At 38.2% G+C, this 144179-nt stretch overlaps 3 protein-coding genes across 5 annotated transcripts; 2 read left to right on the top strand and 1 right to left on the bottom strand.

The window, feature by feature from the left end:
• Positions 1 to 67548: 67548 nt before the first annotated feature.
• Positions 67549 to 85137, top strand: IVNS1ABP (influenza virus NS1A binding protein). The gene is made up of 15 exons (XM_062581953.1): positions 67549 to 67870; positions 73670 to 73914; positions 75168 to 75294; positions 75782 to 75951; positions 76030 to 76105; positions 76862 to 77035; positions 77495 to 77620; positions 79024 to 79131; positions 81176 to 81302; positions 81843 to 82067; positions 82227 to 82348; positions 82544 to 82670; positions 82768 to 82899; positions 83066 to 83239; positions 83675 to 85137. Exons 3-15 carry the CDS (start codon positions 75184 to 75186, stop codon positions 83926 to 83928), a joined length of 1926 nt encoding a protein of 641 aa, XP_062437937.1. The 5' UTR covers positions 67549 to 67870; positions 73670 to 73914; positions 75168 to 75183; the 3' UTR covers positions 83929 to 85137.
• A 1212-nt stretch (positions 85138 to 86349) lies between these two features.
• SWT1 (SWT1 RNA endoribonuclease homolog) lies at positions 86350 to 121668 on the bottom strand. 3 transcript variants are annotated; one of them, XM_062581949.1, is made up of 19 exons: positions 121545 to 121668; positions 120628 to 120701; positions 117552 to 117610; positions 115299 to 116055; positions 114455 to 114520; positions 114276 to 114332; positions 113506 to 113635; positions 113274 to 113375; positions 111759 to 111947; positions 111052 to 111145; positions 109704 to 109840; positions 108652 to 108800; positions 107546 to 107684; positions 106247 to 106392; positions 103440 to 103648; positions 101831 to 101959; positions 92787 to 92853; positions 91864 to 91928; positions 86350 to 86610 (listed from the first exon to the last, which is right to left on the bottom strand). In XM_062581949.1, the coding sequence occupies exons 2-19, from the start codon at positions 120691 to 120693 to the stop codon at positions 86505 to 86507; spliced, it is 2667 nt and encodes an 888-aa protein (XP_062437933.1). In that variant the 5' UTR covers positions 120694 to 120701; positions 121545 to 121668; the 3' UTR covers positions 86350 to 86504. The 3 variants fall into 3 exon arrangements, with proteins under 3 accessions (XP_062437933.1, XP_062437935.1, XP_062437936.1); XM_062581951.1 differs by having other exon boundaries at positions 121569 to 121668; XM_062581952.1 differs by lacking the exons at positions 117552 to 117610; positions 121545 to 121668 and having other exon boundaries at positions 120628 to 120684.
• A 152-nt stretch (positions 121669 to 121820) lies between these two features.
• On the top strand, positions 121821 to 143381 carry TRMT1L (tRNA methyltransferase 1 like). Its single transcript, XM_062581869.1, has 16 exons — positions 121821 to 122079; positions 125680 to 125826; positions 127051 to 127113; positions 129344 to 129457; positions 130493 to 130557; positions 131100 to 131229; positions 133084 to 133207; positions 134464 to 134543; positions 135685 to 135931; positions 136895 to 137107; positions 138478 to 138668; positions 140326 to 140404; positions 140776 to 140942; positions 141573 to 141632; positions 142000 to 142126; positions 142234 to 143381. Exons 1-16 carry the CDS (start codon positions 121956 to 121958, stop codon positions 142544 to 142546), a joined length of 2244 nt encoding a protein of 747 aa, XP_062437853.1. The 5' UTR covers positions 121821 to 121955; the 3' UTR covers positions 142547 to 143381.
• Positions 143382 to 144179: the final 798 nt, after the last annotated feature.

The following is a 144179-nucleotide window of genomic DNA, read 5'->3' as shown; positions in this document are numbered from 1 at the left end:
ACGCTGTGCTAATGCTTCCTGCTTTACACTCCTATTTATTTGCTTTTGCTTACTCTTATACTGTGCTTCCTCCATTGGCCAGTTTGACTTTCCCTAACAGCCACCTTCCTCTTGAGGACACTACATATGAAGGAGGGACACTAATGATCATGGATCAAGTGGCTCAAAGACAGGAAGTCCCCCATAGTGAACATGTACGGAGAGGGAACTGAGGCAGAGCTGACAAAGGCCTTCCCAGAGGCATGGTCAAAATTAGTTTTTGGTGTCCAAAGGCTGGGGAATCAGTCTATTTACTTCACAAGATGGGAGAAGGAGGTGGTATGGAAAGCCAGAAAGAAAGATTTAGAGTTGTACTGTTGCTGTTTCTGCCAGGTATTAAAAAAAAAAAAAAAGTGGAGACAGCACCTGCCCTAAACACCCCTCCACCTTCCGCAGTGGGGCAGCAGCCCTCCTGTAAAGCACCCAGCAAGAGGCAAGAGCACGGCTTGCAGCCAACTGCTGCCCTAAATGACAGAATACTTTGTCCATGGCTGAAGCGTGCCATACCTTCAGTCAGCAGGAATCGTAGATGACATTTTCCTCTAGCACATTAAAGCTAGAGAAGTCCTAATCCTGAACTGAATTAAAAGATCTCTGTTATTATGATTTCAGGGGAAAAGATAGTTTTGTCTGTGCATGCACATATATAGTTACTAAATATCAGGGACCTCTTTCCACAGGTATTTTATCTTTGTATTTTTATCTTGCACCATTTTAATGCAACAGAAGTGACACAGCTTCCTATAGGGGAGACAAAAACCACATCTTTCCCATAGATGTGGTGGTGTTGCTATTATCATTTCAGTTTGACTTTAAACACCTTAGGTACTATGCCCAGATCAGAGGCTTCTGCAATTCAGATCATCACGACGTCTTTAGTCTTACAGGAGTCTTAGCTTGATTTACAGGATCTGAGAATGAAGTGTTGCAGGTGGGAGGGAAGACAACCCTATCCAAAAATAACTGAAAAGTGACAGATTTCAAGGCTTTGCCGATTCAGCAAGAAGGCATGAAATTTTTCTCTCTTACTATTTAAACACTTACTCAAAATATACTTGTGGAGAATAATATTAAGAGCTAAAAGTAAGACTATTAGGGCAACTATGATATGCTGACAGCCTTCATTGATCTAATATTCTCATTTAGTCATAAAAAAAATGTTGGAACAGGAATGTGCAAACTATAAATTGCAAAGCCAGCATCTGCAAACTTTCATTCAAGGTTCATAATTTCTCTTTGCTTCAACTAAACATGTGGCTCTTTTTATTATTTGTGAATATTCAGGCAAACTGGCTGGTATTAGCACATGCTTGGGGAACGGCTGTTTTTCAGTGAGGTGTTGGCATATTTCCGTTTTGTTTTTAGGAGGTCAGTGGTTTGGGACTGGACTGAAACATTTCAAAGCCAATATAAACATTTCTTTTCTTTCAAATTATCCTCAGGGAAAAATAACAGTTTGGCCATTGCACAATTTTAAGAGTTACTGCTTTAATACTGCCAGCATTTTCATCCATGACTTACACTAATGACAGCAGAGTTCCACAATCCTCAAGGCACAGTTCACCACCTCAGACTGATGAGAGATTGTTTTGTAGTCCAAGACTGAAGACAAGCACTGTTTAAGGGACTACACAGGTAATACAAGGGGGACGATGATTAGTGCTATAGAAATAGTCTTCAGAGTCTGAAGATTCATTTTAAGAAGTACGATGCTCCATAATATTTTCTAATTGACTTTATATATAAAGACTGCATATATATTGCACAGTTCACAGCAAGTTTCTACCAATACTCCCCAGGAACACAGTACAAACACAAAGATAAAAGGGAATGAATTGTGTTTTAAGCACTCTCCTAAAATAAAGGGAAATGCATTATTAGAAAACGTAACACATAGCCTAGATCCATCAAAAATACATGTTCAAGGCAAGATCTTACTTCACCCCAAGAAAATGATACCCATGAAAGCTGGGACTGCAAAAACCACATAACTCCATTAACACTGTACAGAGCGACCTCAAGAGAAAATGAGCTAGGCAGTCCTGGTGCTCTAACTCGGGCTAGCTTCTTCCATTTCTGTCAAAATGCTTTACTGTTAGCACCACACTAACTAAGCCCATTTGAGTTATCTGAACAAATCTCCTAATTTGTTATTAGGTCACTGAAAGGAGTGAATTAGACCACCAGGGCATTACTTACTTTAACTGATATCCAAGCAAATAACTCAGAGACATGTTACTTCACAGGTGGGTGGAGAATGGCTTTACGTCATCCGAAAGCTAAACACACTGCAAGGAGCGATGGCTCTTCAGAGACCTTTGCAAACCTACACCCTGCACTCCTCCCACTGACATCATGCCAGCGGGCGACGGCTCAAAGCCATGTCTCAAGCCATCGTTACTCAGCGTTTGACTCACAAAACCTCAGAAGAGAGTGGCAGAACTTACTGAATTTCTCAAGAAAAGTATTAAGGGAAAAGTAAAAGAAACCAACATCTCTTAAGGTTTATGTATATTACGCGCACAGCAGCTTTACCATTAAATTATCATTTTGTAAAGCAATCAGATTTTTCACATAAGGGCAAGGCTGTTTATCAAACCCTTTTCTACCACCAACTATAGTGGAATACAAGTAATTTTAATTAAGAGATTGAAAGAGGCAGCTTTTTACCACTATGATGAGGCTGCTCTGAAGCAAGAAGTGATGGCTACAATGTTTACCATGCTTGCCTCTCTTGCTTTTCACCAAATTAAGTTTGTTTCTTCCACCTCTGTGTCAAAACATCCTCCTCCTCGTACACTCATGTGGCATCGGAAACTCTTTGGCTCTATAACTCGCAAGCCGCATTGTGATATCCTGGTGTTACTGTACCTCCCAGCTACTGCAATCTTTCTTGCTTTTCTCCTGTTCTCAGCTTTTGGAACAACACAAATCTCAATTTTCATTGAAGAAAAAATAATATAGCCTCAGTGTTGAAGAAAGGAGTTTGAAAAAAACAACATGAAAAAACAAGACATATTTTACTGGAGACCAGCATTAATGTTTGAGGCCTTGTACTTGTATTTAGCGATATGGAGCCATGGAGTGTCTAGAAAATGAGAGACTAAAGATGACACGCACTTGACAGCAAAGCGGAAGCAGAGGCCTTTGACCATCAGCACAAAAAGGCTATCAAGGCAGTACCCCAGCAGAGGAAAACCATCTGAAACTGGACCCAGCAAAGAAAGAGCATGCTTGATAGAAAAGTACTATCCACATAAGGCTGCACTCCACTCCTGCCACACAGATTGATTGATTTTTTCACTGTTTTGGAGCATCCAATTTGGTCTAAAACCTGCCTGTATCTGTCATGGGCTGAAAATATCCTCTCAAGCCACCAAAACTTACATTAGCAGCTGATTTAGGACCTCTTTTAGGAGCCAAATTTTCAGAAAAAGGTATGCACAGCCCTGTATCCCTAGAAAATAAGAGTTAACAATCTTCTCTAGCATATTTAGTAAATATTATTCCCAGCACTGTGAAGTCTGCTCTCTCCAACTTGAAAGATCCGGCATAATGCAAAATAGGAAGAAACAAAGGAAACCATAACCACATGTAAACAACCTGAACTTCCTCCTCCTTCCTTAGCACAGGGCTCTGTTTTTCCCCTCACAGCTGTCTGGATGTTATGGATGGCCAGAAGGTCGGCTATTAATCATCTGAGTGTGCAGGCAGCTGAATGCACAGTAACTCACCACTAATTTATGCCTGATGAAGCAGTAAGCACTGTATTTTCATGCTAAGTTTCACCACTTGCAAGAAGTCAGCTACTGAGAGCCTGAAAAAGTCTAGATTTGGTCCTACTGGTGTCAGTAGCTAAATTCCGAGTGATTTCAGTGGAGAAAGACTATTCATAAGGTTTTATATTCTTCCCAGTCTTTAATCATATGAGGGATGTTTAGTTTCAGCCAAAGCCTCCTGTTTCTCAGCAGAAAATGGGGCATGAATGTGTCCATGTACCCAGGCCCATGGCCAGAGCAGGGTGAAGAAAGCAGAAACCCTGTGAGGGTAAGGCTAACCAGCAGAATTTTAGGTAAATAAACAGGCAGAGCCAAATTCAGTTGGACAGGGAGAGAAGAGTCCACTATGTGATCTGTGCAGACCACACCGCATGTGATCTCTAGTATACACACTACATCCAACCAACAGGACCTATACTTATTCTCCTTTGCTTTTATTACTCCCATACACAATGAATCCTCCTGGGGAGAAAAATGAGGGGGGGCAGGGTATTTCAAAACTCTTTCATAAGGGGAAACAATATAAGCAAGAGATTATAGTAAATCTGGAACAAACCAGCTCTCTGTTGTAAAGCATTTCAAGCTTTATTACTACTATGTGTTACTTCTGTCCTTCGTTTACACAGGTGCGAGACATTATTAAATGTTTTTACAATACTAGCTAGTTGAAATAAATGACACAAAACCCTACAGGCCCATATGAGTCCCTCTGGGAATGTGAAGCTTGCAGAAGAGCAGCGTTGCTAGGGATATGGATACAAGTGTGTGTATACAGTACAGCACGTCACCTATGCACACTTGTGCGTAAGACTGGCAACCAGTTGACAGTGCATGTGTGAGAGAGGCAGAGTGTTGAGAGAGAAGAAAAGGTTGAGAAGAGTAAGCAGCTGAAGCCTTACACAACCACAGGGATGCCAGTAGTATGACCTTGAGAAAGTGCCTCAACAGCATGTTCTGGATCAGTGGGACTAGTTGAAAGAATAAACAAGGAAATCGTCCCCCAGCACTCTGGGAAACAGGACTTACATAAACTTGGATGAACCTGTTTAGTCCATACAGATGTTTATGACTTGATCACAACCTGCTTTTTTCACCTCCATCTGTAAGAGGCCAAATCTATCTATACCTGTAAAAGGGTTAACAAGTCCTCAGCTGTATCAGTTAAGTTGATAGAACACGAAGTATTTAAACTACCAGTATAGTTTAACTGAAATGGGTAAAAAGAAGTGACAGACTTTTCAGAGCCTTGTGTTTGAGTTGCTTTCAGAAGGCCCCAGCATACTAAAAATACCGAGCAGTTTACCTAATTGTAAATAAATACATCGCAGGTAAATACACATAGCAGGCAGCTAAGTAAAGGTTTGGTTTCATTAACCTAAAACACTCTCAAACTCTACCTAACTCTAGCTACTTAAATTAGGAAATTTAATGGATTTAGCTGGGCCTGATATGCAACTGCAGGGACTGGATATATGCCTCAATAAAAAGCAAGTCCACGTATTAGATGACTCAGTAATTTCTTTCAGGACACCTAGGAACACTTCAGCATAGTATGGATCAATATTTTTTAATTTTGCATCAGAATGATGGAAGACTGGGTTGGCCTGTAGCAGCTGATGATCCAAACAGATTCCTCTCTATGTAGTGCATGTTCTCGCATTGCCTAAACACGAGCTAATGTCATTTCAGCCCCCTGCCCGTTTCATGACTAACCTACAGTTGTTTATGTATCGAAACGAAGAACTCACTAAGCGCACTCAACCAAATAGAGCTGAACTGCCTGCAGCCAAAATACAAAAGATTGGATATGTAATTTTTTTTTCTAGTATAATCATTCTGTCATGTATAATGGATGCACAAGCATAGTTTGGGCTTTTGAAAACCTAAAGCAAAGCTTTACTTTATTCCTGTAAATCTCATGGGCTTCAAACTGAAGCATTCTCTCATGTCAGCAGCACAATGCTTAGCAATGAAATTCCATGGCCCAAATAGACTTTAAGGCCTTGAGTATCCTTTAAAAATAGATTGCTGATAATAATTTTATTATTTTGGTGGTATGTGAGATACAAGAGCCTTTCTAGCTCTGTAAACCCATAAGGCTGTGGGAATGAAGGGGCCAAACATCAGACAACCCCAAAATTGTTTGCTTCAGATGCATTTAAGATTAACAAGTTTTGGAGGTCTGACAGTGGCAGAAGCTAAGGGCCAGCTGGGAGAGTACAAGACAATATCTGGATGGGGAGGAATTTAGTTTATATAGTCTCCAGTCCTAAGGGATTAAAGAGGCAATGCTTACCGATGTGCTGTAGGCACAGAAGCAGTGAAAGCAATTGGCAGCTGGGATGCTTTCCTTAGGCGTGCAACTTGGAGGAAGGCAAGCGGGGCAGCACAAAACATACAGCAAGAGATACTGTGAACTCATTCATTAAGCAAACTAATTGGCTGGGCTCACAAGAGGTGAAGGAAGTAGATAAAAGTATTTCGTAGAAAATTTTGTTTCCTTTGCCTGACAATCTACCCAAGAACATATATGGCCCCATGTATGAAATTACTGCAAGTGTGTGGTTCATTTTTCTTCAGAAGATATCCAGAAGTACTGCCGTCTTTGTTTTACAGAAGGGGAATTATGGCAACGAGGCCAGATGACAAGCCCAAATCTGACACAGGCAGGAAATGTTTCAGACTCCTCCTAACCTTTTCAGATGCCACATCTGCAGAATCACAGTTCCTTTCCTAAAAATTAAAATCCTATTTTTGTAGTAATGAGTGAGCCACAGTATGCAAATTCTGATGACAATTTTGGATGTCTGGCCTCCAAGGCATTCAATGCATTACTTCAGCGGGATTCATTACAAAGGAAGAGTCCAGCCACAGCATTCAGACCCAAATTTTTGACTTCTGAAGTAACAAGTACTAAAGCTGGTTCTGACAGCACTTGTCCAAATTTGGCGTGGTGCCCTCTGTGCCACCACTGCCTTCAAAAGATAAAAGCCCTCCAAGCAAACTCTAATAACCGATATACTCTTGACGCGTCTGTAAAACCTCCTCCACCTATTTTGAATAGGCACTGTCACCAGTAACAGATTATATATGCAGCAGTAACCTCAGCCTTCATGAGTTTTTAGGCTCTGCACAGTAGGGAGGAAATTGCACTAGCACAGCCACTACAAGACTATCCAGAAGAGGGAGTGCATAGCATACACACACGTAAATCAGTATTTTGCTACACTATGTCCTCAAACTCAATGTAGGCTCTGCAGACATCCAGCCCAACGTCAGACTTGGCCATATACTTCACTCTATGTACAGCTCTGTGAAATACCTGCCACACAGCTCATCCAAAACACGTCACCGCTGCACTGTGTGTCTACAGCTTCAGATTTTTTTGTGTTCTTTTTTAATTCAAAAATACTCTTTTTTTTTTCTTTTTGGTAAGCTTCTTTTATATGTTGGGATTGTTAGTCAAAATTGTTTATTCAAGCTGCAATTTCAATGAGCTCATTTCCAAGTCCCTTTCTATCATTGTTGGTCCCTGATTTGATAAGTAACTCATAAGAAATGCCACAGAATGCAAATTCAGAGTTAACTGCTCAGAAGTATTCAAGAGTAAAGCTTATAAATTCACTTTCTCTGAGCAGTGGCATTTCCCGAGTAGAACTTCCACTTATGTTTATCAGGTTTTATAACAACAGACCAAAACTGTACCTACACAGCATTGTAGATGCCCTTGATGGTTAAAAACATAACCAAACACAGGAACAAAGCCACAGGCAGACTCCAGCATGTGCAGTTATTAACTGGCTAGACCTAGATTATGAAAAGGCAGCAAGGAACGGGCAGGACACTAAAAGAAGTTCACTTAAACACTAATTTTATGATTCTACTTGCACATGTCTTCTCCTTCCCCCTCAACACACTCTGTTAAATATCCTACTGAACAGTATCTTTTCCATATTGGACTTAAACTCTGACCTTGGTTTGACTTTTTTGCTTATTTTCTATCTTTCATTCTTAGGGAAAAAATCAGTGACATTCCCATTGAAAGAAAGATTGAAAGTCTGTATTAGCTTTGTTTAGCTCTCAATAATAGTATTAATAGTAATAACAGGAGTTTTAAGATTGAATTATTACCTGTTTTATGTGCCTTTCTTAACTAATCTTTCTCACTTTTTTTTGTTTTTTACAGATCATCAAGAGCTTAGTATTTTGTTGACATTCCAGATTCATTAAAAGTAAATTTCAAGGTCATTGTAGCTACAACTAATAAATACAGTTTTTTGGTTCCAAAAACAAGTAACTTCTACAGCAGCGCAATGAATAAGATTTTGAAATGGAAAAAATGGAAGGAAGTTCCTTGTCTGTGCTAGTCTATTGAGCAATTCCAAAAAAAAAAAAAAAAAAAAAAGTAAAGTCACTGCTGTAATACTGCTGTAATATAAATTATCAGTACAATGTACTGCTCAGCTGCACCCTCTCTCTTTCTTCAGAAGAACCAAAATAACAGCTACAGGTAACATTCCTGTTTATCTTAATAAGTTATATAAGCCAGGAAGTCACCTCTAATAACTTGCAGTTTACTGGGTTCACCCAGTCTTTGACTACACTGAGAAGCCAAAGGTGCCCAAGGACCGAGCACGCTGGCGTGTGTGGCAAGAGCTACAGTGCTGGCATCACGCCAGGTCTCGGCAGCAAGCATGTAGGCTGGAGAGGAGGTAAATCCCACTCTGAGAATGTTTCTTTACCATTTTAAAAGGCCTCGGTCAGTAGCTTTGTAAGAAGAGTGCTTCCAAAGAACTTTTCAGTAGAGACATGGGAAGATTTGGTTTGCCAAATGCAAAGTCACTCTGAAAGACTGGGCACACACAATAATTTGCACCACAATGCTTGGCAAAGATAGTAGCTTATGTTTAATAGCTCTTAAAGACTAATTAATTCATTAATTAAGAGTAATTAAGGTGATTAATTATTTACACTCTAATATACAATACAATCATCTGCAATAGCATTCCACTGATCAATTTGGTCAACTGAATCAACTCCTTGCTGTATTTGCTAAGAATGCGATGGAAGTTTAAAACCTTGCTGCTAATAGAGGCTGGAAAAAAAAAAATCTCAAACCACTATTCTCTGTTTACATGTATCACTTATTCAAGCCAAGGCAGGGAATGCCAGCTAGTGACGCTGTAGTTTGAAAAACTAGTATCAGCAAAAGCAGTCATGGAAAGAGGAAGATAATGACAAAACTAGAACCCAGTGCCAGGCTGCTGAAAGCCTAGTATGGAGCACTGAATTATCTTCACCCAACTTTGATTTCTTCAAGTTTTTTCCAATTTCCCATAAGGGGGGAAAAAAAAAAAAACTTCTGTTCTTGTTTACCAAATTTCTGGACCTCCTAAGTGCAGAAAGAACAAGAAGCTACACAGTATCTCCTTGTTGCAAAGCAGCTATTCATTGGGCTTAGCTTCGGAGTTGAAGCTCCCTTGCACAGTCATTACAATCTCCTGAGTTATTCAAAGCATCTAACTTAGGAGACTTCTCTCCCTCCATTAAGCCCAATGCATGTCTTGGTTCCTAGGTTACAGCAATACTTTCCAGAAATATTTATAAAATAGTTCTCTGAAATACCTTTTAATTTTGACCTCCTTTAATTTTCCTCCTCCCTGAGTTTTTGCTGGGATTTGCATACTCAAGTTGGAAACAAGGACATATACATTTACTTGCTTGATTTGATAAAACAGTTCCTATCCTGCTAAAGTAGGATTTTTTAAAATAGATATGTACAATGTTGTCACAGTAACTATCAAAATAAGATAATGAAGTATTCAAAAGCCCTGGGCCACTCATTTCAAATCAACAAAAAGATACCAAAACTGAGAATCTTTATTTTGTCTTTCTTTTTCAGGAACTGTCAAGTAAACTTCATGTTTCTAAAGAGCTTCTTAGCACATCGGAGGTCCTACACCTATGTTTTAAGAAGGAACTATCAAGACTGTCACACCTTCCTTTCCCTTTAGCAGCACACAGAAAAGCTGTCTCATTAAAAGGTAAAGAGGAAAGAAAACCCAACAGAAACAGCCTGGCACAATTGTTCGTGCAACACCTGCCTCACATGTTTGGAAAGATCACAAATATCAGACATGCCGTGCCTGTGTTTTGGGAGAGTTTTTTTGTTTGTTTGTTTGTTTGTTTGTTTTCCAGGAGGGACTCCAAAAATCCAGACTTTCTATAGGGCTTGTCTGGAGGGTTTTTTTTTTTCGTAGATCATTTGCTAATGTGCTGTTTTCACAATTGCATGGTTTTATGACCAAATCCTTCAGAGAAATGTAGTTACCCATTCCACAGCTATCAACATCCCTGTTCAGCACATTCAGCCAAGCGGATCTCGGCCTTATCCACAAAGCTCGAGCTCCAGAGCAACAAGCTAGAGCAACTAGCATTTCAGTACTCCAAGCGATTTTGCTAGTTCAATTTTACAGTAGATCTTTGACTTTAGCAGAAAGTGTCTTCTTTTGGTGGAAATCCACACAGTTCTTGCAAACTACCAGCTCAGCAATACGAACATACTGTAGAGAACAGAGAAGCAGCAGAATAAGGAGCTCACCAAAAGGAGACACAATCTTTTCTTCTCACCACTCTTCCAAGAGCAAAAGCCAAAGTATTCACCACATCTTTAAGAAGGGGGATTTCGTAAAAATGGGTATGCTTACTAAAAATAGTGAAAAGGGCAGCTAAGAGAAATCTCTGCAGGTGTTGTGACAACTTAAGAACACCACACTTGAAGTACAAAGCAAATGTTTATCAGAAGACTTGAGAAAAGGGGAAAAGAAGGAGACATGGCCAAGCAGCAGAATAAGGGAAAGTATTAAGCAAGCATTGTTCAAAAACCTGAAGTCAAGTACAAATGAAGAAAATAGGAAGAAGTACAAACTTTGGCAGGTTAAATATAAAAAAGACCAAAATTTTTGAGAAACAATTTGTAAAAGTCAAAAATTAACTCTAAATTATCTTTCAAATGGACTAAACAAAAGGTCTGTTAGACGGCAGGGCCAAAAGATGACTGGGTATAAAATGAACACTCCAAGACATGTATGTATACAGGGAGAACAAGTGAGGTGTTCCTGTATTTGTTGTACAAGAAGGTATCTTACGCTGGTATCTTCCTTCTTGAGGAAGTCACCTGAGGGGCTGCTCCAGATAAGGTGCTGGTAGAGGAGGTTACCGAACAAAGGCAAAAATGGGGAGTGACAAGACTGGGCAGCAGATGGGATTTGCCCAAGAGTTTCTAAAAGAAGGGAGATAGCAATCCATTGATTCCATCACTGAAATCCTTTAGAATCTGACTAGTAACTTCCTTCTTGAAACTGGGAGATCAGGAAGTGGCAAATAATACACTAATTTTTAACATAGGTTTTAAGAGAGGTCTGGAAAACTACAGTCTAGCAAGTCTGACATCTGGATTGAGCAAATGAAGCTGATCTACAGTAAAGAACAGAATGAACACTTGGATAAATACGATACATTGGAGAAGAATCAAAAGCTTTCAATTTTAGGACTAAGATCTTTCAGGGTATCTGATAGAAGTCAGTGTAAGGCACAGAGCTCTTGTGGTCACATTGCTCTTTCGTGCTTCTCCTCAGCTGTGGCTGGCTAGATTGCTAACAGACAGATTTTGTGTATTTTCCAAAGAATATTACAGTAATACACTGTTGAAGTGACAAAGGCATATATCACCAAGAGTACACTGAAATAAAACACGCTTTCTTCTTCTCCCTTGGCTTAGCCTGGCAGCGTTGCAGGCATTGGTTTTAATGTTTGATTTTGGTAGCTTCATGGTGACCACACACCAGCGCCATTCAGTGAATCATGCTTCTTCAGTTACTTTCAAATATATATGTGTGTGTGCGGGTTTGGGGGGGGATTTTTTTTTTTTTTTAAGAATAAGATCCTTCAGTATTGGCACATCCATTCTGTCTTGTAACACTGACTACAGCAAGTTCCTGGGTTTTTTTGTTGTGTGCAGGGCAATTAAATGCACTTAAATATGAAATATGAAATATGTTGGTCCTTGAATTTATTCAAGGTTTAAGGGATTAGATCTGTTTCCCGTAAGTTATAGCAAAACATCAAGTCTTTTTTTTGCACTTTGCCCTAGCTGGGCTTATGATCTAGGGGATACATTCAAGATTATCTCTTACTGTTGCTCTTTAAAGTATCCATGAAGATGATTACAGCACTAGAGAGCTGCTCTCGGGGTAAGAGATTGCTAGAAATGGGCCTGTTCAACAGTTATATTACAAATAGTCTGGTAGTTTGGTAAAACCCCAAGCTCGTGTAATATCACTTTCCTCAGTCAGGCTCTAGGACAAGGTAATTACACTTAGCCAACTCCTTATCTGTCGCCGGATTTAAAATTCATAGCAAACTTGGTCCATGATAATAAGTCAATTTATAACTCTCTTCCGTATTAACAGGTCTTAGATATCAGTATGAAATCACTCTCAATTATTCTGCCCAGTCACATTTCAGTTCTCTTCATTTTATATGGATGAAGTTAGTTAATGGGGGGGAAGGTATAAACTCACTCAACAGAAGACCAATATTGTTACATCCAGGATGCTGAGAGCACCTGGCTCCTTTTATAGTCCCCCCTGTAGCTGTGTGCAAACAGTTTTATTAGCTGTTGTAGTTACACAGAATTAAAACACCCTATAAATTTTTGTGTGGCTCTATATCTCATCTGCTTTTTGGAACAAAAAGGGTGTAGGAAGCAAAACAGTGGGGAAGTTACTCTGACATTAAAAGAAAAAAAAAAAGAGACTAATTAAGAGTATAAGCCTACAAAACCTTAGTCATGTGAGTAATCCTTTCCCCTGGAAATTACTTTATTGACGTCAGGAACACTCCTCCTGTGAGGAGGGATGACTTATATGACCAAGGGGTTGCAGGATAGGGTCCAAACATTATTCCACAAAGTCTCTGCATGCCTCCAAGATTATCTTAATTATTTTGCCCTTTGAAAAGCACTCATTCATTTGAAATTTACTTGAATAAATTCAGCTTCTCCTCTGAGTTTTCTGTTATCTTTCTAACGGGTTTTAATTATTTTCTTGCAGTCAGTGATGTGCACAGTGACCTGAGGTTTAATTCTGTAACATAAGGTAAAGCTGTTGCTAGAATGGCTTACACCAAACTCCTGACAAAAAGACTGTTTTTATTTTACCATTACAAAGTATCAGAGTTTATATACTGTCTCTCACGGAATTCAAGCAAAGCCACGATATCTCCATTTCCATTAAATTACTTCATCTGAGATTCCACTGTCAAATTCTGCATCATAAATGCAGAAATCTGGCCTCCAGAAGCCTTTAAAGCTATTAGTGTATAAATAACAAAAGGTCTCCTTTTCCCTTACCATTTCAATCCTCCTATGCCCTTATAGAACAGAAATAAACATTTCTATTGTAACTGCACTTAACACATTTCAGTAATGTATCATCATAATAAAGTTGCATTAATATTTTCTGAATTTTTAGCCTTGATCCAACCTTACACTATTTTATTACGAATTATATAGCAGTATATTTAGCGGCTCACTATCAGAATATTAGCTCAATAGTGTATCATATGACTTTTATTAGGCACAGTGGAAAAGAGAAATGACTCTTCAATTTAGAAAGTCTCTTCTCTGACACTTGTTGAAATAGTGTTGGACCTTAAAAGTGAGTGTATTGAATTATTCATCTATCAAAATACCATCATAAAGGGAATGATATCGAAGTGTTTATGCTGCAGCACCTTGAACCCTCTCTCTTAAGCAATAAAAGGGAGGCTGCTGGACACCTTTTGCTCTGTCCTGCTATCTGGACCTGGGCATTACATCTATAGATGGGTGCATGTGCAGTGCCTCTGTATGGTGCAGTCAAGTGCACACCTTTACCAGGAAACAGGAGGATTTTTAGGTCTCCTCCCCTCTCCTGTTGTATCAGCATTCACTCAGTTCCCCGCTTCCGAGTTTAGGCTGCTGGAGAGAAACTGAGAGCTCATGTTAATGCAAAAGAGTGAATGTGCTCCCAGAGCCTGTTTTAAAGCACGGAACTGGGAGCTCCTCTGACGGATCCTCCAGACTATGTCTTATATGGCCTCACAACAGAGAACGCAGCAGAAGATGGGATTTTGTGGTCTGTTTTGTTTCAAACTTGATAAAAAGAGAAAAGCAGCCACTAGCATCTCTTACCAAGTCATCTGCTGATCTCCATGGTTCTGCACGGCTACACAAAAAATGCGTTGACCAAGCTGAAGCAACACACTCCACAACTCTCTGCTTTCCAGCACAGCATTGACTATAGCTCTTATACAGCTAAGGCTTGTGACAGAGAGAAACTCAGATCAAATCATCAAATAAAGCTTTGGACTCCAGACTTGCAATGGACAATTATCTCAGTCATTACTCCAAACATAACACTATTTCTAGACATAACATAACGTACACTGAGCTTCAAAAGAATTCCACAGTTTATGGAGCATTAAGCTGAATGCATTCAGACTCCGGATTTTTATATTGTTCATTTTGAAGGGATAGAATTTGTATTGGGATTTTGGGTATGACCCCATCTATCATTCCTACAATGAAGGGAAAAGCAGAAAAAAATAGGACATGAAAAAGAAAAACAGGAAAAGAATCAGTAGACCCTTAAGATAGAGCTTTTAGAACTATAAGCTTTTAGAACTATACAGAATTTAAAACAAACATTTAGACCATTTAGACCAGGACAGAGTGGCAGGCCATCAGAACAATTCCTTCATATGGGGAAAAAGGAAAAAAAAAAAAAAAAAAAAAAAAAAAGTTCCTTTTCTCAGTAGGTAGGGAGAAAAAAAAGAAGATTCCTGCAGGAAAAATTTAAACATTTCCTTGGAAAAAAAATGTCATCTCTGCGGATGTTCACCTAAAGGTCTTATTGGTATTATCCTGTTCCTCATACCTTCCTTCATTTTTGTCCTACCTGGAGGAATAATCCCTTGCTCCAGCCAGCTGCTGTAGTGTCACCTGTTCATCTGATCTTAGAATTTAGCACTGACATTTTTCAGTGTTCACATGCTAATAACTCCTCTGAGAGTAGTTGAATGCAGTAGCCAGAGCAAGCACCAAAAACATCTGCACTGCTAGCAGGGCCAGTCTTTCAAGCGTACTCACAAATCTTACATCTCCAAAGAGCAACACTTCAAAGATTATAGTTATGCTGTTCCTGCATTCATCAGGGCTTGAGGGTTTTGGTGGGGAGGGGGAGATGGGAGGCAGAATGAGGGGTAAAGAAACTTTCCTTTCAACAACCAACAATTTTGCAGTCTGAATTGCAAAGAGGTTGGAAGACAGCAGCTCAAGGGAGCACAACCACCATCCCTATGACAGCGAGGCAGCTTGGACGACAGTGCCATACCCCTCCCATCCCAGGGGAAGTCATTCTTGCTCCTTAGCAATACTTCACAGAAGCTTGGTATTCCTTCACTTTCAGCATATATTAATTAAAAAGCAGAAATGAATATCCAGGAAACTTCATAGGAAGCTATTTCTACAGAAGCAATGAACCCCTCCGCACTTACGGTTTTCTGCTTAACACTGTACTTCATTTCAGATTCAGATCCTCTTTACTAAGTAGAAAGATAGTCACACAAACCTGCCCGAGAGCAAGAAGGAATGAGTAACAAGGCATTTAACATCTTTCTTTGAGGAATCTCCATTTAGAAGGAATGGAACTGGCACAGAATTACTGCTAAAATGAGTTTCTCAATTATAACAGGCTCCACAAATACAGCACTGGATCTCAGCACTTGCAGGAATAAAGCCACTCCCAATGAAGAGCTTTCTCATGTCAGCTGAAGTGTCTTCCCTGTGCAGTTTCAGGTTTTCTTGTTGTTCTTAAACCAAATGCATAGAGGACAATTTTTTGATCTTCAGGAGTGGCTTCTAGTATACTGTTGGTACACATTAGCAAGCAACATAAATATTGGCTAATACCATAGGAGGAAAATGCAGCAAGGCTTAATCCTTGCATATGCAACTAAACACACGCTGATTTCTCTACTAAAAATGTACATACGTAGAATGGAGTATTTTGTCAATCTGTGTCAGGTAATACTTAGCATGTAGCAAATAATGCCTCCTTAAGACTAACACTAATCAGACAGGATAGTTCTGCATTGCAACAGCTTAACAAAGACAACAGAAATGGAGTCCAGCTGCGATTCATGGCTAGATGCAAGACACCATGGCATTCAGGAATACCTGGACCTGGACTTCCATAAAAACGAGTCACTTCCTAAACACAGACTAGAATCTAGATCAGTTTTGTGTATCTATGACCTACTCATTTGAGACTGATGTGCAGTCAGATACAGGATTTGACATTAAAGCTAAAATAAAGGTGCATACATTACAGAGTGGGGAAGACATAGCTTAAAATGGAAGACTTTTTAATGGGCTTAGGAAAAAATATCCCTTCTAGAAAGCCTTAGGAAGAATCATAAGACACTGTGGGCAGATGATGCCTAATAGCTGCAGAACTGTGAAGGAAGCGTCTCTCATGAGGCTCGAATTCACTGCATGCATTTGCCATTTCTGCCGAGAAGCAGACAGCACTTGTATCACCATCCTCCCCTGAAGCTTTTCATTATAGAAAACAGGCTGAAAGCAAGAGCTGGAGTCCTTCCAGTGAGGCTACTAAAAGGATGAGAGCTGCTGCAAAGCATCCCAGTTGTGCCTGCTGCCCAGGAAATGCTGCTCTCTTGGATTTTGCTCATTCTCCTACTTCTTGGGGGAGGGGGGAAGGGGGGAAAGAATGAGAATAAGCAATTCCCATCATTCCCATCTTGTTCAAGAGGTTATTAGTCACTGATGGTTATTAGTGACAAGACCAAAAGTCATGGCTTTACTTGCACAATCCACTGCGAACTCTAAAATGAACAGTCTTCTCTGCAATTTGTCTGGTGTCAGAAAGAGCTTGTGAAAGAGTTAAGGAAAATATTATTATTCTATTATTCATTTGATTTCACTTTCTGTTCATTATTTTCAGTTTTAAGAGCTGCAGTTTGCTCCAAGTGGCAATGATCCATATGTAAAGGAGGAAAAAAATAAAACAGAGGACATATATGGGAAAATATTTCCTAGCACAAGTAGATACATACCTCTCTTTCCTCAATACATAGGTTAATGAGTAGAACTGAGCTTTTATAGTTTAAAACAATATTTTGGTGGCATCTTTGGGACTCAAGAAGCAGTCTAGCAGGTTCACCATACATTTACTCATATACACAGAGTAGTACAGCTTGAGCACATGGCCAGATGTTTTAAGTGAGCTTTTGTTTTTTTGCATGAGTCACTTGTTTGTCACCTTTAACATATGAACCAATGACCGCATATATCAAAGTCTCTAACGTTTATTTTGGTTTTAGTAGTTGGTTAAGTCAAGAGATCTATTCCAGTCACCAGGCAATCTTGCAAATTATTAACACCGCAATCCATAATAAAATAAATCATCAACCACAAAATAACAAGATCTTACCAGGACAAAAACAATCATTCAGTAAATACTCTAGCAATAAACATGAAAATATTTTTTAAATGCAAGCTGTTTGCATTTCCCAGTAGAAGAATGATTCAAAATCAAAAGGTTTTTCAGAAAGATCATCAGTAGTCCATTCTCTAGCCCACATCTTTCCAAGTTTGAATTTCTCTCAAAACTGCAAACAGCCACTTTGCAGAGGTGGCAGGGGTAGGAGAAGAAAGGAACAGGACAAATCTCCCAAAATCTGTGATGCTTACAGCACTTCAAGTCTATATAATTTATGGAAAATTGATCAGTGTTCTTTTCCTTCCTACCTCAATAATATTGTTTGAATGCAGTTAAAAGTGGTTCAGAGAAACTGGTCATAGACTATTTTCCTGGACTTGTGCTTCAGCTGAACTATTTACTGACACAGCATGGTTTATCAGTGGAGTAACCCCATGAGAGACTTCATAATTTCCTTATTATAAAAGAAAGCATCAGATGGAAAATATTTTCCTTCTGGGAACACCACTCATTTATATCAATATAACAAAGAAAACACTGCTCTGAGAAAAAGCCTTCACTGTATTTTGAATATAATAAATTAGGGCTGGGTGTTTAGAATAATAGCTTTTTTTTTTTTCTTTTTGTCTCCAAAATAAATCTGCAAACATTGCTTTTTGTGTGAACTCAGACTATTTGTTCCTTCTCTGAGTACATTAATGCAATAAAACCTAAAACTCCCCACGTGCTTATGTTCTTTTGTATTTCCCTTTCATAGATAGAAATGGATCTGAGTTACCAGCTGGAGAACAAGATCTGAACTCCCTCAAAGAGCAAGAATGCCCACTGCAGGGCTTTCGATGTCGGCCCTCCTCACATTATCAAGCTCATCGTTGCCAGGCGAATCCCAAGGAGTTAAGATAAGGATCCAATTAAAGTCAGTAGTAGTTTTGATATTTAGTCCAGATCTCCCTGAGTTAAGTCTCTCCTCCTTTTAACATAAATTCAGGCTTTTACAATGAGTTTTTTCAGATGCCTCTGCTCACAGTAGGTGCACAAATACCACAACAGGAGTATCACTGCAAGAGCACAACTTCCAGGCTCAGGCTGAGTTTTCAGTTTCAAGGACTGTGAGTCCCTGTGGGCTCCACAACTCCTTTTGTCCAAAAAAAATACACTTCTGGCACAGCCACTTCTACACTGAGTATTCAACCTGTGGACAAGACAGTTTGGGATCATCAGTCCCTGGATACAAACTGAACTTCTGTTAGTTGTCTGTGCCTCATCTTCACTCTTGGCACCAGGCTGGTGTTCATTATTAGCATTGATTTAAGCACAGCACCAGCAAATATGAAATAGTAGGTAAAGCGAATGAACTGGAGTTTAGGGCAGCTGAACGCAAGCCTGTCATGATACCTTATAAACATGGAAGAAATGGACACCAAATCTGAGTTTGTGTTTTCTTTTGTTGAGCCACTAGCTATCAGGAAGTATCCACTGCCATGTTTCTTAACTCTTGTATCAGGCTTTGTCTAAGAGGAGCAAATAGTAAATAATACTTTTTAAAAGGTAGTGTTAACATTGGCCTACTGCAATAGTAGGTCTAGTTTATTTTCATATTAGATAAAAGAAGCATGCTAGAAACCTCATTTGCAAATTAGAAGGCAACCATTATAAACCTCAGTTTTCTTTAGATTTGTACACATTCAGTAAAAACACAAATTGTTTTTATTTTTGCAACAGTTCCTTTCTCCTGCAAAAAAGTTCTCTGGGTTATTTTTCTTCATAGATCAATATATTTCCTAAGACTGAATGTCCTGTCTTTCTGCCTTGTACATGTAGCCTATATAATGTATCGTGCTTTTGACAAAAGTGCTTTTTTTTTCCCAACTGCAGTCTTAGTGACCTCCTTTGGAGCGTTCAAAGTACAATCAAGGCTTGGTTTACATATTGCTAGGTCGCTCCAGAACAAAATCAGTGAGCCATGGCAGTGTTTCACATGAAAGTGAGCCAATATTGTATGCTGCCAACAGCTGATCATATTCCAAAACATCCTAAGCATGCAGGGTAACTACCTTTTCTAGCTGAGCCTGGCCCAGTCCCCCTCTGGGTGGGCAGTGACTGCTGTAAGTAGATCTAGCTGTGCCTCATGATTTTGTCCGGATCCAGGCTGAATCTAACCAGCGTTAGATTCGTCCATCAACTGATGGACATGTGACATTGTCGGCTGAGAGTGATCCTGACTTCCTACCATCCTGATATTTAGGAAATACTAAGGAAAGACAGTTTGTTGCATGGAATAAAAGGAAACAAGGCAGAGGACATGCCAGGCAGCAGTGATACGCCACATTGTGTCCCAGGCAGGGAGCAAGGGGAATTTCCCCAGCACTTGGAATTTGCTCCCTTTGGCAGCCTCAGAGCCAGAACTGACTGGCCTCGAGGGCACAGTGCGTACACTGGATCATCCTTAGGGGGTTGCGCTCTGTGGCTAGGCCTACCAAAACCGTACAGTAAGAACTGAACAAAACACCTACATATTACAGAAAGAAGTGTTAAGACAAATGATACAAGTATACGCAGGCAGATTACATGAAGACAAGGGAAAACATGAACAGACTCCTCAAAGCAAATCAGAAGTTTGCTCTTTCTGGAGCTGTAAGATAATCCCATAGCTATTCTTGGACACTTACAACATTTGTCTTGAATAAAGACTGAGCAGAAATGTTTTATTCTGTTTATTAGAAGAATTTCCTCAACACACTAGCAGGTTTGTTTTATAAAAGTTTATACAAGTGTACTCTCTACAGCTAACTAGCAAGATCTATGAACACCTTGCACTTCACGTCTTTAGCCAGCTTGCTGTTAGCTACTTGCAAAGCATACCGGGCGATCGGATGAATGGCAAAAATCCAGAGTACTAAATAAAAAACGGATCTATTTCAACACTAATGGAACTGTTACCTACAACCACTTGTTTTGTATTCAATAGATAAGTAGCACAAATAGTTGTGTAGAGTTTCTATGTGAGTGGGCTATTTCTGGTACCGTTCTCAAGGCTGCACAGAGTGTTCCAGCAACTTCACACTTAACCTACCTCCTCGTGCTAACATTATATTGGTGTTTTAGTCACCTGAAATATTTGTTCTAATGACCCATATCCTGAGGTCAACCTTGCCACAATATAAGGAAGTTCATTAAGCTACTGGGAAATAGAACGTGCAAGTTCAAGGACAGCAATTTCTGTTTTACCTAGTTGAAGGTGGTGCTGGCTGTCTTCCAGAGAGCAATGGTTGCATCTTGTTTACAGGAAGCTGAGCAGATAACCTGCTCCTCCCACAAACATTTTAAAGTTTGCTAGCATGAGGGCTACCTGCCTGGGAGAAACTGGAGCCATGCAAGAAGAAATCTGTCATTGGGAAAGGCCATATCACTGCAGTCAGGACAACAGCAAAGAGATCTGCCTTCTCTACTTCCACCTGGTTTTCAGTTTGAAAAGGGAAGGATAGTATTCTTGGGAGTGGGCCTGGCACTTTCAAAATTCCAAAACTCACATATTTTTTTTTCAAATATTTGCAGCAGAACAGGAAACAGCGCAGATTTTGGTCACTTTGCCCCAGCAGTGTGTAGAAGCACTGTGCTGTTACAACATCTGTGCAATCTTTGACTCACTCCCATGCAGATTATGGGATAGTTTTAAATTTCCTAGCTTTGTGCAGCACATTCTACAAAGAGCTGGGCTAAACCATTCCCTTGTTTTATACAGAACACCAGATGGGGCTTCTCCAATACATACTGTTCCTTGCAGAGATATGGGCTATTCACCTAAGCTTGCTAAAACAGGATTTGATCTGCAGCATGATGAGCAAATACATCACTGTCTGTGAGTGGAGCATCCAAAGCTAGACCCAGCTCTCTAGTCAAGGTCTTATTAAGGCCAAGTAGAGCAGATGGAGTATTACACATTTTTTTCAGATAATCCTTTCCATTTCACACTAATACAATATTTACTTTTTTCGTAACAGTATGGAATTGCTGATTAACATTCAGTTTGCATTCCTTGTTCTGTCCGCAATTTCTTTGCAGCAGAACAGCTTCCTCAGCACATGCAGTTGAACTAAATGATGTATTGTCAACCAGCTAAAAGTTGAGAGCTCTAAGTCATAAATCTGTCTCTCCATTTTTCCAGGGGAAGGCCAAGTGACACAGGTAGCTGTAACCTTAGTCAGAGGTAAAGCTGTAACATCTTGCAGACCTGACAAAAATTGTTGCCTTCTGGATAACTGCGGGCAGGAGTTTGCTGTTTTGCAGAAGCGGATTCGTCATTGCTGCATGGAGCTGATTTGCCAGAAATGAAGATGTTGCTCAGAAAGACAAAGGCAAAAAACATCAAGATGCATGCTTCCCCTATGTCTGAAGTTTCCTACAAACAGCTACACAAAACTGACTAATCCTGGCCTTTTTTGAATCAAAGCAACACCGTCTTGCTGAGGGACTTGATTCAATCAGTGTGACATGTCCCTGCAGCTGACCACCCTGCCCTCCTTCCATTCAGGAAGACCTTTGAACAGCTTGTCTCTCCTTTGATCCTTAAGCTCTAAGTCTTGGCAAAACAGCTGCATCACCAGGGTCAAGCAAGGTAATCTGAATCTTTAGATCTATTACCTTGCTGTTGTTTCAAAGAGCATTGTTTAGGAAGCTCCTTATGAGGCGCTGCCCTGCCTTCGCTGACCGAGTTCCTTCCTTTCTCAAGTCCTCAAGCATGAAAGGAAATGCTCCTGGTTATTTACTTTATTTTTCTTTCATTTCTATTTTTCATCTTCTGTGTTTTTATCTTCCTTCCTTATACACACATTCCTCCAGTCTCAACACTTGTCTTACCAATTAGAGCTAATAAGCCCAGTATGTTAAGCATTTGATTATTCAGCCTTACGTAGCATGTGCCACAGAAAGCAAGCATCCCATTTTCAATGATGTCGAAAAAATCAATGCATTAAAAGCCCACTAGCATTTCTGGCAAATACTATAATCCCATTAAAGATGCTGTTCAGCTAGAACAAGGCAAATATGCAAAAATAGCACAGCCCACACCCCTTCTGAACACTAGACTGTCACTCAGCACCCTTTCTGCTTAGAACCTATACACATTATTAAGGACACTTGTGAAATGTGACTGCAGAGGGGACTGATCTACAGAAAGTTGAAATGCACAGTGTAAGCGTTTCCACATTGCCCTGTCACGATGCTCCATCGTTTTTCAGCTAAAAGAGCAATTCAGCTGCTGTCAGCTCCAGGAGACTAATAATTTCTCAGTGAGAAGACTAAATAGAGCGCTAATAGTGTGGGAGAAGGAAGGCTGGAATAAGGCAGCTTTCTGGTAATCCACTGTTGAGCTCCACTGGACTAACATCTAAGTCATGCTAAGTCACTAGTGACTCAGGAGATGTACAAATCAAACTAAAGGATTCATATGGATTTGAACTCTGTCCAGTTTCTGAAGCAGAGGAAAAAATATGCACAGAAAACTTCTCAGGATTCTCCAGCTAAATTTTTTCTAATAGAAAAGCAGGCTTCCAGACATTTTGAAATATGCTAAGTTTTGTGTCAAATAAGATTTTAGCAAAAACTGAACGTCATGCAGATTTTAGCTTAAGTCTTTTTGCCCCAGGTATAAAAGTGTCAGTTTGAAACTTCTGCACCTCCATTTCCAAAATCCCCTTTCCAACTGTTGTTTTAAAATCTGGAAAGGTAATGACGTTGAAAGGAAAACATAAGAGACTTCAACATCACCTTGCAATCCACAGCAAAAATAGACAGTGGGAGGGCAGGGAAGACTGCAAGAAAGTGAATAAAAAAATTCAGAGGGGAATTTGGAAAATGAACACATCTAATTCACTTTCAAATAGTTATTTTATCACAAAAATTCCAACAGGAGAGTCCAAGTTTCCACCAAGAATTCTCTGTTCTTACCTCTTCAGAAGAAATTTGATTTTTTAGTGACCTGTAACCATAAACTGTAAAAAAAAGGAGAAAACCCAAAAGACTATTACTGTCCTCTCAGCTTACTTTATTAGACACATTAGTCTCCTAGTTTACTCTGAATTAACTCTCAATGTATGTCCACAAATATTTCGGGTAAAAATTCAAATTTATTTTCTTGTAGAAGTCCAAATTCTGAGTCACTGCTGTTACTAGCTTTCAATTACACAATCTTAAATCAACAGAAAATAAACAGCAGCACCATTAGCTTTTTTCACCTTTTTCTGTTACAAGAAACCATGCCATATAGCATATAGAAATTGATCCAGGAGAGGGATCAAATTCCATCATTCCAACTGAAGAAAGTTAATAGCATTGGCTCAGATAGCACCTGTTGAAAAAACTAAAGCAGAGATGGGAGAGCAGTTTAGAAGCACAGATCAGCTACATTTTGTAATAAATCCTTCTCCAAATCTTTCCCTAGTTAAGTCTTTACATGCTGGATCCTATTTTTATGCTGTTATTTTGGAACAGACTTTAAAAAAACTAATTTAGAACAGAAGCTGCTCTAGGTCTTAGAAATAAGAATAAGGCATCAGTAAAACTAAAGCAAGTCTAGGAAGGAGCTTGCCTTCAACCAGGTCAGCGAGACCTTGTCAATAGGATTTAAAGTGGTGAACTGCTGCCAGCAGCTCCACTGCATCAGTGCTAACCTTTACATCAGCTTGTGACATTTTCACTAATTTACTATTCAATGAACAGCCGATCTGATGTTAGCAACGATTAAAGTCATTTTCCAAAGATGTGCTTTTGAGTGTGAAAGCCAATCTGCTGACCAGGACATACACGTGTTTGTATGTCTGTCTACACACATACTCCAGCTTTGTGTGTATGTGCATATGGTATATATGCAGGATTTAGACATACAGTCTATATATATATACATATATATATATATATACACACACACAAGTTCTCTATATGAAAAAAATCTTTATATATAAAGGATTTATTATATAAAAAAATTATATATATATATATATATATATATATATATATATATATATATATATGTTTTTATACAAAGAAAACAGTAGTCTTACCAGGCTCCTGCTTAGGTGAGGATTCAATTACAACAGAAAATAGATTTGAATTTTTACCCGAAATATTTGTTGACATACATTGAGAGTTAATTCAGAGTAAACTAGGAGACTAATGTGTCTAATAAAGTAAGCTGAGAGGATAGTAATAGTCTTTTGGGTTTTTTCCTTTTTTTACAGCAAATATGCAAAATACATGCAATATACTCAAACAGAATTGATGTTCAGGTAAATACATCGATTTCCACGGGGACACAGTCCTTATGCATGGCCTACAGAAGCATCTTCCTCTGCACTCACACGTGATTAATACAGTATCCACATGGTAAGCTAGCTGACTCAGTTCAGAGCAACTTTCCCATCAGGGTAAGTCCTAAGTTTCAATGTGCTTGCTCTTCCTTACATGGGTAGTTTTACCGGGTTTTAAGAAGATAACCAGCATCTCTTAATTTTGCTAGAGCAATTTTCCCTTTTAATTTGATGAACCCACTTTCTAAGCATGACAGTTTCTATTTCCTTATCTTTGTTGCTGTGGAAACACAGGCAAAGATTAACTTTCTTAGCCAGGCCATTGATTTCCTCTCCCTTATATATTTAGGCCTTATTCTAAGCACAGCTGCAAGAGTTACACTCCAATGAAACTGAGAGCTTGCTTTAACATCATCAGGATAGTTGATACCAAGAGGTGCTAGTATTTTGAGTTTGCAAGACTTTCCTCCCCTCCTTTAATCTTGGTGTAAAGTAACTCTAGATTCATACTGATTTGTCTCCAAATTGAACACTGAATCTGACCTAGCACAAGAAACAATTTGTGGATTACATTGACTATATTTCTGTTTGCAACGAAGAGTGAAAGACCTGGAAAAAGTCAAAAATCTAATTTCTTAAATAGCTGCAAGCATAAGCTTTTACAATGTCACTCGTTCAGTGAGCATGACCGAGCAACAACCTCAGACTCCTTCCCCAAGGCTGAGGCTCCAGCAACCACAATCTGTGTTGCCTGACTTCTGTCAATTTGCCTAAAATGGATTTGCCAGTTGACTGTTCAGTACGGAAGGCTACAGAGACATAAACTTACCAAATGAGGTGAGCATCTACCTCAGGTCCCAATAAGCCAGTACAAACAAGATCAGAGTTTGTACCTCTGCCCTAGAATGCTCAATGCCCTTTAAGTCAATAGAGTTATCACAAATTTGCACTGAAGCCAAGTGTGTCCCAAAACTGTGTCTTTAGTTTAATAGGCAATATTTAGACTTATAATGATGAGTCACAAAATCGATTTATTAGAGGTCCACTTTAAAAAGCTAAAGACTAGATCTGAAAATAAAAAAGGTATTAGGGAAATAGCTGAGATTCAGATGCCTGTAGGGCTCCAACATGCACCAGGAACACAGAGGCAAAATGCAAATGCATTGCTATTGATTTTGGGAGAGCAGCAGACAAAAAGCATTTACATCAAGAACTGGATGTAACCTGTGTCTGATAAGGGACACATGAGAAAACTGGGAGAAACAGGCAAACACTTCTGCAAAGCTAGCCCTAGAGTCCTGCAAAACAGATTTTAAGCACAGCAATGTAGCTCAAAAAAGCTCAAAGATTTTTTAACCTTTCAAGATAAAACAATGAGAAGCATTATTCCAAGCAAAGGCTTATCTACGCTGCCGGTTTTTAATGTAACTAGTGATAATTCTGTGGGAAATAAGTGATGCATATACCTGTGTTCTTGCTTATTGCACTTCAGATCGTCACTTTAAGAACATTTAGGTAGAGACACTAAGATAACCAAGCCAAATGAGAAGCTGCTTAACTTGTTGCTAGGAAATACTGCACTCTAGATCTTCTCTTTTTTTAAGATGGAATCTTAAAAAACAACGCAAGACCATTAAATGGAAGGGAACAATTATCTATCTCATTTAAATATATATATATATATAATGCCTCTATTTTTGTGGCACCTGCTTAATTTGTGACCAGTGTTTAACTGTAATGGCACACAAGGCAAAAAGGCTGCACTTCTGGCAAATATGACTTTAATTGACCACACAAGTTTTCTCTTAATGGAATCTGATACTTTAATCTGTGGAATAATCTTACTACAGGATGATGTTCACACACTGAACAGACCACACTAGGTGCAAGGAGTGTGGCATGTATGCATTTCCCAGTATAGTCACTGACAAGGCAACATCCTGTGAGCTCTGCAATGGCCAAGGAGATACAAGCAAAATACTACTGCATTTCTATTGATTTACAGACAGTAGTGGCAAACTGGCATTGACAACTAGAGCCAAATTTGCCCCATATCTGGCAAGGGACACATGGGAAAAATAAGAGAAGTAGAGCAAAAACAAGTCAATCTTAATTAGCTTTTATTGACCCTGTTGTATAAACAGAATGGATCAAAGTTAGGGTAAAGCTCTAGCCACGTGTTTTTCTCTTTCAAATTTCAAAAGTCAGTTTTGAACTCTGTCAATTTTCAGAAGTGTCTGAGGATGCACAGGTACGAGAACATTATGTCCCCCTTACATGTGCACCATAGAACAGAGCCAACTTTAGCATACTTAGAACATAGAGCAAACCCAGGAAACAGCTGAATAATAGTCCAGGCATAGGGACGAGCATCTTTTGGGAGGGAAAAATTAAAAATATGTACTCAAATCTCAGGTGAAGAGTTTTCATCAATTTCCACAACACTTTCAAATGTAAAGCCTGATTTTTACCATTTGCTCCCTTATTACACAAAAAGCTAGAGCCCAATATTGCTGTCAATAAAAGGCATTTCTTTGTGCTGCTGTATGGTATAAAAGTTATTTCCTTCAATAGGGACTAGCAAAAAGTTTTAAAGTAGTACTGTGTTTAAAATGGGTATGTGAATAGGAAGAGGGTAACGATTCCAATTAAAAATGGCACAAAAGGAGATGAAAACACAGATTAACAAGTCAAGTTTTAACTAAATTCATATTAACAGACTCAAAATCACCTTTCTGAGAAACAAGCTATGACCTGTACAGAGACACCAATTTGGTTTGTGTACCATGAGAAAGTTCATTGATCAAAAAAAGCACGGCAAATTCAAAGACCCTTATCTGGCCAGGTATTAGTGAAAAGACAGGAGCAGAAGTGGTGATATTTACAACATTAAAGAGTGGTTTTAGAAGGCATTCAAAATAAAATCTTAATGTGTAAAGGCAGCAAGTGGAGCCTGGAAGTGTCACTGCCAGTACCTTTACAGACCAAAAGGAACAATTCATGATCAGCTGCAGCCAGCACGTTGATGAAACTAGGCGAGACTTCCGAAGAGTACTCTGAAAGAGTTAAAACTGTACTGCTCACTATCCCCTGCCGGTAAGGAAATCCGCAGGAACACATCAGTTGTCATACAGTTCATTTGCTCAACCTAGTTTGAAGTTTGAACTAGTTTAAAGGCAAACTAATTTGAATCACCTAATGTAAATATGGAAGAGAGTTCATTAGGGAGTTCCAGCAGGGACGGAGAAACACAGAGCCTGGGTTTTGCCCTTGCAGAGACAAATTCTTTCATCTGTGCAGAAATTAGAAACACAACAAACTTGCTGAACCTGATATATAGATTAACCTCGAACTGTGTACATAGCGTCTTCATTCGTGGAGACACACGGTCAGATGAGAGTAGCTGTGTTCTCCTTCTCTGGAGAAAGCTGCACTTTTCACCTTGCCCAGGAGTTCTTTCAGGAAGCCGAATATCCCTTTTTTTATAATAGAAAAATAATAATTGTTCTCAAGCACAGCTATGCTCACGACTTCCTCTTCATATTTCCCAAAGTTTTGTTGCATTTCTACGACAGCCATTCTGCTTCTGCCCTCTGGGCAAAAACATATCTCTAAGTCCACTCCACTAGTCCATACAGCCATGAAGAGTACCGTGGACCGAGCAGAACTGATTTACACAACCGATATCACACAAGATGTGCAGCACAGGCTCCTTCTCAAAAGTGGGACACATACAATTCGCTAGCTGCTTTCAGAATAAATAGTCAGTGAGTGTTACAGCACCGGCTACATTTCACCTCAAGCATAGAGCTGAAGGTATGATTTGTCAAGTGAACAACAGCCACTTGTCATGAAAAAAGAGCAAGTGAGAAAGCCTTTCTGTTGCATATAGCAAAGGGCATCAGTGCTCTTTTTTCAAATTTACAAGGGATACTACTGATGATTTAAAGTAGGGTTTTAAAGCAAACATTCAGGGACAGGCTTTAGCAATACGACTATGGAAAATAACGCATTAGACTTCTCTAGCCACATTGCACTAATCTTAGAAAGAAAAAAAAGCTATAAAAACATTCTCTGCTCCTTGGCCATTGGCAAAGGGAAAATATTATTTTAGTGCTGAGAAATGAAGTTTCCAGTGTGCTTCAATTCATCTTTTTATTCCTTTTTTTTTCTTATGACAGGAAGAACTGTTTATCTCTTCTCATGTTCTAAGGTGTGTTAAATGTGCCAACTTGCCTTTCTTTGCAATTAGTGCATCTGCAGCCACTGACAGAATTTTGCCTTAAACAAAAGCTAGCAAATTCTGTTTCCTTAGCTGTCTTACTGAGATGGTTTATGCTTGAAGTCAGCCATTGAAGGCGCTAATATTGTCAAGAACTCAAGAAATTACATTTGATTTCCAAATAACCATCACTATTGAATCACATATACATAGTAAAGAGTTCTAGAGCCTGATTCTGATACCACACTTCATCCTTTCAATAGCTCTTCAATTCTATTGACTGCAGGAGAACTATAAATGACTTGTATAAAACACAAGATCAGAAACAGGAATTTAAGTCAACTTCATAGTCAGTTGTCAGAATGTTGCTCATGTATGTAATAAGTAGGCAATGTTTTGGCTCTTCAGATGTTTTTCATACACATTAGGTAACACTTGCAATACTCCTGTAACGACTAAGGAGCATTTCAGATGCAGAAAAGAAACATAGCAGTCTGAATGAAAATTTATCTACACCAAAGTGCACTAGATAAACCTTAGTTCAGCCTCAAACTCTACTGAAACTATCTTAACTATGGCCTCAACTGACAATTTCATACAGCAAGTTTAGTCTACCAGCAGTAGACTCACAAGTTTCTCGTTTTTTGTCCTATGCTCAGGTCACTAAATCACTACATTGTGCCACTGGAAAACTGGTGTTGATTCTTGTGCAGAAAGAAAGACAACTCCACAAAGGAAAAATGGGACAGAAAGTAACATTTATTGCCATAGGTTTCTATTCTATCTGTATGTCTGCTATAGAACTAGGCATGCTTACTAAAGAGTTCATTTAAAAGCATATCATTTTCCATTAAATTCTTTAACTGCTTTGCTTATCACAAAAGTTTCAATTGTTTCATCCATATTAAATTTTTTCACGATCATATTTTAATAGAGGTTGACAGACTGAAGATTTCAAAGATTTTCTAAGCATTAGATTATTTACATCCTTAACAACACTGTGCTCCAGACAGTGAAATTAATTTGTGCTGGCTTGCCCTATTTTTTTTTACAGCTTCAAGAGATTTTGCTACTGGGTTTAACAGAAAAAATGCCAAAGAACAAAGTATCGCAAGATTTGTAGAACAATCCTTAAATCTCATATACAATAAAATTTCAGGGGATTAGATTGTTTGAAATAAAAGAATTTACACAAAGAATAAAGTAAAAAAAAAACGGCCGAACAGTAGTGATGTTCTTACCAGACCGAAAATCTAGATAGATAACTTTTTTCTCTATAAAAATGTCTTCGCAAACTGTTATTTGACCACTTTTGTCAGTTACAGATAGGGCTGGGAGGAATCTAAGAAGGGATGCTTACACTCAAAACAGGACCAACTTCACTTAGCATTTGATATGGAAAATATATAGCAGTATGCTGTAATGTCAAGTAAATTTTATAGTTATCCCTGTCTCACTCGGGATCCTAGTTATCCCTGTCTCACTCTCCCACAACAGCTCTTTTAAGGCAAGGTCTTTGTTTCAAGACCTTTAGTGAAGGGAAGATAGCAATTTATTGCAGACTCATTTTTTTCTTGACATTGTGTTAATCCTTTTAGGATTAACATGGACACAAAGAACAGATTAGTCTTTTTGCCTTTACAGCAGCTTTTCAGTTCCTGAATTCTTTTTTGGTGTCTTCTTCCTTAAGTTAGACAATCCTCATCCTTCCAGATTGCCTCATACATCTTATTTTCTAGACCCCAATAACCCTCATCACTCTCTTCTGGACCGTTTGCAATTGAAAGAAAAGGAAGTTATGATCACTCCTGTAGTGGCACAATGACAGAAAAGGAACACTAACATTGTGTTTCAGTATCTGATTTTTATAATCAATCATAACCGTATGAGCACATTTCCAATAACTGGAAGGTATTCCATTAGTTTTCCATTATGAAGCAGATGTAATTGCAGATGCATATCTGTTTCACATATTCTGTGCTATACAAGTATGATTATGATGACTGCAAACTGTCACAAGAAACTTAACACATTTCAGGCCAAGTGTAAACGAAAAATATTACGGTGCCTAAAGGCACACATTTTTTAGCCTATTAATAGTAACAAAATTCAGTATGAATATACCAGTATGATCTTGTAAATAGCTGTTAAGAAAAATTATTCATTAGTTTTCAGTTCTGGATTACAAAAAGAACCCTAAGTCATGCTTTGTCCATTTTCCCATAGTTGTTCAAAATGTCAGGATGAAGATTTCCATAAAATCATCAACTCAATGCTTGGCAGCAGTCAAAAAGGATAGCCATATCCCAGGAGTTAAGAAAGCAATAGGGCATGAAACAAAATATAATTACATCATTACATGCATCCATGGTTCTTCCACACTATGTACTCAGTGAAGCTTTAGTCAATAATAAAACATTAAAAATGGAAAAGATTCAGAAAAGGGGGAAAAGGATGACCAAAAGTATGAAATAACTTCCATCTGAGGAATACTTGAGTAGAAACTCTACAGCACAGAAAAGACAACTTAAAGGAGGTATGTTAGAGTCTACAGACTCTTAAATATCCCCAGAAGAGGTGGATAGGAACCAACTATTCATCTCATGCATTAGTTTTTGCATTGGAAAAGAAAGTGAAGTTAGCAGGAGTGAGCTTCAGAGCAAACCACAGTTGTTGGTTCTTTGGCAAGCTTTGTCCAGTTGCTTTTCAAGCTCATGTAAGCTTTCTGTATCTACAGTGTCCTATGGGGAAGAGCTGCACAGCTCTGTCATACACTGTGTAAACATCTCCTTCTGTGTTCACATAAAGCTCCACAACCAAGAATCTCAAATGGAGGTCATTCTATACATTTTTTGCCCTTTCATGAACCTTTTCCATTTTTAATAAGCAGAAAGCCTTCATGATATCACAAAGCAACTGGACAAGTGCACTGGGGGTTACAAAACCGACCAACTCCACCAGCCTCAGGAATTCCCTAGTATGAAAACAGCTGGAGGTTGGGAAAGTACATGGGGGTGGAAAGGAAGAAGGGAGGGAGGGGAAAGGTGTTATACACACCTACCCTATTCTTACTTCTTTCTGGGCATCCACTTCTGGCCAATGTTGGAGACAAAGTACGAGTCTAAGTGAATCCTTGGTCTGAACGAGTATGTCCATTCTTACGATGGCTAAAAACATAACAAAATTTTAAAAGTTTTAATGAACTTTTCCTCGGCTACAGAATAATTATATGCTATTTAGTTTTGTCTTGTGTTGATGTATTTGGAGCACTACACTACTAGTAATTATTGGCTGATGAAAAATTATTGATAGCAATGTTAATATTACTGTTCAGTTTATGATTTTTTCAAGATGCTTTTTTAAGGTGCCTTTTCATGACTCAGTTTTCCAGGATATTTTTTTCCTCTGGGACTCCTGCAAGTTTGCCCTGGTGAATCATTCCTATTATTTATTCTACATGCTAAAGGCACAACCGTTTTGTGAGAATAACTTACCAGACTGATGGATTTTCATCAAGATCGAAACAAAAAAGGATCAACAGCTTCAGCCTTTCATACAATTTTAATAATATTGGACAAGCTATTCATAAACTGATCTAAAATACCCAAACCAAGTTACTCCATATTTTGAGATATGTCCAGTATTCTAACATATAGAAGTTGTTAAGAGATTTCTTATTACCTATCTTGGATTAGACAGAGGTTATTCTCAGAAACATACAACTGTGCTGTAAAAAAGCTGGTAAACACACACAGTTCCTTCCTGTTTGATATTGCCAAGGATGTGAAAGAGCACTTCACGTTCAGTATCAGCAATCAGACCTGACACTGGCAAACAGACTTTCATCCTTCCTGGTATTTTGATTCCTTTGATCCTCTTATTTCTCATTGAGATCCAAAATACATGACTTACCTTTATCTTGGGCTACTCCACTGAGCAAAGACAATCTTTTAAATAATCCAAGCAAATTTGGAGCAGGAATGAAACTTTTAGTTTAGACATATTCTAAATATATTTCTTCAAACCTAGCAGTATTCAGAGGCCAAGGTCTGGCTCAAGAACAACTCTACTATCTGTCTACTGTTTTTAAGTAAAGTCTCTTCCATCCACTATAGTCCTATATGGTAGTAACACAGGCTATAAGCATGTTTACTTTTATTGCCTCTAGCCTTGCACAAAACAGGTTCATTGCAACTACAAGACAAGTCTTATAGACCATAGGACTCTCCCGTTCCCAGTGTGGAAATTCTCAGGGTGAAAATGCCCAGAGTACAAATCTGAAGAGAGATGTGGACGAAAGCTTCAGTGTTTTTCTATCTGAAAATAAAACACTTTTTTTCCATGTTTGCAAAGCCATTTGCTACATTTGCTTATATGCCAATTCACTACATTCACAAATTCCTTCACACAGCAGTATTTGGGGAGCAGCAGGATGAAAAATTCCTCATAGACAAACAAGATCTCTATAATCAGGAAGTGGAACAACAACATGAGCTGCATAAATATTTTTTATCTCTCAAGACAATGATAAACAAGAGAATTTCCAGGTTTAAAAGGGGAACCAACAGATCAGAATGGAAGAAAAATATATTTACTGAATGCACTTTGGAAACTTCCTGAGAGACCGCATGCAGAGCTACTACCAATAATTTGCAGTAAGCCAGTTACTGGTATATACAGCTCAAGGGTAGCAGCATGCATGCAGTAGAACAGCATCTGTAAATTAAATTCTTACAAGGTTTCATCAGATTGCTCCATTGACAAGGAGACTAAACCAAGTGAAACAAGCTTACACCCATTGCAGGCAAGACTCTTCATATAAACATCAGTGAAGTGACATCACAGATGGGAGAGTCATTATAAAATCCAGTTTACGCTGTCTGATCTTCCTCAGAGACAAACACACTTAATTCCAGGACAGGTAACCTTAAAGCGGTTTATGAGGCTAATCACCTTGTCTTTGCAGGACAGCCGGCCTCTACTAGCTCCAAGATTTGTGATCCTACGTCTATCTTTATATTTGGGTCACTTGTGTTTTGTCTTTGTGATTACATGCACTTCATTTATGCTCTTTCATGAAACAGTAAAGTGTGCACGGAGACCAGCAGCACCTCTCTCAAATGAATAAATAAATTAGGAAAGAGCTGGCAAGAACAGCAGTGGAGAAAGAGATTTACCTGTAAAGATCATTTGAAAATGCCTCTAATAATGAAGCAATAGAATAACATAGTTTGGCAGTAAAAAATACATTAGCAAAAAAATAAATTGTATGGTATAATGACCATTTTTCATTGAATGTATGGTTTTAGCCTTTTTTATACAAAAGTTGTGCATTAAAAAAAAATAATAAATTTAAAAGCATAATATTCAATTTTTCCTGAGCTGGAAATACAACATTTAGCCACAATAATTAGTTGAATTATTGTGATTGAGACTGTCCCTTGCTGCGGTTAGATGCCTAGGAGACACACCAGTTCCCAAAAAGTCTGTGGAGAGGTTTATTTTTCCCTTGACTACTCAGATAGTATTTCCTTTTAGTCCTGTCACACTGCTCTTTCCACCAGATGGCTTGCCAGTCCCTATTCTGGCTAAGAAGGATTTAACCAGCTTGAATTAATCCTTACAGTTGTCATCGGCTAAGTGTTAATGCTCTGACACTCATCTAGTCCCTTGTATTCTTTTTTTTTTTTTTTTTTTTCTTCTTCTCCCTCCCTGCTCTGGTTTTTGGAGGAGGAGGGAGGAGAAAGTTTGCAAGGGTGAGCTGGTAGAGAACAACGTAATACTGTGCTTCATCTCAGCAGCAAGGGTATGGGCACCTATTAGCCACTGACTGAATAATCTAGCCAAGAACATTTATGTGGTAAATCTAAATGACTGGGAAAGATCTTTTCTTATCATCCAGTTTAAGTACCATATGTGCAGCAGAAGCCAATACACGTGTAAAATTTTGCACATTTACTATGTCACTGTGCCCACAGGCTGTTTTCTTTCTTTCAGTGTCCCAGACTTCATTTTCCTTTAATGTGTTTCCTTTGCAACATTCTAAATTAGAGTCTCCTCTGGGACAGCTTTACCTCTCTCCTTTGAATTTATCACTCTCATTGTATTACTGAGATTATAAACCCAATACACCTGCACGCCCTCTGTGTGCATGAACAGCAGCTCTTGGAAAGTGGGTCATTAGCACATCACTAATCTCTGGGAACTAATTATAAAGCACATGCCCAACTTACACTGACCTTTTTACACTTGCGATTTCAAATTCAAGTAAACATCTGACAGACTCTCACTTTACACTTCCCGCTGTCCCTCAGAGGGACACTGCCTGGCAGGATGGCAGGATTTCTAGGTGTTTCCAGTAAATATGTGCATCATCTAGCAGGTATTTAACATCATATAGGAGATGAGGGCCTTTCTCAGTTATGCATTAATAGAACCTAATATTCAAGAAAAAGAAAAAAAAAAGTAAATCAGAAGAAGTCGCACTGCTCCTGATGGAGCTCCCCTACGGAAAACCTTGCCTCCAGGAAACGTTTTCGCTCCTTTTGCAGAGCGCAATGTTTCTGTTACAGAGAGCAACCTGGGAAGCATCTACAGAGAGGCAAGATGATTTTACAGGGGCAATATCCCTGCTGTCTTTGCAAGAGGGCTACACAACTGCGAAATGATTTGGACTATTATGTTTATATTGGAAGCCATTTTCTGCAGTAGTGATATTAAACGGAGCAGTGTCAGAGCTGTTTGTTAGTGACAATACTTTTCCAGCAAAAATGGGCAGTCTACTGCCAATGCTCTGAACCATTAAAGCATTTTTGTTTGTTTGTTTTGTTTTTTGGGGGTATTTTTTTAAACAAGCTTTTGACTGATAGGCTTATAAATCTTCTCTACAAAAACTGTCCCAACAGCAACCAGACAACCACAGACCTGCCAGCTTTAGCTAAGTAAATATGAAGTAACTCAGCAGAATTTAGATGGAGATCTCACACCCATTACATCTAACGACCACTCACAAGTATGAAATTAACTACAAGAGTTTGCAGGATGAAGTTCAAACAAGCATTTCTAGATCCTCAGTAGGCAAGTTCAGAAATGATCTTCACTGCATTTTCTCTTTCCTAGAGAAAAAGCATAAGCCCTCTTCCATTATGGCTAAAATCCTAAAAGATTCATTCAGATTTCCAATTTTATCTTTGCTACCATTTTTTGATGCATGTACTTTTTACGTTAGCATTTCAGGGAACATAATCAAAGTGTTTTTACAACAGGAGAAATGTACTTATTCTCCTTTCCTCCAATGCTTTCAAGAATAAGCTAAGGAATTTTTGCTCAAGCTTTGCAGAAACATTCATCTTCTAGCAGAGATAGGTCTGCAGGACAGCTGCCCAAAAAATGAAGTGCATGAAAATATGTTGTTATAATGGAAACTCTAGCAAGTATGCAGCAGGTATGACCAGCCTGCAGTATTAGAGTTTGGCTTATGTTTATATACTTATATGTTTATATATGCACAGATCTATATATACAAAAATACACATATATATAGTTTCTAAAGGCCTCTCCTATCATTCCCACATGCTACACATGGTGTATACTTCCTATTCTTTTTTATGAGAGCTAGATCATTTTTATTCCTCACTAAAGAGTCTGACATTCGGCCTCTCTTTTCTTTCACAAAGGGGAAAACCAGACAAAATCTTTCAATCAAGATGCGCAAAGTATAACCCTTGAATTTATATAGCACATTGTCAGGCATACTCTTGAAAACAGTGACACTAGAAGATAAAAAGAAATAAAAATATAAAGAGAAAAAGATTTAGTATGCTACAACAGTTTCTAAGATCCATTTTTGCAGCACCCAAAAGCATGTTGTGCACTTTCAGTTCAGACAACTTTTTTCTCCTGCTGCTCTACTCCAAATAATTGTTTAGGATATGAAGATCCCCACTGAACTGGTTTGAATTGAGACCAATTTTGGCAGGCTTTGGAGCCGGCAGAAGCTGTTAAGACCGAAAGCCACCATTTCTGAAATCTTTTTTTCTCAATCACATAGGAGAAGGTTTCATCAAAGTCAGGAATCGCCTCTCCCCTCGCAGCTCTTGCGAGCAGAAACACACCCAGTATTTTCTAAGGGCCTGATTCAGCAAAGCGCTCTCATATGACTAATTTCCAATGCCTAAGTAGTCATGGCTAAAGCAACAGGATTATTCACACAGTTACAGGTATAGTGTCAGAGTGAGTATTAAAGGCAGATTTGCATTCGGCTTCCCCGCACACAAGTTCATGACTCACAGACACCGCCCTTCCTCTCCTTTTGCCTCTCCCTCCTCCGTAAAAACTGAGAGTTACATTGAAAAATTAAAAAGCTGAACCAGGGTTTTTCTTGGCCCTCCAGGCCTCTAAGGCAAATGCTGCTCTCGGTTCTCTCCTGCCACCGATGCTGTTGCAGTGACGTTTCTGCATCCCGGCCGCTTTGGCTACGTTATATAAGCAACAAGGCAGCTACTCAAGGGATTCTCACATCAGATAAGTTTAAAAACACAGCCGTTTAGCACCGGCTAAGGTGCAGATTCGTGGTGGGAGGTGGGTGGAGGATGCAGTAGGATGCTTGAGCTTCCCTGCTAATCTCCCTGTCTGGAACTGGATGGATTCCCAGCGTTACCAGTGTCTGCAACAGCCCACCCCCGGCTAACTTGCTCAGCATTAACACTAGGGACAGTGCTATCTAACCTTTGATTAAAAACATTTTCAAATCCTCATATTTGATCAATAGATATGATTAGTTACCTACGACCTCGAGTTTAAGGTGGTAATACAGAAAAATCATCCATACTGTGAATCACTATCATTATTCTATTCGTGTGAATATGTTTATACAGATATTCTCTGTACCTCTGTGCCACTGATTCCCCCAGTGGCTGCTAAGTACTCTCAGCCTATATATAAAAATTGGACAGGAGACCAGGGCATTGCAACAGCTACAAGAATTCATGCTCTATCAAAATTATGCCATTCAATTCTGCAGAAAGCCTGGGCCGAACAGCTTGACCCTTGGTGGCAATATTTGTATCTGAAAAAATAGTCTTTATGTAGTGACTGATGTATGGTAATCTAACATTTATGATTTACCAGAAGCAATGATGGAAATAGTATTCCACTGCAGCTAGCATTTAGGAAGGAGGATTACTCTTTTATGGTAATGCCCTCTCTCCTCAGACTGAATTTCTAGCACTTTTTTTTTCTCTGCTGTGCTCCAGAGGTTGAACAGATTTACTTTGATTATGTACAGTACATTTACTTGCAAATGTTTTCAGAGTTGTTATACACGATTCTCATCCCCTAAAGACTGTTAATTAAAAAAAATCTACTCATTAACTTTGCGGAGTTTGTTTGCATGATGTCACGATTACCACCGCTATTACTCAGGATAACATCTTGTGTAAATCTGTGTCCCACGGCTAATAAGATAGTGACTTCTTGTCAAGAAAGAGGGCCAAGTTAAATATTTTAGTCACATTCTTCACTCAGTTTAAGCCCTGACATGTACACCTGCTCATATTAAATACCAGTATGGTTATGCTCTTTTATTTAAACTAAATGCAGATGTACTATATTTTAAACATGCAGATCTGGTTGGAACATGCAATAACTGAGACTTTTGACCTGTAAAAATCACTACACTTTCCAACACTATGGTTTAATGTTTGCATTTATGAATATTTTCCCTTCAGTTCCCTAGTTAAAATGGTTCAAAATAGGGAAGGATTTCACCCGTGCTAGTTGGTGCACATTGCCCTACGTACTACATTGTCTCCTGTAGCAAGAGGCAAGAAAGGGGACCAAAGAGCATACGCAGTACTGCGTAGAAAGGAAAAGAGCTCACATGAGGAAGAGGATATCCCCTTGCGCTGCAGTCTCTGACAGAAAGCAGAGAGAGACGTCGCAGAGCGGTCTGGTTCCCCGCAGGAGGACAAAGACAAGGCGCAAGGAAGCACTGAATGTCTTTCTGCACTGAGAAGCAAGAGAGTCACAGACAACAGCCTGTTCCACTCAACTGTCCTTGTTAGGAGCAAGATCTGGAGAACATGAGAACCAGCAGACGTCTCCTCTGCTAAAACTACCAACTGGGTCGTTATATACTGATTTAAGAGAAACCAGCACAGAGCAAAACGGAAACTCTGCACTGCGTTGGGGTGTAACTTACCCTCTACGTGAAAAATCCTTATGCCTGCACTAGCAGAAAGAGCTCCTGGGCACAACTCCACAGCACACCACACTCTTCTGTTCCAAAAAAAACCCAGTGGATTCAACATCTTCTGAAATTTAGACATAGCTTTCCTAGACATCTGTCCTTTCTCTCCCCTCAAGTGGCCTGAATTAGTCACACAGCTATGGTATCTGTTCAGGTGAGGCTTTTTTCACCTGGAAAGGTAAGGCCAACCATGTGCCCAAAGACTAGAGTTACCCAGAGCCCATTACAGAGATCCTTGGCCAAAAAAATCATAAGTAAATTAAAATGTATAGTTATTATAGATCTAGCTACAGGTATTAACAGGAAATTGCAAATTTCTTCTGGTGAAATGTATTGCAACTTAACCTTGCCAGGGACCCTGTCAACTTACCAGTCTTTTATACATATGGTTTTCTTACAGGAATTTAGAGCTCTGCTTTCAAAGGAAATAGCTCTAGGCTGCATCACATGTTATAGCTCCATATGGTGATAGTTATAAAACCCTTTTCTTAGACATAGCCAGGAAAACTCAAGAGTTGCTGTCAAGGCTGACATAACAGTCTGCTTTATCTCCTTAGTGGATGAACAGACTGAAATAGCCTCTTTCTCACAGAATGCTAATATAGTTCTGTTTCTGTATATAAGCCACGATTTATTGAAAATCTACTGATAAAACCAGTACCACCAGCTTCTGTAGACTACTTAGTGATTCTTTTTCCCTCTTAGAAAATCAGAATATACTTAGGGATACTTCTCATTTTAAATCTTTTTAAAAGTTGCTTTAGGAAAATAATTTTTTTTCAATGCACTCCAACATTTTCTAACAGGCATCTTAGAAAACAGACATGAATGTAACAATGCTAATTTCATATTTTTGAGCTGAATCTGTTTAGCTCGAGAAGTGAAGCTAATGAAGCTAATATACAAGCATTAATTTAGCAAATATCTATTTCCTATTATCTCACCCAAATCAATTGCCAGCTTTGTTGACAGTGACAATTTCTAATTCTGCCTGGCTAGAATTTAAACCGGTGACCAACTTTCCAAAGACTGTATACGCTGACAGTCACATGAGCTATGCAGTCTCCCACGGACTTTCCTCTCCTCTGTAGCTTTGCCTGAAGCATTACAAAATCTTGCTTTTAGACACATATTCTGCATGCTGTTCATAGCTGACAGTATGCTAGTGCCCCCCTCCTTGCCTAGTCTTAGTTCTCCAGACAAATCTTTATGTAGCTGAGTAAGTGTTTAGCAAGCTGAAGAAAAAAGAAAATAGTTATTGTAAGACTGCAGTTGTATTTCTTCCAATTTAAGATCCTGGCAGGTTCCAACTGCTTCCTCACTGTGTACACGCAGTTTCAAGATCTGATGTGATTCTAGCAACGATAGACCACACCTGCCCGTGGAAAGTTTCTAAGGTGTGGTAACAATTACCCTGTCCTCTGCCTCCAGGGATGGGCAAACAGGTAGAGTGCAGCTGCATCTCTATGCACTATTACATAATGTAGCCAGTGCGAGCTCCAATTATCTACTAATGCAATATTTTTTGTTTTCTTAAGGTTCTTCTGAGTAAGGTCTTTTCTTTTTTTTTTTTTTTTTTTTTTTTTTGAGCATGTTACATCAATGTAGGCTTTAAATGTGAAAAATCTTTCACACTATTCAGCAACCACTTTCTAGCTGTCAGTAATTCTGCAACTGGTAAATCTTGGCCTACGTACGACAGAGCTAGATCAGAAAAAAGGCACAAGCAGCACTGGATAAAGCCAATGGGGGGTTCTAGCGTCTTGTTTTTTACCTTGACAACTTGTTTATGGTGTTCCTTTCTTTCTGAATTTGCAACGTGTATTTTGGTTTTAGAGGTTTTTTTTAATGACTTAGTTTTCTCTAAAAGCTGATGATGATATAATAGTATCATATTGGTAGGCGGTCTTGCTGACACTCACCTCTACGTCACCTCTACGCAGTCTGCACAGCAAAGCCTTTGCTAGCCAGAGATTTGAGGCAGGCCCTGAAATGAAGGAGGAGGTGAAGTGAACATTCACGGTCAAACCTGGTATAGCTGCCCTTGGGTTCTCCTTTACTTATGCACTGACTACCTAGAAAGCACTAATTTTATTGCTGTTCAGCCCTGATATTTTGCTTGTAACGTTATTGTCTCTTGCTCACCTCCTTTTATAAAGTCAAAGCCACCTATAAAATGCTTTATTAAAGAATGTGCTGCAAAAGTACAAAATAGTTCTTCACAAAATTGGTAGATATGTTCAGAAAGTGATTTTTCCAACTTTAATGACAGGCATTTATTTGGTCTGTTCAACAACTGCTATCATAGTGACATTGTCACTACGGAAGGGCAGTTTAAAAAAAAGGTCAGAGAAACTGAAGCTGAGCCAACCAGAAAAGTGCAAGATGTTCCCTTCCCGGAAAACACTGAGTACACTAAAGATGAAGAACCAGGTCTTGCAGCACACTGTGTATTTTTCGCTATTATTTGGGACTGCATTGTCTGCAGGTTGGAGATGGCAAGAGAAAGCCAGTCAGTTCCAAAATCTCTTTTCATTGCTCCTGAATAGTCTTGCTTATCCATATGTCCAAGTCCTTCATTATTCAGGCAGATACTCCTACTACCTTCACCTCTTTGCTTTATCTATGAAGGCATGTTTGACTACATTTCTCCCTTACTATGCAAGCAGGTGTTATGATTCTGCTTTGTTTTCTTAGATAACCTCCTACAACAGCCCCATTCTTCTTCAGCACACAGTCTTCACTGCAACCTTGATGTAAAAAGCTGGTTAAAGGGCCATGGAGAAAGAAAGAATAGTCTTCAAATTTCTTCAGTCCTTGGCCTTTTTACTGAAACTTGGTAACAGAAACACTTGTCCCTATGTAACTGAACAGAAATCAAATTTCAGCTTGGCCAAATCAAATGGTGGAAATTTGTAATGACAAAATGACAACCTTGATGTGAACTGGCAACTTCATAGATAAAAGCAGTAATATCTACCAACGACTTGTTAGCACTGGGCATTACATTAACTATTGAACAGCACTATATCACTGACTCTTGCACATTTCTGCCTATAGTAATCTCAGCTAGTAAGTACTTGTACTGATTGATGACTTCAGTAACCAAATACTGTTTTGCAAGTCAATGTGACAAAAATCTTCCATGATATGATATGAGAACTTCCAAAACAGCTATAAAAATACACCTTTTTAGATGAAAAGTGCTACCTTACCTCATGAAAAAAAAGAATTACTTAATTGGTAGCTAGTAGTGAAACAGAAGAGAGCAAATACAGAAAAAACAGTACACTATACTTATTATTGGATACACATTTCCTAATCAGACCTGTTATTTCCCAGATAAAAGGACAGCATTTTTATTAGGGAAATATTTTTCTATTAAACGTCTTTCTGAATTGCTTTAGCTCTGCTTCACTCTTCTTAAATGGTTTCTAAAAGGAGGTCCCAGCATAGGGATTTATCATGCCTTTCCAAATAAAAATGCCTCTCTTTTATATTAGGCTATCGTAAGAATCATGAGGTTTCCCAGACTTGGTAGTATATATGTTGTAATGAACAAACGAAATATTACACTCATAAACTTATAACTACAAAGATACAATGCTAATCATAGCTTCTATCTTAATTCAAACATTCCATATAGCTTGCTTAAGAAAGATGAGCTCTGCAACAGGTCAGAGCAGACATCTATGTGGGAAGCAAATACTGAAATAAATTACTTTTATTTGCCTGCTCTTTATCTTGGGGTGAAGCCACTCATCCAGTCCTTTGTGTAAAATACAGGACCTCAAGCACGCTCTGAGTTTGCCACATACAGAGGCTATTTTGAAACATAACCTCATCAAAACCCAGCACACTCCAGGAATGAAAAGAAAAGGTAGTAGTAATAAGGTAGAAAAGACTTTCTGGTAGACACACCCAGCAAGTTTATATGAGTTTGTCAGTATGAGACAGCTCTGCTTGACTAAAGCTTTGACTAATGCTTCTGTATCCCAAGCTATGTTCTAGTTCTGTGCTTGTCCTGGCAGCCGGCCCCTTCAGCTTTGCACATCTGCTTTTTCAACGTGTATAACTATTAGTAGTGATACCTGAATTGACCATGAGCACTAAACTTTATGTGCCACATTCTACTTGCTTCAAAAATCTAAATGTTCTTCATTTCTGTGTTAGTTAGTTTACTTTACATCACTGCCATTATAAAAATGGATATATAGTTGAAAATAGGTCGTGTCAGAAAAAAAAAACTTCCTGTGAGGTCTTGTTCCAAAAATTATGCCCATAGATATAATAACAACCCTTAAATATCTATGTTTCATTCGGTTCAGTGGAGCTATAATGACTTAAGTCATTCTTTTTACAGTAATCAGTACTTAAAAGTTTGGTCTCAGGAGGCTAGAGCTATTTTCATACATGCATATAAGCTCCTAGATTCTTAACTTCAGTGTCATGCATAATTGTCATCACCCAAGAGGCATGTGGAATCTACAAAGTTCTTCTTTAGAAAATTGAATAAATCTGATCTCACACCAGGGATTTCTTGGTTTTAAGTGTCTCTAATTAATTACTGTTGCCCAGCAGATTCATAAGTTATCCAATATTTCCTGGAGAGATACATAGGCAATGTTAGAGGCTGAATTCTTTCACACAAGCTCATCCATAAAATAGCACTTGCTCACGACAGATAATGCTTCCTGCTGATTATGTTAACAGCTAATGTTTCTTACATCTTGCACAATTTCAGTCTTGAAAATATTTACAACTTGTCTTTATCTTCCCTTTTTCTCCCATTTCCCATGGCATCATATGTGATCTGACTGTGTATCACTAACTTCATGAAATGTGCTGGATATTACCTGGAGCCAGGCTGTTTTCATGTGAAATTACTTTAATGGATTTTAAGTAAGACGCTATTACTCCGTCTACTAAATAGGTTTTATGTTAGCTTCAGCTTTCAGACTGCCTGAACGCATGAAGTTGTCTGAAAATTTGCAATGTACATACTATGAGGTGATATTTATTTTAGTTTATGAAATGATTCAGTTCCCACAGAAGTAAAGGAAAATCATTGTGCTGACTTAACGAAAATTGGACCTTAAAAGGGTAGTGCACTGCCTATATGAACGGAAGGGAGAAGATGGTATTTCTGAGTGTTTCAAATGTGAATGAAAATTCAGGAATCTCTTATGTGTGTGAGAGAGAGAGAGATAAAGACATAATCTCACTGAAGTCAGCAGAGAGAAACTGATATAAATTATTTCAGATGAACTGTTCCATTTTGAGAAATGATGCAAAACCATAGTAGCTGTTATAGCCTCAGGTAAAAATCAAGACACAAAATAAAAATGCTTTGCGTGATAGAGATTCTACTGCATTTGCAAACATAAGAACATATATGCAGTTCACCATTTTCTTCTTTTCCATTTTATACGTGCATTTATAATTTCATCTGGGTTTCCTATTCTTGTTTTCTGAACAGCTATAAACCTGCAATACCCTTTGCTTAGGGACTTTGTGAGCTATTATAGATTTTCTCTGGAGAGTATATGTTCCAATCTCTGCAGAGCACTGCATCAACTTTACAAGATGCCTTTTTGTTTAGCTGATATATTACAGCATTCATATTTTGCAAACAGTATTTCAAGTAGGGATAAAGACTTCCCTGAAAAAAACTTGACCACCTCAGTTTAGGTCTTCCTGTGCTCCGTGTAAAATATGTTGAACCAAACAGTCTTCCTGAAGCTTCTGATACCCTCTCCTTGCTCCCTTAATCTTCCAGAGGGAAGGATAGTAGCTGAAAAAGTTGATTCACTCTGTGCTATTAAGACTGTGCATGACTGGACATTTCTGGATACCTGTAATTATCTATGAAACTCTTTTTTTCCAGTTTGATAGCTTCTGTATAGCATGAACTGCAACAAAGCTATTACTCCATGATGACCGTGAAATGAGGTAGCACTCATTTGTTTGTTCCTTATCTAAAACTCTCTGCAGTATTAATTTTTAACAGGACAATTACTCTGTATTTAGATCCATCCTGTAATGAAGGCTGGTCCTTAAAATGTGAATAATCATAATCAACGAAATGCTCAAGCAGAAACAGTTAAAGCATCAAGTTCTTACACTTACATGAGAGAGAACAGTAGACTTATCCAAAATCTGGAGTTTTGGAAAATCTTGCTTAAAAATAGCAACATCTGACTAGTAGCCACTAGTAGAGAAAAAAAAGTTGCCAGGTCTACAGTCAGATTGTAAGTTTTTTTTCCTTACTGAACTTCATCTGCTTCTGCAAGTGAAACAGCGTATCAGATATTAGGCCCAACCATTCCTCTGCAGGACAGTTCCCATAACTGAGAAGAGAGAAAAATAATATCACATGTTCATTATAACTTTGAGGTTATTCATTAAAAAGACTATACATTAAGCATGGAATATAAATAGTAACTTCAGAAGAAAGGGGAATAAGAGACTATTAGCAAAGACAGTGATTAAGGAAACATAGCTAGGATGGATTTGATTAATACATTAATACGTTAGAAATAACAAAATAATGCCAGTAATGTTAATTATTTTCACACAACTTAATTAGATGCTACTTCTCCAGTGTAAATGTATATGCTTACCATGGGGCAGCTATCTCTGAAGTTAAATAAATCTATTCATTTGTTTATTTCTTTATTTAAATATTTCTCAGTACCAGCATTCTATTTGAAAAAGTAAAAATAAGGTTTTGTATTTATGGTCTGTTCTACAGCCCAGAGAAGTCAAATGCAGCCCTTCACTGTAAACCTTAACAATGTGAGATGTTTCATAATCTGGAATATAATAGTTCTCAGGCCTGTCTACCATCCTTTGAAATAGTGTACGTGAGAAAGTTGGAACCATGACTCCAGCTCTCTACCGGATTTTACAGCTGTTTATTGCCAAGAGGCTATGGAGAGGAGCAGTGATCAGCAAAGACTTGCTGTTCCCTGATCCTCAATAGCCCAATCTCAGTAAAACCAAAATTTCAGCAAAGGGATTTGCTCTGAATTTCTCTCACTTGCATAAGGCTGGTACCAAACTTTATGCCAACGGATGTTGTGCGTGGTGGAGCCATGGCCAACATTGCTCCTTCCCAAATATACTGTGTCTTTTCCCCTTTTGAGGGGTGAAGGGTGGCCAGACAGACATCCAGTTGCTCTCTCTGCAACTGGAAGAATCTGCCACTTCTCTTTAGCAACTTAGTGCTGCCTGTGACTGAAGACCCAAGCCCCAAATGAACTACTGAAGGATAAAGCAGGACTAGGTAAGAGTCACATGAAACATCTGAGAGCATACTCTCTTATTGCAAATCCTCCTATCCATTTTGTTCAGTGAAAACGGAATGTGTTAATAGCTGTTTATAAAAGTGAGAATATGCATTATTACTGTGAAATAAGAGCAAGTTATAAAAAAAGAATTATCTAAATTATGACAGAGGCAGTTGAACCCACAGTGCTGACATTTACAGTGGTGAATATTGGAACGAATTAAATAAATGAATAACGCCTTTCCACAAAACATTGCTTATAATAATTGACATTTTCAGTCCCTGCTTTAACACCTTATTGTATGCTTAATTCCTATTGCCATGTTAAAATATAACTTTTGACTTTCAAATGTTACAGAAAAATGTATCACTACCTTGAGGAGAGATGTTAATGTCAAACAAAATTAACTCACCAGAAAACAATGACGTATCTTCTCTTATGGCTAGACTGCAAAGAAATAGTAAAACTATTTGCATAGGGGTAAACAGAATGGGAGTAGAGGGTTTTACTACCATTTTGGAGGAATTTGCATGTATTCGCTATTATACAAACAACCAAATTCCTTTTTACCTGTAGCTATCTTTATCTTAAAGTAATCCGCAGCTCATGTTTTTGATAAGATCACTGGCGCCTAAGGTACTGGGGAAGACTGTGCAAAAGGGGAGGGAGAGGGAAGAGGAAGGTGACCCTCGGCCCCCTCCCTACCCCCACCATTCCTTCAGTTCTGTGCTCCAGCCTTTATATACAGAAGCACACAACAACATATGCATGCAGGGGAGCTTTTCCTAGAGAAAATCTGCAATTTTAAAGATTTCTTTTCTCTGTAGAGTGTGAATGCTTAGCTCCACATTGAAAGCAGGGAGGAAAAGCAAAACCCAGAAATTCCTAGATTGCATTCCTATATAATTTGGTGTACATAGACAGTATCCCAGGCACAACCAAGACACTGTGTACTACTGAGCCCACCAGCTGCTGTGAGTCCAGTTTTGGTCAGTAGGTATCTGAGATTTATTAGTAAGAAATACTTTTAATATTTACTCTCCTGGTTTATGTGTTAAAACTAAAACCAGGGGCTGCTTTGCACTTCAAAGAGAGTAATTGTCCTCCTTCTCTTAAGAACCTATTTTTCAGCTGCAGACAGGTTTTGTATTTGGAAGCATTAATATTTAAAACTAGCATCATATGCTAAGGACGTTACCAAATGATTAAAACAGAGATCCAGCTCAACTGGTCAAGCTACTTTGTCCTAGATGTTAGCATTCGTATAACAAGAATAACAGTACTTGCCTTCTTCATACAAAAATGGGGCAGGGCTTATTAGCTATTCGCAATGTTTATTAAATGGAGGACACTGATCCTGCAACGTAAGGAGGATTTTGGTCCTCATTTAGACCCACACATTATCCTCCTGACCAGAGTGAGATGAGTGTCTCACCTTCGGAACTGTGACTGGTGTGTCTAGGGTGACTTTTTTGAGCCTTTACAGAGTTTTTTATTTTTATATTCTATCATCTCAGGAATCATTTGCACAAGACTTTACAAGCATGGGGTTTTTTGTCAGTGAAGGAGGCGTGTTTGTTTACTCTCAGATTGCTTTTGGACTCAGACCTTTCCCACCTTAACAATTACATCCAAATTACATTTCTGATTTCAAGCTTATGCAGAAGAAGCTAATTGCTAGGAGACTTCATGTACACAGAGCTATTGATTGCAATTAAAGTATAATACACTAGAAGGCTAGCAGAGATTAAATTTTGTTATCTGGCTTCAATGGAAGAAGGGCTGTAAACTTTATTTCCCATCATACGACTTCTCCCTGTTTTCTTTGGTAGACAGCCCTGAAAGACAACAGTTGTAATCTACAAGTCCCATTACATTTTCATAAATGTTAAACTCCAACGGTGCTTTCCTAAGCGCCCTGTTCTTTATGTCCTCTTTACCCTGAGCTGATTTCCCTTGATAAACATTCATGAAAACACAACCAAAGTTAATTGACACAATTGCCCTTTTTCATTTTGAGTGTAGTTGCTCTTGGTTTTACTTTCTTTGAAAGCACACATCAAGGATCAGTCCTTCTCAAAAGGGACATCCCCCCTGTTGACTTGCTCTGCCTGAGAGATGAAGCTATCTGTTCATCACAACATTCTTCTCCAGGCATTTCTGTGACAATCTCCTCTAGATGTCTACGTGTCTTTTGCCAGTCACTTTTCATACTGAAAGAGAGCATTATCTTTTGGTGGAAAATCCTGATAAAAATGAAAGCTGTTGTCACTCTTAATAAACAGGAAACACTCCTTCCCTTTCAGAGAGCCATGTAACCTCTCACTGAAAAGACGCAACCAAGAAAATATGTTTTCTAACTCTTCTTTAACCAGAAAAAGTTAGTTAGTTTGTACACCATTCTTTAAAGATTTACTTTCTTCTCTAAGAGCCGTGGTATCAAAAGCATCATTGGTCTTGGTAGTGCTCCATGCCTGCTCAACAGAATTCATAGCAGAGATCTGTCTTTAATCAAACTCCATGGAATATTTTATCTTGCTACCAACTTCACTTTCTTAAACATAACAGCACCAACTGTTACATTCCTGAAGATTTTTACACTGTTTTATACTGAGACTACATAATAGGAACATAGTCAGATATAAATGCATTTTTGTAATGTTTGCCTTATTGAAAAAAGGCAGAATGTTTTCTTCAGATGTGCCTCCAGCTTACATGATATTATTTCTTTGCCCAAAGTCCTCCAAGAATTAGTGTGTCAACATCAGTTTATACAAAGGCAGCCTCCAGTGCTGTTAAGGTTTGAAATTCTAGACCAAAAACATATTAAGCATATGAATGTTTCACTTTCTTAGTATAAGTTAAAAAGCATCACTATTATATTAAGAATTCCAAATCTTTTTGACTCCATTCAGTTTCAAGGGAAACTTATCAGCATGTGCCTAAAGATTCCCATGTTTTAGACATTTCCAAAAGCTTATATACAAAAATCTCCAATTTTGTTCCCTTCCATTTGACAAATGGTACACTCATTTTCCTTTCTGCCATAGTCACAAGAGCCGACCTGGTTGCCTTTGGTTTTCAAGACCATGCAGAAGTAATCAGATAAATTAAACTACTGGAGATTGGACAGAGGAGTCAAATAGCGTCACAAAAATTTGCCTGTTCAATTCTCCACAATCTCAGCTGGATTCACACAGAGGTGAGACTACACGGCCAGTGTTACTGAGCACCTCCTAGCAGGGGAACTGAGATGGCTGGGCCATGTTCAGATGTACTGTAGTTAGATGTCTAAACATATATATGCAAAGTTGCACCTGGATATCAGTCCCTATAGACATACTCTACAGCTGCAACTGGAAGTGAGATGCAAGGGTAGCATTTGTGTAGTAAAGCTGTTTCTGCAGACCGGAAAACTTCCACATTACAAAGCAGACACATGGAAGGAAGGACAAACCCTGGCCTTATCTCTGGAGATTATATATTTGCAGGTGAGCAGATGGGAACCAGGGATTCTCTAAACCCCGTAATGACACAAGAGTGAAATGGAAGTGGTGAACTAGCCATTTGTGGGGGACTCCATCTGCGCCAGACTGCGGTGTGCGGGCATGCCTCTAAGAAGAGGTGACTGACAGAGATCCGCTCCCTTCAGGGTCTCCATCCCGTCGTCTCCGGAGGAGAAGCCAAGAGGCTCAGCCACTCTCCTGGAGCCAGCTATGTTTGAGGACTCACAATATTTCTCTATCACCTAAACAAATGACACCTGCTTAGGTGTCCTCTAGCTCTCCCCAGTTAAAACTGATATCTGAGGGCAAGAATTCTTTTTCAATTCAGTGGCAGGAGTATTACTATTTACTGTTAAGAGATAGGAAATGCGTAGAATACAACACTCTAATTCAAAACCTCTTGAAGTTAGTGGAATGATTCCCATAGATTTCAAGGGAATTTTGCTCGATCTCAGAGGACCAGATTTTCCATGAATATTTGGCTGACTAATGGGATTTTCAGAAGTACCTTAATAGATTAGGCATCCGTTGCCCTAAGTTTTAGGCACATAATTTGCTTTTCACTAGATTTTCTTTTGAAAATGTGATGCCTAGGTGACAATTGCATTATATACAAAGATCTTCACAAATTTGACTCTTAGCATGAGAACATGCTATGTCAGCAACCAGATTCAAGACTACTGTCTCTGTGGGCTGGTTGAAATGCCTGTTTTTTAAGCTTAACCAGTCAGCCTTGAGAATTAAAGAAATTTCACCACATGAGTATGTTTGACTGATGCAAATAAAAATAACTGTAAATAAAGATGTCAAAAGTAATTCCTTGCCCATGTAATTGAATTTTATGGAAAAAATAACACATTTTTATAACTATTACTCTTGGAAAAAAACCCAAATTTTAAATCTACTTTAAAATTTGGCTTTAAAAAGGCTAAATAATTTAATTTTATTTCCTCAGAAGGTTTTTCTTTTTTTTTCCATGGTGGTTAAAAACTTCCTGTGAGTCATATTTATTTCCTTTCGCTTAAAAAAAAATATTCTCCCTTGGAAGTTCTGTGTCCTATACTACTCCTTTTTCTTCATGGAAATTTTTACTGTGAAAAAAGAGGAATACACTTGGTTAGGGCAAGGGATATCACTTTATTTAACTTGGCCTCCCAATGGACCTACATATTTGTTTATGATTTGCAAGGCTTCTAGTTTCTGCAGGCAGAAAATGGTTGCTAAGCAGCTACATTGCTCTTTAGAAAGCAGCCATGGGGCCTGATCCTGCAGTGACTCGTACATGGGGTCGTATGCAGGATTGTGCCCAAGGATGGGAAAGAGGATTGCTTATGTATACCACCCACGTGTGCACTAATATGTATCTCTGTATATACAGAGTTTTATATCTATGTGCAAGTATGTGTGTTTATATACTTAGTGAGAAAGAAAACCAGGAGTTGTGTCTGCATTCTTATATGTATTTCTGGATGTACAGGTACAATGTGACTTAAAATATAGTATCTGTCATATTAAATGAATTAATAATTGCCTAACATGTGATGACAGTGTGAACCAGATTCACTGAATTTTGCCTTTGAGCAATCTAACATAAAAACCTTTTTTCCAGCAGTCTTGTGAGCTTCTTGCCAGGCTTCAAATAGGAAAGGAAAAGACTTTGAAGCAAACTTAATAGAGAGGTTTATAATACATACAGGATCAATCAAGTAATGCTTCAGCCTTTCTTGTGTTGTCATGTCTCTGGCATTATTTTTACTAAAAATTACTCATTTGTTGAAATTTATGCAAGTGTGAGAAATGCATAAATATGTAATAACATTTGGAGTTTCACTCATTAATCCTTTACTGATTTTTTAGCATTGAGCTTGAACACAGCAGTCGGGAAGATGCATTCTGTATTCCTAGCTCACAAAACAGACCAAAAGCTTTAGAGGAAACAAGAACAAATACATGGATTAATTTTAGACGTCTGAGTGATGTGACTTCAGCAAAACCAATCTAAACTGATGTAAAGCCATCACTGCTGTTTGGCACCTAGAACTGGTGTGGATTTCATCTTCACAGTTCTTCATTGAACACTTCAGCACTTTCTCACTAGCGTGCTTGAGAGGTGAGTGGAGTGTCTCAGTGTTTGTATGGCACATGAAGCTATTCAAGGCAGTATAGTGACTTTTTAAAAACCTAACAGGGAGTTTAGATTGAGGAGAGGTGTCAGAAATTCCTCGCTTCACAAAGCTGGTGGCAAACAGACTGGTCAACAACTCCTAAAACTAACTCGTAAAATTTCCCAGCTCTGGCACAGATTGCCACGTGGCTTGGGGCAAATCACGTAATTTATCCAAGTCTCTTTTTCCTGGTGTGTCTAATGCAGTGCTCTAGCTCAACTGTCTTGTGGGAGTGAACTTGTGTCTGTACATGGAAGATACCATGATAATGAACAGGACTACACATGCGTGCGCACACTTTTCTAACTCTGGATCACAGCAGTGGGACTGTGCACACTCACGCACGCGCGCGCACACACACACACACAAACTTAGATAGGTCCATCTTTGGATCACTAACTACCCTCTTACTACACCAGTGTTTGCATTTTTGTGGTAAATCATAAAATCACTAGTATTAAACAACAAGGATCCAAACATTTTGAAGTGCAGACACAGTGTCTGACAAGGAACAAGGCAATTTTTAAAACAAGAATCTGCCTTGCTGTCTTTCCCTGTGATGGGATAACATTCCTTCAGAAAACATAATGAATTCCCTTTGGAAATATGTATCAGTGGTAGTTAGGTCAGGTTAGATCACTGGCAGAAAACTGAAGCAAAACAAAGAAAAGTTGCACTTTTTTGGGACATTTGTTCATTTGTTTGAACAACAAATATCTCTCAAATTGCCACGGCAGTAAGAGGTTGTTACGCCTCTGTCTGAAATATTATAGAAAGAGGCCAGGGAAAAGCTAGTCTTAATCATCAGTGCTTGCCCAGTTAATCCAGATGGGGTTATGCAATATTACTCGTTAGAATTTCATAGTCTCCCCCTGTATCTGTTTATTATTCTTCCAGTCTAAACCCATCTTCCTAAGCTTATGTTAATTTAGGCTATATATGAATACACTGCCATAAAAGTGAGAGTGTAACCTTCATTTCTCCGGTTTATCCACTATTGCTAACATTAATTTACAAGGGTATTGGTGTATTTTGGCCACCAACCTTTTAAGCACTCCAATGCCTAATCAGAGTGGTCAGAGTGGTCAGATAAGGTCTAGATTGCCTGGTTATTTAAAACAACTTCAGCAACCATTCAGCAATTGTGTCTCACCATTGTTTAAACAAGACACTTCTAGTACATCCAATTTGACTTTGAGGTGTATGTAATCATATATAATCCTATTCCCATATTCTATAACCCTGTGTAAATGTTGGCATTCAAGTAGCACATGAAAACTTAAGGTTTTGGCTAAATCTCCTGTTCTTGGGAAAACTTACTTCTGTTTCTCTTTGGTGTTGAAAAGCAAAACTGATTTAAACCGTATTTTTAAAAAGACAGTGGGAAGTTAAAAGGAGAAGTCATACACATGACTCATGGTGCTGGAAACAGCTGTACTGATTCTGGTGACAAAGGGCTGTTTTTATGCCTTATGTAATTTCAGGAAAATCAATATGCAGCAAATTTACTGCAACAGAAGAGAATTTGACCCCAATTAAAAAAAAAAAAAAACTATACAAGCTGTGCTATCTTATATCTTTATAAGGAGAGGCTCTATCCCTCCAAATATCTCACTTTCTGTCATTTCCAGAAAAAAAGAATGAGCAATGTGTTGTAATAGATTGGGTCAATTAGGAACAGCATAAATCAGGGTGGGTTCAAGGTTAATCACCACCCTATTGTGAGTGTTTAATAACATAAAGAATATGTTGATCAATAAAAAAATGCCAGAATTTGCATGCATAGTCTAACTGTAGGCACCTTCATGAGAGTGAAAAAGGGCTACATGGCAACCATCAGGCAAACACATCTGATACCAAAGGCAGTATATATTTCAAATGGTTATTTTTGTGCATGGCAGTATTTTGTTTCCCAATAGCCCTAACAACATAGTGTCTTGTTTTCACTGTTACAGTACTCTGTTAGATACTGTGAGTGTTACAAGTACTGACACTAGCATCCTGTGGATAAATATGCATGTAATTAAACCTCCTGAAATACTGCAAATATCAGAATTTTGGTATACCTAAAATTAGCCAGCAACCATACCACTGGTGCAGGCAGAAGCAATTCCACTGAATTCAGTGGATACTTCACAGCCATGAAGATATGATTTGGCAATGAGTGCAAGTAAGCAAAAGATGATAGACTAGGTTCAGTTCTCATGCAGGACCTGGGAATTTTTCATTTAAAAAATTCCTCTGGACTCCTGTTCTAAAGCATGTAAAGACATAAACTTTCACCACTGTAAGTGAGAAGAAAACTAGCCCACCTTCACAGTAAAGAGAAGTCCTCTCTTTAGATACTGTCTAAGAAGAATACTGCTCAAGACTAAAGTAAATCCCAGTATCTGAGACAAATATGTATCAGCCCACAGCTTATTTATATAGTGAGTATAAGAAACACCTTAATGGGTTAGATCAATGGTCCATTTAGCCTGGCTTCTGCCTCCAGCAATGACAATTACAAAAGCTCTGTAAGGAGAGCCCAGAAGCTGTGCCACTTTCTGTGGTCCATTCCTCTCATGCTCCTCAACATCCACAATTGCTGGGATGGGGTTGGTAGAGGATACCCCTCTGCTTATTCCATGTAGTAGTTATTTACGGACTGTCATCTATGAATTTGTCTAATCTCATCTTAAATTTGCGAATACCATTTGTCTCCATTGTATCCTCTGGATACAAATTCCAAAAGTTCATTACATGCCTTGTAAAGATTGCATTCCCATGCAAACAATCTAGGAAATAATTCAGGTTAAAAAAAGAAAAAAGAAAGCTCACCAGAAAAAGACGTGTTGTAGGTCAAACAATTTCCTTGCTGTGGGTTACAGCATGTCCTAACAAACAACTGCATCATCGCAATGGGGGGATAAAAAACAGCGGTGAGGCCACAGGCGTTCCTCCTCCCTGCAGCTTGCTTCTTCAGCTGCATTTGCAGCTACATATCCTAGAACTGCAGCAACAATGGCAACATTTAATGAAGGAAAATATATTTACCATATTCCTATTTTCTATTAGAAACAGACCCACATTGTCATGCAAATAACCTCTCCTTTCTTCATTATGAATGTAATCACACAGGAGTGCAGAGTATGTTCCCTACGCTCCATTTTTTAAATTTGAATTTGCAGAAGCCCATAACTATCTCCAGCAGAGGTATGAGCTGAAGACCATGATCTGCTAAACCTCTCAAGGTTATTGTTTTACTGCAGTTTTTGGATTTGCTTCTGAAAAATAAAAAGTCATTCCAAGGCTCTACAACAAATGATTGTAGATTATCTCACCTGTTTTGCAGGAGAATCTACAACAGTGTACAGCAACAAGAAAGGGATCCCTTCTTAGTAGTGTGATAGTTGAAATCCACATCATTTTCCGTTCTTCTGAACAGAAAGTTACTTGCAGGTACTTGCAGATTGTATTTCTTTCTTTGTGGCTCTTTTTCTGTCTTTCCTCCATTAGAATCATATATTCACCATCAAAATTATAATTCTCTCCCAATGGACCATACCACCCATACAAAGGCACATGGCAATGCTATACTGAACATCACAAAAGGTGGAGGCAAGCTGCTCCAGGAGCAGTGGATCCTGTAGATTTACTTCCTGTATCCATCTTGTGTGTGACCTTGTGGAGGAAAACCACTTCACTTTGGAGCTACTGTTCTGACCTAAATTCTGAGTAAGGGAGAGAGGCAGCAAAGAGTTTGGGAGCACGCAGAGAGACAGTTCAGAAGTGAGAGGTGTTGAGAGGTGAGATAATCAGTGGAAGGTTTTGGGTAGGGGACCTAAAGTATGCTTTTATGGAAAGCGAATGGAGCCTGAAGAAAATGACTGTGGACAGGAATGAGCCAAACACATCCTAAGGTAAGGCAGGATCAGGACTGGCAAAGTTGAATTCATGGGGGAAAGAGCGAATTTGTAAATGAAGATGTCAGGTGAACCAAGTGTGTAGGTGCAAAAGAGTAAAGGAACACGATATAGTTGGAAAATAGATATGTATTTTTTTAATTCTGAAATTCTGGAAGGCTTGGGAGCTTTTCCTTCTTTTATTCCCTCCCCCCAACTTTTCTCTATGATCCTCTCTCACCAAATATAGAGTTTCCCAGTCCAAACTTTTCATTTTTTGAAGAGGTGGCTAGGAAGTATAAAAAGATATCATGCTAATGCCTGCAGCTAGCCATGTATTTTGGCCATCAGCTTTCACTGATGACTTCAGATATTTCAACTTTTTCATCTTGTTCAAATTATAATACATCTTTCTGCCTTTTTCTTCTTAAGATCATGCTAGGGTATCGGTATATTTAAGGTGATGTCATTTATCTCTTTGCATCAAAACTGACCATTAGCTTTATCATGGAAGCACTGATATGAGAATCTGAATTTTAGTCACAGTCTTTCCATATACTTCCTTTGTGACTTGAACAAATAGCTTAAGCTTTTTTGAACCTCAGTTTCTTAAACTGTAAAATAAGGTCTGTAAATCTCCCTGAGTTGTTGTGAAGCTACATTCACTAATCTTTGTGATGGGATCAGATACTATGGTGGGGAAAACTTCAAGAAAAGCAGCTATAGTAGAATTCCAAATAATGGCAAGGCATAATCCAGATAAGCTCATAAAAATGGAATGACTATAGAACTCGAATGGATCGAGCTTTCGTGTACAGATTTGAAATGTGTTTTCCTTCTACACATTGTGGTTGTGCCACTTCCTCTTTCCCATCAAACACAGATCTTCTTCCTGCTGTCTTTCATAAACAAAGGAGAAAGATAAGGAACCTCCTAGCAGTGGCACAACAGCAAAGCACTGGGGTGACTGTCCTCTATAACAAAGAGTCTGTAATTTATAAGCTTTGTTTTTGCCACGTGACATAAAAGCAGTCAATGAAAATCACTGACGAAATGACATGCAGAAGACAGACCATAAATGAACAAGAGGAAACACAACATGCAAAACTGAATAGATGAAGACAGATTATCAGTTAGCTTATTTGGGGGAAAAGCAAGAAGATATTCTCAGTTTCTTTTTACAAATTTGTGCCTCTCTGATATGAAATGTTTCTGTGGACTGATATAAAATGGACATCTGTCTTGTGTGCTCTGGTAACTGCTAGCATTCACAAAAGCTGAACGCATACCATATATTTTGGTGTGGCTATATATTTTGTTTGGTCTGTATGTACTATCGGAACACTGCTAATAGAAAATGCTAATAATTTTATCTCTTTTTCTAAATACTTATCTTTTGTTTTCTAATGTTAGACACTTGCATGCCAATTAAAAATGTAAAATCATAAATAATTTGTGCTGTATTTACTTGAGAAATTTTGTTCAAATCAATGCACAGAACTGATCAGATGAGTAAAGTAAATGTTACTATAGTCTGTTATTTCACAGAATTACCAACAGACAGTACTGTTCCCACAGAATTCAAAGGTAAACATGCTTTTAACTATAATAGGAGTAGGAACTTGATGTTGACTAGTAGGGATGGCTAAAGATCTTTGAAGCTGGAACAAAGTACATGCAGCTATCACACATCAGTAATCATCTTGGCACCATAAACATTTACATACCAATATGTTACAAATTCTTGGTTTTAGATATGATAATAACATAACTGAGTCCCTAGCATGAGAGCCAAAATATGGTATTTCATCTTAATGAAAACTGAATTTATTCTTTACCTTCCTCTGCTAAGCATCCTGGTATGTTAATACACAAGACATAAGAATGGCAATATGTAATGCTCATCTTATTTGTATGTTATGTATGTATGTGTATGTATATATATACATATATACACACACACACACATATATATGTTATCTCTCTCTCTCTCTCTATATATATATATATACACAACATATATACATATAAAAGAAAGAAGCTGGTCATTTGCTTGCACTGTGTTCGCCCAAATCACAACACATACAAATACTCTACTGAAACAGGAGGCACCCTGTAGCAGTCATCATTTTCTGTGCTGAAAAGATGCAGCCAAAAAGCCAGGTGTGTGACCTTGTAATGGAATTTGTGGTCCTCAGAAGAGTAGGTAGATGTGACACTGAGTGCACATTACTTACTCGTGTTGCATTTTGTTCCTTCCCATCAGCAGGCATCATACTGGAATTTTAAATCTCTGCAGCTTTTTTGTCTCCTCTCAAGGCTGTGCTGTAATTCAAATTCTTGAAGGGACACTGGTGCTACAGAAAAAGTGTTTTTTTCACTCCAGGTATGCACCTTTACAGTTTCTCCCTGTGCTGCTCTATCTTCTGCAAATCTTTTGGTGCTGGTACTATTTATACTTGTATGCCTATCTTCAAAATGCATGGTATTTTGATTATGTAAATTTTCAGTGACTGTATTACAAGGTGATGGGAACCTAAGGTTGCTTCTGTGCATGAACTGATTCTTGATTAAATCAATGCATGTGCAAACCAACTCTAAGAGTGCTTTGTTCCTGTTTACTTGCATTTAAATTTACTATTTTCACTAAAGAGAAGCTTTCAGTTACTGGTGTCCTTGTATTCTAATGGTGATAATTTCCTTAAGTATAAACCGGTCATACTACAGACACTAAACATGAACATCTCCCATTTAAACTGTGAGAGTTTTACTCATGTCGGCCTTGCAGTCAGAAGCGACCAGATGAATACAAGAATTAAAAGTTAGGAACACTGACTTGCTCAGTTTTCAAAGGAAGTATTCAGAGGGACTTCAGCTGCCTCAGTTATCCTTTCAGCCTGCCCTTTAAGGAGAATCCCACTGCAATAAGGAATATAATAAAGTCCTTATAGCTCAAGCTATCGTAGCATTCCTTACATAGGCCCTATGTCCCCTGTGGTGAGCCCCAGGCTCTTCAAGGCTCCAGGAAAGTGAGCAAGTTGCTAAAGATACAGATAGTTACCACCTCTGCAGAGCAGAGAAGATCCAGGCAGCAAAGATCCAGCTCCCACACAGATCTCAGGAGGCAGCAATTTGGCTGATACGCTGGGACTAACAATGCCACATTCAGGACTGCACTCAAAGCAGTTTAAGGCGGCTCAGCAGAACCAGCTGTTAAGATCTCAGGCTGCTCTCCAACCGCCTCTTAAAAATCACTTCCACCATTTGCTTTCTGCTGCAGCCAGCTCCTTCTCCCTACCACCTCGCAGGCATTTCATGTCACCCCTCAAATGGCAGACTACTCATCGGATATACAACATACGCTGCGCTGGCAGAAGTCCCACAAAGATTCTGATAACTGTAGACTGCCCCGGCTTTCATTTTATTGTCTCCTCTGTAAATTCAAGAATCAAGAACCTTGCTTTTCTATCCGTGTTGCCAGTTCTTCCACAGACTCCTTTTGTGATTGCATGCAGATCAGCATATTCTCTTCATGCAGTCCATTCATTCGTGAAAAAAAAAACAAAAAAAAATGGGGTATAAACATAAAATAACTTATCTCCTCCTATCCACTCCTATGCTTTTGAATTCATTTACATATAGTTTTGAGGTTTTCAAAGAGAAAGCATTACAGAATTGCAAAGTATCATGATTCATATGAAAGAAAACATTTCAACATGTACTCTGCTGGTTAAACTCTACCTTAATTCAAAAAGAACTCATCTCCTTGTCAGCCCTATCAAAGTCCATAATCTAGTGTAGTCTCGCTGAAGCACTCACTGATGCTTTTGGAAAAAAATCATATCAATAAAAGAGACATTTCCCAAACATTAAATAAAAAATGTGCTGAATGAAGTCCTGACATTGTTGAAATCAAAGACTTAAGTCTGTTTACTAAAGCCAGAGTTATTTTTCAGATACTGGCAAGTTACGGAATAATGCACAGTGGGGACATATTTATAATAAATTTATGTTCTGTGTCCTACAGAAAGAATAAACTATGGATTTTTAAGATTAATTCATTGTTATTGATCAAGAACTAATATAGTTCATCTTTGGCTTGTTCCTGTACATATCTGCAAAACATTCCTAAAGGAACCATTCTCACTAACCTGCTACCTTCCTGTTACATCTCTCCTCTGTTTTTTCAGGTTGAAGTGCAGTTAAACATAGAGTTATTGTGGATAAAATATATAAGCACAGTTAAAATGACTTTAGAAATAATGCTACTCTTCTGCATTTGGAGAGATTGTATATGCATAGCCTAACTTCTACATCAATTTTATTCTCCTTAGCTCTAGAAGCCAGCGTAAACTAAAAGAAGAAGAAGAAGAGGGATTCTGGGTTCTTCTGGGATTTTGTTTCTTGGAAAAAAAAACATCAAAACAGGAACTTTGGACTTACTAATACAAATCTCTGGTCATTGCTAGGAACATTTTGCTGAGATCACAACAGGACAGGATGCTTAATTCTCTTCTACTTCCCTTGAAAGGCATGAAAACCACTACTTGGTCATTCCCATGCTCAAAGCCTCCATGTTATTTTAAAAACAAACCTGAATCCAAGATGGCAATGACAGTGTATTTCTCACAGACATGGGAATGAATATGGTCTGTCTTGGAGCCTAGTCCTCAGTGAAGACATGATCTCCCAATCTGCTAGGATGGCATTGTGCCTGTTACCAAAGTTGTATTCCAGTGTTTCTAATTACAGACAAGCAGATTAGGGATGTAAAAGCCTGCAGAACTGCAGGTGACACACCATTGGCAAGAAGCAGTTATTTTCTAGCTGTGGTATGGTAACAGGATTCACTGACCCTTTGGCACAAAAGGCAGCCTCTGGGATTTTTACATTTTACTGTCTTTTGCCAGTGTGATCCCACAATGAGGTAACTTTTCCTTTCATTAGAGACAATTAGGTGGGGTGTTGTTTTGTTTTCATTTGACTCGTTTTGTTTTTTCAGAGATTTCTAAATGCTACCATTCTTAATATTGGAGGAAACATTCTCATAACTTAAGATTTTTAAAGACAGTTGGGATCATAAGTGAAAGCTATGGTATAGATTTAGGGGGAAAAAAAGGCTTGATGGGAGCTACCAGACTACAATACAGGCAACAAATACATTCTGTGAATGCAACACTAAGGACACACAGCACAAAGCTTCTGCTTGCGTTCACAGTGAGAAGCTGGCAGAAAGCTTAAGGGTCATAAAGGCAAGCAATTTCAGAGTAAACTGTTTGACAGCCTTTTATTGTAACGTTCTGAACATGGTGTCTGAGCCAAAGAAACTATTGTCCTTAGGGAAGTGAGAAAAGCATACAGGTGTATGGAACAAGTCAGCTTTTTTTATAATGAACAACTAGGATATAGTTGCAGACATCACCACCCAGAAACCAGAAATGAATGTAGCTTGAAAGCATGGTAGAGTTCATTCAATTATAAGAAGGCTTCCAATCCGAATTCGACAATGGTAAAATTCCAAATTCCACAGAAAAAACATAAACTAGTGATTTTTTAAAGGCTGATTTTTGATCCGACTGCTGAGAAATTCTTGAACATGCATAGTCCAAAGCAGTAATAAATTCAGAAAATAAAAAATGCATTAAAGACATAGAAGACAGAACTGTAAGGAAATCTCCTTAACATATCCCAACACATTTCCTGGGGAACCAGATTTGTATATCAGCTTTTGATTTGTTTGTTCAGAGGTTGATGACAGGACAGATGCTGCTTTGTGAATACAATTACACAGTTTACATATGCACGTCTATTCTTTCAATTTGATGTTACACCTGGGTCAAATACTGCTACAACTGGCAAAGATCAGATAAAAATAACTTGTGATATATAGAGAGGTGGTATCCTCATTCACAAAATTGATCTGCCAATAATCATCTGGTGAAAATTGTCTTGGAAGAGCTATAGTTTTGTAAGATATATTTGCAGATGGGAGTTCCCATGACACTTTACCCTAAAAGCTGTGTTTCTGAGATCACACCACTGATTGATCCATTAAGGACTAGTAGGTAAATGAGGCATTTTTTAATGACATCAGCTATTGGCCATGTATCAGAATCCTTTGCATGTTGCCTATGGACTTAATCCAATGTAATTAATTCAAAAGACTTCTGTTTATTTAATGGAAGTTAGCCAAGGCATAATTTATAACCTTGGTATTGAAGAGAGTCTCTGATTTTCCATCCAACACAAAACTATCTGTTATTAAGAAAAGTCATTGTGGTGGAAGAACAGTGTCTTCCGAAATTGAGTTGTTTACACAGTTTAAGAAAGACAGTAGAAACTTTATAGAGAACGAGCCTTTAGAAGTTGAATAGCATTCTCTTAACTTGTCTATTAAAAGTGGGCCTTTTGGTGTTCTTGCATACTGTGTCTAAATTTCCTGTAATCTTTGCTCCTAATTAAAGAATTCATCCAAGATTATCATTGCTTTGCCTAAGAACTGAGAAAGGCAAGGCAAACTGCCCTCCTTGGATTACTTATTATCAGACAGCCTGACTGAAAATGATGTGCCAGAATTTATAGGAACAAGGCCAACACAGATCATTAATTTCAAGACAGCTTCTACACCCCAGACACCATTAAAAATGTCATTGCTAAGGACTCAGAGAGCCAAGACACCACCAAAACATGTTCCATACAAGGATTTCTGCAACTCCAGTGAACAATCAAAATTCTTCCAAAAGATAACAAGGAAAAGTTATGGAATAAGTAGATTGGTATATATGATAATTATGAAGGACAAAGGTGATCTTCAGCTGCAATATATATACATTCTTTTAAATGAGCTTTTGCTAAACATTATTTAGTTTCATAAATCATTTTGTTCATTCATACAATTTTCTGCTTAAAAGAGAACTTAACCTATACGCTATGGATCAGCTCCTTAACTGCTGCTGTCACTAGCTGAGTTATGCTAAAATGCACCAAATGAGAAAAGGTGTATGTGTCTAATTAAAGATATACTGTAAAATGCCTTACCTGAAAACAGACCTTACTCTTACTTCTAGGACTAATCTTCTTTTCTCTATTTTTAATGTTGCAATCCAAGCCACGTATTTTGCTCTCATCAAATGGGATGTAAACAAATCTTTAAGACCATTCTAAAATAAAAAAAATACACTCATCATGACGAAGCTTCAAAAAGAAGCAGTATTTATGTATTGTCATAACATTAAGCCACCGCGATACCAAACTTTACAATTTCAGCCTTTCCTTTAGACGTTGGATGTTTACATTAGACTTCTGGAGTCCTTTATATTGAAACCAGGACCATCAGAATAGTCATACAGGGTAGGAAATAGCAATCTGACTTTTGTGTATTACCACCACTGGGCACCTACAAACTGCCTGATCTAGGCGTAACAACATTTGCAAGAAAAGTGGAGAAGCTTTACACCTTTTCTGATTTAACAGGTCTCTGCCAAAATACCGAGCTCTGTGTTCTCCCTCCAACAGAGCTTAACAGCACTGATATCTGTCTAAAGTGGTAAAAAAATCACAGATAATAGGTCTCAGAGTTTTCTACTGCCTCCAGAAGTATAGAGGAAGAGATAATAGAGGTGACAGCCAAAGTTTGCAAGTAAATGGGAGTCCACCTCCACCTAAGCATAACTATTGTCCTCCACCAACTCAGCCCTTGGCTGAGGAAGGCCAAGGAAGGCACAGTTCCTTTTACTGTAACTTTCTGCCCAAGTAAATGAAACAAGGAACACATTAACAGCTCTTCTTGAATTAAAAACAGAGGTGACACATCTAAGCTGTAGAGATCTCATCTATTATTCCTCCTGATATTGGTCCACATTTGGAGGCAAAATTTGTAATTATGTAAATCTCAAATAACCTCATTGTATTAAACCATTTATTCTGTACCAGCAAACTGGTACTGTCACTAGTTTTCAAGATTTACAAACATTTCAAGTATGTATTTCACAACATAAATATGTCCAGAATTACTGGACAAAATGCCAATTCCTTTCCTCCTCCTATGAATTAATTAAAATATTACATCAGAATTTCCCTTCATTAATTAGAAAGAACGTATCTTCCACAATTACTTAATTGTTAAAGTAACACATAGATGAGAGATGATAGGTATGCAGAACACCTAGACCCTCCACAAGCATAACTTCAAGTTACTCAAAGTTATGAAAAAGGGTGGATTTTAGAGTGGTTGCTATTATTACATTAGCCGGCGGGTGTGGCTGAAGAACTCAAAAATCGTTCTTCATGCTGGAAGAAGAGAAGAGACTCAAATGGTAAACGCTAGCAGAAGTCATAAAAATATGATGCAATTATTAAATAAACTTTTACTGTGATTTAAGAATACCAGCTTAAAAATGCACTGTTGTAAAAGAAGTATTCTTGACATCTCAAGAATGTTATGACAGTATAGTTGCTAACCTAAGAGTTCTCAGATCCTTGTGAACATCACTGCAGATCTGGCTCAGCTCCCATTAACATAATTGCTGAGTGTCAGCTCAGTCCCACTGGTCCCTTCTAATAAAGTCTGGTCTTTAAATATGCATGCGCCTAGGTGGAAATGCAGTTTTTTCTTTCTTTTTTTTTTTTTTCCACTTCACAGCTCCATTGGCAGTTCCTGTCCTTCAGAATCTAGCTGGGAATGATGCTTTGTACAACCTTCATGCACTAGAGAGGAGGACTGTAATAAAATAGTACTTTCCGTACTGCTGTTTCTCCAGGTTACAGCAGTAACTGAGATGGCTCTACTGACTGATTCTCGAACGTTTTTCTGTAAAGTAGTATAATCACTGTAAATTAAAATCTATTTATTCTTGTGGGGCACTGTTTTTCAATCTTCTTTATGAACCAAGCAACATTATGAAAAATTTTGCCACTGCAATTTTCTGCCATCTACCTGTTGACATGCTTCAGCAATCTCACAATAGTAGCTACTTGCTTTTCCTGTTAGACCAAGCACCTTTTTCTTTCAGGCACCTCGTTTAGATACACCAATCTCCTTCAGTTCATTACTTGCCAGTGGCTGAGTTTTAAGTATCATTTTTTAGTGTTTATCATCCGCAGTTCATTAACTCACAGAATGGTACAGTTTCAGTCTTGACCCGGTCATTTCAGCGGTTACAGTATTTGTGCAAAGTTGCTGACAATTTCAAGATGTGCTTTTGGCGGTCATCAGTGAACCTAGCTGAAGTTCAAACAGAAGTTGTACTCATGTAATGTTAATTCTACTGTTTTATGTGTAAGAAAAAATGATCTGGCAAAGAAAGAAAACAATCTTCCTGTCTTTCTGAGAGTTATTTTTTGAGCAAAGGAATCAGCTGGAAAGAGCATGCTTGTTTTTCACTTTCAGTGGTCTACTTTGTAAGAATTGTTTTTACCATTTAGGATCAATTTAGGATCACAAAGTATCCAACAAATTGAAATAAACTTATTTACACATTACAGAAGTCTTTTCAATCATCTTGGGAAACACAGTTACTTGCATCTCAAATGGAGCAATTACATTTTAATGATGTAAAACAATTCCATGTAATCACAAAGCTAGAAGTAGAGACAAAAGTCTTTTTCTAGTGGGAGATGAATTTGGGTGATCAGAACTCATCCGTCCAAAATGAGTTGTAGTCATTTTGTAGCACTGAGTCTAGCCACTATTTACTAAGGCCCAAATGCATTCCCTTGTCATTACAGTCTGTGTGAAAAAAAACTTGAAATACCCAACTGTTAACTCCGTGCTGTAAAGAAGAGGCTATATTTGCCTTTGATATTAATAGCAGTAGCTGATAATGAAGATTAATGGTGATTCATAAAGACACATCCTTTCCTAAGGATACTGTAACAGCAGCTTGCATAACCCTCAGATTTACTTAATTAAGGAACATCCCCAGAGCTGTTTTATTTGATCATAATACTTGCCGCTTGTCTTCACCTCCCTTTCCCTCCCAGCTTTACCACATGTACATTTGATTAGCATGTCCTCAATAAGAAGCTTCATTCAAAAAGAAAGCAAAGAGTGGGAAGACAGGCACTGAGGTGTGGCTGGTAATTTAAAAAATGAAAGGAGTAGGGAGTGGAAACATGTTAGAGAGAGGTGAAAAGTCAAAATGTTTGCTGCAGGCAAACAAAGAACCTGAAGAGAGGGACAAATCATAGCATGGGTCTTTGATTATCACATACATCTTGAGAAAGAGCAGAGGGATTTGCATAGCTGAGAAATGTACCTATAGCTTAACAACTCTGCTTGTTTCTGATTAGACATGAGAATTATTTTCAGTACATTAAAGTGCTGTGTTCTTGTAACCTCATAACCATTAAACTTTGGAGTCTTGAAACAGCTTCCCCTACAAGAATCTTGAAGAATAGGTAGAGAAATGGCTAAATATTATCATGTATGTCTTAAATATCTGACAACTCACTGAAGCTACATCTGATATAATCTCCTATAGCTTTCCTAGTTTATGACCAAGGCAGCCTCAGGATCATGAAAAAGCACAGGGGAAAAATAGCACAGGCAAGAGTAAAATGTCAAGGTCACTCGTAAAGCACTGATAAAGTCAGTAAATAAGCAGGGAACCTCTGACTTTATCCAACTACATGTTTTATTTATTATTATATTGCAGTAGCACTCAGGGCCTCAGCTATGAATCAGAAACCCATTAACACTATCTGGTATACAAACACATAATAAACAGAGAAGACTTCAAACATCCCTTGTTTATCAGCAACGCTGTTTGAAAACTACCCTGTCTACCAAGATATGATTTATGGTGAAAAGTGTGTGTGGGGGGGATATTTCTTACTCAGATAGGCAGATGCCTTCACCAAACTACCCTGTCTACCAAGATATGATTTATGGTGAAAAGTGTGTGTGCAGGGGGGGATATTTCTTACTCAGATAGGTAGATGCCTTCACCAGAACGATCGTGGATGTTAAGAGCAGCACAGGCCATCACAGAGCATTTGCATCACTGGAAACAGTATTTTTTAGTTAAACTTGAGCGGATCTTTCTATCAAGATAGGTCAATCTCGAGCTGCAGCCTTGGCTGTCGAGCGAAAGGCACAGCTGCGGGAAGAACACACGCAAGCTTAGAAAAACAGTCACTGAATGAGGGGAGCTCATGGCCGAGCAGCGCTACCACCGCCCGCGACGGCTGTCGCTCGCCGAAATGCGGCACAAACCGGGCCGGGCACCGCCAGGCTGCTCGAGTCCCTTCGCGCCTCCCTCAGCCGCCCTCCCGCGGCCTTGCCGGACTCCTCGCTGCTTCTCGGAGCCGCCGTTTCTGCGGCCCCGCGCCGCGGGCTCGGCCCCACACGGCGGCGGCAGCGGCGCGAGCGAGCAGCGACCGTTAGTAACGGCCGTTTCCCGCCTCCCCTCGCCCGGCGGCCGCGCCCCCGCCATCTCCCCCCCCCCCCCGCCGCCATGCTGCCGCCTGCGCGGCACCCAGCCGCGGGCCCGCGGCCGCGCCTCCCCGCCCCTCCCCTTCCTCTGCCGCCGGGCACCTTCCCCTGACCCACTTCGGCGGCGGCGGCGGCGGAGTCGCCGCACTCGCTCCTCGGCGGACGGATACGAGGCGGGGCGCCGCGCCGCCGCTGCCTCCTCCGCCTCGTCCTGCTGCTCGGTGGCGGCGTGTGAGGAGGGCTCGGCTCGCTTCGACTCGGCTCGGCGCTTCTGCCCTGGGCCTGCCCCGCTCCCCCTCGGCCCGCGGCTCCCTCTCCTCTCCTTCCCTCTTACCCCTGCGCGCCGCCCGCGGCTGCGTTCCCGCGTCGGCCTCACCCGCAGCCTGGACGCTCCCAATATGAACAGCATCGTCTGCGCTGAGAGAAACCAGGTACGGCGGGCGCCCCCCCCCGCCGCCCCTTCCCCGGGGCCGCGGCGCTGCCCGGGGCCGCCGCGGGGAGCGGAGCGGAGCGGAGCAGGGGGCGGGGAGGCGCCGCCCTAGCGCCTGGGGCCCGGCAAAGCCCGGGCGCCTCGGCCCCGCTCCAAGGTCAAGCGTTGCGCGCTCGCCTCCGGCGCGTAAACCGCCTGCAGTGTGTGTGTGTGGGGGGGGGGGGTCACAAAAACCTTCCGCTTGGAGTTAAAAAAAAAAAAGGGGGGGGGGAATCCCGACGTTTTGGGCGGAAGGAGGTGTGCAGGGTGGTCGCCGGTGTCGCGACCGTGTCGTCGGCACCGGTGCGGGGAAGGCGCAGGGAAGGGGGCAGCAGCGCCGGCTCCGCTCCGCGTTGGCGCTTCTGGAGGTGCCCAGTGACCGTCGCTGACAAGTTTGGAGGAGCTGCAGCGTGGCGGCTGCTCTCCCTGCGTGCGCAGGCTCCCGGCTGCTTTTCAGGATTTCCCGAAGGTGCTTCAAGATAGAAAACTCTTAGGTTTGGCAGCTTCGCTGTTGTTCTCTTATGGGAATAGTCTCATGTTCCTGTGTATGTAAAAACTGAAGTAGCTGCAATTTTATGCAGGGTGGAAGAATGTTGATGAGGTGAGAGACAAGCTAGGGGGAAGGATACCCAGACTGAACAGGGACAGACTCAGGGAAATTCACCACCACATCTCTCCTTAATTGTAATAGTTTGCAAAGGGGAAGACTTTCTTTTCTTTTTTTTTTCTTTTTTTTTTTCCCTCCTTCCAGTGAAGGATGTAAGTGGGCATCATGTTTATCTTCTCCTGTCATGGAGCTACAAAATTAAACAGGATGTAGTGATCTGATGGTGAGGTTGATTTAATTTTAGAAAGTGGATTTGTAGCTACAAACTGAGCTTCTGGAGCACAGGATGCAACAGCTGAGGAATACTTTCCAGTTAGGAAACAGTACTTTAACTACTGTAAATAGATCTAATTTTACTTGCCTCCACTTGAACTTTTGAGGGGCAGGTGATGGAGGGGAGGCAAGAACTTCCCAGATGGGAGAGAAAATCTGTTGTCTGATAAACTTTCAAAGGGCTGTGGGAACAAAATGAAAACCTATATGGAGGAAAAAAGGAAAAGAGCTCAGGAGTGTGTATGAGGTATAAGATGGAAAATGAAGTGCAGATTTAAAAAAAAAAAAAAGGGTGGAAAAATGAAATGCAGAAAAAGTGTAGAACTGGCTGTTGCGCCCCCTTTGTAAGACACAATGAAAGAAAATATTTTCAAAACATAGGAGAACATCTTTATTAGAAATTAATACTGAGTAGGAAGCTGGTGTGTTACAGCTGTGAGTTATAGTCTAACTAGTAACATTAGTATTAGAAACTGCTTCTAGGAACATTTTTTCAGCCTGGAAACATAAATGTGTGTTTAAAAGAGCACTGTACACTTACTCTTTTTAGAGGATAGTCCATTTTCTTGGAATAGATGTGAAAGATTTCAGGAAAAGTATGTAGTACTTTTTCTTTCTCTTCAAGCTTGGCCACTGGTAGCAAAGATTCACCCCTCCCCCTTGCTTTGGGGAGGGGTGGAACACGGCTGAAGCAGATTAGCACAGAAATATAACCATTTCATTAGCAAGTCTTAGTTATTTTCCACTAAAGGTTTAATCTGGAAGTAATGGAAAAATAAATGTGCGAAAGAAGATTCATACGAATTCTATTAGTTTTTGTTTTAAATTACCAATGTAAAAAAGCTAAGCCTGAGCTGTGGTGTTAAGCATGTTGATGTAAGATTTAGTTCATAATGTTCTGTCCAAATCAAAATTCAGGCATGAAAGAACTACATATTTTTTTTACTATAAATAAATGAGAGTTCATGAAATAAAATTTTTGAGGATACTTGGTTTTATATTTTGATTGAAGTAGCAGCCTATGGATAGTCATAGGTCTGACCTATATTTTTTGTGACTTAGACTGAACAGCAGATAGGCCCACAGCAGCTAACAAATACTTCTCAGCCAGCTGTGGTGTTAAGCTGCATTATTTTTATTGTATTAACAAGTGTCTACTAAGTGTCAATCATCATAACGAACAAGTATCAGTCTTTACATTGAAAGGTTAAAAAGGACTTTCCCCAATTTAATGTTAACTTACTGAGTTTAAGAGGTAATATCCTAATCTGATTAAAAAAAAAAAAAACAGTTCCTGCAAAATTTGCACTAAATATTTTTTTAATTATTTTTTAATTAAATACAGTACGTGAGAAGTACCAGTGGAGTATATAAGGATGAGAGTCTTTGGTTAGGAGGATGAATAAGTGGACCTTATCTGTCTTGTTAGGAAATAGGGGTATTGTCTTCTGCCTCAACACTTGCCTATGGGACCTGTCATCTCGGAGTCTCATCTGAGACTACAACTCGTACCATTCCTGGCTTTATAGTGGAGAGTCCTAGGTGGTGCTAACTATGTGAAGTCCTTGGAGAAATGCAACAGTAATCATAATTCCCCAGTTTTCTAAATGTTGGAGTGCTTTCTACAGTGAAATACTGTTTAAAAAAATTGAGTGGGGAGGATCTGAAATTCTAAATACAATTAACAATTTAAATGGTATTCCTGATATTTATTTGCTCATCTGGTCATTTAGGTCTGGGCTAATCATATTTTGCTGGTATTTATGTCTGTAAGTTATGTCTAAAGAGGAGAGTTTACTGGAGGATGAGAAGTTTTAGTGTCATAGTTATTTAGGTGAGTCTTTGTAAGTGCTGCTTTGAATATATTTAAACTGAAATGGAAAAAATAAGCTTAGAAAGGGGAAATTTTCTGCTTTGGAAGTCAAATTATCTGCAAGAAATTTATGCTGTTTAGTGTGTATTGTGCATGGGCTGTGGTTCTTTCATGGTATACTGGCACATGTAAGAAATAAAAACAGTCTTTGAGTCCAAATGCCTGTAAAATTCTCTTAAACACCGATGTGCACATACTGAGATTTTTTATATTCTAATCTACCAGCTGGACGGTCATTTGACTACTGGCATTCTTCCACTTGGGTACAACTGTAGCACTGGAACACCATGTGAATGCTTCATGGCTTCTATCCCGTCCGAATCTCGTACAGTATTATACCTAGCACGATGGAGTCTTGATTGAGAGTGGTGCCTCTGGGCTCAAAGGCAGTATTAATCTTTAAAGCTAGAATGGAAACCTCAAGTTTATGTATAACTTCTATGCTTTCGCTTCATCTTAAAAATAAGTGCAGGAAATGGGCCTGCTCTCAAGTAAAAAATTTCTTAAATATGTTATTCAGGTTCTGGCAGGTTAATAATTCTGTAGCTTAAAAATATTTAATTAACTGTGGGTTTTTTGATGAAGTTTGAAAAGTAATCATTTCAGAAACATCAGACTTCATACTTGGCTTGCAGTTATCTGATTATCACACTTAAAAGATGAAAATCATGAAGGATTACTATAAAACTGCTGTCAGTTCTTGATGCAGTGAGCGAGAAGAAAACAGAAGTAAAAATCAAACTAAACTGTTAGTGACGGTTATTTATGTCTCAGAAAGATAATTCTAGAAAGGAATTTGTAGTATCTGTTCACAGGCTTTAATACAGAATATGCAGTAGTTCTTGGGTTTTCATTGAATTTTAACTGATTAAAACAATTATCCTAGTAGTAATATTCCAAGACAAAAAGAGTGTGGACGATAATGAATATGCTTATTATTTAATGTCCTTTTGACTAATATTAGCCATGAAAGCCAGTATTTGCCATTCACATCAAGCCATATTAAAATGTTATAGTAATAATTAAGAGGTTCACATTCCTGCATGTTTGGATTAAGCAGTAATATTATATGCCTGAATGCAAGAAAAATATGTATATTATACACACACACACACATATATGCGTGCATATGCATATACACTGCAACACTTACTTTGTATATATATAATGTGTGTGTAGATATATATATATATATATATATAGAATTCATGTACAAAGGAAGACTTAAAAGGCAAATCTTCTTTTTCAACCCATAATTGTTTTCGGTGCCCTTTATAGGTCCTGAAGGTCATATGCAAGTACACTGGGCAAAGCTGCAGCACTAAAGATGAAATAAAGTTCTTTTGTGATGGCAGAATGTGCAAAATGTGCCAGAGGGAAAAACTGATTGAGGGCAATTCTGTAATTTAATTGAAATTATTTTGATAATTGTCATATACCTTGAAATCTCTCAATAGCCTCAATACTGGTATTTCACAACAGTTCCTGAGGAACAAATATGGGGGAATGTACAATGTAGTGCATGAACAGACTAAGTAGCCTGTTTGTTTGGATGATACAGCAGTAAACACTTAATTTGTTATGGACCTCTACTCAGTAAACAGTAAAAAACCTCTTCTGAGAGATGAGGCAGTCAGGTAGGCCTGAATTTTTTGCCAGAATGGTCATGGTCATATATTGATTATGTAGTGCAGCTTTTGGAATTAAGAATTTGTCTTCCTTGCCTTTTTAAAAAATAAAAATAAATAAATAATTTGTATTTAGCTAAATAAGCCTAGCTGTATCTGAATGGTATGAAATGGACCTGTAATCGAAGTGGAAGTTTTAACACCTGAAATTATAAAATCAGAGGTGTCGTTGTGGCAGTTCTTCTGTTTATTTCTGGGTAGTATTGAAGAAATATAATTCTTTTTATGTTAATTCATTGCAACACTTGTGTTGAAATAATATCCCTGTATGGCTAATAATAGGATGTTTCAAATGAGTTGAATCTTTGGGGAAAGCATGGACATCAGACAGCTTGTTTCTGTTTTCAGGAAGTGAAACACTTTGTTTCCTTTAGAAATTCAAAAAGTTATACCAGTTGTAGCAAGAAAGGAGGAAGTGCCGACTTCCAAATACTTACAGTTAAATAATATTTGGTAAATAGATTTCAGTTTCATTATATGCCTGTAGGGTAGTAAAAATAAATGTATGGAGATTTTCTCTTAACAAAGTGTGTTGATGTTAAAGTTGTAGTCCCTAGGATAGTGTTTCAACAGTATTCCCTGCACTGGGGGTATTATTTTACAAATAGATGCCACTGCTTGTTCTAGAGTGGTTGTTTCCTCCTTTATGTGAATGTGTTCATGCCTTTTCTAGTAGCCAAATTTAAAAAATTTATCAGCAATTATTTTGACCTGTTTATCTACTTATTGAAATACAGTCTTGAATATTGAAGTGTTTAATGAAATAAGCAATTTTTCTGTGTTAATGGGGAGAGAATACTGTAGGATGATGCCCCCTACTGCTCTTGAGAATTACTGTTTCATGCCTGATATGCTGATCTGTTTAGAGACTGTCAGGTACAATCCCTGACAAAATTATCATGTTTTAAGTGTTGGCCAGGCATTAAATAGTGGAGCTTTCTTCTTACAACGTGAATGACTTTTATTTTTTTGCCTAGAAAAAATGAGCTGCGTCTGTTTTTTTCAGGAAACTTGATTCGCAATGTGGCATTTAGTGTGTAGATACGAATATAGTTGTGGAGCTGCCACAGGGAGCACACTGGAAGAAATAGGCAGTGCTTCCCTAAAGTGGGGTCAGGGTCAAGAGAGGTTTCAGAGTGCATGTTCGTTGCCTGCTCCCTCCCCGCTGCTCCTGCCCTTTCCTTCTCCTCCCCTCCCAAAAAGCCCAGCATAAGCACCCAACCCTGGGAGGATTCACAATCCCATTTGACAAAGTTTCATCTGAAATACGTGGTAGTAATGTATTTTATCCTTACTTAATAATTGTTTTTTTTATTACAGATTATGATGCATGATTATCACAGAAGAAATTCATGTCTATAGCTCTTAAGGACTTCATTACATCATCTTTAAGCCTGATAGTTTTGGAATCCATATAGCAGCTGCAAAGACACGTCTGCTTGCATTTCAACAAACATCTTCCCTGTCAGAAGATATTGACATTGAAGTGCTCTGTCTTAATAAAGTGATACCATTGGATTATTTTAAGATCTCCCAGTTATAAATTTACAGTAATACATTACTAGGTAAGTTAATACTACTGTTAGCTGTGTATATAATTAGAAATAGTTTTGCTCAAATTCTGTTACTTTTTTTTTTCCCTGAAATCAGACCTATGAAAATGTATGCGAATGGAAACATTTGAGAGTGACCATTTTAGGGTCAAATGCTTTGTGTAGCAAGTCAATTTAAAATAAGTGGATTAAAGCTAGATTTATTTTGTGTAGGGCTTGTTATTCTTTTTTGCTGTGCACTCTCTTTTAAAATTTTTTTTGAAGTCTGATCTTTAGAATTTTCTTAAACTTCAGGTGGAAGTATCATCGTTGCTGGAAGTATTTGAGGTATGCCACATAGGTGTTTTTTTTTCCCCCTATAAAATTGTTGAGAAATCTCTACTTTGCATCTGTTAGCAACTTAAACTTAGGAAGCTGACGTTATTTCAGATATATAGGTCATCTCAGATGCTACCCATTCAAGGGTTGTATTTTAGTGTTCTTAATTTAGCTCCCTATTTGTAAAGTGGACTTTACCTAGCAAAACTTTTTGTGTTCCAATTTGCCTGAGGTGGTATGTTTGTATGTGGGTAAGATTTTCAGGTGAAGTGTTTGTTAGCTTCATGATGACTTAAAATACATGCCCAGAATATATTTCATTTGATCAGTTTTGTTGATGTTACATTCTTTAAAATGTTTTAGAGTAACTAAAAATCATGAGTTAAATCATTACTCTGACAGTTAAATAGGTGAATGGTGGTTTTGTATTTTCATAGCTGCTGTTCTACTTCCTTGACACTTTAAATTCTCGATTTTTACTATTTTCAACATAGCTATTTTCTTAGGTCCATGCAAAAATGAAATTGGACAGTATGACAGCTTTCATAGTGAGCAGAAAATAATGATGAATCGACCAAATCTGATCTTCATAGAGGGGAATAAAGTATCTTATGTAATCCATGATTCCAAGCTTATTCCTGTGGGGCTAGCACATGTTCAGCAGTTAGTTTGGATTTGGAACTTGCTGAAGTGATGTGGACACGTTAAAAGTTAGTCTCACTCTCTGAAAGTTATTAATCCAGGCCATCTCTGTCAATGCAGGATTGTTGTCAACAGTCCTTATCAGTAGTGCTCATCTAGGCTTTTATGAAGTAGATAGATGTTTGATGGATGTTTGATGATTTGAAAAAATTCTCATGGATGTTTGATGTTTGAGAAAGAAGTGTTAATAATACTTCTATACTGAAGCAAAATGTATCTGTGAACTTCACCTATTCTATTTTCAGCCAAAACAATAGCAAAATGATTCCTAATGGATATTTGATGTTTGAGGATGAAAATTTCATCGAGTCATCTGTTGCCAAACTAAATGCCTTACGTAAAAGTGGTCAGTTCTGTGATGTTCGACTCCAGGTAATTCTTTTCATCCTAAATATAACAGTTGAATTTTTTTTTCTTCTTCATGCTATGTTTTTCCATTGATTGAGACATGAGATTTTAGAACCCAGTTTTTCTGGAAAATACATTTCAAATACATTGATTTCTCTTCTCTGATCAAAGCAATATTTTTTATATATATATATAGATATATACATACATACACACACACACTTTATGTAAATATGTGTGTATATTTACTTATTTACTTATATATATTATATATATATTATAATTATACATGTATTTAATATGAAAGTATATATTTACTTATATATATTTTAAAAGTATATATTTCCCCCCCAGCTATCTGAGGTAAACTGAAGATAGCATTGAGTATTGATTTTTAAAAAAATATTTGAAGTGTGATATTCATCTTGGGTATGCCTTTACACTGTTATGGTAGTATATGTTTTAAAATGTTTAATGGCCTGTGGGTTTCTTGTTTGTATTTTATACATAGGTATGTGGACATGAGATGCTGGCACACAGAGCTGTGCTAGCTTGCTGTAGTCCCTACCTGTTTGAAATCTTCAATAGTGACAGTGATTCTCATGGAATTTCTCATGTTAAGTTTGATGATCTCAATCCAGAAGCTGTTGAAGTTTTACTGAATTATGCCTATACTGCTCAGTAAGTATTTTTCTGAGAAATTAAAGAAAGTAGATGTTAATTAAAAATCAAAGTAATGAAATGATATTTTTTCAATAGGTTAAAAGCTGATAAAGAACTAGTGAAAGATGTATACTCTGCAGCAAAGAAGTTGAAGATGGAGAGAGTTAAACAGGTACAATTTTCAACTCTTCCAGAAGTCTTTTCTGCTCTCACAGAACAGAAGCGTTATGCTTTTTGATGTTTAATTGGAAAAAAAAATTAATTATTCTGTCAAAGCGCGTATCAGCTGCTAACCTTCCTTAGGTGTTCAGTAGCTTAGTATTGATTTGAGTGATGCCAGTATGTAACGCTTCCACCTGAGTTACCTTTCTGTTGAAAGGCTTGTTGATGTTTTGTATTTATGCACCAGTATAATCAGAATTGTTCCACTCATAACTGGTTACATAACTTAGTTGAGTTTGTAGAAGACAGTGGTGTGCTTGGTTGTTATGGAGGGCATAATTAGACCTGTAAATCTGTGTCAGTCGTATATGAAAAAGGAGTAATCTCCATGCTCTCAACCATAAGTTTTCTAGGACTTGAGTTTATAAATACTTACTCTTGTTACAAGTAGGATACTTTTGACAAGGAAATTAGGATTCTTATCTTCACTAAACTGCAGACAAACAGTTTTGAACAGATGTTCAAAAGAAAAGCATGGGGTGAGAGTATATGTGTGTTTAAGCTATATATGTATGTATAGTAGTATCTTTTAACTTAGGCTTATTCTCATGGTAGGCAACATTTCATTTAGAGTGCTGTTTTACGGAGGGACAAACTGTGACTATTCTGCAGTTAGCAAACATTTGCTGTGTTTTGGGATGAGTAGTTTATACATGTAAAAATCTTGTCTGCTTGTAAATTACAGTGCAGCCTTCTTTCTTAACAGGTTTGTGGTGACTACTTGCTCTCTAAGATGGATGTTCAGAGCTGCATCTCTTACCGAAACTTTGCAAGCTGTATGGGAGACTTGCGTTTGTTGAACAAGATTGATGGCTACATTCAGGAACATCTTTTGCATATTTCAGAACAGGAGGAATTTCTCAAACTTCCGCGGTTAAAGGTTAGTTTAAGTCTGTAGGCTTGTTTCTGGCACGTGATTCTGGTGGAGGGAAGGAAGTTAAAAATTACATTTCTATATAGCAACGCAAGGAATCGTTACACTATCTCTTTGAGAGTACGAGCACTTCATGTGTTCTGAGTTATATCAAAACCATGGGAACACTTGATTTGCTTAATAGTCATACTAATGTAAAATTTAATTGTAGGGTGGACAGTATGTGTCCTCTTTCTAAGAAAGCATAAAACACAACTGCAGTTGTGTATAAACATGCTTTCTAGTTGCTGCAGCGTAAGCTGAAAGCCCCTAGTAAATGGTGTTTTCTAGCTCTGCAGTAAAGCAAGAGTATTCTTTTAAGCAGTGATGCTCACTGTGTAAAGTACAGTATGGTACAAATATAATGGTAAAATCTACACAGTAAATTACTCAATAACTCACTTCCTTTTATCTTATTACTTCAAGCTTGAAGTAATGCTTGAAGACAATGTAGGTCTACCCAGCAATGGCAAATTATACACAAAGGTAATCAACTGGGTACAGCGCAGCATCTGGGAGAATGGAGACAGCCTGGAAGATCTAATGGAAGAGGTTAGTCTTTAAGAAAATGGGATTAAACACCTTAGATCAATATGAAGGATGATACCTTTTCTTTTCTTTTTTTCATATTTTTTCGCCACTTTTTAAAACTATGACCCTAAAGAATTTAAATTTTACTGTAGGTACCCCTAAGCTGAGAAACTGGGGGGGTATTCAGGTGAGCTGAATGAACTGTTCAGTCTGGTCTTCTGCTTTTCTCTTTTTGCTCACTGTTTGCTGTTTAGTAACTTCAAAGTGGCATGTATCTGGCTCTAGAATTGGGGAGGTGGTACGGAAACTTGCTGTAGATTCTCGATGTTTTCCTTTGCAGGTTTTGCTTGTAAATGAGAAGTAGGTAAAAGCTTCTAATGGTTGTTCCTCCCCGTTGATTTATCTCCCCATAGGTTTATTAACAAAACTAGGATACCAAGGCTGAAGAACCAAGAAGAAACCTCGAGTGTATTGACACGTACAGAAGCAGCAGTCCTGCCCCAGTTCTCCTAAGAAAATCCGCTGTGGGCAGAGAACGATGATGATGATTTAATGGTGTTTACTTACTCCTTTACAGGATATATTATTTTAAAAGTTGTGTGTTGTTAAATAGCTTTACTCTTGAATACTCATAATAGATGTAGCCTGGGCAGTTTCTAATGGAAAAAAGTAGTGGGGAATCTTAAATTTTTAATTGGCTGTAAAGAGTGGACTTTATTAAAAAAAAAAAAAAAAATCCTTGAAACATCACAAAATTTTCCTCATTTGTTATTACAGGCATAATAGATCTTCAAAATGCTTTTGTATAAGCAAAAGTACATTTGATACTGTCATATGTTAGCATGTGTATATTTCCCCTTGGAATAACTCTTTTAAAACGTTTTGATTTATACTGAAATTCAGATGCGTTTCACTGAAACAATTCCATCTGATGTTTAGTCATGGACAACAGTTTTTCCAGACCCTAAATATGTGTTGTCTTCCCTCATCCCTGTACCTCTCTTTTAGAGACCACTGTTGGCTTTTCTCTCTCTCTCTCTTTTTTTTTTTCCGATCGAGATACGTATATGTATTTTTCAAAGCAGAAAACTTGTTTGCGGGGATAACAGAAATGCTTGCATGAGATTATGAATTTGTATAATTCTGCAAATTAATGTACATCCTGCTTGTCTAATGTTTCTGTGCTGGAAAATCAGTAGAAGTCCTTGGAAAATGAAGATTTATTTCAAGCTGAGAAAGCAAGGAACCTTCACCCAGTGTTAGAAGATTGCCACCATGACATCTGCTTCCTTTTAGTTTTGTCATTCTGCTAGATTGAGATGAGATGACGAGAAGTATGCTGGCGACTGCCTTTTGTAATCTGCCTGTAGCTAAGTAGCAGTGGAGACGGTAGCCACATGGGTATTCTGTTGTTGTTTTTGCAGGTTCAAACGCTGTACTACTCAGCTGATCACAAGCTGCTTGATGGAAATCTGCTAGATGGACAGGCTGAGGTGTATGGCAGTGATGATGACCACATTCAGTTTGTGCAGGTACCAATTGCAGACAGTCCGAGGTAACCTCAGGAAGACTGGAGCAGTTTACAGCACATAGTCTTGTGTCTTGCAGCGAGTAGAGTAGCTTTAATGGTGAAATACGTTACGGGAATCTTTTTTCTTCTCAAAACCGCTGGAGGCAATGATTTAGTTTCTGCCTCCGGTTGGTCTGGCAGACTGAAACAGAGCGAGTCCTTCCAGAATGGAGTGCTTCAGACTTCAAACTTAATCTTAGGCTGTCAGAAGAAAGAGAAGGTAGTAAAGCAGTCGGCTATAGCAAGAGCTTACGTAGCTTAGTAGAGATGTATGGGAAATCGTATTTAAGAGACTGAAAAGAATCATGGACTGTTTGGTTGGCAGTATGCCCACTTATGTAAATGGTTTACGCAGCTGTTGAAATTTTGGCGTAGAAAAACATTCTAGGCATCAGATAAATTCTAGTCCTTCAGATTCCAGCATCCATGCATCTTTTTAAGCCACATTAACAGTGTATAAGAGATTTTTAAAAAGCAGCAGTAGATAATTTCTGGCTTAAAGATAGCTGATGCTTTGACTGTGTACAAATTACTGCTTTTTGAGATGACTTTTGGGGGTGAGGTCACTCTCACCGGATACAACATTAATTTTCAACTCCTGTAAAACACAGCTAAGCACAACTGAGGCTGCTTAAGAAACAAGGGCTAATAGATCTAAATTACCAGTTGTTCTCCACAAATTAAGAGTGTGAGCTAGAAGCCAATATATGTTAATATTTTAAATGATAACTGTGGAATGTGCTGGTACAAAAGTACATTTCCTTAAGTTTTTTGCAGATCATTTATACAAAATATTCTTCATCCAGAACATGGATTTTAGAAGCGAAAAGAACTGAAAAGGAGGAGCCAGCTAATCTTAATTGTTTTTAATAAACTGTAAGAGATGTCATAACTTTAGATGCTACTCATTTTAATACTTAGAAGCTGACAGATAACGTTTCAAAAAACTACTTTCAAAAAGGAGGCTAGGGAGTTGTCTCTCTCTTTCTCTCTTTATATTTTTTCTGGTAATAAGAATTACCAGTTTTGGAAACTTGCATCCAACCCTTGGAAGTCTTCCACAGTCAAGAGAACTAATCCAAGAAACCCATAGATAATGGGTCTGGAAAAGCTGTTTTTGAAATTGAGTCTATCAGGGCAATTTTAGGGTAGGAGAATAGGCTGTGAATTGGGAAGATTCAGAAATAAAAAACATGCTACCCACAAATAAATTGTTTATCATGCAGAGCCGAGTGTCAACTTGTTGCCAGGTGTCAAATTGCTATAAATAACCTAATACAGAGAAGTGTGAGTTAGGTGATAAACTTCAGAAGTCTTATGACAGTGTTTATAAAAATCATGTACATTCCAGGGGATCTGGTTCTTATGATATTAATTAAAAAAAAAAAAGGAGGAGGGAGATGACATGCAGATTTTTACTTCTATGCATCTTTTAATTTAGCAAAATAGTATAAACTACAGTATAAATTAAACTGAAGAAGAAAAGAAACCAGAGATCTCTTGGCAGAAAGCATCAAGGGAGTAAAATCCAAGAATAATCTAAGCACAGAGAGGAACTGAGGCGAAATTAATTTGTCTTCAGGGGATGAAGAGAATAGTTAATTCACTTCCAAGTAGCATTATATAATTGAGTTGCAGAGGCAGAATTTGCAAGTTAGGCTTCTGGTTGGAAATAATTTCTGTCCAAATTGCTGTAGGCTTTTTCTTAGATCTGAAAATTCTAATAATAATGCATACTTGACTTCTCCAGGAATTCAAAATGATTTGTGGTCAGAGACTAGCAGCGCAATAGTAGTGATCATAGGCTGAGTACCAAGGCATAGGATGTTCTCAGCCGTGGTTGTTGAGTAGGCAGGTAAGATTTTTTATTTTAGGTGTGCTATAAATGATGCTCTGCAGAGGTGGTAGATAAAGTGTTCTCTTGAATAGCTCAGATCAGAGAAGTAAAGGTAGAACGAGGTGTGGTCTCTGGCTAGGTTTCTGTAGCTGCCTTTTGATTTTTGCAGAAGAAGCCACCACGTGAGAATGATCACAAGCAGATAAGTAGCAGCTCCTCTGGAAGTCTTTCTCCAAATGCTACTGTTCAGAGTCCTAAACATGAATGGAAAATCATTGCTTCAGAGAAAACATCAAGTGAGTATCTGTGTGTGTGTGTGTGTGTGGTTTTGGTTGGTTTGGTTGGTCTGAAAGATGCCTAGTATTATGTATCTACCACCCCATTTGCACTAGGGATCCTCTTTAACATCTGTAAGAAATATAGAAATGTTCTTTCTTACTCATGAGGTAATAGACACAAATCAAGTAACTTGGCGAATAATTCGTAAGATGTTTCTAATAGAACTGGAGCCAAACTTGGACCATCCAAATCTTGCTCTATTAGGCCATTCCAGAGCCCACGGGAGTCCAAACTGTAGACAAACGTTCTTTAATTAATGAGTTATTTGCAGTGTGTGGGAGGAAACTTTCTCCTTGCACCTCTTGAGATTGCCATCTCGCATACTTTGAGCACTGCATTAACCATCTTTAAAAACAGTGTTCTTTAACACTTGGAAGCAATGACCCTAAACAGTAATAATAACGTTTTCTCACAAAGTAGGGAAGAAGCATAATCATAAGCCCCTTGGTGGTATCCATTTAAAATGTTAATATATTGGTCTTTTCTCCTGACTACAGGTAATACCTATCTGTGTCTTGCTGTCTTGGATGGCGTGCTGTGTGTGATATTCCTGCACGGACGTAACAGCCCTCAGAGCTCTCCCACTAGCACGCCGCGGCTGCTGAAGAGCCTGAGTTTCGAGCTTCAGCCTAGTGATGTGATAGAGAAGCCCATGTCTCCTATGCAGTACGCTCGATCTGGATTGGGGACGGCTGAGCTTAATGGCAAGCTAATAGCTGCAGGTAAAAGAAATAGTTCTTTCAAACAACTTGCTGAGTTGGAAAGAAATATACAGCGTCTTCTGCAGCCGTGTAGGCTGTTTTACAGAGCCAGTGTTCTTAACTTCCAAGCAGTTGTCTTTGGAAATCTGCTACCATCTGACCTTTTGCTTTTGGTGTTAGGTGGGTATAACAGAGAGGAGTGTTTGCGCACTGTGGAGTGCTACGATCCCCAGAAGGACTCTTGGACTTTCATCGCGCCTATGAGAACACCAAGAGCTCGATTCCAGATGGCAGTTCTGATGGTATGTGGTGTGGGTGGAGAGTAGATGAAAATGTTGAATTATGTAAATAGCTTGAAGTAGGTGGAACAAATGTGGCAAACTTTATTAAATATGGTAATAGAAGTTGTTTTACTGTAGTTAACAAGGTTAATAAAGTAATAATGAGTTGAATTGTTTTTTAATATGCAAAACAGATGCTTATTTTTTCCATTTTAGGGGCAGCTGTATGTTGTGGGTGGGTCAAACGGTCACTCAGATGACTTGAGCTGTGGAGAAATGTATGAGCCAGAAATAGATGACTGGACTCCTGTTCCAGAACTGAGAACCAATCGTTGCAATGCAGGTAACACATCTGCAGTTGATTGACTGTCTGTCTGTCTGTCCATCCCCACCCCCTACTAATTTATGAGTTTACTTGTTTTTCCTGTTTCTGTGAACAGGAGTATGTGCCCTGAATGGAAAACTGTACATTGTTGGTGGCTCAGATCCTTATGGTCAAAAGGGACTTAAGAACTGTGATGTGTTTGATCCTGTAACAAAATCTTGGACGAGCTGTGCCCCCCTTAATATCCGTGAGTTTGCTGTGTAGTTTAAGAAGGGGAGGGAAGAGAAGCTGTTGAAAAAATGCGTATCTAATCTTAAAGAATTTTAATTCTGTATTTATCAAGTGTCAGCCGCTGCGTGGTGTTAGCATGCGACTGCGGTGGCTGGCAGTAACTCACGGCTTTCGACTTGCAGGGAGACATCAGTCTGCAGTATGTGAGCTAGGTGGGTATTTGTACATCATCGGAGGAGCAGAGTCGTGGAACTGCCTGAACAGCGTCGAGCGCTACAATCCGGAGAACAACACCTGGACCCTGATTGCTCCCATGAACGTGGCTAGACGAGGAGCTGGAGTGGCTGTTCACGATGGTAGGCTTCAGGGTCCTCGCTGGCCCCTCGGGCTAGCTAAGCTGCGGTGCCAATAGAACGCAAAGCCGTGTTGCTTGCTAGGGAGAAGACGATACAGAAGGAAACTGACAGCGCCTTCAGTGAAAATAAAAACTAACCAGCAAACTGAGAAACTTGATTTTTGGGGCGTTTCTTTTCGAAAACATCACCGTGCAGCTTCTGTTTGAATCTGAACTGGGCTAAAATTACTCCAGAATAGGTGCAAGAGTTCTAATGATAAAGAGAGGTGAAGCAGGTTACTAGTCTAACTTCAGAACCTGAATAAGGCAAATATTTCCTATTAGAAATCTTAAATTCATTTGTTCTGGCTTAGTTTGTCTGCCTGGAAAGTTCTCTGTATTTGGTGATATGCTTGGTGCTGAGCAGTTAAGCACCCCTTTTATTCCTTTTTCATAGGGAAACTCTTTGTTGGTGGAGGCTTTGATGGCTCCCACGCCGTGAGCTGCGTGGAGGTGTATGACCCTGCTAAGAATGAATGGAAGATGATGGCAAGCATGACTACGCCGAGGAGCAACGCTGGCATCACGACTGTGGCAAACACCATTTACGCGGTTGGGGGCTTTGACGGCAACGAATTCCTGAACACGGTGGAAGTCTACAACCCGGAATCAAATGAATGGAGCCCCTACACAAAAATCTACACGTTCTGAGTGATCTAAATTCCCGTTTCAAACTAACAGGCTTAGTGATGTAATTGTGTTTTAGTAGAGGTACACTTGTGAATAGGGTTGGGGAGGGCATAATGTTGCCGACAGCAACACCAAGCTTTTGCATATTGCATATTAATGTGCTGTATATATTTGTTTCGGAAAGAATATCACCATGAAGGGTTTTTGTGTATTTTAGAACTTTGTTTTAGATATTTTTCTTTTTTTAAAAAAGATTTTGAAGATACTGCAAGAGAAGCTAGACTGGGCTTATCATTTCAAGAGCTTCCCCCAGTGTTTGTTTTGCCACTTTGCACATTAAATGACTTTTTTTCTGTAGAATGTGTCTATGGGGCAGGAAGCGTAAGGTTTGTTGGGGGGGTAGTTGTTTCATCAGGCCTTGTTTTTCCTTAGTAACTGGAACAATCTGTAACAAGAAGCCTTATTTAAATAGATATAATGGCTATTTTTTTTATTACAAAAAGCTGACATGCCTGCCAATACCTAATCTTTTATGATTGATTGCCTTTTTATAACAGTTTTTATATACTCAGCAGAGTATTTTATCTGTTGAAATGAAAATGGCAGATAAAGGGTTATTGAAGCAAAGAGACAATCTTGGAGTTCATAGAGACGTGAGTGGGACACTTAACTTACCACTGTACATGAGCTTCTAAGCTTTTGCCTCTGCTACAATATTGTAATTTAGTATGCAACACTTTCATTAGATTTGAATGGAGTTTCTGAACATAACATAGCTGTGACTTTTTAGTATTGAAAAAATTACTTTGGCTCGAACTATTTTGTCAAAAGTGCAGAGAGTGCTTTATGTACAGCAGTTTTATTACTACAGTTGAGCTAACATTTGTAGAACAAGAACTAAAGTGTGGGTTTTTTCTCATGGTTTTTAAACTATTTCCCGTCAGCAAAGAAAAGGTATTCACCTGATCAGTAATGCTGTTAGGTTTATTTTTCTAATACTACAAACTGAAACTGTGCTAGAATACAGATTACTTGATTTCGTATGTGCTCATAGTACTATGTTGTAGTTCACTTTCTCTATTCACCTGGATACAATGTTGGTTGGGATGACTTGGTGTCTAATGTGTAGTGCTGCACATCTAACTCCCAGTGCCAAAATTAGCACTTACTGCTTGCTGCTGTGATGCAAACACATTAAAGGTACCTTTGGGAAATCCTTGCACCACTGGATTGCTCTGAGACATGTTGGTGTCCTTTCTTTAAGGGAACAGTTCATACACACACAAGTTTGATTCTATGGTTGCAAAGTCTCACACAATGACAGCTTCAGACAAACAGGGAGAATGTATTCAAAGCACCACAGCCATCTACAATCAACTATTTATTAAAACAATAAGTTAGATTTTTTTTTACAGTCAAGACTTTACAAATACATTCAAAAGTTAATATTAAAATAAACATCTAGAACTGTACCAGTTATCTCTGTACAAATACATACATTGAAGAGGTAGCTTTGAAGGCCACAGCAGCATTGAAAATGGCTTTTAAAAGTTTCATTGACTTGAATCAATTTTGGAAAGCAACAACTCAGGCATTCAACTAGAACTGTCACCTGAACAGCTATGACAAGGGAAATCATTGATTATAACCTGCAGAGGACAAAAACCTTGCCTTTACAAGAAAGGATAACTGAAGGACAGAGACTTCTCCAAGAGTTTTTCTAGTGAATTCCTATTGCATGAGAGCTACTAAGATTAAGTGGATATTTTAAACAAGGAAAAACATAACTTTCCTCTAAAACTTAAAAGTTATTATTTATAATTGATAAGCTTAATTACAAGCATTGATATGGATTTCACCACTGTCACTGGCTTAAGGAATTTTTTAACCAGAAGAGGTCAGATTAAATACTGTACATAGGTTGGTGAAAACACTAAAAAGAGGTCAAGGATACACATCTGCATTAAGTTTTTTTTAAGAAAAAAATCCATTTCCTTCCCCATACTACATCTTCTCTTGCAGAATACAGGGCAGACACCCTTTCCATGTTTAAATCCTTCATTTCAGTAAGGGGTAGTAAAACATAGTAAACATCATGGATATCTGACTTAACAGTCAACTGCTTTTGGTTTTAGTCCTTTCAGAGCCCTAGCTATCACATTTTTTTTCCCCTCACCTTTTCCCATTCCCCTTCATCCATTTTTAGCTGCAAAAACAAATACCTCACACATTTTGCTGTATGAACGTTAACAACAGATCTAACCTCTCAAAAATAGGTAATACTAACTCTTTGGGAGTTCAGAAGTGGTATTTTAAACTAGTGTTCTTGGTGGACACCAAGCTTTTGCTGTATCCAGCCAGAGACAGAAAATTCTACTAGGTTGCAGTTCTTAGAAATTCTGACTTCTAATGATTTACATGTGTAACCTGTTGTTTTTTTCCTTTAACTCAACAAATATAAAACAGCACCATCGAGGAAAAAAAAGGCAAATTTGGGGCTCCTCTGATACTTTTCCTTTCCCCACCAGAGTTGTACTTGGTTTGGAGAAAGAAAGCGAAGCGGGCGAGCACCACAGCTCCAAACCTTGCCTGAAGTATCACAGCCAGCCCCTGTTTTTGGCTTCCATGTGAGCAGACGCGTTGCACTGTTTAATAGTATGTTCCAGCTGAGCCAACTGGCAGCATCCGACTGCTAGCCTTTCTCTAGAGAGGAAAAGACAGGTATTTCGTTAAGACTGTCAAGAAGCAAGGGACTACCTTCTACAGACAGGAAATGTCACAGTATGTTGTGTTTTAAAAAAATAAAGTGTCAAAGGGATTTTAAGACCATGCTTTAAAAGTGTCAAAAGCAGAAAATAGCCTCTCTGAAAATCCAGAAGCATTTTCTCTCTCTAGCAAAAGATGAGGTTCATTATGCAGCCAGCTAATCAGTATTTGTTCCCAGCTGTATGCTGCAATAAAATCTTCCCTGAAAGGAACAGTCTTAAAAGCCATGCAGCAAATGTCATTTCAGTCTTGCAGATGCAACACTGAACTTCCAGATCATTGAAAAGGCTCTCGTTTTTCACTGAAGCCTTTGAATAGGAATGTCTTTAAGCTGCAAGTCAACCTTTTTTCTATACATTTACACATCCCACAAACTGAAACAAGTTTCTTTCACAGTTTGTGTGTCTAGTTCTAGGCCTGTAGAGATCCAATTCCAATCTTGCATGGGTACAGTTAGTCCTGTTACTTTGGCACTAGCCTAATTCAGATCCAAAACTTTTCTGATAATCTGGGGGGTATTACTAATTGTAGAGAAAGAGACAACTTGTATTAAAAAAAGTTTCTGCTTCTACAAGGTAAATACTGTAGAAATTAGCTGGTCAGAAGGGGTTTACTATGTTCATATATTCATTAGGGGATACCAGTACTGAGAAAAAAAATACTATAGTTTTTGGAGTCAGCACACATTTACCACCTAGTTACAGTAACCACAGCAATTTCTGCTTTGGACTGGCAAACTGCTGAATTTTTAAATAGCGGTCATTCTAGTTCAACACACGAAAACCTTTCCAATTTCTATATTCCCTGAAAGTAGTGAAACAAAACCTCCATCCTACAGAGTGCATAAGTAAATGTTGATAAACTTGCAAAACTATCCAGTGCAGGAGGTGCTTTCCACATGTGTGCTTCCATGAAAGTCACCTGTACACTCTGAACCATGAATGCAACCTGCTGCATTTTATTTGCCCACGCTTTGACTCGTCTTTCCTATGCAGTTTATCTTTTTTTTCTAGCTATAAAGTTGCCCAAATACTTGCATGTGTTTTTCAGTCTAAACATAAGCTTAGAGGACAAAGTTGATTGAATGGTAAACAGGAACAAAACCCAACCAACCAAACCCCACCACCCTCTCAGTCTGTACTTCGGCTTTGAACACTGCTAGTAGTTACAACTGGCAAATACTGACACAAGCCTAATACTTAAGTATTAGTATTTTCCAAATATATTTGTTTCAGCCCTTAGGGAAGAAAAACCCACCACAGGTAAACCAGCTAAACTGTAAAGAGCTAAAAAGAAATCTCAGGTACACACAAAAATTGTTATTTTAAACAGTTATGGCAATGTCGCAGTAGTACATTTGATGTTCTTGCTGTACAAGAGACACAGGAAATCCTGTTCACCCCACTGGGGAAGAAGAGCCCATAATACGCCCTTTGTATCCTTGCGACAGCCTGGGTGCGCAGGAGTTACTCGTGGTAGAGTCTGCACCCACTGCTGCGCCTGCAGAACCCACCCAGCAGATGTTACGTTTGGTCGCAAATCCCGCGTAATCTCGGACGAGGAGCAGTTGCTACCAATGATTTGTTACTTTCTAACTGGGCTGCAAAGCTTGAAATCAACTATCCCAATCCGACGCGAATACAATTTAATACAACTTCTAACTAAAACTGACATGGCAGTAATTATGCGGTTGTGATCCTTGGCTTTAAAGCTACTAAAAATAAGGATGTTATACTAGCATCACTAAAATAACTAACCTCCAACTCAGCCAAGAAGGCAGCTCTTACTACTTTTTGCTGCCCACTGTATTACAAAAAGGTAATTAAAAAGGTAGGAAAAAAGAAATCAGTGTTGAAAGGTCACTTAAAACAGTTTTTCTTGACAGAATGAGGATTTTACATTATGTAAAATAAAGACAGTTTGAGTTGTACTTTCCATTGTATTTACACACAGCGTAAGTCTCTTGACTATCCTGATTTATTCTTTAGATTCCTGTTACACAAGATGATCTAAACCTGATCAGATAGAAAATATTCTGTAACCTCCATTTCCAAAAGATAATTTTGGGGAGGACCATTAAGAAAAATAGCAAGATTAAAAAGTTATGTGAGGGCAGCCCAAGGGCTACCAGGTCAGCCTCCTAAATAATAATTTTCACAATGCTGAGCACAAATCATACACGTTATTTTCTTTATGGCAGTATCCATGCAGATCTATTCCCATCAACTAAATCTGTTTATATCCTCTTTCACTTGATCTTCCTCTTAAAAAACACCCAAACAATTAAACCAAATACCGTTCAAACTACAGGATGCTTTAAAAAGGATATGCACCGTAAGCTCTTAGTAATTTCTGTTCTAACAGGTAACATAGGATTGGCAGATCAGCCCACAGAGCAGACGAGAAACCCTCACGAAATGGCAGTTAAAGCTCACAGCGTTCTGGCAGTGACTGACAGCATCAGCGCAGCCTGGCCGACGGAAAACCGGCGTCCTCGTGAGGATCGCGCTGCCTTCACCGGCTGCAAACCAGGCCTCTACCCACTTCCAGCACTGGAGTGTGGGGAGCTGCTCCCAGCTGGGGGCCAGCAACGCAGCGTACTGACTAGGGCTGTGAGCCGAGACGGCTTAGGGAGGGAACGGGCACCCCGCTTCTTCCGCGGCACAGGTTAGAGACCCTCCAAAGCAGGCGAGCGGCTGCTTCAAAAGCAGCTCTTGAGAACGAGCGCAGGAAAACATCTCAGCCGAGGCGAGGGTTTCCTTCCCCTTCTCTCCGATTCTACACGCAGGCCTGTAGCACCCGAGAGCAGCGCGATGGGTTAACTCTGCAGTCGAGTTACTACAGCCCCACCGCTGGCTCCTGCCGCCCAGGCCCAGCCCCGCGGTCAGAGGGGCCGTGGCAGCGAGGTGCTTTCCCTCGCTAGCAGGGAAGCCCTGGGCCAGGAGGCGTCGAGCGCCCCGGTATCGCTGTGTCAGTGCCCGTTGCCAGGCCCCAGGTACCGGCATCTCCCCAGCCGCTGCCTGGCACAGTCACCTCCTCATCCTCCTTCGGTGGGTTGCTCCAAAGTAGACGTGCCGGGTCAAACAGCAGAAAGGGCAGAGCAAAAGTAACGTGCAGCTTCCAGCGCGATGCTTAGACGCTCAGGGCTCCAAGCAATACGCTTCCTTAGTTTAGACAAGATCAGAGGCTTGCAAAACAGAGCCTGAACAATTCTTCCTCTCACTTAGCCTTTACATCAAACTGCCATCTACAAAACAGCATAAACTGTCACAGATTCCTCACCAGTGAAAACTGAAAAGCCGCAGAAGCTATCGAATGCGTTAACTTACTACGGGTCTTTGCACTAGCCCCTCGCCATGGCCGCTGGGGTGTCCTCTCTGAAGCTCTTGCTTGCAATGCAGCAACACTACTGCCACCAGGGCACACTTGAAGAGGAAGGTGGGGAGGAAAAAAGAAAGGAGAACAACAAGGGCTTTGAGCAAATTCCTCTTAACCTACCAAATTCTTCTGCTTAAGAACCTTAGGATTACGATATGTTCCAACTGTTTGGGGTAGGGGTGGGAATCACGCTAAGAAAGGTTCACCAGGCCAAGGTTTTCCTAAGTCACACTTATCAGGTCTGAAGTGTTCGTAAAGAAGAAACCAGCAGTCAGGCCTGCTCTTTGCCACCTTGTCCTCATCCAGTGGAAGAAGACAGAAAAGAGAAAATGAGAGATTAAGAGAAACACAGATGCAGTTCAGCTTCAGGGAAGGCGTACCAAGGGCTGCACACTAGATTTTATACAGATGATGATGGAGAAGTCCACAAACGCCTAAGTTGCTGTTTGACAACTCCAGAAGTGCTGGCCACAACTAAAGCCAGCTAAGCTGGCAGAGCTAGTTTTCTCTTCTGGAGTATAGATTGAATCTCTCCCTGCCTGCAAAACTTTTCTCTCATCTCCCAACAATTATGGCTTTTAAATTTACAGAAGATTTAGGCAATCTGTGTCAACTCAGCCAAGTGATTTTTGGAATAATTTTCCAATTCAGACTGAAAGCATCTGTAAGCCTTTTATATATCCAGTGGAGCCATTCTTCTTATCCTGCTAAGTTACATCTGGTTTCTACCTATATGGCAGGAACATCAAAGAAAATATTTACCTGCCTTTTGTATCCATTTAAGATTTATTTAAAAAATACCATGGCATTTAAAAAAAATCCCATAAAACACAGATTTACAAGTCCTCCATTATAGAAATTAAGGAAATCTGTTCATGATCCATCGACTTTAGAGTAAAAAAACCTACCAGAAGGCTGCGTTCTGCTCACTTCTAGATTAATGTTTCCAAAGCTTTTAACTTGGCTGTGCAACAGAACATTTCTTCATGTGATTTAACTGTAAAAAAGCCTCCTAAATCAAAACAGTAATTGCAAACTTAAGCTTTAGTTGTTTCTTTTCTTTTTCTAACTGTTCTTAGGAATGGCTTAATAATATACAATGACTTGTGGCTTTCATAATGATGTCCACAAGCTAGCAGAACAGTACTATTTGCATGGATATAGAGCTCAGTCACATACTCAGACCTCCAGAATGGCAGGGTTTTTCTCCTCCACTGAATTAAACATAGTTTGGATAGAAACAGATTAATTTTGTTGTAATAAGTACCTTGTCAAAACAAAACTGCAATTATAACCAAATTAATTTAAATGCAACTCCATGCTCTAACCTACTCTGTAATGGCTGCTGACCTGTGCAGGCTCTGTCCACCACTAAGACATGATTCCAGCTGTGCTACAGGAAAGGGGGACCAACACTTCACCTCAAAGGCAAACAGCTGCAAAGGCCTGTGTGGGTGTTAATGGCTCAGCTCTAATTTACTTTCTGTCCTTTCCCACTCGGTTATAATAGTTGGTCATTAAGAATAAAGAAAGAACCAACCATGCTGAAGAAAATATTCCTGCTTTCTCCATTCTCATCTTCCCCAAAATCAAACTGGGATGTAAAGGCTGAGTTGGAAACAAGCGTTATATTTCTTCAGAGTTTTTGAAAAAGTGATTCTGTACGATACAGAAACAATAGCTATATATATACATGTATGTATGTATGCATGCTTTTTTAAACAGAAAAGTTATCCTATAGTACTTCAGTTAATACAGTACATACTACAGTCTTTCTGGAAACCCATTTAATACCATCAGTAATTGGCTTACCGATATATTTCTTGTGAAACACATTCATAAAGCTCCTCAGCAGTAAATTTTATACTGTTATTTATCTAAAATAAAGAACAAAGAATTAACACACTTATTACCAAGTACAATATACCAATTAAAACTATACAGCTGGTATAACACTTCCAAAAACAAAACAAAACACACGCAAACAATACAAATTCAGTACCACTCCTGTTACTCCTTGAAGTGCAGATAATCACTCCAACTTCATTTTTAAGCGACCTCTGGACAAACAGCTAAGACCTTCAGCAGCTCTTTCTTCTTCTCTCAATTTACCCTTATAATTCTACAGCAAACAAAATGTCTGACTCACTGAAATCTGTAAATACTGCAACCCTATAGTACAGGCCCCAAAACAACAAATATGTGCTGTAAAGGAAAGACCTGCAAATGTGAAATACGCAAAATACTAAATGGAAAAATAACTTAACTGTACTGCAAACATTCATTTCAATCTTTAAAATCTTCCAACACAACCAAATCGAAACTTCATGAGTAACTGGTGATTTCAATTAATCTATTTTTCCTCTCTGAATCACAGTCAATATTCTTAGTAGAACTACCTAGTGCAATGAACTCCGTCTCTCTTTAAAAAATGACTAAGTCAATAATATTTTGGCGACTTCAGCTTCAAGGACTTTTACTCCTGACAACGAATCATTCATAACAAATGAGTGCTCAAAAAGACACACAAGCAACTCAAATGCTGTTAGAAATTCTAATAACTTTTGGTAGGTACAAATCAAGAAGTGTTTTTTCATTATGTCTGATGTATAATAAGATCGAATCCTAAAAATTCTAGCTTAAAGGAAATATGACAAGACAGCTAACTTCATAACTACTTTAGATAAAAAAGTAATAGAAATGTACCTGATAAAATATTAATGAAAAGTTCATACCTCATTGCTTATGAGGAAGTTATAGAGGGTCCAAATATCTTGGAAAGTACTGCTTGGGTTCAGAATTCTGAAAAAGAAATGATACCTTTTTTTAAAATTAAATGTCTAAGGACTCTATGAAAGTGTTTAAAAGAGTAGTCAGAAGCGCATCATAAAAAAAAAATCTAATTACTTACTTTATACAAAAAGGAAATTCTGATCTTTAAAGAGTTTTCCCTCCATCCATCCCTTTCCACTCCTCTGAAAGAATTAAATGAGCTTATCCTGTCTATGAGGACATTCTATGAAAGTTTTTCCTAATTAAAAATTCAGCTGATGTTTTTATGAACCATTTCTCTGTGCAGGCAGGAAGAAAACCACCAATAACTAAAAGCTTTTTGTTTCACATAGCCTCTCGTGTTAATGTGGTGCAATAGAAGACTGACTCACAATACAAAACTTTCCCACACTAGTTAAAAGCTGCACCTCATTCCCTCCTGTATTTTAATATACAGTTTGATTTTTACTTTTTTTGCATAATATTTTGCTACTTCTAATAAAACCCAGCCTATTACACACATAATATTGAGACTGTGATAAATCTTAAAGTTTATCCTAACTAGCAAGTAGGATGCTTTACTTTCATTTTTACTTGGTTTTACATAGGAATTATCAGTCAACACAAATTAATCGCATATTCTTTCTCTCTTCCTAAGAAGATGCACCTTGATATATATATATATACACACATATTTTTTTTTCCTAAAGTAAAAATAATTAATTCAATCAGCCAAGTACAAGTCACCAAGAGGACAGACTAATTCTCCTAAAAATACCTCAAAGTCTTCAGCTGCTACCTCAGTGAGAAAGCTATGCACTCTGACAGCACAAAAACCCAGCGCAGACAATTTGGCAAGCGTCCCTGTAAACGCTGCAAGTCTTGGCAACCTTAGCTGCACTGCGGCTGCGATTCCCACCGCCTGGCTACATGCAGGCACTAGCCAGCAACCCTGTCCGCACGGGACAATACATCAGCTTTAGCCATCCCATCGGTCATCTACAGCATCAATAAACTGCGATACCAAAGCCTGGGAAGGCGTGATGACTACTCTGTTTTCTGTCTTACGCTAAAAGGAACAAAACTTGTGTATTTAGTGGTTGTTTTCATAAAACAGAACACAGACTTGTATAAAACATATATATATACACACACACACGTACGTATGTATAAAAACATATATGTTTATAAGCTACTAACAGGTGAAGGAAGAGACTGAGAACAGAGCTCCCCTTCCCCTGGGCCGCACTGCATCTCTGTATGACTCTCTGACTGACTTCTAATTTCCCAACTCCCAGGGCAGAGAAGTGGCTACAAACTTAACATTTGCCTTATCCTCTCTTAGCAAGATTACATGTAAAGAAAACCACTTTCAAAGTCATTTTTAAAGTAACATGAGAACTTGGTTCCAAGTTCATTTTTGGACCTCTAGTTTTGAGTAGAACTTTATTTTTTTAATCACACTGTTGATTCATATGAAAGTGGCCAACACACTACCCACATTTCCTTTTCCTTAAGCAGCTTTTGATCCTTTCCCCCTGACGGGAGCACTTTCAAATAGTTACTAGGAAAAGCAAACAGTCTGTGTACTAAAATTTCTGAATCTTGACACTAATAAGGTCGGTTCAGACTTGAGAGCGATTCCACTGAAGCTTCCCAGACTAGGCATTGAACAAGGCAATCCTCACTACTCCTCGCACTAATTTTTTGCGAGGATATCAAACTGGGCAGTATGCTTACTTTTCTCCTGGTGACCAAAGCGTACTAGCAAGCTGCTAACGTTATCAGCTTAGCCCACTAGACGTTACTAGACTCCAGGTGAGTACAGAAACTAGCTGGGCTTCTAGTGCTTTGCAAATCTGAAGTAAAATGCGTAAACAAGTATATAAGTAACTTAAGGTTAAATTCTGTAACTCATTTTATGGAGGTGGATTAGACAGCCACAATGATTTTTTCTGGCTTTATGATATATGTAGTCTAAGATTTGGGTCAATGCACTAGTTTCTTCAAATAAAAGACATCTGTTGTTTTCAATGAACAAACATTGTTACATGAAATTCTCAAAAGAATCTGGCGAGAGAAGAACTTCTGTATTAACTTCCCCCACAGATTCTTAACAGGTCAGCATTCACTACAAAACAGTTGTTATTGTTTTTAACTAGCTATGAACTGGAATACAAGTTCCAATCTTGAAATATATTCTTTTTTTGCACAGAAGCCTAAACATTGCTGTCTGCAGGGCAGTTATTTCGCACTACTGTCACCTGTTTTTAATAATTTCATCTTCCTTTCATCTCCTGTAGCCACCACTCCACCTTAAGAGAAACTTTAAGAGATGTACTGGTAGAAATCCGAAAGCATTCGCAAGCACATTTATTCTTAAACCATCTTGGTCTCATTTTCAAAGTTTCTCTATGAAAAAATGCCTCAGCTACAGTTCTACATGCTCAGTTCTACAAAGCAACCTCTCAGTCAGTAATATGTGAAGCAAAGGGGCCCTTATGTAGAAGGATTCTAAGTATTGTATTAATACATAATATTAATGATATATTTTATATTAATATATTAATTCTCAGTATTATAACCACTGCAGTATTTATCTACTGCTTTTGTTTTTTCCTCTGCCAACATTACATCAAAAGTATTTCAGAAGTGCAATTGTATACAAGTGTTTAATTGTATGTAAGTCAACCATTAAGAACCCTGTTTAACCTTAAACTCAGAAGATCGGGGGAAAAAAATAAGAAATGGAAAATAAAACCTTCATGAGGCTTAAAATCTTGATAATTTAACAATTCTTCATCACACTGTGCTGGAATGAAGGACTCAGGCAGGTGTTTTTATGATGCTCAATACATATTTGGGAGTTTTGTTCAACATCTGTCCACTGGGAAATTATGCGTATTTTCCCCCCAAATAAGAAGTTAAGATCATGCCTGCCTCTATAGAAGTACTTCAGATGCCTAGTGGCCTAGTGCCACTTTGGCAAGATGCCTGTTCGGTAGCTTTACAAGGTCAAAAAGGACCATGGCTTTTATGAGATTAATTCACTTATTTCTAGGAAGTCCTAAGAACTTCTCTGCTTTTTAGGCTGAATTAAAGGCAACGAGGCTAAAGCAACAACATTACCTCTGCCCAGCACAGTGTTAAATATTGGCCAACTTCAACTGTATCTGAGAGGGAGGTCTTGAAATATTTTGGTTTCTTACAGCTGTCATCAGAAGAAGCGGCTGGGTAAAGGGCCACATTCAGGCCTGCTGACCCAGCAGGCTGCAGCTAAGCTCAAATGAAATAGGAGACTGCAAAAAATCCATATAGGAAACAAAATGCTGCAACTGGAAGAAAAGCTTCGATCAGATATTTCACACTTTCAACTATATCGGACATGATTACTAAACTATAAGTTTCTTTAAAAAGATGGGCTTTGCAAATGCTGCTATCGATACAAAGTTTTTTTTCTTGGGAACTACAGGGATGTTTCCATGTTAGTGCTGACCTCTGGAGAGGGAACAAAATGTCCCTATAGTCCCTCTCTCCGAAAGGCCGTTCAGACCTTCATCTAATCCTGCTCTCCGCTGTGCCCATCTGACTGGGCACCGTCATACTCCAAACTGGATGAGGGATCAGAGGTTAGAAAACCTCCTCTGCCTCCCCACAAAAGTAAAGTTGTGTAAATTCTGCTATGCACCTCGTTTAAAGGGCACTGACACAAACGACATGCATCGAGGCAGTACCAACCCAGGGCAGTGCTGTCAGCCCAATCCGCCACTAAGAAAAGGATTACAGAACCATGCCCCTGGTTTGGAGAAAACCTTCAAATATGGTATTTCCAACATCTATTTTTTATTCATACCAGTCCTGCTTACCTTGGAGGTCTGCATAAAGCCCATCATCCCAAGGCTCAAATTCAAATTTAAAATAATTTATCTGCTTTTCATTAGTAGTCAAGAACATTTTAGGCTTAAGCTGAACTTAAAACCAAAATCAACCAACCCCCCCAAATCCACAGTGGTAGGAAAGGAAAATGGTATTTTTTGAATTGGAAATTATTCTCCCCTTTAATTCTATAAGGTGACAGCACATGCAGGACAACTGAAATGTAAAGCTCTTAATTTAGAGATTTTGGATAGAAACAATTAAATGCCAACAGCAGTTGAAGCAGCAGCAGAAGGACAATCTACTAACGGGATGCTAAGAAAAAGAAATCTTGATTCTTCAATTGACCAGCCAAATAAATTGAGTAGAATCAGTTTTGCTACAGTTACAGAATTTGCAAGCTGTTTTAAAATTAGTTAATCATAAAACATTAATTCAGTTATCACTGCTACAGAATAATGCGTAAGCACAGCATTTCTGAGATCTTAAAAAAAATACTATATTTCTGAATTTAAAGTGATTGTGAAGTCCTCCTTCAACTAGTGCTTCCTGATCAATAGCATTAGAAATTTATTGACCACAAATTCCATTTAGATGTACATCAGAAAAGCAGAATTTTAGGTTACTTACTGCAGTAACTAACATATAAACATTTTACATCTGACCATATATGATTATAAATGTTTAGGAGTATTTAACAGTATTTGATGTAAATCGTGAGGTATTTTAAATTGTTGTGGGAATAAAACAACTTTTATTAATGTACCGATGAAAAAAAATCAGACAGAAACAAGTATATTAATTCAATGAAGACTATTATTATTATTATTATTAATGCCTTACCTAAAAGTAACATGAAGGCAGTAAATTTCCCGTGTAAAATTCCCTGAGGGTGCACATAAACTCTTAAATCAGAAATACTCAGCCAAAAGAAACTGCTGGCTTATATACACCCCTATAGACATAGTAAATGCTGCTGATTAAGCTTTCTTATCCTTTCAAAGGCTAATTCTAACATTCCCATCAATACATTAAGGTGAAGATTTAAGAGCCACAAGACAAGAAGAAATCTATTTCAGAAGAATGATCACAAAAAGCTGCAAGCACAATAAGTATAATCTTCTTCTGGTACTCACCTCAATTTCAATATATGCATTAGCAATCAATTTTGCTCTCTCTCTCTCTCTCTTTTTTTTTTTTTTTTTTTTTTTTTTTTTTTTTTTTAAACGGTAGAGAGGGAGATACTCTCTTAAATGCTGTTAGTCATTACATCTAACATGTTTGTAACCATCTACCAAGCTGCAAACACAGGATAAAAAAAGACTAAGCAAGTCAGTGACAGAAATTAAAACAACTTTTGGTAATTAATGCCTTCTCCCTATTGTTTTCTGGTGTTAGCTGAAGAGAGAAACACATCCTGCACACGGATATCATGTAACTTAAGTTCAGAGTCAAGTGTATCGCAAGCGTGTGTATACACACATATACTCCCCGGTAGTGACATTCTCAAAGGTATTCTGTGCTTAGAACTAGATCCGTAGGCGTTAATTATCTGCGATAACTGTTTATACTTTTATTCTCTTTAAATATGAGGGGCTCAAATGTCTGCCAGCAGAATCAGCGGAGTAACTTCTACAAATGTTCATGAAAGCAAGACTTGGCACAAACCTGAAAACCCCTAGCTGTAGATATACTTCTGCTGCCTCAAAAAGCTATTTGAAAACCAGCAACACATTTTAAAGATCAGGACCTAGCACCTTGTTAATCAGTTCCAAACAACATACAACACAAATACAAGCATAAACTGTCACTGAAAACCATCAGAAATATTATCCAATCTACAATTATTTTAAAATATTTTAGTTGTATAAAACAGCTTATATAGACCACACCAGTTTGGAATAAATGAAGGAGGCTGACAAATTTCCCAAAGCAGCCAAATCCCATTTCTCTTCTCTTGTCTTTGGAACTTTATAAATAGATTAATGCAATTACTTTAAAATTTAAAGTCACAAAAACATTCAGAAAAACACCAGAACTTTTAGCATAAGAAATAGATGCAGCACTAATTTTTGGTAGTATTGCATGCCTAAGAAACATTTCCTGGCTTTACAATTTGACTCGAATTATAAATTTCAAAGTTTAATGACTTTTGTTCACGGTTCAGTGTAATAGACATGAAAAGACAAAATACTGTTGTTAAAGGCCAAAAATAACCATTTCACAGCCACTCTGAGTGAGCAAATCTCATGAACTCACTGATACGATAGCTGCCAGAATCAGCTGTACTTGAGGAAACAACTATGAAATAACACATATTTGTTTATCCACACTTGCTAACCATACTAGTTATTATCTTCATTTTAAACCTGAAGTATTGCAAAACATTTATAACTTGCAATACTGTGCAGTGTAGGTATTCTGCTGCTACTAATTTTGCTACAGGAAGAAGCCAAGACAAACTAAGAATCTGCATGCTATGACAACAGCTTCAAAAACAGGGTAAGAGACAAAGAGTTTTTACTACGAAATCTTTCATGAAACCCCATTCCCCCCCCCCTTCTTTTTTTTTTTTTTTTTTTTCAATATGATCTATATTTCTCACGAACAAGCTTGTTCTGGTCATCCAGCCAGTTTGAACAGCCATAGCAGTGCCACAGAATTAATTTGTTTATGAGTAATCCAGCATTACACATTTATCTCAAAAATGTGACTGTTCTTTTCAAATCTGAATTTTTAATACAGCTGAATTTTCAGTGCAACTTATTTGTAAAATTTCTAAATTCTTTCACAAAACTATTTGTCTCTGCTCTAGATAGCAAGGAACAGAAGCTAACATAGAAAACATTTATATTTTAATCACAAAAAAGTTGCATTATCTCCAAATACTCAAACTAGAACTTTTTCACTACTGTTTCTCCAGATGCCTGTCCTTTTATGCAATGACATCATTAGGTTAACTACAAAAACCAACATATTTAAAAGTATTTTTTGCAATAATTGAGTAAAATACCTTAGAAAGGCTCAACAACCCAGGTAAAATGAGCCTATTTCACTTTGAAAACTTCAGACTCTTTGTCTTGAAGCTCTCTATTGTGCTCTATAGTGATTTACAAATTAGTAAGTACACCTTCTGACTAGTTTTGGAAAACTGACTCAGAAGTTTCCAACTAATTTGAATAACTACAGTCAGAATTAAAACGAAAGATTACAAATTAGTGCCCCTGAATTTCTTGTTCCATGACGCCCCCTACTGCAACTTGGCAGAACAAACTCAGAGCAAATATTTCTAAATGAAACCTTTAATCACTCTGCTCAATCATTCTAGAAGTATAAATAATCTTTTTCAGCTCGGTGTTATACAAGAAAATGTTTAAGTGTATGAAATTAACTTCTTAAACTGTGCCATAAATGCCATTGAGTGTCGAGGTAATCACAAGGAAGAGAAAACAGCTTCTCTTCATTTCAAATAAAGTTAAATGACAAAATCTGTTTACCTTTGCTTCAAATATTCTAATGGCTCTAATCAAGTGCATCTTCTGTGAAAACAGATTTTTCTATTGAAATGGCAACCCTTTTTATTTTTACAGTGTTCTTCTACTAGGAGAAATATTAAAAACAAGCAGTTTTCATTAAGTCTCTTGTAGTCATACTATTTTTTTAAAAAAAAAAAAAAAAAAAAAACATCTCTGTAACATAGAAATAACTGCATCACGAAGCACCACATTCTTATTAAATCGCTTCCCCCACTCCTCAACATATCTTCTTGGGTAACAGAACCACAGGCTTTCTGGTAAAAACTTTAGTACTGGAATGTAAAGAGCTAAGCTTCGGGAAAGAACAACACCCTCCAGTTCTGAATGAAGAGTAGATCAAGTCCTAAGCGACAGAGCCCCAGTTCCCTGTTCCAGACTTCTGACATGCCTGACAAGTCAGATCTCACGCTTTAAAATGGAGATATCAGTATTTCCAAATCTGGTAGGACTGTTCTGATAATTACCATAACAACTGCGATCCTTCAGAAAAGGATATAATGACCATAACTATGTACTGATAATTTCAAGTTTAAAAGTTCATTATTATATAAATTAAAGATGATCAAAAAAACATTTTTTAAAAAGAATTAAATGCTTATTTATTAGATAATCTCTAATAGAGACACAATGGTCTATAATAGAAGTGGATACCTCAACCTTTACTTAAAAGGTAGCTTAGTGCACAGAGTAAGCCAAATTATTTGGATGCATCTTTTTCACATTTTTATACCTACGTTCATCAGTACTATGCAAGAAGCAGTATGCAAAGTGACTTTTTTTCTTTTTCCAAATCAGGTAACTCCAGCCACTCAGATGTATAGTCTTTAATACTTAAGGCTCACGACAGATAAAGGAACTTCAACCACAATTACAAACCAGTTCCCACAAACACTCTGAAGTTGATGCAAACGGAGGGAACTCTATGACCACAAGAGCAAATTCAAGGACAATTTAGAGCATTCTGTTGTAGCTGTTTACACATGCCAAGGACCAAATTAAGACTACAGAGGAGATGTCTTAATCTTTCCAAAACTTTATTTCTATTATTCTACACTCCAAAAAATGAGAAAGAGAAAGAAGAGAGAGGGAATATCACCCTTCCAAAACTAAGATCCATACTTAAGAGCCCAGCCGATTCATCATGATCATTAGTGCTGCAATATAGGTTGTAACTCATGGAAAACACTCTAGAAGTGGTAATAACGAAGTCTCAGAACTTTCTGACCTTTACTATACTGGAAATTTGCCCTAATTCCAGTAGGCCTCACATTAAAGTGTTCTAAATTATTCTCAACTTATGCCATCACAGGTAATTCATTGGTCATCCAGGCCACAGCTTTGTTTGCACATGGGGCATATGCAAGTTGTTCATCATCAGATACTAGAAAACAAATTTTTTACTGCAAGAAATCTGGATGTCTGCAGTAGTTTCTTATTCTTTTGTTCCCAAGAAATGCTTTTAAACAAAGGTGATTTTGATTTTTTTTTTAACTGAAAAATTATGTAACTAAGCACACACAACAGATTATAGTTTGGTATGAAAAATTGTAACTTTTAAGTGACTTTTATGACTTAGGAATAGTTTAAGTGCTTACCTACGAATTCCTTCAAGAATATCATTCACAGCTGCTATCAGTTTTTGCAGACCTAAAAAAGCTTCTTCAAACGAAGACTTTGCAGTCACAGTTACTGTATTAGGGTCCAACTTCTGGAAAATTTCAACACTAATATCGGAAAACAATGAAAAGTAGTTAAAAAAAATCCTCAAAATTCAGAAGATGCTCAATACATATTGAACACATTATATTCCGACAATTAAAAAAAGTCAAATACAAACCTATATTACAATCGTGTTATCTAAAACAGTATTAGAATACATAGTAGAAAGAAAAAGATGACTGATTATGCTCTACAAATGTAATTCTCCATTTAAAACTTTCCTTGGCAACTGTGTTCTGTATCAGTATTTCACCTCAGATTTTAGTATTATTTATCATTAAACTTTACTTGACAATGAATCTATCTCTTCATGCATGACCTGATAAACTCTGAGTAAACCTCTCCTAGAAGGGAAGAGCAGTTAGGCTGAAGAAACAAAGTAAATTGCTTTCCATGCAGTTCCCAAGTTGTTTCATTATCCAGATTTAGCAGGACAAGCATGACACTTCTCCTACAATAGCCGCGTTGGGACCGTAAGTTGCATTGCAGCTACAAAGAAAAATCTCCCCAGGTGGGAGGTAAGCAGTGCTTTGACGGCAGCAAGAGTGCGAAGTAAATGATCATTCTAAAATTTTATCCTTTTCTCACAGCAAGGTCCTTACCAGATGAGTGGAGCCAACAATTCAATCGAGTTTTCATTTAGAAGTGGTACATTTGAGAGAGTTTTTCTAACAAAACTGTTCAAAACCTATGTGCAACCTTTAAATGAAGGATTGACAAATACTAAGCAAACCAGTAAGAGAACCAAACACTCTCACGGTTTTGGAAGCTGGTACGTAAGAACCATTCCATCATACACTGAGACTATTCTTCACTGGTGCAAATCTTTAGCTGACCTAAGTACTATCAAACCAGTTCCTAACCAGTTTCAATTCAGATTAATTTGCACTGGTGTAAGCCAAAAGGAGCTATCCTCCGACAGTATATTCAAATGTTAGTGTGGAAATGGCACTGGCAAACTATTAATCACTGCTTCTTAGACAGTTAAACACCGTCCTTAATAGAGTACAAAAAATGGAGTTCCTCTGTGCTTGAAGTAACACAAGTCCTTTCTTTAAAAAAAAAAAAAAAAAAAAGATTAAAAGACTACAAAAAGAAAAGGCAATATTTACTCAGGTTTTATGTTGGCATCCAAGAGCCTGATGTTTCAATGATTTTCAAACAGATTTTTAAAAAATAAAAAACCTAAATGCAATGCTAACACAGCTTCTTTTTTTATGCAACTTCAAATTTATTGGAGAAAGGAAATTCAACACTAGATTCTGTATCTAGATTTTAGAGTAAAGGATTCTCTTTAATAAGAAAACATGTCAATCTGTCACATCAAATCAAATAGGGACACAAAAATTAGTCTGAATTCTTTGCCAATCTTGATTAATTACTAATAGCTTCTTCTCTAGAATAGAAAAGCAAAAACACTTTCCAAAGTACATTAGTTTGAAAATAATGTGAAGTTAAGTTCTGAATTTCTTTAGCACACTGTACCTGTACAAATTTATTGTATTCCATACACCTTCCAGGACTGACCAGATTTCCCGGTGTCTGTTTTCTTGAGCTTCCTGAGTACTTGGCTGTAACTTTTTTTCTTCACAATTTTGCTGAGTTGGGGTCATTGCCTCCATTTTTTCACATACAGCGTTTTCTGAAAGAACCATAGTATCTTCTGATACATCCTGTCCACTGTCTGATTTCACCTTATGAAACAGATTAATAAACAAACAATGAATGTATTCAGTTTGTGATATAAGAAAAGTTGAAAATTTTTAAATGTTTATTTTTTTTCCTTTTAAAACAATGCTCAGAAAAGCAAGGCAGATCTCTTGTAGTCATAATCATCTTTGTTACAGTCTCTTTATCTTAAGCATCTCACAATCTTTCACCAAGACTTTCTTCTACAAATATTGGAATTTCTGCAGAGAGAAACTGAAGCAAAGGGAAGACTTACTCCAAAGCTTCACAAGCACGGTAAGCTGATAAAAACTAGAACTGCCTTCTCTCACACAGGAAAAAGGCAGTCTTGTTCTGTCCCATGACTGTTAGCACATTCCTGTGTAACAGCACAGAGTATTCATATGCACATGTGGTAAATTGGTTCAGGAAATTTCTCAGGGTTAAAACTGAAACTGGATGGCACAACTGAATCTGTGTTAAGTCAGTTCCTTGTAAAGTCAAATGTAACAGGACAAAGCAGGGAGCAGGACAGGATGGAAACAAGCTTTTGGACAAAAAAATGCTTGTTACGGCAGTATGGTTCCCGGAACTTTGGAGAAAGTGGCTGCATATAGCATATAAAGGAGTAGCACAGAACTGAATCAAAATTCACAAGCACAAGCTACCATCCTTCTTCTTCTTGAAATTTCTTGTCTTCCTTTCCCATTCAGCTTTCTGCAAAGCTGAAAAGAACTTTTCAGAGATATTCTGACCCGTGTTTTTTTATGATATACAGAAATCACAAAATTGGTAAGGTGGGAAGGGACCTCTGGAGATCATTTAGTCCGACCTCCCCGCTCAGCAGGGTCACCTACAGCATGTTAGACAGGGTTGCATCCAGGCAAGCCTTGAAGATCTCCAGAGAACGAGACTCCACAACCTTCCTGGGCAACCTGGTCCAGTGCTCCGTCACTCTCACAGGGAAGAAATTCCCCCTCACGTTCAGGCAGAACTTCCTGTGCTTCAGTTTTTGCCCATTGCCTCTTGTCCTGTCACGTGGGACAACTGAAAAGTCTGGCCTTGTCCCCTTGACGCCCTCCCTTCAGGTACCTGTACATATTGATAAGATCCCCCTCAATCTTCTCTTCTCCAGGCTAAACAGGCCCAGCTCTCACAGCCGTTCCTCAAGAGGGCAGATGCTCCAGCCCTCTGATCATCTTTGTAGCCCTCTGCTGGGCTCTCTCCAGTAGCTCCATGTCTCTCTTGGACTGGGGAGCCCACAACTGGATGCAGTACTCAAGATGAGGCCTCACCAGGGCTGAGTAGAGGGGCAGGATCACCTACCTCCACCTGCAGGCATTACTCTGTGTAATGAACCCCAGGAGACCATCGGCCTTCCTGGCCACAAGGGCACATTGCTGGCTCATGGTCAACTTGTCACTCACCAGGTCTCCCAGGTCCCTCTCTGCAGAGCTGCTCTCCAGAAGGTCAGACCCCAGCCTGTACTGGTGCCTGGGGTTATTTTTCCCTAGGTGCAGCACTCTGCACTTGCCCTTGTTGAACCTCAGGAGGTTCCTCTCCGCCCAGCTCTCCAGCCTGGCCAGGTCTCTCTGAATGGCAGCACAGCCCTCAGGTGTGTCAGCCACTCCTCCCAGCTTGGGATCATCAGCAAACTTGCTAAGGAGGCACTCTGTCCCCTCATCCAGGTCACTGATGAAGAAGTTGAACAGGACGGGACCCAGTACTGAGCCCTGGGGAACTCCTCCAGCCACGGGCCTCCAACTAGACTCTGTGCCACTGATAACCACCCTCTGAGCTCTGCCTTTCAGCCAGTTCTCAATCCACCTCACTGTCCACTCGTCTAACCCATGCTTCCTGAGCTTATCTAGGAGGATGTTATGGGAGACAGTGTCAAAAGCCTTGCTGAAGTCAAGGTAGACAACGTCCACCGCTCTCCCCTCATCTACCCAGCCAGTCATGCCATCATAGAAGGCTATCAGATTTCCCCTTGGTGAATGCAAATACTTTAAAAATACTTAAAAATAAAATTCATTCGTCTTCGCTATTCTCTTTTTTAAACCATTATGTATGGAATTAGGAATTAACATAAACCAAGACACTAAAATTTCTTCCACAGCATCTCAGACATGAGCCAGAAGTAAAAGCATACTTTTCAGAACACAAACAATATCAGGGCACTCCCTATTAAATATCATGAAGCACATGATATATGCAAGCTTATTCTCCATATATAGGAATAGAGCTACCAAGGCAATAAAAGCTGAAATAATATACCTAGAAATAGTAATATCAGACCAACAGGACGCACGCAGTAGAAAACTAGTATCAACCACACTTTGCCTGAAAACAGCTAAATAATGTTTTTCAGTCACTTTCCTGATACTAACATATTTATGAGAAAAACACCTAGCAAGTATATTTATAAAGACAAATGTTTGCTACGCACAAAAAAACCCTCAAAATTGGCACCTATTCATTTTGAAAGTACTTTCCCAACAGCACTTCCTGCAATAATTTGTTGAACTTACAGGAATAATTTAGAAATCTAAGTCAAGTTCGTAATATGAACATGGAACAACTATAAGAACATGTTGGTGAACAGATATTGAAGTTCCCCTTACCTCTGAAAATGTTTGGTCGAGCTTACTGACTTCAGCATAAGCCTGAGGAAGCACACCATTATAGTCTGACCTTGAACTGAAAGCATGCAACAGTTTTTTGGATTCCTGGAGCAACATACCAGCTGTTGAGGAGTCAACTGTTTGAGCTGGTATTTAAACATTAAGAGAAAGATGAGAAATAAAAAAATTTAGATATGCTAGGAGTGATCAATCTTAAGAGACAAATTTAATATTCAAGTATCTGAATTAACTGAAGCATATAAAGAGTCTTGAAAATGCTTCAAAACCATTAGATAAAACAGTCTCTACAGAAATACTAACAACGCTGTGTAGGGTTCAGTCTTGTGCTTTTTAATCAAGTATCCCCAATGCATCCAGGATCTGGCAAGAGGCTCAACGGACATATCTAATATATTCCTGCAGAACAATATCCCAAAACAATGGCATTTGCTAAAGTAAAACTTTTTTTAAAAAAAAAAATCTCTAAATAAATGAAAGACTTCCTTCTTTTTGAAAACAAGTCTACCTGCCTACAGCCACCACCTTTGGTAGACTTTGCTTCTCCACAATTTATTTGACAAATGCAGGTCAACTGATGAACTGAATAACCACATCTAATGTGGTAGCAAATGGGGAAGAAGATTTGCTTTTTAAAAATAGTTCAGAGGCTTTGGTGACTATTATTAAATGTTCATTAAAACACCTTTCACTTGACATTTTTTGATATAAAGATGTGTGAAAGAAAATTCTTAAATGCCCAGGTATCCATATCTTAGATTTTAGTGTTTTTGTTAAAAAAGTAGAAAAATATTGAAGAAAAAGCAGAATATTGAAGTACAAAAAAAAAGAGAAATGTTTCAGAAACCATTCACTTGATTTTTGTAAGCCATATTTAGACTATCTGGGGCCAAAGGCTAGACAGACTTGATCATGGTTCAACCTTCTTACTTTTTTTCCTTTTTTCCCCTCCATTTGTTAAGTTATTCACTTACAATTCAGTTTCAGTTCATTCCTGGCTCTAAACACAGAAACAGTATTGTGATTTTTTTCACCTTTCTGGGGGACAAATTGTGGATACATACAAAAATAGGGGTAATGTTGTTCAAGATATGGCTCCTGTTTGATCATCTCAAATTAAAAAAAAAAAAGTAGAAAAGGATGGACTACAATATTATTTAAACATACAGAGTACATAGCTTTTCACAATGTCTACTTCTGGAACGAGAAAAGTAGAACAGCAAGTTTATTTGTAAACATACAAACAATTACAAATTGACAAAAATTCTCCGAGATTCTTACCCGAACAGAGGTGTTTATAGAGATATTCAATGGTTGCAAGTAAACTCCTTGGCACAACATAACCAAAAACAGCCACCCAGTGTTTTTTATAACACTGCAGCAAGCTTGCTAATGTCCATGGTGGCTTCAGATACAGTATCTGAAAAACAGTATGCTTAAAAATGTGAAGCTTTATTTTCATATACACATATTCCTACACACTTTACACTTGCTCTGTTTTTTACTGGAGTATTTATTTTCTGTTAACAATACTTTTTAAAGTGTGGTTGTCTGGAGATTCTGCTAACGTATGATTATTTCTGGGGCAAGTAGTTCCATCACAAATAAATTAACAATTTTATCCATATAGTATCTCTCCCATTAGAACAGACATTTTTAGAAGTGCTTGCAACAACCGTGCCTCAATATTATATAGAACTTTACGGAGGACATATTTACTATGCAGAAGCAAAATTTAGAAGGTCAACAGAAATGCAGACCAGACTAATGCAATCATTTCAAGAAAGTGATCATTTTCAAAGTTTACCTTGCAAATGAAATAATACAGCAATTATCTTCAGTAATTGTCAAAAATATAAGTTATAGGATATCCTCAAAATCCTTTTGGTTTAAATCAAAGCACAGAAAAAAGTTAGCTATTTCTAACCTTTTCCACAATTTTCCCTGCACATTTTGAGTATGCATATTTTCAGTAACTTGTTACTTTACAGAAAAATGGTAATAATTGCTTCCTAACACAACATTCTTAAATAAAGTTAAATCAATAGTAGCAAAATGTTTCAAGTTCTCCAATACTTAAGTGCATTAACCACATTAGAAAAGTGTAAGTCTAGACGTAATGTAATGTAATTAATACAGAGAGTTCTGAAAATTCACACTGAACTGCTGGCATTTTAAAATTTGTATTACTAAAACACTGCACTGTCATTGCTAGTCAAAGACAATCTTGTTATAAAACAAAGACATACAACTGAACACTATGCTATGTTAGTGAACTACATGACTACACTGTTTGGCTTAGCACAGGTATTAACAGCATAAAAACACCAAGGCCACTTAAACCTCTTAATATTTGAAATACCAAACAAGACAACATAAGTAATCACCTCCATCCACAGGTTTCCAAACGCAATTTTCATTTCAGTCTCCAAAATACACGATAAAGCTTCTCCTAAATTCTTTTCAAGGTCTAGAAGCATACTTGGGAATTGAGCAGTAAGACTAGCAGCTCCTTCTGTTTTCTGGAATTCTGTATCTGTCAAATCAATGGCAATAAAAAATATTTATTGCAACTGTTTTCTATATCTAATTTATGTTGGCACTACACAAATTACTTGTTCCTATAAATAAAAGGAAAGACAGAGCACATTTCTACATTATGTTATAAAGCAGATGGGCTACATCTAATTAGGTTTCAAGTATTTCTAGTTATACCCACTTGTACTGTGAGTATTTTTAATTATGAGCTGCTAACCAAGAAGATCTGATTTCCCTAGAGCATTATTCATTTGTGATCTTACTCCACATTTCTTCATTCCCTTTAAATAACTTAGATTATATACAGCCAGTGGGATTATTAGCAAGTATAATGAAATCACTTCTTACACCTGTTTAATACAAACAGCTATACTTGCATCTTTAGAAACACAGACAGACAACCCAAAAATCAAGTTCTACTGTTTGAGATGCCAATAAAGCTATCATTATAAAACACAAAGGAGTGGTCTTAGCATACAAAATTTGGCAACTAATAAGAGTGACTAATAAGAATGACACCCAAACTGTTTCAAGCAAAATCTTTTTTCACTTTAAAGATGCTGAGGACACCTTCTCTTAAATGGCTATACATACACAGGAGATTCATGCTGTGCTTTTCTGTAAACAAAAATATGTAAAATTCTAGGACATTCAAATATTTACAGACATGTTTTAATAAAGGTCTCAACTTTCACAAGAACCCTTACCTCTGAAAACAGAAAAGCTGCTCCAAACACAAAGCATACCTAAGGATTCAAAGTATATGAAAACAGAAGTAATAATGGGGACCATTTCCCCTCCCTTACATTGATTGCTATGTATTTTTTTTATATACACACACACATACATACATACATATATGTGCTGGCTTTTGAGACATGTGCCCATTAAACAAACTTACCACATTTTGACTGTTGCAGGTCAACGCAGTTCTGGGGCCTGTTTATTTTCAGATTTTGTAGAGCAGTAACCAAGTCTGCTTTGCAGAATGCCTTTACCTCACTCACAATGGCTTTATTGCATAAATTTTTATCATCCCTAGAAGAAAGTCAACTTTACTTAATTATTTAATATGTAACTAAGTTACATATTAAGTAATGCACTGAAAATTTTGTCTTCAGTAAGCTTACTTTGTGAGCTTCATTACATGCAAAGTTTTCTTTCTCAAGCAATTAGAATCAGTTCAAAAAAACAGACTAGAAAATTAACCAAAACAGCTATTATGAAAAATATAAAAACACACTAAAAAAACATACTCTAGGCTTGCTTTAAGAAAAAAAAACCAACTATAAATACTAAGTAACAATGTCTAGCTGCTAAGGTCTTAGGGTGCAAATGAGGCATTATCAGTAAGTAGTATCTTCTTAGACTGACATTATAAAACCTAGTTTACAAACCTATTTTTAATGTCTACTGGCCAAATCATTGTCACAGATGCTGCTCTGAGTCATGTACCACTCCAGTAGAACTACTACAAATGCACAGTACAAAGCCGGATTCTAATACTATCTCCAAAGTCCAGGTGCTTATGTTGACGTAGAAAGGACAAAGGGATTTTGAGATGAAGAACACTTAAGTCACCTCCTGCTCTATTTTCAGAGAACTACAGCACCATTATGCACTACCAAACCCATTCTGGAATTTTGATCCACTTACCAAAATAGTACTGGAAATGTTTTTTTAGCAAAGACAGAATAAAGCTGTTCACAGTCAGGGAATGTTAGTCCTTTAAAAACTAGCTTCAGATGCCTTGTATTAAATCAGGAATCAACCCTCAAAAGTCAACTTCCATTCTCACAAAACAGGAGGGTGGCAAATCTATCTCTACCTTCCTTCCTCCTAAGATTAGGAATCATCAATGTTTATCTCTCCCCCCAAACAAGTGGGCAGAAACCAAATACCTAACTGGATTTCAACCATTAATACAATTACTTTTTCAATTTCATAACTCCAATAATTTTTAAATAATAAATTGGAATACAATCCAAGAAAACTATCCTTTAAAAGTTTTAAAACTGAAGCTCAAATAAATTTAATTCTACTTCAGGCCTCACGCACAGGAAGCTGATTAAGTCTACAACCTTTATGTTTTATTACAACCTTCTACTCTCAGTCTTAAGAGGGCAACTGCCTCTCAAAAAGCGTATTTTGGAAATGCTCTTCATTTTAAGATAAGATGTGAAAATGTCATGTTTGGCAGAAGACTACCTTATACTTCATAACAGATCTAGAAACACACGGGAACTCACGTGCAAAGTATGACAACAGCTTGAGGAAAGAGGTTCTGATACTGCAGACAACATTGTAAAACACGATCATCATTGTTCTCGTCACTCAGGCCATCTGCAAGTTTAGTTAAGACAGTGCTGACATGTTCAGAAGCAACCCAGCAGAAGAAATACTTTAGTGCTGTCACGGTACTGTCTTTAGATGCAGCAGTCCTCAAGTAAGGACAGAAAAGTGTAATCCAACCACCAATCTGAGCTTTGAATTCTTAAGTACTACTCTACTCAGAAATGCTATTACTTTGCTGGAAAAATTCTGGTGAGCCACATATGAATCTCGGGTAACGTTATGCTTCTGACTACAAAGTCAAAATGCAAAAAAGCAAAAACACACAAGATATCCGCAGCCTTCCGCAGCCTACAGATGAAGAGGAAGTAGCTAGGAGAATTTAGACTAAGTAATTCCCTACTTACCTATTCAACTGATGCAGCTCAAACTGAGAAACAATCAATTAAGCAACAGTGAACAAAGCACTAATTTGAAGACAGTATTCGCATACTAAAGCCCTGGATACATTCTGAAGTCTGCTGTAAACTATTAGCCAATTTTAAGAAGCAAACTACAAAGAGTGATGGATGTATCAAACTCAAAATGTAGCACTAGGGTTCAAGCTAAGCCAACCGCAAGGATGACAGTTGCATCCAAAGCAGATGGACTGTGCATATCTTACATATTTTCTGAGAAGCAAGCTGCATGGATTGCCCCCACAACTTTGAATCTTGGTTTTTAAGACATGTGTAGATGAACTGCACTGCAGGGATAGCTTTGTCTCGAACATGCTGTAACATTTTCCCCTTCTTCAAGTTGTCTAGTTCTTGTAGAACAACCCAGGGAATTATCAATGCGAGCCTGCCAACACCTTTCATGGAGGAGGAAAATAAAAAGAAAAGAAAAGATATTTCAAAGAGCTAAGTGAACTAGCACACTTAACATTTAAGTAGCAGAGTTAACATGTAATTCAAACATCGTATTTATGTAAGATAACACTTATCTAGATATTTTGCCAACAGTTGTCATACTCCATAAAAAAAAAATCAAGCTTTTTTTTTTTTTTTTTTTTTTTAAAAAAAGAGCAAATTTCCCTGTCCCTAATCTCATCTCATACTGGCACTCCATTGGTTATAGGTAAAAATGACAGTATTAATCAAAAAAAAAAGGAATAACCAATTCTGATCAGAATACTTTGTTAATTGCTGTAAACATACTTTATAATATTACTACACAGAGTTGTCATTCTGTCACACATGCTACAAGATGCTAAACCAACATGACAGTAGTACAAAAAACAGGATGATGATACCTGAATGACTACTACAGTCACTATGCAAAACCAGCCATTAACTGAAGTGAGCAATGGTTTGTGCTAATTGCCAGTCAGTATTCTTTTGTGAGGAATAGGAAGAATTGATACTGGATCAAGGTTTCATTCATTAGAATTTCTATGAATATGTACAATTTGAACTTCAAAACTCTTATAAGTTCTAATTTACTGTGTTTTTCATTTAATAGTTCTGTTTTATCAGTCCATCCAAGACAAACACTTAACTTGTTTTCTTTCCCACTCACATGGCAAGGATACAATTCAGAAAAATATACACCAACATCCACTTGTTTTAGAGTAAATAGGGCAGGAGTTAGCAACCTTTTGAACTTTTTGTAAAGGAATCTGGTGCAGGACCAGAAATTGGGAGGAGTGATATCCTAAGAACTCGCATCTGAGAGAGACAGCAACTCCCAGTTTAAATAATTTAACACCATGCCTAATTTAGGAAAGAAAAATACAGTCTGACACATCCTTGAGAACTACTGGGACCCTTGTCAAGGTTATTTACCTAGTTGTCTTGGTAGATCTGTTAACTAGTTGAAAACATCAAAGCACCACAAGTATTCTGATAGATTCCATATATGTCTACCACCAACCAACACACAGGATCCCAATCCAACTAACAGCAATTATCTAAAAACTTTGCAACATATCAAAAACAAACATTAACACCAGGCTTTGCAACCAGAATTCCAGAGGAATTGCTCACACGTTTCATGACTTCTATGACCTTCACCAAAATAGAAACAAAGCAGTGGCTGACAGCTTATCAGGTTTTAAGTGCTTTGTGATTTCCAGAAAGTTCTTACAATCAACCATTCTTTCTACAATTTCCCTAGCGCTCACTGTGTATTCACATACCTGGTATATCTTCAGATTTCAGGGACCTCACAAACTCAAGGTGACTAATCATAATATTTGTGTCAATCACCACTAATATGTTCAGACCAGAAGTAGAAGCCTCTAGAGATAAAGGGGAAAAAAAGGAAAAAAATGTTGCAAAAAGATGTATTGTGTACTACCTGTTCAGGTCAGTACCTGATTGTAATGACTGGTTTAAGTAGAAAACGAAGAGTATCAGATCAAGACATACCAGCTGAAATACTTAAATCCTGTTCTGGGAGATCTATTTCCATGCTTGTAAGCTCTCCACAAGTCTGTACTACAGACAGCACCATCCTTTTTTCAAGGCGAGCAACATGCAAATCTTCTACTATTTGCATCTACAGCATTAAGAAAAAAAGTACGTACAAAAATAATTGTATACAAGTAATCTCTTTAGAAGTACGTCCGAAGAAGATTCTTTTGCATTAGTGCTGTTAAAATTGACTAAATGAAAATGTGAAAAAAAATTATTTTAGAAATAAAGCATGAAAAATAGTAAGTTAGTATAGCAAGCTTAAAGCCACGAGAATCACCTACACGACCTCCACTGTAAAAATCAAAAAAAAAAAGTTTAAAATATGTAGATTTGTGACATTTCTGCCTAACGCATGAAAACTTAATTCCATTTCTTGCTACATAGACTGGAAGAATCTTGCCAACTGTTCCTGAAAAAATACAGCTTGCTTTCTCTCCTGACAAATTAGAAGTTGGAATATGAGATAGGCAGCATACACAAGCAACTATGAAGGACACCTTTGCAAAGAGAAAGGCAAACTTTCTATTTCACAAGGTTCCTGATTAGCAGTACTTTACCAAGTCTGTTTAGTATTTGAAAAATGCTCCACACACTTATAAGTACAGATCATAAACCAATAAATATAGAACATCAGGAAAGGACATGGAATTGTCCAACTACAGGAACTCAGTGCCGTAAGTTTTTAATATAACTAAGAAGGGTTAAGTTAGAGCATTACTAACCTCTTGGTCTGATTCTGGGCTCTGACTGCCTTGATGGGATGGAAAAGCTTCAAAATTCTGTAGAAAGAATTAAAATATCATACCAACAATATAAAACATCAAGGACTGCGGAACAAGTGATCCTCAAGTCAAGAGTCTGAGGATACAGCTGTTTAGTGGAGAACAAGTATATCACCAACCTTTTGGGTAGACTTCATGTTCTCACTGCCTTGGTAGGAATCAGATGTGCACGGGACCTCAACAGTCTAGAAACAATAATGGTAACAGAAATAGGACACTAAGACTCTCCTAGAGTGCTTATTAGAAAACACTGAATATTCACAAACAAAAATAAATAGGTAACATAGTATTTTTGATAATCATGATAAAGTACATGACTAGCAATTTTATCTCTACAGTATCACTAGAGACAGCAGGCAAGTTGAAAACAAACAACAAACAAAAAAAAAGAAAAGAAACAACAATGCTCAAAATAAAATTTATATGTAAATATAAATGCAGAGATAAATGTAAGTTAGAACTCGCATACAAACTGATCACAGCTAACTATGAATTTCTGCAGGAAGTGAATTAATTCAGTCCCAGATCTACAATAACATGTTCTGCTGCCATCACCTTGCTGGTGAAAGCACACCTATTTTGCTGAGAGTGGAGTTTTTGTTGGTCAGTCTGTGTAATTAAAATGATTTCATGGCCATGACAGCACCAAAAAAAAAAAAAAAAAAAAACCGAAACAACTCCCCCACACTCACACTTGACATATCTAAATTGAAATACTCTACACCTCTGTCAGTAAGGTAAAGCTATGCAGCTTGTGATATGCAAGACCGTTATTTTTCTCATTTGTGTGACTACTCAGCAGAGAAACATTTTAATGTCATTTAGGTTAGGATCAGAAAAATCCACCCATTTGAACTCTGTAAGAAGATACAAACAGGCCATTTATATAAAAGCAGATTGCCATAAAGAAACTAGCCTGAAACATACATCTGCACAATAATAAAATAATCAGGTTCTCATTACCCGCTTAAAACGTAAAGCTGCAGCTTCGAAGCACCCTCCATCAGTCCGTGTATTACCAGCAGCTTTATCAGAATCAATGTCTTGTTTTTTCTCTTTACGATAGTCCCGTTGTTTAGGTGTTTCAGTTGAATAGTAAGATGGTGTATGTTTAGTAATACGTTGATTTTTCTTAGAAAACTCCTTATATCCTCCTTCATCCTCCTTATCACAAGTCCTAGATAACATATGTGATTTTTTAGTGGAAGATGTATCATCATTTACAGTCTCTATAGAGGTGATAGATGTCTTTTTCTGAGTTCTAACATCTTCACTCCATTTTTTGGACCCATTTGATGCTCTACATGGGACCTGTGAATTGCATGCAGCAGACTTAAACTTCTCCAACATGGTTTGTTCAGCTTTTGTTTTTAGTTTGCAGAACTCAGCCTTCTCTCTCTTCTTTTTCAACACCTTGTCCTTCTGGACTGCAAAGCTATGCCAGAACCTTTTTCCTTCTGTTCCATCAAAACGATGACCTTTGTTATGACTTTCTCTACTAGTAGTTGCCACATCAGTAGTGCTTGTACTTTTTCCATGTTTAATCTCTTTAGGTTTAAATTGTATAACTATTCTCTTTCGCTTGTCAGTTGGTATTGAAAAACTGTCTGTGGTCTTACTTCTGTTTGGAGATTTTCCTTGGGACCTTCTATCAACACCACGAGAAATATCAGAACTTTGGTCTTTTTTCTTCTCTTGCATACCTTTCTCTATTTTGAATCTATAAAAATGTTACAGAGAAAGATACATTATATATAGATAATTAACACAGATAATGAAATAGAACAAAAACAAGAGAGCTTGCACTTGATTTAGCTGTTTACAGCTAAGTATTTATGAGTACTGATTTGGAACATCCTTTACGCATTAGGAACTTTTGGCAACATCTGTCCTTTAAGATAGTCTGATACCCCATTCTTAGTACTTACAGTTTTACTAGCTGTACAGCTATTTTTACGTCAATCTACTAGCTTGAGAAAAAGCTTTTTCTGCGTTTTACTAGCTATTAGCTTGAGAGGTCCTTGACTACAGTGTAGTTCCATCTTACTGCACAGGTGAGTTAAGAGCATTTTAATGAAATTTGTGAGCTGTGCCAAACTTCACTAAAATTCAAGTAGCAGTTAGGTTTTGGCAGCACAGTGCCAAAAACTGAATGACTCTCAAATGACAGAGAATAAACAGACCAGGGAACTCAGAAAAGGAATGATTGAGGGAATATAGCAACATTCAACAAAAATGATAAATGATGCAAAAAGTTGTGAATAAGGAAGTATTTCCTACAAGAGCAGAGAAAGTACTTAATAGATTTATCATACACGAGGTTTAAATTATTTGAAGAAAGTTTCTCCCCTACTCTATCATAGCATTACCAAACATGTTGGGGAGGGAAAAGCCATTTAACGAACTTGCATATAACAGGTCATAACTTAAATATACCTCTGTCTTTGGAGGCTGAACTGATTGCCGGAAGCTGAAAGGGTTTGCAACAGGAAAAGCCATTTATACTTGTCTTGTTTCATATATTCCTTCCCATACAGCCATTTCTGACCACTGCCAGTAATACACTGCAGCTAAATATCCTGTGATTTACAACCCAATGAGGCAGAAACTGCTGTGAGATTTTGTCATGATTAGGAAGCAATCCAAGGGTCTACTATCTCAGAGCTCATGAGATCTTTTTTTTTTTTTTTTTTTACTTTATATTATTAAGTTTTCAAACACTGTTTACATTTTGTTTACATTTTCTACGGTTAAGATGAAAGGCTGTGTTATCCTTCGCCTAGGAACAACTACTTCAAACAGCAGGAGAAATCAAGGCTTTAGGGACTACAGAAATCAATTAAAGACACTAATTTCACTGCAGCCTATGTTTTGACAACAGAATACGTGCAATATGCAATACCGAAAAATGTAATGCTCAAGATGCAGAAGAAAACTTCATCTTTTTATGATAGCTATGTTGGACATCATTTGTCCATTACGTGAAGTGCAGCAACGTAAGAGTTAGAAAAGTTTTAGGACTATTTTTTCAACTACTGTCTCAAACTGACCAGCCTAGATAGGATCTACTTATTAATGTAATACAAACACATCATCTGTTAGAAGTCCATATTCTATTTGGTGAAAAAGTCAAGTGAAATCCACACATTCAATCACTTAATCATCTACTATCTAGGTTTTTTAGTAGTGACATTTAACGACGAAGTAAGAATTTACCTCTGAAATTCTGTTTCTCCTTTCATAGTATGGTTATAAGATCGTGCATCTTCAGAGTTCTGAAAGAAGAGAAAAACCCCAAGGGCTTGTATAGGAAACTGCAGTAAAATAAAATCTTTGTAATATGGAACAAGCTATTATCTCTTACTGGATTTACTATGACTTTGAGCAAGTTAACCTTTAAAAACAGTAGCTGCATACCTCATTATAATTCTGTATTTAGATTTTGTTATATTTAAGAAGCACAAGATGGAAAAATTACTGGTGTGCAAGCCTGAATTATAAATAGAAAAAACTTGACTAAGCAAACACATTCAGGATTCAAGTGTTTCATATATTCCAGAAATTAACCACAGTGTACAATTATAGATTTTTGTATATTTACAAAATTTGCTAGGAACAAGAAAGTTACCTGGAGACTGCTCCACCTAGCCCCAAAGAGCAGATATTTCTATGGGAAGTTTGTGCAGATGAGATGCGTTCTAATTCTGGCCAGATTTACTAATCAGGGCCAGCAGTATAAAACCACAATTAAACAGGCCTGGTTAAGAGTAAGGATAGTCTCCGAACAAAGGTCACAAACAGTGCTAGTTTAGAAGGTAGTTTTAACATTGCTTGGCATTATCTGCATTGCAAGCCGAGTCACATTAGAAAGCACTTAATTAAAAACAAAAGGGTTGCAGAAACCTCTGAAGTCTTAATGAAAGTAAGGAAATCTAGAGAACTTCTAATTGTGGTTGATTCTTTTACAGTAGCACAAACAGTGGAATCTTAATGTAAGAGGCTGTTTGAGGCTGCTGTCACTAAGAATTTTGTCATGCAACTTGCTGCAGGAAGAACTGCTCAATTCACATAATTTAAATCAAACCAGGAGTCAAAGTTTACTGTTTTATTAACAGCACGTAATTAACTGGCAATCAATGAACTACACATTCAGGATCAACATCAGCAGTACAACAGAAAACACTGTATGAGGCAATTAAAAAATGTTAATAAACACCTGTTACCAAAAGTTCTCATCTCAGATACATAAATGACACACATTGCACATCCTCTCCTTCATAGGCAGTGTGGATTACAAGCATACATTCCTTCCTCTGGAAGTACTGGTTCCCCTGTCTACACACACACATCATGCTGAAAATGCAGGTACTCAAGCCTTGCACCTGCCCGCTAAGCACATGCCATTTCCTGTACAACCCACTAACAGACGCTGCTGACAGAGATCCCCATGAGATTGTATACGCACATCTGAGCTGCAAGCACCCCCTTGTGCACCCTGTAATGTCAGCCCTCCAGCTGGAGGGGCAAGCTCGTAACCGGGAGGATACCCCATTAGGCCTGGCTGGGGTTTGTGAAGCTGGTGGGATGACTTCTGGCAGTATCAAGCCCAGTTAACTGCTGCTCTATTACTACTTTCTTACTCCAAAGACCTCTCCCCACAAAACCACAAGTTTCCATGTTGTTTTTATATTTCTTTTCAAGCTAGCCCCTTATTTTCTTAGAAGTCTCTTGGTAATTCCCTGGCTATTACTCGGTTTCATCATCTTAAGCAAACTGTCATTATTACCTTCCTCTTAGCATTATCAGTTCTTGGGTAAATATTATCTTCAAACAGACTGTTTTGGGCATTCTATTCTCATGCAGAGTTTACACTCACATGCCTGTATCATCTGTTTTTTTCTAGGCCACATTGTCAAAAAGTGGCTGTGCAGATACCCCAGATAGCTCTGTTTAAAGCTGTTCTAATTTATATTGCGATAAATATCCTTTCACTCAGGAGGCATATGCCAAGCATTATTTCTGCTAAAAGTCAACAGATATGAAAATTTTTGTCATGTTTACACCACAAAAATCAATCATGCTTAAACATGACTCTAGATAAATGGCTTACTTAAACCCATGTAAGCAGAAGACACCTCTTATCCATACTGTAGAAGATGCACGTACTACTTTTCAGAAGTTTCTCATCATTGTGCTATTAATAGTTAAGTTTTCCACTGTTGTTTGAGTCAGCGAATATCTGCCTACAGCAATACCTATTTTTGTTCTAAACAGATTGAAGTCATGTAACAGTTAAAACCCACTATTCTTTGAATTGGTATAGCCATTAGCAGTGGTGATATAGCTACAGTATGAGGTTTTAAGCTAAGTCCTTACCATTTTCACTATAGAAACATATAAAAATCAAAGCCTTAGAACAAGTCAATGTTAAAAGAGATAAATGGAATAAGGAATTCAGAAGGAAAAAATAAAGTAGTTACAAATATTTGTACATTTCTACATGAGCGAAGGGCTAGCAAGGGCATCTCTCCTCATGTTCACCTACAGACACTTCCAAACATTTTTCTGAAGCATTTATAAGACAACTAAAAACTCTCTTATTTCATATATACTTTACAAAATTGATGGGAAAAATCTAGCAAACTGAAATGTGGATTTTTTTTTTTTACTAATTTACTGACTATGTATTACATAACTGTTATGAAATAACTTTCCAGAAGGGTATAGGAACAACAAAAATAGTCAAAGGAAAGGGAAATTATTTTGACTATGTACATGACCAAAAAGATTATCACTTTGGTTGAATCTGCATTTTACAAGTCATTCAGTAGAATTTTACTCATTACATGTGGATACATACAGGAATATACTAAGAATCTACATTAATTTTGGTCATTGATTTATATCTCATTGGTTAAGAGGACATATTTTCTTGAGAGCCATTGCTAAAACATTGCAAAGTATAATTTGGGCTTAATCAGAAAATAATGTGATCCAAGATGAAGAGCAACCCAGGAAGACAGCAGTGGTTTTGGTAACTTTTTTCTGAGCTCAGCTTTTCTGGTCCAGAAGACATGCTTAAAAAAAAATCTAATAATTTCTGATACCCATGGCCTTTGGAGGGAAGAGGAAACAGAAGCCAGTTATCCGGCTGGAACTTCTAGTTATCTGACTAACTCAATCCTCTTGCTGTCTTTTGATTCATCTTTCTATCACAAAACTGCTAAACAGTTCATGCTCTCCTCTTGAATATGGGATTTTGGTTTTATAAAAATTATACAGTTCTTCCTACTTTATCATCCCGGCCATCCAAATTGTCCTCTTTTTCACTTAATTTCTTCAGTTTCTTTTTAGACATCTTCAAACCTAGGAAAAATAGTGTTATCATTATTATTTATTTTGAATTTTATTTCCACCTGGCATTAAATTAATTTCTTAAATGCATAAAGAAAGAAAACAAATTTCCTCTTGTTTTCACATTACAGAACAACCACAGGAGACTTAAGAAAGCTGAGTATTCACATCTCACTAATAGACTAACTTCATAGAAGAAAATAGGGTTGTTTTATTTACCTTCTGCCCCAGACATGCATTTTGTGCCAGCAAATACACAAGACCGACAAACATCTTTTAATGGCGTGTCACCTAACTGTGGAGTTTTAAAGCAATTCCAGAGATATGACTCATGCCTCAGGTTCACCCCCCCCTTCCTTCCACTGGCCATATTCAGGTCATCGTGAGATGACATAAAAGCTACACCATCCTCCACTTAAATTAAGTTCAGCGAACACACAAGAACAGCTGTGAGCCCCTCAAAATTTAAGATTGAGAAAGTTTAACCAGAGGGTCACAAAGCTTCGAGGTTCATTTCCAAAGCATAGGTGAACCATGTAAACAGTTAAGCTACAGAAGCAGCTCAGCCAAAAAGAGAGAGACTTCAGGAAAGAAGAGCAAACATAAGGAAGGCTCTTTGAGCCACTCTTCAACATGGACGAGTTAAGTAACTGAAAGACAAGCTCCAACTCCCCCCACAAAGGCGCAACAGCCTCCCGCCTGCAGCCCCGCGCACCAGGAAGCGCCGGGCGAGCCTCCAGGGCCCTTCAAGGCGCAAGACCCTCCACCAGCACCCCGAGGGCAGCCGCCAGCGCAAGCCCCCGCCCTCCTCCCCTCCCCGGCTGCCGGGCGCGGGGGCGCCCCCGCCTCACGCACCCCCACCGAGGCCGCGCCGGGCACCTCAGGAGGAAACTGCAGGCCGAGGGCCGCTGCCGGACCCGCGACCTCCCCGCGAGGCGGCGGCGCGGCACCGGGAAATGCCCCTTCCCCGCCGCCCAGCGAGCCCCGGCCGGCGCCTCCCCGGCGCAGGGCACCCTGGGAGCTGGAGTCCTCGCAGCACGGCGGCCTCGCCCCGCGGCGCTCCGGGAGCTGTAGGCGGCTCCCTCCCCTCCCCTCCCCCGCAGTACGTGCCGCGGCCTGGGGTATCGCCATCGCCGCAGCTCTCGCGTGTCTCCGCCCGCCCGAGACAGTCGCCTCCTTCCTGCTGGGGGGAAGAGGCGTGTGGGGAAGGCGGTTCGCCCTGCCCCTTCGCCTGGCTCGCACGCCGCCGCGCAGTCTGCGGAGAAGATGGCAGCAGAGGAGGCTGCGGAGGCCGTGCTGCTCCGGCTGTCCCCCGAGCAGAGGGGGCCGGGGAAGGAGGACGAAGAGGAGGACGCCGAAGGCGGCGGCGGCGGCGAGGCTGCGGCGCTCAGTAAGGGCCGCGTCGCGGACGCCTGCAGAGAAGGGGCCCGCTGGCGCGCGGGGGCCCTTTGGGGCAGTGTCGGGGGGGCCGTTGGGGCTGAGGGGAGTGCGCGCGAGGGGCCGTTGGGGCTGGGGGGGCGGCGCGCGGGCGGCCGTTGCGGCTTGGGGCGGGGCACGCGCGAGAGAGGGGCCGTTGGGGCTGGGGGAGGCCGCGCGCGGGCGGCCGTTGGCGCTGGGGGAGGCCGCGCGCGGGCGGCCGTTGGCGCTGGGGGAGGGGGGGCGCGCGCGCGAGAAGGGCCGTTGGCGCTGGGGGGGGAGGCGGGCGCGGCCGCCGGGCCACCTTTGGCGCCCGCCCTGCGCCGCCGGCGCTTCCTCGGCGACGCTGCGCGGGCCCCCGCGGCCGGGAGGTGCCGAGGGCGGCCGCCCCCCTCCCCCCGCGCCTCGCCTCGCCATGCGGCCCGGCCCGCGTTAGGCTCCAGCTGCCCTGCAGGAGGGAAAGGGGCCTCTGATCCGAACTGAAGCCCCGACGCCTGGGATCTGCTTCGCGCCCTCTCCTTTCCCCCCGCCTTTTACGCTGCGAAACCCCTACGAGGGGCGGCCAGCTCTCCGTTTTACCGGCGGGGCGCGAAAGGCGGCCGGCGTGGGCCGGTAGCGCTCCACGTGCGAGGCGGCCGCGGCGTCGCTGGGGTCGGGGCTGCGCCTCTGCGCCGCTCCTTCCCCTCCCTCGGGCTTCACGTGTGCGGGATTCCGAACCGCCTTGGCCAGAACCTGTGTCGTTTCCCAAGCTTTGCTACAAAATGCTGCTTTTCCGTGCTTCATTTTGAAGCTATTTTTGTGATCTTTTAATCGTTTCGAGTGCAGTCTAAAAGACCGTGCTGCAAGCCAGGGTCTGTCGTTCGCGGTCGGGGGAAGGTGTTACACAGTCTCCCTCCCGCGCATCCGTGGTGTTTTCCATCTGTATTTAAGAGCAACAGCTTTGGTGCCCTTCCCAAATGTCCAACAGAGCCGGCCGTGGCATTGATGCTAGTCATTCGCTATTGTAGTCTTACAGTTAAAATTAACTTAACTTTTAACTAAAAAAAAAAAAAAGGAAGCCTGTTTTTGGCTCTCAGGCATTATTTTATTATGTTTGCACAAAATCAATAATTCATGGTGGGAATGGTGCAGTCCTGCTTCAGTATTAAAATGACACTGTGCTTTTCTTAACTATTCAGTGCAAGCTTTTATTTTTCTTAGGCAGATATTTATATAAACTACATATGTGTGTGTATATGTAAAATATATATACACGCATATTTGTACAAATTTTTATATAGAAACGCTATATATATATATATATATATATCCATACATTCACATACAGACTCCTTTTTAGCCATTTTAACCTGTATATTTATTGTCAGGGCTCAGTCAGCTATCTTGGCTTCAAGTCGCTGCATTTTTTACAATATTACTAGTTTTCACAGAGCACACCTAGTCCTATTCATCCTTGTTCTTCTTATATATTTGTTACAAAAACCCCTTTCTTTCTTTATTTCTTTTTCTCTTTTTATTAATAAACAATGTAAGAAACTATCACCAGGTATCTTGTAACTATGAGTTGAGAAGCAGGCAAGGAGAAAAAGTCTGTCTCAGGTGAATTTTTGACTAGAAATAGATGTATGAGGAATATATCAATACTTTTACGAATAGCATGCTGGTCTTGATATATTTTAAGTTAGAATAATTTCACTTTATGCTTCTTTGGTCTTTTTATATAAATAATTTCTTAGATCTCTATCTACAGATTGCCCTCCCATGCCCTTGTCATTGTATTTCTTTTAAACGGTATTTGTATCAAACTGCAATGTCTAAAAAAAAATGAAGAAAAAACAAAACCTAGGAGTATGTAAGAACTGCTGTAAGATCCATTCCTTATCCTGTCTTCAGTGGTGGCCAAAAGTAAACAGCTAGGGAAGATTATAATGACATATATTAATACATCCTTCAGAAATATCTTTAGACACAAAACAATTTGTAGCTCATGTTTTTCTTGAGTTGAAGGCATTTTTGTATGTAAAAGCCCTTAGTAGATTTCTCTTTTCTGTAAAATTGTCATTTTAGCTCTGTAGCCTTCCAGCATCCACAGCAGCATGTGACAGAGAAGTCTGTAGCTTATCAGCAGGTTGTGTAGAGAACTTTGTTTTGAGTGTGTGTTAGGCTTTTTTTATTGGAGTAGAAAGTGAATGTTTGATCTTGGTGCACACTGTGCCACTCATAATTGTATATGTGTCTGTCCTGTCGAGGCTGAAAAGTCTTAGCCTATTCCATTGCTTCTCCGGCAGAAGCTGTTCCATAACTATTCCATAACTTTCAACTGCTTGTGGGGAGAGGGACTTGACCCCTAGTAAGGATTTTTCTGTGGCTTCCATAAAACTGTGTTATAAAACCTGAAGGTTGTATTATCCATTTATATGTGAAATAAGGATTTTTTTCTTCCCCAAGGCCACTGCTTTACTTCAGTTCTTTGATTTTATTGCCCAATCACTCAGCCTCTGAGAGTCCATTTGAAATTCTTCAGTAAGCGCTTGTCTTTAGTACTCCAAATAATTAATTAACAAGTGCTGTCCCCCTCTTTACTTGCTTCCTTCTCCAGCTTGTTCAGCTTTTTCATAACCAGTTTGAAACTTTTGTTTTTACACGCTGTTAGGCACTAGTACATTGTTAAATGTATTTACTCTTCCAACTTGCCTGCTTTCTGTTGCTGGTGCTGCATTTTGCCAGAAGATAACATACAAATATTGTTCTGTTAACGCTAACAGATCTGATAATACAGATGGATGAGTAGTTCCTTCTGTCCAGGATAGAATGATAGAATCAGTAAGGTGGGAAGGAACCTCTGGAGATCATTTAGTCCAACGCCCCTGCTCAAGCATGTTTGACAGGGAGCTCTACAGCATGTTAGACAGGGTTGCAGCCAAGCAAGCCTTGAAAATCTCCAGAGAAGGAGACTCCACAACCTCTCTGGGAAACCTGGTCCAGTGCTCCGTCACCCTCACAGGGAAGAAATTCCCCCTCACAGTCAGGCGGAACTTCCTGTGCTTCAATTTCTGCCCATTGCCTCTTGTCCTGTCACATGGGACAACTGAAAAGAGTTTGTCCTTGTCCCCCTGACACCCTCCCTTCAGATACTTATACACATTGATAAGATCCCCCCTCAGTCTTCTCTTCCTCAGGCTGAAGAGGCCCAGCTCTCGCAGCTGTTCCTCACAGGGCAGGTGCTCCAGTCCCCTGATCATCTTTGTAGCCCTGCACTGGGCTCGCTCCAGTAGCTCCATGTCTCTCTTGGACTGGGGAGCCCACAACTGGATGCAGTACTCGAGATGAAGCCTCACCAGGGCTGAGAATAGCCCTGAGGATAGCATTATTTTGCAGTGGTTTGCCAGAATGAGTAATAATTGGTTTGAAATTATTCCTTGAAATTGATTAAAAAATGTTTTTCCTACAAAATTGTTGCAACCCATGTTGCTTCTTAGAAGCACCAAATTATTGGAAGCAAATGAACATAGTTGTATAATTCAGATAGTGCATCAACAAAACTTTTTTTTTTTTTTTTTTTTTTTTTTTTAAGATGGCATGGTTGTCTCTGGGGGAGGCAGCAAACTGGACATGGAAGTTACTGAGTCAGAAGCAGAAACCAAAGAAAAAGGAGCTGAAGAGGAATCTGTAAGAGAATCTGACAGTAACGTTTTGGATGCATCATCTGATTCTCCAAGAGGTTTGTTAATAAACTATAAGAATCTTTATGTTACATTCTTGGGGAAAGGAGAAGAAAAGAGGAAAATAGTGGAGAAGAGTAGTGGTGAAGGGAATGTGTGAATTCTCATTTTCAGCACATCTAATTCCACAGATAGTTTTTTTTTCCTGCGAGTCTGAAAAAACTATTTTCCTTAGATGTTAGAAATTTGAGGGTTGGACTAGATGACCTCCAGAGGTCCGTTCCAACCTTACCAATTCTATGAAATACGTCTTTCCAATGAAATGCCATTTTCTCCTTGCTAACATCCCAGAAATCACTTTGGAACTTGCCCCAAATACAGCGACATAAAAGAAAATATGTTGGATGAGGTATGATATGTATCAAATCCTAAAGTTAAAAGTACTACTATGAATCTTTCAATGTAGATAAGTACTTGTGAGCAGAGAAAGTCTGTTATAATGAGTGCAGAAATTAGGAGTGAGGAATTCCTTTTAACACTAGATTTAAAACTTGCTTCTGTATCTTGAACACATTGATCAATTGATATCTTAGTTTAACATAAAAAAATAGGAAGACTAAAGAAAATGTTAAGGTTTAATACCACTACAGAATACTGGTATTGCTATAAATTAGGATGTTCTGTGTGTCAAAACCAACAAGAGATTTGTTGGATAAGCTAGTTCTCTTGTTTTCTAGCAAATTCTACACTGTTTTCACAGACTTATAAGTTGAAAAATTGGGAGCTAATTTTGAGGTTATTAAACACCTTGCCAAGAAAAAGCTAGAAGAATTGAATGCGTCCTGGCAATACATTGAATAATTGGTACTTCTAATTGGTTTGGTTCTAGCTGTTATTTTAGTTTTACAAAATAGTTCATAGAATGCTTTTATACTGCTTTGTTTATAATCTACATTAAATAAGAATGCCATGCCATAAAATCAGGAGTAAATGGTATGCAAGTTGCTCTTTCCAGCTTGTTTTTTCAAGTGAAAAATTTTCCATTCTGAAAAATTGGATGTGTATCAGAATTAAAAAGCAAGTACAAATATCTGGATCATACTAAGGAACCATTTTTGGGATTAACTTTGTAAGTTACTCATTTTAACAGATTCATATTGGAAGTTAAAGGACACAAACTGGTATGAGTATTAGATTTGAAATGATTGATAGAAAAATAGCAGTAAGGTAAAAATACATTTTTAATTGAGTATGTTTAACTTGTAAATATCTCTGACTTTCAGAGAGACATATTTCAATTCAAAGACAGCTTGCCGATCTAGAGAAACTAGCTGATCTGAACGAAGGTGAGTTTACCTTAGGAGTATCCCAGAACAGAGATCTTCATGTTACAGGTATTACATTCTTTCTTGGTTTTTATTTTTAAAATACTTTTTTTTTTTCATTTCTGAAGCTAGTTAAGGATTTCATAAAGAATAGCTTTATGATTTCATTCTCTCATTTTTCAAATGTTGTACTTTACTCAGTGGAGTCAAGGCCTTAATGATTCTTCCTCTTTTCCCTCTGCATTACAGCTTTTCTAATGTGGCAGTGTGCATGGATCAGCAAAATGTTGATTCTAGCTGTATGTCAACAGTTTAATCTTATTTTACTTCAGTGTCACAATAACAGGGAAGCTAATTGTTATCTTTACTGAGAGTTACATGCAATTTTTTTCTAATCTCAGTTTGAACAAAGATATCCTCTGTTTTGGATGTTTTATTTTCCTTTTTGTCTGTATTCATTGTTTCTGACAGATAGTGAAAGATTGTTGTAAGAGTGCAAATCACTTTCTTTGCGACTCAGTTTCTCTCTGATGATACGTATGTATGTATTGTTGATAAAAGCATGTAGTTTAACACATCTCACGACTGAAACTAGCTTTAATTCTCAAATCAAGAAAAATACAAGCACCAGGATGCACAGCTGCTGCATCAAACAGCTCTTGTGCCTTAATCATCTTCTGGAGTGGCTACTAGTGGGAATAATAGCCTACCTCTGTTTGTTTAATTTTACGACTAACAAATACACCAAGAATAAAACTTAAACAGAGGGTTATATGTTACATGTTAAATGATGAGATAGGTCATAAGTACCTTTTATGTGTGTTGGGGGGATTGTTTTGGTTTTTGAGGTTTTTCTGGTGGTGTTTGATCAGCTTCGTCTGATCTTGAACCGAGTCACATGTGAAGCTATTGTAGTGAGAAGAAGCTCATTCAGTTCAGTTATTCTCAACTTTTTTTGTTTAGTTGGGTTTTTTTGTCCTTCTGTCATGGATGTTACATACTTCTGTGTTTTCTGTTCTTGGACTGACTTGTATTACCATCATCTTGTTTATCTGATACTCGGTAAATCATATGGCAATAATAGTCTGATCAAAATTAGAGAACACTGATGAGTTACTGATGATTTGGTTAGCTGTAGGCTGCATCTCTGCTCGCTTCAGTGGCAAGAGACTCTGCATTGACAAGTAGTAATCACAAAGGTCATAACAGAGTCAGGAAACCTTACTCTTGTGCAAGTCTAACGTGATTATAATATAAATGATCATAAATAATTTTGTCTGTTGCCTTGGATACATTGAAATAGAGTTGAAAGCTTTACATTTGCATCATATTACTGTTATGAATCTGGAAATAAAATACTGTTTTTATTATATTGGAGGCTGCCCATGTTATGTGGCATGTTTCAGTATTCATCCTGTACGATTCAAACATGTAAGTCTTTCTGCTCGGTTGTACCCAAGAGATTGTCTGGCATCCAGTATTAGACCCAGCAGCAGATGTATGCCTGCTCTAGTATGTGATTCCTGAGCACAGCTGTACAACGTGTCTCCTGATGGCTAGCTTTTATTTAGGATAATACTTAACATGCTTCAGGTGTCTCTGATGCAAAAAAAACTGGGTTTTTTTGTTTTTTGTTTTTTTTTTTTTGTTTGTTTGGTTGGTTGGTTGGTTTTTTTTTACCCCTGAGGTAACATTTCCACAAAGAAAAGAAAGTTCTTTTTAGCATTTTAACAGAGAATAACAAAGCATCTTCCCTCCCCCACAGTTTAAAAAGATACTAGGTGCTTGTTTTAGCTGAGAGCTTGTTCCAACATTCAGGAGGAAGAAAAACACTTTTTTTAATATCTTCAATTTTTGTTGTTTTTCTGAAACATTGTAATTCTCTAAGACTTTTTCAATAATGTTCTGTTCTGCAGTACTCTTCAGGAGTTGTATTTCCATCACATGACTCTAGTTAAGAAGTTAAAAAAAAACAACCCTAACATTTGTAGAAGTTGATTATTTTTAAAGTAATACTTTTTTGTTCATTCCATGGACCAGAAAGCACAGATAATCCCATTTATTTCAACTTCTGGATACCTGTAATAAAATGTAGCCTGGGGAGTTCCTTCCCCCCCCCTCCCCCCCCCCCCCCCGCCAAAATAGATTTATGTGTAGTTAGTAACAAATATTCATAGCAGCAGGTATTTCTCTTAACATGTCTGCTTGCTGCATCTTGTATGTTTCTCATATTTTTTGTTTACGTTTTCAGCTGAGAAGAGGCCCTGTCCATTATGTCCTGAGGAGAAATTCAAAGCTTGCTATAACCATAAACTCCATCGTCACCTCCAGAATTTACACTGGAAAATTTCGGTTGAATTTGAAGGTAAAGGCAATCATATTTGAATAGTAAGTACAGTGTGAAATTGTGGAATGTAGGGCATTGTTCTGTGTTTCGTCTTTAAAATTTCTCTTGACGTAAGTGTGAGTTTCATGCGTCTTGATACCAGCTCTGAACTAGAATCAAATTTTGGCAAAATGAATTTTGGTTTGGGATGTAAAGTATAAATGTAAAATCAATCTGTATTTTTCGGAATGCCAAAATAGTTCCAGTTGAACATTTTCTCATTAAAAAAAAAAAAAATCTTAGCATGCTGTGAAAATGATTATAAAATCAGAAATATGTATAGAATGAAAATTAATACAAATTCTACTTTGTAGAATTTAATTAATTAATAAATTCAGTGTTTTCTCTATTTTTTTTTTCTGGGGAGAATTACTTCCAGTGTTTGTTTAATAGTGGTATTCAGTAGGCATGTCTTTTATATAACCAAATACTATAATTGATTTATAAGATGCATTTAAAAACTTTGCATTAAAATAAAGAAGAGAATGAGCAGTATATGTTTTAAACAAACTGGATACCTGGATTTATAGGAAATAAATTGATTAATGAGAAGATGGGCAATATTGAAGTTAAATTCTAGCAGATGATTTTTTAATTATGGATTTGCATGTATTAATAGGTGTGGGGTTTGGAGTGGGGATCTCCCCCTCTCCTGCTACTTTCAACTGTGTGGGGGAGAAAAAAAGCTTAGAGGAGTCTTCAGGTATTACGTAAATGTTTGAAGTACTAGCTGTTGTTCAGTATGCTTCATTTTAGTGCTGAATTGCCTGTAAGTGATTTTTGAGTAGTTCAAAAATTCCTAATCTGTACTTAGCTGATACATTCATCCTCATTGCACAGAGAAATTTTATCAGAACGTTGGTAATGTTTCCTGTCTTGTGGCAACACTTGAAAGGCCTTCATGGACCTTGCTATAAAAGCAATAAAAGAAAACCCTAAATCAAAGACTTTGTGATGAAAGACATACGCTCTTTAGTTACTGTACTGTGATGTGACAACTAGTTTGTTTTCCAGGGTACAGAATGTGCATCTGTCACTTACCTTGTCGTCTGGTAAAGCCAAACCTCATTGGAGACCAGGTAAAAATGCTGAATCACAGAAATATTTGTTACTCCACACCATGGGGGGGAACAGGTGATTTGGGGAGACTGCTACTTCAGTCTCAAAACGTGTCTTGTCATCCAGTGTGGGATACCAAAAGCTTGTTGGTCCAAACTACTAGTTTTTGATGTAAGCCTTTGATGGGTAGTTGAATATAGTTGCATATCTGTTTCCTGTCGCTATCTGTATAGATCATGTAAACCAGGATCAGTATGGAGTAAACAGCAATATTGTGTGGAAGAAAAGGAGACTGGGAAACAATGGTTCTCAGTTCCTTCCCTGCATGTTGAATATGTGGAGTATTGGCAGACAGCTGAATCGGTAGTGGTTACAGAGAATCAGTGGCAAGATAGCTACACTATGCTGATTCTGTATATATAAATAGATGAGTGTTTACAGTCTCTGGCAGTAGATTCAGAAATTTATATGTGCACAGACAGATGACTTCTTAAAACCTGTCTATATTAATGTATAGTTCTACTTCAATATAGTCTAAAACTGCACTTGCTTTATTTTACAGACATTTTCAAAGATGGGGGCCCATTACCATTGTATTATCTGTTCAGCAACTATCACACGAAGAACTGACATGGTAGGGCATATTAATCGTCATGTAAACAAAGGAGAAACTGCATCAAGATTTATTACAAGTAGGTTCTTCTCTAAAACACTGAATATTTTCATACTATATAGTGCATGGGATGACTATGGTATATGCATGAGAAACATGAGATGTTTAGATTTACTAATGAGAAATCTGCCCATAGCTTTTCAGATTTTTTTTTATGAAGGACTGTTGTGATTTACTCTCTGTATTGACCAGTTACCCTGTTATTACTGATAAGTAATACTCTTTCACAGTTAACTTAATTTTGAAAATGTAACCTGTCTTTCCAAAAGAATGGAGGGCATGGTGTCCATAAAACAAGACCTGTATAGAGTATTTCGTGCCTCTATATATTTGGCTTTGTCTGTCCTTAAATAAGTCTTGAGTAAATCTCTATACAGTACGCAAATCCTTTGCTCTCTTACTCTGTTTTCTGGTTGTCAAATAAAAAGCATGTTACTGATTAGCTGTTATGTAAGAGTTAAGGTTTTTTGCTTAAAGCATGAACTGGTCACTGTCAGAAAATAATCAGACCTTTTTGTCTCTGCCTCTGTAGAGATGTACAGGTTTATTGTTCTAGGTATATTGTAGTAAAGATGAGACTGGGAGTTCAGAGCTATGCTTCATTCTTAAATCTGTTGCCAGTCTGCAGCAGTTTAGGAGTAATAGCCTCGTGTCTGTAGATCAGTTTGCATGTCTAGGAAGCAACAGTTGTGTATGTTTTCACACCTTTTAACTTAAATATTGGAGATTGAAAGTACAGTGTGTGTTGTGAAGTATTCTAATCTGCAACTTCCCCTTCTGAGCTGTTAGTAGAGGCTGGCTCATTTGTCACTTCTTATATAAAGCACTTGCATGGGGTTATCTCCTTCTAGAGAAGAGGGGAAATTCACAGATCACGTGTTTAATACTTTGGAGGCACTTGAGCAAAACTTGGCATATAAACATGGAACAAATGTTAGAGCTGTGCACTGAGATAGTGATAAGCTGTCTGCCTATTTGAAAGCAGCACAGAGAAGGCCAGCAGTGCAGTGAGAGCTAGCTAATTGAGAGCTAACCAAAACTTCCTGGTCATTCTTGCGTAAATTTTGCTAGTGTTAGACTGAGCATAAATTGCCTGGAGGAATGACAGCATGTGTTCACAGCCGTCAAATCAAGAAAGTTTGATTTGCTACAGAGTATTTTACACAAAGTGCTTAAATTGTCACTATGCTTGTGCCATCTGTATACATTACATGAAGCCCTTTGATAACTTACGGATATTGGATCAAGGTTTTTGAGATGTTTACAGTTCATTGAATTACGTTCAGGCCTATGTTAGTAGATTTTAATTAATTAGCAAGGTATTGTGTTTAAACAGGCAAAACAAATGTTTGTCTTCATTTAGATTCTGTCATATGTTGTATATAATTAAGAATCAGAGTGTTCTTTCAGTACCCGTCATCTAGAAGAACAATACTTTGTGCCAGAGACAGAATACAGAGTTCCTTTTTGTTAGAAATGGTTTCTCGAATGCTGGAGTGACCTGAGCCTCCCTGGGATTTTTTTTTGGTTTATCTAAAGGTGTTTGGGGTAAGCCTCAGGTACTTCTTTTTCTAAATCTGACTGGATAAGAGAGTCCAGCTGAGAAACAAATTTGATGCTTTAAGGAAGAAAAATGTGGTAGAACTTGATCCCTATACATTACTTTTATGAACAGAAGATAATTTGTTGCCTTCTTTTTTTTTTCACATATTAATTAATTGGTTCATGCATGCTGGTTGGATTACTACATAATGCCTGTGGAACCAGAACTCTTGTTATGTGCGAGCAAATTTAGCACACTTGGCAAATGAAATCAAAAATTAATTTCAATTCTCACTAGATGGTTTCTTCCCCTGCAATTAATTTCTTTTAGCTCCGGCTCCCAAGTCTTCTCAAGAAATGCTGAAAGAATCGGACACAGATGTGCAAGTGCTTCCCAACTACTCTACACCTCAGAAAACTGATTCTTACTTCAATCCTAAAATGAAACTCAACAGGTAAAAGAACAGGGAGTGGGAGGATGCACCAGAGGGGCTGTGAGTTTGTAATGAAAAACACTCATACATTTTGAAAAATTACCCCATAAACCTCTTGTTCTTAGAGCCAGAGGAATATTATTTGAATAATAAAACAAGATGACTGACGTAAGAGAGTTCCATTTGGATGGACTTTTAATTTGTCTGCTTACATAATTTCTGTTAATTTGGAAAATTTTCCCATCTGAAAACTGTCTTCCTAATGAATAATATTTAAAACCAAGAACGTTATGTGGGAAATATTCTTGTGTCTGAAGAAATTAAGTATTTTTATGTAATAGGGTAGTTTTTGCAGAAGAACGGGGTTTGAAAAGAGGAGCACACTTGGAGTCTCACTTCATTGTGTGTTCTTCAGAGGCTTTTCTGTGAACCTCCACAGAGTTTTATAGCTGAACACTACATCCTCTCCTTTGGCTATAACACATATATATTACACGGTTTTCATATCCTAGAAATTTTTTTATACAGGCCTTTTTCTCTTAGGGGTCAGATTCTCTGAGGTTGGTTCTCATGTTTGCATTGAAAAAGGTGAAGGAAGAAACACTGTCCTTTTTTAGGAGAGTCCTAAATCGTTGCATAAACTGCAATTGAAAAGTACGAGCATTGACACCAAAGTACAGGATGAGGCTTCAGTCCATGCTGACCTTTCACGTTGTCAATGGCTTTGCTGTTAATATTTGAGCTCCCAGATTCAAAGCTAGCTCAGGTAGGTCTGTGAAAGCTAAGATGTGCTTCTGAGAAATGACATTCCAGCCATTGTTATGGTTCTATCTACAAGAGCAAGGTCTGTTCCTTGAAACAATGGACTTCAATTGCTCTGTCATTTTGGAGATTCTTTTCTGGACAGAACCATTAATAGGGTAATATGAGATTGTGCTGAGAAAAGAAGAAAAATACTATTTATTTTGGAGTGCTAATCACTTCTTCCGGTATTTGAGTAACTGAGAAGTTGATTCAAGATCTTACCTTCTAAAATATTCTACTCTGAGTGTGATGGTGTATGAAACACCGGTCATATCCATAAAGGAGCTTGAAAGTAAACTTAACTGTTTGAATGAAACTACAAGGGTAGTTGAGGATTTTGATTTACAATTCTTATGTTTAACAGATTTTTAACTAAGTGCTCAGGTAATATATTCAAGAGAAGCATAAAGTGATAAAAAAAAGAAAAAAAATATATTCTCAACTTATTTATGACCTCTTCTTTTGTTTTCTAGGCAATTGATATTCTGTGCATTAGCTGTTCTATCTGAGGAACGGAAACCAATAGAATGTTTGGATGCATTTGGTGCCACTGGTAAACACACAAGTTCTTTAATCTTTAGCTAATATCCAATAATATGAGATAGCAAAAATCAGTAGCAGCAGACATTGCATATTTGAAAATAAAGTGACGTACACAATTATTTTCTTCCTTAGACAGGCAGTCGTTAGCTTTTACCAACAACAACAACAAAAAAGCCTTGAAGAGTCTGGAATTTGGCTGTTTAAAAAGACCATAAATAATTAAAAAAATCAAAGTCATCTTAAAGACAGACTTCAACATCTTTGATGTAAAGACTTTCACTTTAATGCCTGTGAAATGCCACGTGCCACAAAACTTGCATACAAGGTCCAGATCTCTTGTGACTTCATGGATGTGGAATTTTGCTGTGCAAGCAACCTCTGGTTGTAAAATGCTGGTGAATCCAGGGTTTCTTTTACAGAAACAGCTCTAATCAGTTACAGAAATTCTGAGTATGAACTAAATGTAAAGTACTTCTGTCTGTGTCTAATAATTGTCTAGAGCAAAAGTCTGAAGAAATGTGAACTGTTGGCCTTATTGGCAACCAGTTATTATAAACCTAAGATCATAGTTGAGATACAGCAGTCACTGCTCAGCGTTTTGTGTAAAAATTCTTGATAATGTGTTTACTGTGGTTCTCAATCAGGCCAGATTTTCGCAGCTGCAGCCTATTTTGGCATCTCATGCTACTTCTATGATGTAGTCACAGACTTGACTACAGGAGTCATCAGTAAACATTTAGAGGCAGCCTAAAATTCTTCACAGTATTTATTTCTATGTTTGAGGTTTTACTATGGTCTGTCACAGGAGTTGTCCGCTACACTGGAGCGTTAAAGCAAGCCAAAAGGCTTTCCTGCAAAATGCGTCTAGCTTGCTTCAAAAATTACAGGTCTTTTCTCTATATATCCCCAACTCTAGTTTAAGAAGGTGGCAGATAGGCTACTGTCTATTCTGTTACAGACTTCCTTTTGACTCCATGCTGACACAGAGGTTTGCCAGTACAATTCTTGCAGGAGCAAGACAAATTTGCATCACGCTTCTGTATTATAAGCATTCAGAAGAATTATTTTTTTTTCCTTAGTGAGGTTAGTGGACCAGAAATCAACACCACATTCTGTCATGGAGTTACAATTCTAATTGTGTCTTTCCTTAGGTATAATGGGATTACAATGGGCAAAGCATCTCAGAAGTTCTGTGAAGGTTACTATTAATGATTGTAATGAAAATTCTGTGACAATGATTCAGGAAAATTGCCATTTAAACAAAATGAAAGTGATAATGAACACTAAGGAAGACAACACTGATGAAGCTATAGAAGATGGAGAAGAGAATATTGGCACCATTGAGGTGACAAAAATGGATGCTAATGTTATAATGCATTTGAGATCATTTGATTTTATGTAAGTGTTGAGCGTTGCTGTTGAAGTAGTTTTGTGTTTTTTCTTTTTGTGTTTTTTGATAATGACTGAATACCCTAATGATTATTTGGGAAAGACAGAATGAAAGAAGTGGCTTACAATCACTTATTTGTTTTATATGTAATAGTATTGTGCCAGAATGGTGTGAAAACTGAACATTAATTTAAATATTTTAGAAATAATCACTGGGAAAATATTTAGCCTTTTTGACATCCTGAATGGAACATAAATGGGTGTGAAAAATTTTAAGCCAAACTATTTTTCATGTAATTCATTGCCTGTTTGATTAAAATGTCAAGTTTATAATTTCTTTCTTATAACTTTTAATCAGTTTAAAATTCATACCTGTGCATGTATATGTGTAGGACTTCGTGTATATTGGATCATTTATTTTAATCCATTTTGCAGCATATTCATTTACAGATGAGGTAGCCTACTACCTTAAAGTTGGGTTTATAAACGTGTATGTTCAAAATCTATACAGACATTAAAATAAGTGATTGGATTTCTTGCATTGGCTAACATGCTGACCTAAGCAAATCAAACAGCAGGCATTCAGGCTGAAAATCATGCTGATCTGTACATTAACTAGAATGCCTACATTTGGAAATATTTTTGTTCTTAAAAGTTTCTCAGTTCTCACCTTTTGCAGAAAAAGGTAAGTATCAGGCCAATATTCTTTTAACAATGAACAGGGTCAAAGCAAAGAAATACTTTGCTGGCTTTGCGTTGATGTGCGTTTTCCAGTATGATGCTACGTTGACTCTTTCAACTTGACACTTTATCCTCCAGTATTCTGAAGTCATTCATGAGAGATGTAATTTTTCTTATTCTGTTTTAAATATTGGCATAGATAACAATTTTAAAATAGTGACATCTTCAGATTAAAAACTAAATTGTTGGGCATCTTTAGATATAGTGTGCGACTTTTGTTTTGTTTTTTAGACATTTGGACCCATTTGGAACTTCTGTGAATTATCTGGATTCTGCCTTTAGTAATGTAAGAAATCTTGGAATAGTGTCATTGACATCCACAGACATCAGTTCTCTGTATGCAAAGGCCCAAAATGTTGCCCTGCGTCATTATGGATGTAACATCGTCAGAACAGAGTACTACAAGGAACTAGCAGCCAGAATAGTAATTGCTGCCGTGGCAAGGTACTGTTTTAACAACTCAGCTCAAATTCTGGTAGAAGATTAGTAGTAGTACAAAACCTAGACTGCTGATGTAGGTTGTGCATGTTCAGGTTCCAAAATTCCTTAGTTCTAAAAGCCAGACTTCTCAACACAATCTTCATGCTTTGTTTTATGCATGTTGTTTTAGGACAATATAAACTTTAAGATAAGCAAGGTGAAAATGCATACATAAAATGTGTGATGTCTTTTTTTGGGGCTGACATGTGTTATTGTTTTGGAAGTAGTATACAAAGTAATATCCATACTGGCATATCTGAAAATTCTCTTACTCCTCTGTCCCTTTATGGTCATTATAGTGCTGATGAACTTTGTGAAAGTTGGTGAAATTGCTTGAGTGGCTTCTAACTGGGCATTACAGTTAGACTTGCTTTAATAGAAAATAACATTCACTTCAGATACTTAAGGTTTAAATGTTAAATGTAACTGTGCTAAGTAATTTTACAGCTGATGTTTTATAGTTAAAAAAAAATTACCTTTTAAGTTCAACACAGTGTCTGCAGTATTAGCTTGTGAAATTAGTCTTTTGCATATAGGTATTTTCAGTTGGGTAATAACTGAAGACTGAAAAATTTGGTTCTGAGGAAAAAAGATAGAGGCAAGAGGATGGGACAACAATTGGGGAAGGATGGGGAAAGTATTGAGTGCACAGAGGTTTTCAGCATACCAGGATGAAAATACTGACCTGAGATGTTTAGATTTTTCTTCACTATCTCTTTGCACATGTTAGATTATTTCCTGCAGAATATTTTTAAATATGGATATGCCGTCTCTAATTTAACATAACTTTTCTGTGAAACTATGTCATGACCTGAGAGGATACTGGCGAATTTCTCTTTAGCTGTTTTAAGTGAAATTTTAATTGCCTGTTAGGTTACATGTTCCAACTCTGTTAAAGAATTCTTCCCTGTCAATGCTTACCTATTCAGGAACTGCTCACATATTCCTGTAGTCTTCATTTAATTACCATCTGATGATTTACCATTGTGTGTGCGTCCCTCAAAATTTCTACTTATTTTCTGTGCGGCTTGTTTATATTTTTGTTATAATGTTCTGGCAATAGGTAGGTATCTAGTTAGGAAGATGATGCAGAGGATGGAATAATATTCCTAGACATGATAAAATGTAAAAATACAGCTTTCTTAACCTTATAGGAAGAAAACAAAACAAGGTATTTAGGAAACAATATCTGTTCCTGATCACTTCTTCAAATCTTCAGTATCTCTTTCTAGAAAAGTGGATGATCTCAAGAATATTTCAGCAGGTTCAAGTATTTGTGGAAATGTTAGTCTGCAGAATTCAGTAGAAATTTCTTTTCTTTCTTTCTTTCATAGAGCTGCAGCTCGTTGTAACAAAGGCATTGAAGTTTTACTTGCAGTAGCTCTAGAACATTTTGTTCTAGTCGTGGTCAGAGTTTTGAGGGGACCATCTCCTGCAGATGATTCAGCAAAGAAAATTAAGTATCTCATCCATTGCCAGTGGTGCGAAGAGAGAATTTTTCAGAGAGAGAGTAATATGTTAGAAGGTAAATTGATTTTCTTTTGCACTTTCTAGAAGGTCTGATTCCTATACATCTGTTTTTATGGTTGTTTAGGACTTGTTTACCTCTGCTTACTAAAGCAGTACTTCATTTAGTGCAAGAGTAATTGTATGTATGAAGTGGCACAGGTATTTCTAATATAACAATATCCATTAGAGGTAACGGATTAGATTAGTTGTCCAGGCGCATTCCACTATAAATGTATGTTCTTGTCTGGGAACAAATTCTGAACTCCCCCTAGAGGTGGCTGCTGAAGCTGCCTTGATGCCCAATGTGCCCTTGGATTCCCCCTTTCCATAAAGGGCTGAAGAATGGTGCAATCTTGATTATCATTCTTTTCCTCCCTACAGTGGTGGCTTGATAGACTTACGTGTCATATTGTTATTGTAGAGATCTTTTCTTAGGTGTTTACTGTGTTCTGTTTTTTAAATTCCTACGAGTGCTGCAATGCATGTTTTCTTAAATCAGATTTATAACTTATGCCATGTACGTGAGAACTGTTGAGCTCCCTTTTCTGCTTGGTACCAGCAACTTCAGATTTTCATAGTATTCACTTTTTTAATACATCTGTGTACTTTTATTCCTGACTTCCTTGTGGAAATTAAACTGTATACGTTCACTCCATTGGGTTAAGTCATTTTTACCAGTTCAGAAGAATAAACAAGAACCAAGAGATTTTATTAAATTTTTGTGGAGAACAGTTTATATTCACTGTGAGTTCTTCTGCCTCTCAGTTAATTTCAGCTACTTTATAATGTAGTATACCTTAAACAGTATGCTCTTCCCCTCAGATTAATCAAGGCAGCTTCTAGGTTAAAAGCTGACTCTGCATGATTGTGTCTATACATTAGTTAGCTTAATTTTTGTCTCCTGTCTCTACTACGAGGTAACTGCTAGCCAGATGGTAGTATGAATGCATATGAAAGGAAGAAACGTATTTGCTTCACAGTAACAGGTTCTTCAGGCTGCATGTTTTACATGGATCTCCAGAGCACTCTTCTCATTATGGTTTTTTGAGTACCTAAACTACTAATGGGTGGTGATGTTTGTTAATGTCATGCTGAAAGTCTCGTGCAAGAACATGTAATGAACTTACTAAAAAGAGTCAGTCTTGTATTTTAATAACAGAAATTAGTAACAGATCAGAGCAGTGTTATGATTAATTAGTAAATGAATTGTTTACTTCCTGTCTTACATATACACGAGGGAGCTGACTTAGGGCTTAGGAAATTCAGAGCTGGGCTGTATTTTGTGTATGTAACTGACTGATGCTTTCTGGATTTTATTTTTTATTGATATCTATTGTTGTACTGGAGATACACTTACATAATTATAGGAAGGCTGATAATCTCCTTGTTACTTGAAGTCTACCAAGATACATAAAAACTGGTGTGGCTAGCTGCGTTTTTTTGTTTGTTTGTAATGTTGATTTAACAGTGATAGGAGATTTTCATCGCTCACTGAATTGTCATAAGCACTGTTTGACAGAATTGTGTGGGGTCACATTTTTGATGCCGCTTTCCCTTTTAAATACCTCCATATAAAGTGAGCTGCTATTTCATATCTGTATCATCTCTGTTTAATGAAGTAAGCATTATGGACTGTATTTCAAAATAACTTAAATTCTGTTTTTCTGTTGCAGAAAACCCTTACCAGCAGCTACCTTGTGACTGTTACGGCAGTATGCCTGGGAAGACAGCAGTAGTTCTCGGGCCTCTATGGTATGTGCACAACACAATAGAGAACCATAGGTTAATTCAGGGCAGAAGGGAGTGCTGGAGATCATCTAGTCAATCATATAATAAAAACGCAGGTCTGCTGAATATTTTAACTCTACGAAGTGTATATCTAGCAACTGGGAGGAATTAGGGAATTCTAGTGAATACCCTCCTAAATTCATACTACTGCTGGACACAAAGCAATTGTATGTCATTAAGGTACGAGCACAATCGTGTTGATGCAACGCTTGTGCGCCATATAATCTGATTGCCAGTCCACTTGTGTGAGAGATTTTTTTTTAAGTAACCTTTTGCTTTAATTATTATATTTAATCAAAAGTAGTGAATTTTCACTGTTCTCTTATATTTCGTAGGTCAGGATCTCTCTTTAACACTGGATTTCTCAGACGGATGCTATTTGAGGCTGTTCAGTATGGTTTAGAGGAAACTCAGCCACTTTTGAAGACAATAGTTTGTGAAGCAGAGTGCACAACTTTAAAGCAGTTTTCTGTCCACAGTTCTGTTGATGAGAACAAACAAGGTAGGACAAATGGCAAACTTAACTGTTCACAAAAAAAAAATAACTGTGGTGTCTTAGAGATTTGCTTCTCCTTGCTGACTCAGTGCCAGCAACAGCAATGTATACTTAAAGACAAGAAAATCATTATTGCTTTGTATGCAGTACAGGAATTGTCACATCTCATCAGATGACCCTGAATGCTGTAAATATAGTGGGGTCTGCGAGATGCAGAATGCTGGATTTAAACATCTTTAATCAGTATGGCAGGTCTTTCAATAAAAAAAATGCAGACATGCTGACTGCCATTAAAATCCCACAGAGTCACTGAAGGAACTAGAAATAGAAAGTGTCCGTTAGTTCTGCAGGGCATCCTGATCCTGACTGGAAAGTCCCTGCTGTTAGGAAAAGAGATCTCCAGCTATCATGCTGTGTGTTCTCTGAGGAGTGGCTCTAGTAAATTGAAATAGATTAAAATCAAAACATATTTTGAGTAGATTAAAACTAGTGAGTTAGTAAGTAAAAGTTACCCGTGCCTTTGACTGTACTTCTTTAGATCTGGAATGTGGAGTTAGTTCTTCCTGTTTAAATAAGGTATTTTGTCTTTTTACTATCCTACGGTAAACTTAATTTTTACTTTTCATTGTATTTTAGAAGAGTGTGGTGTATACATCAAAACACCAGATACTTCAGCAGAATCCTACTTGGTACATGGTAAGCAGATCGGTTTTGGTGCAACTCTAGCACTTTCATGTTAAATTCTTCCTTAGTGTTCACTCTGTGTTGTGTGTGTGTGTGTATATATATATTTACATATACATGTACATATATATAGACACACTTAATATTTGTACTCAAGAGTTACTTTCTTACTGAGTGAAGGCAACACAGTAATACTTCATGTAGTGTACTTAAGTTCAGTTGTTACTACTGAAAATGGTGTGTTAATTAAATTCAGGCCAGATTTTAACTCTACAAAATTTAACTTAGGAAAACAGATAGAAAGGTATAGTTGCAATGTGGCTATTTTTGTATTTGGTGTTCCGAGCTTACTGGTTTCACCATGTTCTTTGTGGTCTAGGAAAAAGAAAAAGTAATGAAGTGATTCGAAATACAGCAAAACGACAAAAATGTGAGAACAGTGCTGAGCATCCTGCTTTTTACTACAATATCCATAGGCACAGTATTAAAGGAATGAACATGCCAAAGTAAGGTTTTTCGTTTAAGAAAGTGTTACATTACTGTGGTGATTTCTATATAACTTGCATCGAATCAGCCTTATTTGCAGTAACACCTTTTTAAATGGCTTTTGCAGGTTAAATAAGTTCCTAAGCTATCTCTCTGAAGCTGGATACAGAGTAAGTAGAACCCATTTTGATCCTATGGGAGTTCGCACAAATGCACCCCTGGCACAATTTAAGACTATCCTTGTGAAGTACAGCACTCCCACGTACACCGGGGGGCAGGCCGAAGGCCCTGTCCATCGAACCGAAGATCCCCAGGTAGGAGACCATGTTCAAGCTGCTGTAGATGGCAAAGCAGGAGATGGTGAGATTCTGGAAGATAGTAAATCTGGAGTTACTGCCACAATCGCAAAAGACTGTCCCGCTCCTTGTGCGGCTGACTAATGAAAATCACTGTTTTGAAATCATGATTTTAAAGACTTAAAGCTATACCTATTCAAGTAAGCTAGTACTACTTACAGAACTGGGTTTTGAAAATCTGAGTTGTCAGCTACTATAATTTGTGGAGACATTTTAGAATTGCATAGCAGAACTTGCCACTGCAGTGTGTGTGGCCAAGGTACCATTAGCATGGGAAAGTCTCTGGACAGTTTCTTGCTTTTATGTTCACATCCACTTTTACACTGTGGCACTGTGACTACCCTCAAATCTTTGTAAAGTCTTACTCAAATTGCTAGCACAGAATCCGGAATAGTGGATGGGGCCAAAAGTCTTAAGCATTTCTGAATATAAGCTTAATATAAAATGGACTATCATTCCTAAAACTTGACTGGCTAGAACTCGAAGAGAGTTTCTGTTCAGATGATAAAACGCAGCATGAATGTAAGCAAGCTAGAAAGTGCTAGAGAGGTACACTCGAACTGCAGATAGTACACTTAATTTGGCAATCAATTTTGGTTTTACAGTTCTGTGTAGAAGCAAGCGAGAAGGGAAAGGAATTAAGTTACAAAACTGTTACTTAAATTTCAGTTCTTAACCAAGTGATTTATGTTTAGTCACTCTAGGTAGCTGTTAGTTCAGAGATGGAATCTGGTTGTTTACTGGCAAAAGGATACGGTGACGAGATACCACAAGCTTAAGGTCTAGGTGAAATTTTGCAATTAATTTTTCGATCTTTGTTTTTAAAAGAAATCTCTTCTGTGAATGAGCAAAGATACTGTGTGTTGGTAGTCACTTCTGGTTTCCTTAAATAAATATGTGGCAGTATCCAGCCAAATAAGCTCGACTTTGTCCTTTTTTAAACCCCCTCCCCCCCGGGTTTTGTTCGGGTACTTGCGTATTTCAGTTGAAGCGGGAACCATCACAAATTGAAACAATCCGAGTGATAGTCACAGATACTCAAAGGTTTGCTATTCAGCCTGACACAGGGCTGTTATTTCTCTGAGAAGAATGTGAGGTGTTCTTTATTTTCTCATCTCTGAAGCTTCACAACAGGACTATTACTGCTTTTCTCTTATTCAAAACTGAATCCTAAATGGGAACAGTAGTGTGGCAGCTTGCATTGGTCTAACTTGAAGTGATAAGAAATGGTGGAAATCTTGAAATACAATCCTGATTGTGTAAAACTTCTTCGTAAGTTCCTATCAGGCTAAAATTAAGTTACTGCCTTTTAAACCATCTTAAATTCACGATTGCTTTTGTAATGAGTTATTTTTCATTCTGTCCTCTTAAAAAAAAAAAAAAACAGGAGACCACTAAAAGAGATTGCTCCAGTAGTGATGCAGCAAAAAAAAAAGACTAAATTCCTGACAAAAATTACACAAAACATGATGGGGGGGAATAACATGTTAAGATGGTCCCCAATTGTTCTGAATTAAAAGATATTTATTTAAGTGGAGAGGACATTTAGAAGACTCCACTTACAACTAATAAAACTGCTCCCTTGAGCTGCATTAACATAAATAGGATAGAATCAGCCATAAAACCAGTTAACTAACTGGAACAAAAGGGAGAGCTATAATTACAATAAAGTAGGCTAAAAAGCAAATTTAACTGAAGCCTTTTATGGGAGTTATTT

The sequence above is a fragment of the Rhea pennata genome, chromosome 8 (genome assembly GCF_028389875.1).
Source record: "Rhea pennata isolate bPtePen1 chromosome 8, bPtePen1.pri, whole genome shotgun sequence".
NCBI lineage: Eukaryota > Metazoa > Chordata > Aves > Rheiformes > Rheidae > Rhea > Rhea pennata.
The sequence above is the reverse complement of the archived record's forward strand: the minus strand, read 5'-3'. Positions and strand labels throughout refer to the sequence as shown.

Bases quoted from the DNA above. Each gene is read 5' to 3' on its own strand.
- SWT1 (XM_062581949.1), bottom strand. From the start codon at position 120,693: ATGTCTAAAAAGAAACTGAAGAAATTAAGTGAAAAAGAGGACAATTTG. The intron at 107,685-108,651 runs GTGATTACTTAT...ACTGTTTTTCAG, and splicing joins TTGGAAACCTGTGGATGGAG to ATACTGTATCTGAAGCCACC. The intron at 91,929-92,786 runs GTATGAACTTTT...TCTTTATTTTAG, and splicing joins ACTTCCTCATAAGCAATGAG to ATAAATAACAGTATAAAATT.
- TRMT1L (XM_062581869.1), top strand. From the start codon at position 121,956: ATGGCAGCAGAGGAGGCTGCGGAGGCCGTGCTGCTCCGGCTGTCCCCC. The intron at 127,114-129,343 runs GTGAGTTTACCT...TTACGTTTTCAG, and splicing joins ACTAGCTGATCTGAACGAAG to CTGAGAAGAGGCCCTGTCCA. The intron at 130,558-131,099 runs GTAAAAATGCTG...TTTATTTTACAG, and splicing joins CAAACCTCATTGGAGACCAG to ACATTTTCAAAGATGGGGGC.
- IVNS1ABP (XM_062581953.1), top strand. From the start codon at position 75,184: ATGATTCCTAATGGATATTTGATGTTTGAGGATGAAAATTTCATCGAG. The intron at 75,295-75,781 runs GTAATTCTTTTC...TTTTATACATAG, and splicing joins TCTGTGATGTTCGACTCCAG to GTATGTGGACATGAGATGCT. The intron at 82,068-82,226 runs GTAAAAGAAATA...TTTTGGTGTTAG, and splicing joins TGGCAAGCTAATAGCTGCAG to GTGGGTATAACAGAGAGGAG.